Raw genomic sequence first — 144,179 nt, forward strand, 5'->3', positions numbered from 1 at the left:
ATAAATTCTCGATAAAAAAAGATGCATTTAAGAGACAGTTCTTTCGAACATTGAGCACATAAATCATCTAAGTTTGTCGACACTTGTCAATATGTCTGGCGAGTGCGATACAAATCAGGTGCAAGCTGTAGAAAACATAAAATTTTATGTATTAGCAATTGCCACCTCTCATGGTTCACTGCCCAGTTAAACCCTCTGCCGAACATCAGCTGACAAAAAATGATGTTCTTTGTTGCCTAGCTGGCGCGTGTGGCGCTCAAGCAATGCGACAAGAGTTTCGAATTTACAAAAGTAACATTTGGTACAATGAACACTGCAATAGGGTGTTACAATTCACAAGTTTGCACAGTAATCACTACTCACGCAAGAACTATCAACGCTCTCTATACTTTACTCTCTTGTTAAGATATGCAGACCACAGTAAATATAAACATAGAGAGCTTAGGAAAGAAATGATTTTTCATGCGAAACATCAAAACAGCGCAAAGCACTGGCCGTCTTGTTTTCATACATATATCGAATGAATTGGTTTGCTGTCTAAACTGCGACTCACGCACGTACTTTGCATTTACCGTCTTCCTTAATCGCATTGGACACAATCTACTGCTGATAAAATCACACGACCTGCACTTTTTTTTTCTTCTGACCGCCTTTCTTTAAGGCCCTTCTTCTCCTTCATCCCATTACTTGCAGAGTAGCATGTAGGCAATAATACGCTGTCTAAACACTCTGCATTTTCAACAAAGACAAAGAAGCCCTTTCGCCTGACGGGCGAAGCATTTACCGCAAAGCAAAGTTTAGCGTTACGCTTGAATTTCTGGGAAGGTGTTCCAACTATACGCGCGTGTGGTACGTACGTTGGCGCGACGGAGTACACTAGGTAATTTCTACTGGGCAGAAGAAACAGCGCTCTCGTATCTACCAGGCGCTTCACAACGCCGGCGTAATTGGGTACCGCCAATGGCGTTGCTGGCGTTGCACCTCGATGGTGCAAGAGATTGAAGTCAAACGGGAAGTTTGCACCCCAGGTAAATATTACACGGCGCTGTCTCGACGTCAACCACTCAGATCAAAGGCCACATAGTGCACCTTCGCAGGTCCACTAACGTGCTTATATGTAGTGCGCGTGCGCACAATGCTCATGCCAGAAGTGCTCACTTCCCTTCGCCGTTTGCGCAGCCAACCGCGCTCCGCATCTCTGGCGACCCTCAAACCATCCGCACGCGAGCCGCACATGCGCCGTGAACGGGACGGCACCACAACGTGGTGTGAATGCAGCTCGAGCGCAAGGCGCAAAAAATGGAAAGGTATACTTCCGCTCAGGCACATCTCAGCAAAGTTACTTACGTCATCACAGCGCGCCGCCTCGGCCCTCCCAAGTGTCTTTTTGGCTCAGCTTCTCGTTTCTCAATCCAAGTTCCTCTCACTTAGCTCTAATCTGCGGAACGCAGTATTTAGCTTACCCGCGCCTTTGCATTGTCATGCAGCAATTTCTTTTCCTCTTGCTTTCTCCGTTATTCCACCAAAAATCCTCAAAACGCTGAATCTGTGACGCCTCTTATATACCTCTTGAGCTGATGAAACACTAGATGATATAATATATAGGCTCTGGCTATACTGTAGTATGTACAGGAAAGTCAAGTAAATGATTTTGTATTCAGACGACTCGTGAGCACTGTGAGCCATTCTCGTACCCAATGGTGCGTTCGTGCGTGTGGTCGGCGACTTCAGCGCTCTCACTGTTGCTGATCAGTTAGGGTTCTCCCCTTTCGCGCACGTTGTGTATGTAAGGGGACAATTTTCTTAAGTGTGGTAGGAGAAACAGCACACGCATGATGCCTTTCTAGGAAGAGCCTGTACTGCATATTTTTACATGTAGTGGAGTCTGGCACATCAGGAAAAGGTTGGCGTATTAGTTATTTTTTTTAAATACGTCACATAATTCATTAGAAAGGTATTCTTGAAAAAAAAAACTCAGTGCCCTTCTACTTTGTGAAGAAGGATGACCAGCGAAGCTGTGTATGTGGCCCTCTTAATGACGAACTGCACCTCCCACGCGGGTCGGCCCGGCATTGCGCTAACTTGGGCATCGGCACACGTACGGGGAGTTTTGTGTGTACACACGGACACGATCCTGGGGGAACTAGCCCTTAAGAGGAAGCTTTAGCTCGGGTGCTCCTATCTAAATACATGTAAAAGCAGAATTCGTTTTTCTCGGCAACCACTGCGCCAAATTTGACGAGGTTTGTTGCATTTAAAAGAAAAACTTAAGATCTAGTGACTGTTGGTTTCGGATTTTTGATTTAGGTCGTCCATTTTTTATTACAAATTGGCAAAAATTTAAAATTTTCAAAAAACGAAGCTATCAAGTTTACAACTCTGTAACTCAGCAACGAAAATTGATAATACAATTCCGTGAACTGCATCTAATAGTACATTTAAAGTGGACAAAATTGATAGGTTACACATGAATGTCAAAAAATATTGTAAAATGGAAATATAGGTTTTGCAGAACCCTTGTAAACAACGTAACAAATTCACGTAAGATATAAAATGACGAATCAAATTTGTCCGCTTTCAATGATTTCATGGATCTCGTCTGCAGAGCCGCGATATCTGCTCTTGATGCAGAGTTATGAATTTGTAAACTTCATGCTTCTATTTTTTCAAACCTTCGAATTCTTGAAAATCTTTTTAACAAAATTCAGGACCTAAATAGAAATTCCGCGGCCAACAGTCACTAGAATTTGACATTCCCTCTCAAATGCAACAAACTTCATTAAAATCGGTCCAGGGGTTATCTCAGAAAAACGTTTTTGCGTTTTTACATGTATTTGAATAGGCGGCGTTGGAGTTGGGCCCGAGCTAAAGCTTCCTCTTAACACTTTCGCTGTAGAAATTATGGTATGGCTTTTAAAGAACAAAATTAGCCCATTAGTACGTTTATGTGGTGAAAGAGTAAAAGAGGAACTTCCTTACACGTCGCTTGACTACTGGTCACCCTCAACAGTTCATTAATATATTAAGCCAACTTTTTTACAACACTCCTTCTAACCCGGCCATGCGCACATCTAAGATAAAGTTGAAGGATCCGCAGCGCGTATTCCGAACTCTGAGAGACGTGACTGCGGAAGCACTTATTTAAATAAGCGATGATACAACCGGGCAGCGAAGGGTTAAGCGGTGCATAATTAAGGTTATAGAAGCTTTAATACAAAATCATAGCGGAAGGATAAAGCTGCATTTTTGTGCTATGGGGCTCGCATGGGTTTGTTACCTATTGCATAAACTATGGCTCGTTCTGCGCTGTCGGCAGCATTATTATTCGTCCACGCTGAGATTTGCATTTAATAGTAGTAATAACGGCTTAGCAGAACTTTCACAGTGGCTAACACACTTAGGGCTTAGAGCTTGTCTCATTCAGTGTTTGTAGAAAATTAAGAATACATTACCTGCAGTTGCGCGTACGCCTCCAGGCTTCGGATAAAGCTTCCTGTTGGCGCGGAATGCAGTATTCTATTAGGTTTTGTATTCGTGAGTCAGAAATAAACATTTACAAGTCCATATTATGTCTTTCGCAACTCGTTCTGTACACCTATTGTTTTCTTACTTATTTTTACCTTCTCCCTTTTCTTACATTTCTCTCCCGCTGAACTTTGCTGTGCTGCCTTCAGCACCAGTGTATCAAAAATTAAAGCTCTTTTGTAAGCTTATTGGAACGATTCATTATAAAATAGACGTCATTTGTTCTTTTCGAATAAAACTATTTTTCTCGCTAGCTGCCCGTGCGTCCTCTTTTTTTTTATTTGTTACAATTTTATCTCGACAGATTTCGGCATGATGGGTGATGCTGGCTACTCATTTTGGCTTATCCAAACAGTATATATGAATGCTATGCCAATTCAAAGAAAACAAAATATTTTGTAAGTGTAGTATAGCTCAGTGAAACAAACACGTCGGAAATGAATACTCAATACCGTGAAGTATTGGGCCAGTTCGTTCTGTATCAGGTCAAATGTCCCAGGGTAAGCTGTGATACTGAGAGAACACTAAAGAAGAGACAAATAAAAGTGTTGTAACTTTATCTCGAGGCGTCTTATATAAGGCCTTCTAAGGCCTTCTTTCATTATGGCATGTTCAGTTGCTGTCCACTTTTCTTCCCCTTTGCATCGGAACACATCTGTAAGAGCTAGATTACTGCTATTATATATTACATCCTTTCGCAAGTGCTCTTTTTGTGAGCCAGATGCCTTCAGTGATAATATGGTCATGATCCCGATTTTGTAAGCATCTGCTCTTACGAACAATTGTACTACCGTAAAAGATTTCCTCGTGAAGGTTGGCCCAGACAGGTAGAAAATCATACCAACTGAAATCAGAGGACTCTTTCATTTTATTTTTTTATCCGGTTCTCTAACAGTTAAGCCCCAAGCTAATCCCAAGCTGCTAAGCCAACACAGTCTGCGGCACGGAGGAGGAGGAGGAGGAAAAAACTTTATTCTTGTCCTGTACAAGGTGTTGCCACCCGCCTGGCTAGTCCCATGTTGGGACCGGGAGGTCAAGCCTCCTAGCCCTATCACGGGCGCAGAACTCGTGAAGTCCACATGAGCTGGTAAAACGAAGCAGTGTACACAGCTCGTAATCTTCGCCTATAAATTGTTGGCGCTTCAACAACGTTCTGCAAGCAAAAATGCTAAGCAACGCTCACTTCTCCCCCGACATGTCAGCATGTTTTCTTGTGTCGCTAGATTACGCGCGCTGTGCACGCATGAGTGCTAGAACAACGGGAAGCGCGTTTTAAATTTGAATTCACCGTTTCTTGCGCTTCTCTTTTCCGCTGTTCCCTTTGTCTTCTTTCTCTCCTCACATATAGTTTTGTAAATGTTTCCACATAGTGTGTTGTAAGGGAAAAAAGCAGGGCCGGCATCGACAAACCGCACTTACTCGTGTAATTGTTCTAATAGCAGAGCCACATCCAGTCAATCCTGGTTCTGAACATATTGTTACAAGCGCGGGGATAGGGGTTTATTTAGGCGTGCGAGAGAAGGAACGGCAGGCTACGAACAACAGGAATGACCGCTGCACAGTCTTCGTTCTCCTCTTCCCTTCTCTTCTTGATGCCCGCGTCCCTTTTACGCGCTTGGACGTAACATACCTCTCCTCGCAGACAAAGCCCACTGGGCCAGTCAACTAGTTTGTCGTGGCGTGCATGATTTCAACCGTGCGACATGCACCCCTTGTGTTCTGGTAGAACGTCTACCAGTGTTCGTGAGGCGCGCGAGAGTGTAGTTGACTTCGCTGACTTTGTCGATGACAATATACGGTCCATCGTAGTTTGCCAGCAGCTTTTGGCACAAACCGTGCTTCTTTGTGGGAGTTCAAAGCCAAACAAGATCACCAGGGTGATATATAACAGGCCGATGTCGTGCGTCATAGCGGAATTTGGAGTTTTCTTGTGATGCCAAAGTCCGCAGACGCGCAAGTCTCCGAGCCTCTTCAGCGAGGAATAGCGTATCGGCGACCGTAGGATTGTCGTGGTGGTAAAAAGGGAGGACAGTGTCGAGCGTATACCAGGGCGGCCGAGCATATAGAAGGAAGAAGGGGCTGTAGCCGGTTGCCTCGTGCTTGGCGGTGTTGTAGGCGTAAGTAATAAACGGTAGAACTTCATCCCAATTCTTGTGATCGGACGTTACATCGAAAGCATATTGGTGATTGTTCCATTAGGGCGCTCAGTGACACCGTTCTTTTGCGGATGATACGGCCTGAGGTGCGAGTTACATAAACGCACAAGCTCTTCCACGATGTCCGCCGTGAATTGATGGCCCCGATCGCTTATGATAACACCAGGCGGTCCATGTCGCAGGACTATATATATATATATATATATATATATATATATATATATATATATATATATATATATATATATATATATATATATATATATATATATATATATATATATCGTGAAGTAAGAAGAGCGACACTTCGGTGGCAGTGGCTGATGGCATAGCCGCCGTCTCGCAACAGGGTGTGAAATAGTCGGCGCAGACAATTATCCAGCGGTTCCCCTTAGATGACCTTGGAAAAGGGCCTAACAGATTAATTCCAACTTGCTGAAAGGGTGAGCTGGGAGGCTGCACAGGTTGAAGGAGACCAGATGGGGCAGTGGTTGGACGTTTCCGACGTTGGGACTGTATGCAACTGGCGACTTACAACTGAACCGAATGTCGCATCCGGGGCCAGTAAAAGCGTTCTTGAATGCAATAAAGGGTGCGCACAGTGCCTAAGTGACCGGAGGTAGGGTCATCGTGCATAGCCTGAAGGATTGCTGGCCGGAGACGCTCCGGCACCACTAGAAAGAAGCGTGCACCCGTGCTTGAGTAGTTCCTTTTGTACAGGAGCCCGTCACGTACACAGCAGCTGCTTGTTGCACTTGAATGGGCAGAAGTGAAGAGTGGCTCCAATTTGGTGTCTGTCTGTTGTTCTGCTTTGAACGTATCAATATCTGGAAAAGCGGATGCCACAGAAGGGACGAGATGATCAAAATGGTCTGCGTCGTAATCCGTCATGGTAAGCTGCATACGGGAAAGGCAATCTGCGTCAGCGTGTTTTCGGCCACTCTTGTAGGCAATAGTGAAGTTATATTCCTGCAACCTCAAAGCTCAGCGCACAAGGCGACCACAAGGGTCGCGAAGGTTCACGAGCCGGCACAGGGAATGGTGGTCTGCGACGACTAGGAATGGGCGTCCGTACAAGTACGATCGAAATGGCTAAACCGCAAAGATTACAGCGACGCATTCTTGCTCTGTCACCGTGTAATTGCGTTCAGGTTTGCTTAATGAGCGACTTGCATAAGCAATCAAGTGCTGATGGTTGTCATGGCGTTGACCAAGACGGCACCCAGACCAACGCCACTAGCATATGTGTGGATTTCTGTCGGCGCAGCAGTATTGAAGTGGCGAAGGATAGGTCGGGAGGTCAGCAGGAGCTTCAACTGACGAAATGCAGAATCGCACTCGGGTGTCCATTCAAACCGTGTGTCTTTATGAGGCAGATTTGTCAGAGGGTAAGCGACGTCAGCAAAACCAGGAATAAATCGGCGAAAGTAAGAGCAAAGACCCAGAAAACTACGAAGTTGCTTCACTGACTGTGGTGTACTGAATGCCTCAACAGCTGCCGTCTTGAGGGGATCAGGCCGGATACCGTCTTTGTCAACAAGATGACCCAGCACAAGGGTTTGACGGTCACCAAAGTTACATTTCTTGGAGTTCAGAACCAGGCCAGCGTTTTTGACACAGTCGAGGACAATATCCAGGCGCGTATTGTGCTCATTGAATGCGCGCCCGAATATAACAACGTCGTCAAGATAGCAGATACAGATGTCCCACTTTAACCCACGCAGAATGGTGTCCATGAACCTTTCAAAGGTGGCTGTAGTGTTGCACAACCCAAGTGGCATCACATTGAATTCGAATAATCCATCCGGGGTTATGAAGGCTGTTTTCTCCTTGTCTGCCGGGTGTATCGGGATTTGCCAATATCCTGAGCGCAGGTCCACTGAAGAAAAATAAGAGGCCGAATCATCACCAATCCGGGGCAGCGGGTAGACATCCTTCTTAGTCACGGCGTTTAATCTTCGATAATCGACGCAAAATCTCCAGTTACCGTCTTTCTTTTATGACTGGAGCTGCCGAAGGACTGGAGGACTCTTGTATTATCCCATTTTTCGTCATGTCACTCACTTGTTCCCCGATTATCTTGCGCTCGTTAGGCGACACGCGATAAGGCTTTTGCCTGATCGGGCGCGCAGATCTCGTATCGATAGTATAGCGTGTTCGTGACTCGGGAATCGAGAACGCTTTGTCCGGCTGCGCAAAGTCAAACACTTACAGATGCTTAGAAAGCGTATCCACCAAGGTATGGCGCTCCCTTGTGCTGAGCGACTTGTTTATCATAGACAGAAGCTTTTTGTCTGAGACGTGGCGAAGGTCAGCAGGTTCACCCGGCGGGTCTGTTAGTACGGCTACGGACGAAGACGTGTATACTGTAAAGTAGGCGAGTTTCGAGCCGTCTGGAAGCAGGACGGGTTCTGCCGAGCAGTTGGCCGTCCACAAGCCAGCACACCCGTTGCCGATGGATACCACACAATGAGGGACAAAAACGTTCTTCTTCACACAATTTAGATGCATTGGCGCTACAAAGGCATCGAAACTGTCTGGAACTTCACCGCGACATACAACCGGCACGCACACAGAGGTGGAAGCAGGCACAACAGTATCTGCAGATACACAAAGTTCACCTTGACTGCAAGTCTCCTCTAAGAGCCCGGACGAAACATGGCCATCGACGCAAACTTGCCCCGTGCGACAATCGACGACGGCACCACACTGTCGCAAAAAGTCGATGCCCAAAATCACTTTGTGCGTCTATCGGGGAATAACTACAAACTCCGCCGTGAAAACTCCACCAGCCAAGGATACTTCAGCAGTGCACACACAAACAGGGCGCAACGACTCGCCGCTCACTCCACAAAACGTTGCAGCCTGGTCCCACCGAAATACAACTTTGTGCCCCAACCGATTTTTAAAACCGAGACTCATTACGGATACAGTTGCTCCGGTATCCACTAAAGCCATTGTAGAAACACCATCAACAAGTACATGCACTTTGTTCTTAATCATAGCAACTGCAGAGGGCATTTCTGTCGATAGCACGTGTCGAGCGACCTCACCCCCATCGGCCGCGCTAGCTAGTTTTCCGGTTGTGAAGGCGAGGCGGAACGGCGCACTGGCGATGGAGATTGACGTAAACGCGGTGCACGAGAAGATGGCGGTGGCGTCAAACTCCTGCCAGACGCCTGCGAGCGGCTCCGAAAGCTTCTCTGCCAGTAATCATTGCCGGGAAGGACGCCAGCTGACCAAGAGGTGGTGCACGGCTGTAGAGTTGTCCTCATTGGAGGTGTGATCCTTGTTGAAGACCCGGATCGACCATTCCACGTTGTTGGGCGATGATTGCAAAACCTCGCTATGTGGCCCGCGACACCGCATTGGAAACACACCGGCAGATGCCGCAAATTTCGATGTTCTTCCATGTAGTCACGCATGTTGCTGTCGACTGCATAACTAACAGGTGGGTCACATTCATCATGGCTAGACATCGGCCGCCGGGAGGCGTGCGTGCGGCGAGGGCGGTGGTCGTAATCATGATCTTGGTAGCCCATGGTCCCTCTCGTTTGTAGGTAGACCTTTACTCGACGGTCGCTGAGTGAACCGTGGGTTGCCATGCGGTTGAAACGGCCGTGTTTCTCATCCCGTGTGGTAAGTACGCACCAGTGATGCCGGGTGTGCAATGGTACATCTCTTCCCGATGGAGCAACTCTTCGTGAGCAATCTGCCGTATTGTCGATGGAAGGTCAGCACACGAGCTCGGGTCTACACTTGCCACCATTAGCCAGGCGACCAAACTTCCGTATTACCCGTCGCATCTTCAGCGTCTCACAGGTCCTGCAGTGGCGAATGACGTCAGACACGGAATCCAAGTTGTCCTAGCCGATCAAAAAATTGTAGACGTCTTCGGCTATTCCTTTCAACAAATGTCCAACTTTGTCATCTTCCGACATATGAAAGTTGACTATTTCACGCAGTTTCAGCACTTCTTCAATATAAGTCGTACAGGTCTCGCCGGGAATCTGAGCTCTTTGCGAAAGCGTCTGTTCAGCGTGTTTCTTTTTTGCGCTAGAGTCTCCAAAACATGCTCTGAGCTGCTCGACGAAAAGCTCCCATGAAGTGAGCGTGTCTTCGTGATTCTCATACCAGACGAGCGCAGTGGCGGTAAGGGAAAACACAACATTCGACAACTGTGCGATCGGGTTCAATCCGTTAGACCAGCTCACCCTTCGGTAGTTCGTGAGCCACTCGTCGACATCTTCTCCGGCTTTTCCTCGGAAAGTGAGTGGCACCCGGTAGTATTACCACGGAACGCCAGGTGCTTGAAGCCGCGTCAGATCCTTCGGGAATCTCGCAGGCGTATTCAGGCATGTCAGGTAAGTATGGTGGAAGCGCAACAAGTCGACGGCTTCGGCGAAGTTGTAGCAGCGCAGGCTCCGTGGTTACGAGGTGTACCCCGCGCCGTCCAGCAATTTGTTACAAGCACGGCGAAAAGGGGTCTATTTAGGCGTGCGAGAGCAGAAACGGCAGGCTACGAACAACAGGATTGGCCGCTGCTCAGTCTTCGTTCTCCTCTTCCTTTCTCTTCTTGATTCCCGCGTCCCTTTTACGCGCTTGGACGTAACAATATTATTAGTGAAAGGTTTGGGAATTCCGCCACGCAAGAAGCATTAACGCACACGGAACGACCTTATCAAAGCGTGCTCAAAACACCACCGCAGCATTACAGAGAAGCTCTCAAAGCCCCAATGCGAACAACAACATCACATAAACATAACGGCATTATGCAAAGTAACGCCTGAATGAATAATGCTTTTAGAGATATCAGTACTCCCCTTAGCTTAGGGTGTAGTGCAACGCCTTTCTTTTCATGCAACGAACACCACTTGCGCGCCTTCCCCCTACCAACATTCTCTCTACCCGCCGTGGTTGCTCAGTGGCTATGGTGTTGGGCTGCTGAGCACGAGGTCGCGGGATCGAATCCCGGCCACGGTGGCCGCATTTCGATGGGGGCGAAATGCGAAAACACCCGTGTGCTTAGATTTAGGTGCACGTTAAAGAACCCCAGGTGGCCAAAATTTCCGGAGTCCTCCACTACGGCGTGGCTCATAATCAGAAAGTGGTTTTGGCACGTAAAACCCCAAATATTATTATTATACCAACATTCTCAGCCCCGGGGAGGCGCAGCCCTAAGTTTCGAACTTCATTGTTTGTGCGCATCCGTCCTGGAACTTTTAAGCGCTTTACTTTTTTTTTGTCATGCGCATGTGTACAACTTGAGTCCGTTTTGCACGTTCATTAACACGCCCGCACCTAGCTTGCCTCATACACGAAGTGCGCACAACGGCACAAATGCAGCTCTCAGTTGGAGAGTGAATTTCGCGTTGAACAAAATAACCATTATTTTTTCTCCTGCAGCGCTCGCCTCAAGTCACGAAATATTTGTGCAAAGAAAGCGCACGAGCGATGGGAAAGAATTGTATTCATGGCCTTTCCTGTACCGAGAAATAGGTTTGATCTTTGTTTTTGGTTTTCCTCTTGAAGGGTACTGTGGACATAGGCATTGGTTTGCGATTTTCTGAGATATTCTTCAGGAAGAGAACCAAAAACAAAGAGCAAACGCATACATATAGCAAACACCGAATCTCACCTAGCGAGCACTCATACATCTGCACGTATTGTGATGTCCCAGACACCCTCTGCCATGTGGAATGTGGATGTGTACCAAAACATGGCACCGTAGACGCCCAAACGCTAACCAAAGAGTCATGGGAGCACAAACTATCAGATTCGGCCTCGAGGAAACAGCGCAGCCTGATCAAGCGGGCACGGGAGATTGGCCTGGCCCACGGCTACGTGGAATCAGAAGGCCGTCCCCCTAGGGCGCTCTCTGCGCTTGCCCAGAATAAAAGTTTATTCTCTCTCTCTCGCTCACTCTCTCTCTTCTTGAAGTACCAAAGCGTACTGCTTGTCTGTGTGGAGTTCAAGATGTTAAAAAACGAACATTGAAAATTAGTTTAGTGCCCCCCTCCCCCCCTCCCCCCCCACACACACACTTCTGAAAGCACGTATTGGCACTTTCGGCTGCCCGCTGGAAAGTCCATTAAAACTACAGCTGAAGCTAAATTTTCTTTCTTAGTAGAGTGACCACATAAGTAATCCTTTCCTTTACTACGCATAACGCCGCTTGGATAACAACGATTATCGTTTGTGCCTTCTCAGGACGCCCTGTAGCGGAGGACGCGCGGGATTCGCCATACATGCGCGCGTTGCGAATAACACCTGGCGCTGGGCAGTTCCCGCGCTAACAAGCTGTCAATTTGCGCTACTTGCAGCATACCCAGTTTTTTGGGACCGCTATATCCATATTCTAAATCACAATCAGCTCGTTAGATTCAACCTACACTTGAGGGGGAGGTCCACATAAAGTATTATAATCAGTCACGCCCAGCGACGAATGTGCCTTACGACATGAAATCGTTCGATTATGAAATGTTGGTGCCATTTATTATCTGTCCGTTGCAGCACTGCAGTCTCAGCATCCTTATAGGAGGTTTGATTAGATTTCTGATCAAACCTCTTACAGGTGTAACTGTCGACTATCATTGTCTAATCACGACTTATCGTAGATGTGCTCGTGAAAATGACCTTGGTAAAACTCGCAGAGACATTTCAATACCAATAGAACATGGACTTGAATTTTTGCTAAAGACATGTGTCACTTCTGACTGACGATTTCATTTTTAGGCTGTTTATAAATAAGAGCTACACTATAACTTGTAGCCCTGCAGGAGCAAACATAGCAGATATTTCTTATTTTGAAAAAAATTTGGGCCACTTTTTGGTGATGTGTGCCAAAAATGTGCGCTGTGTAGGTTCCTTGTGTACTCTGAAAACAGTAACTGGCTGGTCCCCTTAACCCATTTTTTTATCTGGTAAGCACGGCATTTAGTTGTTTTCCTCCAGTATCCTCGGTAAAATATGCGGGACATGGTGTTTATATTTATTCGATGTACGAAACAATGTTCCGAGTGATGGGCGATATATGTTTATTCTCGGCAGGTTCATTACGGCCTTTGAAGAAAGTTACTCATTAAAACCTTCCAGGATGTCATACTGCCGCTATTTTAAATGTTTCCTAGGCTCTTTAAATAACAAACAAAATACTGACGTAAAATTCCGTGAAAATAGCAAAATTTTAGGCCCAATTCGTTGCGAAACTTTCAATTTCCTGCTTTAAATGCAAGTGCCGCATATAATTACTAAACACTCGTTTTATCATGTATTTTCGCGGAATAACGACCGCCACGAATTACGATCGACTGTCTATAAATGCGTGACGTTTACATAATTAAACCCCAAAGTGCTGGAGCATGTCAAGGGTGGAAAATGACTCCGCATTTTATAGTGACCCATCATAATTGCATCATCATCATCATCATCATCATCATCATCCTAGTTACGCCCACTGCAGGGCAAAGGCCTCTCCCATACTTCTCATATTCATGCTACGTTTCTTCAATAAACATATTCAATCCCCCGCTCGGATTACATGCACGGGTTAATTATTGGGCACAAGCATTACAACAAGGATAGAAATAACCTTTCTCGATTACTACCGAAACGGCCCACTTCAAATGTTCCGTGAAAAACGGCAGTGCCTTCATGAAGCGGTTGTGTGAAGCGATACATTTACCTCAGAAGCGAAATGGGTTTACTTTAAAAAAGCAGAATGTTTAATTTATTCAAAGCTTAACGTTCATTGTCTGTTCTTTGCAGCCACTGCAGAGTAATGAGAAAATAAGTCGTGTTCACAAACGTGTACGCCGCGACAGAAAGGGATGTTATGATTTTCGTAGTTTGTTTCTCCGGTGTACTCGGTGAGCTAAACAAGGCATGTTATTTATATCTGGGGAAAATTAGGAACATGGTATGGATAAGGTGCACGCACTGTTGCAAATGGGTGGATTAAATGCGCATTTTGAAATAGAATACGCATTCAAGTGGTCCATAACCTTATTAGTCGTTACTATAGCAACTATGGTAAAATTTTCCGAACATAAGGGGAATAATACATAAAGTTTATGGGCCATAGTAAATACGTATTGATCAAATGCAGCGTTTAAAAAAAATTAAGCGACTGTGGTTTTTTTTTTCATTTCAATAAATAATAAATATATAAAGTAAGTGAGTGCTCGACAGTATCACGCTACTGCTATTAGCTAGGTCTCCCGATGTCCCAAGAGAACTCTGCGTTTTAGATATTTTATACTTTGAAGGAATAGGCAGCATTTTAAGTGTATGTGTTGCGTAGTTTAACCTTTCTTGCTTATCTATAAGCGTTACAGATCATTATTGAGCGTCATCTTCTTTCTTCTTACTTTTTGATGCGTAATGTATTACTTTCGCCTGGTGTGCTCAATGAAATAAAGGAAGCAGCTTCGGTATGTTTGATGACTGTGAGGACACGTTAAACGGCGATGTAGAGGTGAAGTTAAAAATACATGGGCAACTGCGGCTTTCGCATTAAATTACGTCTGCAAAAAGTCCAGAGTGTTTGAGCGTGTCTAACGAGCGGGAAAGGATTGAGTCAGCAGCAGAACTACGAGAGCTGCCAAGACCAAATTTAGCGAAAATTTGTGGTACACTATGGAAACTGTCTATGCGAAGTTAAATGCGGTTGGATCAAAAACAACCTTTGTAACAAATTTCTTATTCAAGTGTTAGAGCGTGTGATATGGTTGCTATGAGCTATGCTTCCCAGTGTCCTGACATAGCTGTAGCTTAAAACAGGTTCATATTTTGTGTAAAAGAGAAGGGGGCATGATAATGCAATGTGCGAGAAAAATTTTGCGCTCCTGGTGCGGCTAGAAGCGCTGGAAGTCATTATTACGCCGCCGTTTTTCTTTCCCTAGTTTCAGGAATCTTAACGCGTTGCGTCTTAATTTCAGTGATGTCCTCGGCGAAGTAAACAAGACATTTTGCTTATATTTGGCAAAAATAAAGGCCGAGTTATGGGCAATATGTAGGTAAACTTCAAAGATATAGGGCTAATAATGTCATTTATATTAAATTACGCATATAAGCTATCCGGAGCTTAATGAATGTGTTTTGCGAACAAAGAATTTATCCCGTTGCCCTGGAAGAACTGTGAACTCAACAGATGCCAAATTTAGCGGAAATTGAAGGGGGGGGGGGAAGATGCGTTATAAAGCAATAAATCATTCCATACCCCTTTCAGCACTTGTACTGGTGGTTTTCAACAGCTTCACTGGACAGCCACTGTCGCAGAGCCGAGATGGCGAGTCAATATGTGTGCAACGTATGTGTGCAAGAGAAGCTAATCGTTGTTTCGCCAGATGTATACCACTGAATGTACGCTGGTGAAAGTAAGTGGTGGTCGTTATTGTTATTTCTTTATTAGTGAGTCTCCTGTGAGTTTCTTCAATTATCTTTATAACCGTGTTAGCGGACATACCTATAACGCAGCCAATTAATGCAGCACAAGCCAATTTCGAACAAGATATCTCGTCACAAATTTTGCTTTTGCGCTTACCTGAGTGTCCAACGTTCACTAATCGTTGTGCGTAGCTTTTTTTTATTATTTTCTTCCTTCCTTCTTTCTTTCTTTTTTTTGTTTTGGTCACGTCGGGAGTCAGTTGCATTTGTGCTGGCTATTGCCTTCGCGTGATTAGTTTCAGCAGACACTGAGTCTCCTTTGTTGCGCAGACATCTTATATCTATACGTTACTGTGCCCCCCTAGTGCACGCAGGTGAAATTAAGCTCACATTCGATTGTTTGTTGTGGGTGCACATGGTCGAGGAACGAAGTCTCTTTAGCGAAGGAAACAAATACTTGATCGAAAGTGCGCATTGTTTTTTGTTCTGTGTTCAGGCCAAATGCAGTGTATCTCTGTGATAAGCTAAGAAACGTAAGCAAAGTTGCATAAGAGCTTTCTTTTACTGCAATAGGTTATACGGAGCTCATCAGGTGGGGGTGAGATAGGTTCTGGGAGGTTTAATAACATAGGGATTCTTCGTTACAACGAACAGGAGTAAAGGCAATGCGTGCAAATGAGAAGGATAAAAAGAAAGGCGCATCTGCTTGTAGACACGTTCTCTAGGAGAGAACAACGAAAGAAGAAAATAAAGAAGAATTTTACGACGAAATGAACTTGAGTAGTGGACTGTTTCCGACAAGGAATATACGAAGCGCGAGAAGCAATTCGAATACATGTAGAGATGCCACAAGAAAGTCCGGCGCGCTCAAATGACTAAGGTAAACAATGAAGTAAAACTTGCTGCACAAGTTATGCGGGTGCACAGCGTTGCATTCTCTCCTATGATGAGGTGCATGCTGCATTGTGCTCGCCGCAAAGTCACAGTTTGCGAGGGTACGCATGACAACGCAAGGCAAAGTCTCCGAAACAGGGGAAGGAAGTCAAACTCAGTTGTATACACAAGAAAAAAGTTCTCCAAAACAGGGTGCACGACTTCGGCGCCAAGCAGAACAAACAGCGACATGCAAGGAGAACAAGAATTGAAATTTGGTACGCATCGCTCAGAAGTATCTGCCCGTCTTGCGTGAAAAGGTTTAGTCATTGCAGAATAGTCTATACCTTGCTGTCAGTTTGCCTTTCAGCGTAGCCGCTTACGAACATTGAGAACACCAAGCAGGAAAGGGTAAAGAACGCTTCTATACAGGCCCAGTCATCAAGGCCGGTGTTTAGGAGGATGCTTAAAAGTATTCTATGATATTAAAGCGCTAACTGATGCAACTCAAAGGGGTGGCATAATTTTTGCATAACAAAGGCTCTGTGCATCATATAGCTTCCCGGTTCGAGCAGGAACGTTGTTCAAGCTCATCGTACGCACCGAAGAGTTTTTTTTTCATTCACTGTATCATCTCTTTCATTATTTCTTCCTTCATTTAAACGAGGCTCATTGATTACTGTCGTTTTTACTTTGCCCATCACAACTCTTGGGGAGATCAAATAAAAAAAGAGATCACTTTCGTTGGCGCTCCTCATTATACGAGAATGTGTGGAAGTAATGGAAACTAGACACTGGGAACGGAGCACCGGCTTTGGAAAGGTACACAGTTACCTGGAATATTCGTGAAATTGCTAAGAAACTATGAAGACCGGTATAGCAAGCTTGTACAAAGTCGTGTTGACACAGCGCGAAGGTTGTGGAAAAGCGAAGGTGGGTGTACTTGGAGAGCCTCCAGCACGAAATGATGTTTCATTGCTATAGGTTTAGCAAGAAATTTCTTACCCCTATGTCCTATACCCGTATGCCCTATACCCCTATGCATCCAGTACCCCAAGGCCCTTATCCTGCGTCTTCACTGCACTACAAGTATTTTCGTGCGGAAAGTGCCAGAGTTCTTTTTAATGTGCGTATCTACTTCCTTGCTAGTAGAACTGTGTATTCACGATGTTGTTCAAACCGTCTGTTTTCCATAGGTCTGCACGACAAATTTTGTACGTGCGTGACGTCACATATTCCTACTTGTTAGATGGACAAGGTGGCTTCTGCACGTACATGTTTCACAAATTTCTGAATATTTTATGACTTTTCCTTGTCCTTTCATACAGGACGATTTCTCTTCTTTTTATTTTATTTTCTATACCAAGCATTGGGAGTCCGACTGACGGTTATAAAAAGCTTCGCAAGTAAAAAAAAAAAAATATCCGCCTTCATTTTACTCTGTGAAAGTAGATGTACGGCAAAGCTGGTGCAGATGTTAGACGGCGTTGCACAAGCACCATCACCACAAGCCACGTACGTCACGCGCGCACGCACGTGTGTGGAAGTGCAGCATATATTGAAATTCTTCTAGGCCGTCCGCCAAGCGCAAGTGCGCTACTGAACTAAATGAATGTTTAAAAGTAAACTTCTTCAGAAAAGGCGTAAATTACGACTTACGCACAAGCTGCAAACGTTATAACCACAGGTTGTTTTTCAAATATAAGAGAAAACATAAATCTGTTACACGAAAACTGACAGACAAAGCCCTTTTCCAGCTGCCGTTTGAGGCCTGTCTGAGTGGCCGCGGCCACTAGGTGGCGGTGCCGTTAACACAGCATACATCCTCATTCTTGTAGGCTCTCCGCCTAGCGCAAGTGCGTTATTGGAGCAATAAAATTTCTCAGAGTAAACTGCGTCAGAAAGTTCGTAGAGTATGACTTACGCACAACGTATACGGACACGATATCATCGTATTGTAATTCGAATATACGAGAAAAAGTAATTTTGTTGCGTGGAAGCTCAAACGCTAACCCCTTTTGCAGCTGCAGTGTTTTGGGTGAGCACACCACGAAAAAGCCCGACGTACTCAAGGCTAACAGCTTCGTTGTAATAGAAAGCGAGGGAACTGAGTGCGTGGCGTACGTCTATGGGTCCGTAGCTAATTGCGCTTGTAGCGCAGATCATTAGTTTTTCTTTTAGGCTTGTATACTGCATCCCCTTTAGTCTTTTCTATTGTATCCACGCACATAGAGTAAATTGTTGAATGTGCAGCTATGGCTAAGGGAACGACGCCTTCTTTTTCTACGTGATACTTTGACTACTCCATTTACATGATTACTCCAATTAAGGACTGGCAAATGTGGTCCGCGGGCGTCCCTTTCCACGAAAGTATTACGCGCGAATTCGAAGTGGCTCTTTATCCAAGAGTTGCAGCAATGAAAGATGGAGGATGAGAAACGATCCGTTCGGCAGGAATAGCACCTTCATAAATTACTTCATCGGAAAGGTTTCTTGCTTCCTTCTCAAAGGCGTGCTGTGCCGAGAAACATTGTGCGACACAATCAGCGACAAAACATTATAAGAGAGAAAATGGGTATGCAGATGTTTGTTTGTTGCGTATTTACTAATTGCGCATACCTTTGCTATAGAACGCCAGTCAGGTGATTTATAGCACGTTCATCAGCCGTACTGGTTGTCCATTTCTCGTTTCGAAAGAAGTAGAGGCGAACGCTTAGTTATCTTTATTACGGAAGAAATACACGTTTGAGTAAAGGAAAGAAAAGGAAAAGTTCCCGCCCTTCGGGAGAAAGAAGACATTGAATAAACTCAGACGCACTTAAATAAGGAAATGACCCTTCTTGCTATGTGAAGACCGAGGTGTAAATATACTATTTCTCTTTATTATGTTATCAACACTCGGAATTATATTAACAACATACCGACCTGATGTAATCAAGTGCGTGCATAAGCAAGCGCCAGCGAGAGTTCACGCTTAACAATCCCGAAAATCGAAAGCACACCTTTTCGCTCAATCATCGTAGTTAATACGAACCAGAGGCCAAAAAATGTGCTCCCTCAGTGTCGCGTAGTTGCTGTAAAGCCTTCACCACGTAGCCAGGGCTCGTATTTACGAAAAAAAAAATTCAGCCAATTCTTGATGCTGGACATGTCATTAGGAAAGGTGGTCAGCCAATGGCCAAGACCATTTACGAGCGAAAAGTTTTGTAGATTGTCTCCGAGGTCCGGTTGCCGCGAAATGGCGCCCTTTTCGTTTAGGCGGCGCCTTGATTGAATGAGAGGCGGCCTTTCAAACGGCGGAGAAACGGGGGTGGTTTCCGGTCGCTCACAATAGTTCTGCCTGTAACTCTTGTATTATTTTATTTATTTATTTATTCGTTCTTCAACTCGGGCAGTCCGCATTGCCTCCCGATGGTTTTTTTAGGCTGTCCTCTTTTGCGTTGCCTCTCTCTTTCGCATTACATTCACGACTGAGGAATAGTTCTTCTTTCGTGCGCGTTCACCGAGGCAGCACTGCATACATTCTCCAAAGTTGGCCACACATTTGTCGAGATAAGGAAACGCCCCTTGATATATTATACAAGCTGTCTCTATATTTTCTTGCTCCGTCCGGCTTCATTCTTACTAAAGGAGAGATTCTACTTATAGTACAACAAGAAAGCGAAAAGATGGGCGCCGAAGTTCGCTATTCTTTATTTCTGTTCAACTCAGTTTGCGAACTTTTCCGGAAGCGTAGGAAGTCACGGTTTGGCCCTGTAGGAAGCGTGGGGCTCTAACAAAACGATTTTCGATGTTGTTTTGCTCTTACAAACACATTTTGTAAAGCAACGAAGGAAGTACAGCCGACTCCCGTAAACCTAGACTAGCTTAAACCTAACTGTGCGGTGAAGGAAACGAAAACGCCCTTTTAGGTTTCTCTCTTTACGCGTAACGACAACGTGTTTTTTTTTTATGATAGCGCTCGACTGTATGCCTCGATTTCACAGAAATTGGAGTCGGGATTACCCCGCCGCTTACCAACATTTTGATTGCATACCCCAGTCATTAGCGGTCCGAAATCATGTGAAAGGTACTTCTAAATTACCAAGAAAATCAGAAGCCGCATGGAGAAAACCTTTAGTGCGAAGGAACTGCTTGTTATTAGCCACATGCCTTCGCCATCCACAATTTTGCAGTGGCGCCTTTTCTAATGGTATTCCATTTCGTTCTGTTGCGCTTCGTCAGTGGTGAGAGACACGCGCCGCCCGCATTGTAAATGGTACCAGGCAGCCTTGAACGGTGGATGATAAGAGTGGCATAGAATCGAGCGAAAGGCATCGCTACATAGTCTCGGCGCAGAACGTCACGCAGTACCTTCAGACGCATATTTTATTTTAGCGCAGGTTGAACCTGCTGTAGGGCGAACTTTAACTGATTCCAAAATCAGTTATAGCATGTCTGCAGCGTAAAGCCTTGCGTGACTTCAGCACAGTGTTCATATACCTATAAGATCACAGAGAAATATCAAAACAAGAAGTGTCAGGGCATTCAACCAAACTATAGTGGAGACCTGAACGTGCTCGTATCGCTAGAAACACTAAAGCAGGCAAACGTGTTTCTAAAGCACGTAAGTTTACCCTCAATCACTTTATTCAAATTACGAAAGCGCCCTCAAGATCGATCGTGGGACAACCAACAGGCGTTGAAGTTGAATGCCACGCTTTCAATTCATGTTATAATGCACGTTCTTTCCTTTGTATAGAGAGGATCCATACTTTTTTTTTCCTCGGTGTGTGTCGATGATGGTCCTGGAGAGGACTCTGATATTGTTTAAGTTTAGAAACGGCATACATGGGTAGTTGTCGTTATTGTATACGTCGAGAACATTTCCCTTGTTGCGAGTTCGGCCACTAATGAGAGAAGGTAAAACACTTTCCGGTAAGTCGTTCTTTTCTTTTTTCTAACAGACCTCACGACCGATCTTTTAATGTAAAAATATTCCTGGATGGCCGAATAAAACATCAGCGCAACGAACTCCTCTGAAGGTTCCGACTGCGTTCTTAAGAAATGTCAAAATATGGCTATTCAATGAGCAAGTTTTCCTTAGTGTTGAAAACAAGGTCTTTTTACTGACTATAAACGGGTTTGGCGTCTCTGGGATCTCGGTATCTTGTAACCACTTCCAGAAATAAAATGCGCTTTCGGGCCTTCAGAGTGTCGTAGTGGGTTGCAAAAGGTACGAAAATCTAGATTTCAACGAGATACGAAGCGATAATTAACCGCAGAGAAAGTCAAATCAATCATACGGGTGTAATTAGCGCCAATAAGTTGGAAATTACTCGCATTGTAATATACACCTGTATAGGATGTACCACTGTAGTTATAGACATGTTTAGGCCAAGACGCTGTACGACACTTTTGGGAATTCGAGCGAGTTCGCTTGGACTCAGCAGAGCCCGCGCGAGGCAATGATCGGTAAAGCGGCTTCGCCGGTGCGCAGATTAGTCGCAGAGTAGAGAAACTTAGCGGTCCGTACGTAATTAGCGCCAACGTAATTGAAAATTTTTTTCACATTAGAACATTCCCTGCACTGTCTCCGTGTCAGCCCACCTGGCCTCATGGTCAAAGAAAGAAAGGAAGAAAGGATCAAGGAAATGTCGTTGCTAAATAAGACAAGGTCGGGGTAATTGCACTTGTAATACGATACGAATAAGATACGAAATGGGTGAATAATGAACATCAAAAGCGACAGACAGCTGACAAAATGTAGAGATATAATCAACACTTAATAATCGAATAAATTGAAACACAATGTACGCTGACCTAGACTTCTTTAGCGTCGGCACTTGTTTAACCCTTTCTTTCTTGTAGATTGTAAATCATCGATTTTTCTTTCTTTTGTCTCCACTTGTGCGTTTTCGTGTGAGTGTCCATTTTTAATATTGCATTGGATGTTTCGTGTGGCATCTTAAACTTCTGCACGACCCATTAGCCTTAACTATTATGTCCCGTGCACATTGGATACTACCACCTCTTTTTAAACTCTAGTCCACGATTTGCTACTGGGTGCCGCGTTAAAAAAATAAGCTTTCTGCTCAAAATTTGTCGCGCTAATAGTCCGAAACGTTCTAGTAGCTACGCCGATAAGGACGTACATCCTCTGCCTCAATGCCTGCGATGTAATACTGAAACACAACGTCTGATACGTGATCTATTGACATTAGATCACGAGCCTTTAGGCCGCCAAATGGTCCAACCCCCTCCCCCTCCCCAACATCCCACCCCCTATATGGATACATGGCAAACAGGTGCATTACAAGGACGGTTGCTAGTGGCCCTCCAAAAATTTATCAAAGGGAGAAATGTTGTTGGAAGTTATCTATTGAAGATTGTTTCATCCGTTGTCAGATTTCTGCTCTATTGGGCCTCATTTGTTTGTTCATTTCTGTGCTGGAACTGATATGCTTTTTCTGTGATCTAACTTCCTGTTATATCTATGTCAATTGACATTGCGTTATAATCTGTTCTGTGCTACCTCCCTTGTGAGCTGTCTTTAGGGTTCTTATGTTAGCTATTGCAGGCTGTCCTTTATTGTGGCCTTTCTTTTATTTAGTGCTGCCTTAATTCTTCCTTCATTTTTAGTATGCATCCATTCTGCAGGGTGAACCAGCTAAATTTAGACAGAGAAAATTAAAAATATGCCGATGAACTCTAAGACGACGCGACCAAATGCATATTGCCGACTATTGTACGGAGTAAGTCACACTATTTGTTGTATTCTGCTTAACTGCATATTTAGTCAAGATTAATTAATCAACTTCGGAAGCAACGAAGAAGGGCACGAAATTGCAATTCGAAGGTTGTAGAGCGCTTTGTCAAACGTACTATTAAACACATTCCAATTTTTCTATCTATTAAGCATTAGTGTTTTTCCGTTTTTCCCTTATGCCATTATGACCCCTTATGCCACAAAGAATTCTCTTTCCCCCGGACAATTACGTGCGTTTGGTCAACGGAAATCTAGTGACTGGAGATCTCCGAGCTCCGCTAGCTGCAAACTCACACGCCGTGAGGAAACGCGCCTCTGGTTTTTTATCTGTGCCCACCTTCCGCACCGTTGCCATTGCGCTGACCCGGATGACTGCGGATGACTCTTGTGTCTTTTGCTGCCTCCTCAGGCAACCAAGGGTCGGCTCGTTGATCCCCGAAATAATGGTTTCTTTCCTAGTTTTCGATAGGGCGCTGTCCCCCACGGGCTCAAAGCATCAGTGAGGCTCTGCCTCCCTTTCTCCGCATTTTTTTTTTTACTTTCATTAAGCCTTTTTTAGCGTAAAAAGGTTCTTTCTTTTTTTATTTTTTCTTCCGATGAATGTCCCTTTGCGCTCACTTCAAGTAGCGTTTATGCGTGTTCTGACTTGAGAAGCGTCGCCGTTGCGATCTCAACCGCCTGCACGTAACTCAATTTCCCTATACATAAATGTCAAGCAAAGTTGCTTTATTTTAGAGTTGTTTCCTTATAAATCGTACAATGACCGTGGTTAGCAGGGTCATTGCAATCCCATCCGCATTATTTCTCTTCTTCTTTTTCTCACAAATTCAGTTGTTCCAGTTTGTGTGGCCTTGCTTGTTCTTTGATATTTCTTGCAAGAACTTGTTCTGGTAGCCAGCAGGCGAGCTGTTCAATTCATTCTCCTCTAATGCTTCATCGTGCTGCTTCTTTATTGATCATGTTCGCTATCTATTCGTTTGTCCTTCATCTTCAGGGTCACACAAGGGGTGCAGTCATATAGCGGTACAGCGGGTGTGCTGAAGCCACACGTTTTCTTCAATTTGGAATAGGGTGAGCAATTTTGAATGTTTTACATAACGCGCTGCTATCTTGTAGTTTTGAATACTTGAATACTTGCCGGTTTGAATCCCCTGCCGGACGGTTCTGTCCCTTACAAAGAGCGGTTGAACTCGTCTCCAATTGTCGCGGTGGCCGAATATTCGAGGAAGCACAATGCACCAAAATAAATAAAAAAATAAAATATTGTTTTAAGCTTGCACTGGACGTTTAATAAAAGAAAGTGGTCCAAAGTTTGTCAAGAGTTCTTCCCTGCAATGTTTCTGACAGGCATGCAATAGCCCGCCTGTGGCTTTGGAAATTAGACGTTTGTTGAACCGCGCCTGTTTCACCATTCTTCAGATGACAATGAATATGCGTCCAGTCTCCTTGAAAAAAAAAAGAAAACAAATTGTGCCCAGGTTACACGGAAGCGAGAAAGGTTTTAGATAATGAAACTTTATTATTTTACCAGAAATAATTCCAGAACGCTCGCCTACAAATTGTACCCCCTATGAATTGAAACGTGAACAGAAAGAAATTACGATGGACCCCTCTTTCATAGGAATCAGTAGAACACGAAAACGAAACGCGTCTTCACAGAAGCTATTGCATGTTTGCTTCGTCAACTCATGGTCTACTGCACCGTAAGGTGCATGATTTGCGGCTAGTCACCCATGTTGCAGGTTTGCTTGAAGCGCGTCGTCCTGTTGGCGAGCGACGTCCCGCTGCCGCCTCGCTTCGGCTAACGTACGAACACTTCGGTCCGGCTCCGTAGTGTCTTCGGCAGCCAGTTGCGGCGCGCTCGGCTTCAAGAATGCGAGTGGCAGAGCTAGCAGCATACGCCGTGAACGTGCCAATGCGTTCTGCGTCACGCTGGCGTGTATCTCGCCGGGCCATAGCGAGATTCGCCCGTCGACGTCGTTCTGTGCCGCTTAGCGTAGCAGTTTTCTTAGTCGGTGCCATCACAAGCGAAGCAGTACGTGGCGTGTAAGCCCCGCTGAAGCATGTAGAATCTGCACTCTGTAGTAGACCATGTGCGAAAACTGCGTCGCCACCTTAGCAGAAGGCCTACACAGCGTGGGAGCGTCCGCTGCGCTGAGTCTACTGAAGCGCTCTCGGTCGACGCTCGTTAGTGTCATGGTGCAGTATACTTCGCTTCACCGCTCTTAGATGTCGGCGCCGTCCCTGTCATGTGACGTCGACACGTTCGCGCTAACGTTACATCTGTTAAAGGGGGTTGATGGTGCACCCTGGCATAAAGCATTCTCGTGTTAAAAGAAATCTTGATCAGATCTCATGTGTCGCATAATTAAGCATGGGAGTCTGGCGCGACATCTCTCCGTAGCCTGTCGCTAAGCATCGCGTTCTACTTTCTTGAAGCCTCAGTCAAGCCACCGTTACAATAACAGGCAAATCTGGGAAAGCAACAACGCGTTCTACTCCTTTTACACGTGTTCCGAGTTTGACATAATGCGGATACTACCCGTATGGTGTTTCTTATATTCTTTAATTCGCATGCGTGGCACGGGATTGATGCGGTTTACAATGCTGCTCATGTTTTTTTTTCTGTTTCCAAGTTGTCAGTTTATCCTTTTCTTTATTGCTTGCTAATTCACCTCAACGTCATAAATCAAAATCGCGCTAAAAAACGCACAGCGGTCAGGAAACATCACCGACGCTCACGGAACAACACGAGCGCTTGCGCTGTTCATTGTCGTGCCCGTGTCTCTTTTGCGCTACGTTCATTTATTGCGCATCGTGGACCAACTTGCCCAGCAACACGTCTTTTCGTTTCAACAGTTATGCACGCTAAAATTATACAAACTTTCAAGCACCCGACGTACTCAGGTCGCGTCTTCAGATGAAATATAAATTAAACTTTCTTCACGTTATGGAGTGGTCAGTTTTGGTGGGTCCTAAGTTGCAGCCTCTTCGAGCCATCCTTGAGCAATCTACCGTACTTTCGACGACAAGATCGCCGAGCAAGAATGCGGAAATGAACGGCAGTTTCAATGTACGGAGAGTTCACATCTACTTAGTACGACTGCTATATCCTAAAAGCTCATTTCATGTCTCTGAAGTAAAGGAAAAAAATATTAAATTACGAAGTCACAGAAGTCACGATTCACACACGAACTAACACCGTTTGTTGCATAGCTGAGTGGTAGAACTTTATTTATTTATTTATTTATTTATTTATTTATTTATTTATTTATTTATTTATTTATTTATTTATTTATTTATTTAGTTCATTCATATTATATGATTTTTCGGAGAGAGGAGTATGGACAAACTCATACGTACGACGTTGAATACTTCAGCACCTCCGTGGGTACATTTTAGAGTTCGACGAGTATCTTTTCGGCAGGTGTTTGCGCGCTGTCGAAATTTTGTACGGTTTATGGGGATGCCGTGCGGTTATCACCATGCGGTTATTATTGAGGCGTCCGCGCTAACTTACTTTCATAAAAGCAACAGCGGAAAGAAGAAGAAAATTGCGGCAGAACCTGTGCTCCTTGTTGGAATATACGTGCAGCGAAGCTTTGTTTAGATGCGTTAAGAGTGCTGCAGCCTGTGCTAGTTTCTGTGTCATCGCAATGCCAGTGCAAGGTCTACCGAAGGCTCTCGCCCAAACCACACCATCCACGTTACACGCTGTCCAAACGCAGCTCCGTCGCATCTGCTCGGGTGCGCGCGCATGCGCTCTCGTGCATCCGTGTTACGCAATATGACACAAGCGGCGGTCACCTTAAGGAGCCAGTTTGAGTTGGAACGATAGAAGTATACATACGATTGTGGCCCAGTCGCTAGAGCATCGCACTGCCACCGCTGCCGGGATCGAACCCTCAAGCTCAGCAGCACTACGCCATAACCTTTTATTATTATTTTTTTAGCTGTGAAATATAGTAATGCTAGAGAAATTTACTTCGTACTGCGTGTGTATCACGAGCCTCTGCGAAACTCCTTGTCACGTCTTGCCACTGATATTTGCCTTTTAATGTGCTAGCATTAGGAGTGTCAAAGTGAGAAAGGGAAGTGCACATGTGTGAAGTGTGGGAAGCCGGTCACGTGATATATATATAGTGTAAATGACGGCAGTCTGCTCCGGACCACCGTCAGCTGCACTTGGCTATTTGAAGAGGTAGGACGTGTATTGAGGTGAGCGCCTAAACAACACTTTGCGATGTCTTGAACGTACGTTAAATCATGGATCCGGTGCCGCAAAGAGGTGCGACGTAAGTCTAATGCAGTTTTCTCGCATTTACCGCTAAATCGCCACTGAATTTTGATGCGTTAGCATTGAGAATGTGAAATCGGTAAAAAGTGTGTGTGCGTGTGAAGTGAGCGAAGCTGGTTATGGGGTAGCGGTATATATATATATATATATATATATATATATATATATATATATATATATATATATATATATATATATATATATATATATATATATATATATATATACGGACCACCGTCAGTTGCACTTCGCTCCTCGAAGAAGCAGGACGTGAGTCGAATGAGCTCCTGAATGAGCTCCTTTGCCTTCTTTACACTTTCTTTTTCTTTCTTTCGGTTTGAACTCAACTGTTTCCTTCCTTCATTTCTTTCTTCCATCTTGCGCTCCTTCTTTTCATTTATTCTTTTAGCTGCATTGCTTTATTTTTCTTTCAATTTTTTTTAGAAATCATATATTTACGGTCATTTTTGTGTGCCCTTCGTACATACTGCGCCTGCAAGGACGCCACGCCAAGAGGTTTGACTCTCCTTTCTTTCTTTCCTTTGCTCAAGAACCACGTTTTCCATCGCACACTACGTTGCTCGTCGAATAGTGCTCGTGATTCGTTGTTCGACTTCGGTAGCCTCTAACTAGCTATTGGGGCACTCAGCCCAACGCTGTTTAAACTCTGTCTTACAGACTAACTGCTTTTTAGTTTCTTCATTCGGGAGGAAATCAGCAAAGCTGGAAACAATGGTCAGGCCAACTAGTCGACACCTGCCAACTTCTCTCTCACCGTGACTGGAATACAGTGCCAAGGAGGACTTGACGGCTAAAAGATAATAAGTGAGACCTCTCTTTGTCTAGGATAATTTTATTTCACCCATAGCTTCCGCGCTAGACACAGTGCAATTTGCACAGTCACGGATACACAAAACGCATATTATTTAACACAAATTCAACAAAGAAAGATTTTACTTGCGCAGGTAAAACGGAAGAGCCGGGCTTCTTTTTTTTTCTTTCGCAGCTGTGCAGCTCACCCCGATGTTATAATAGTAGTTACTGTAAGATGCTAACCGGCCATCATATATTTTTGTACATTTACGCTGACTGGACAAACCAGCACTGCTCATATGCGCGAACGTTTATTCTACACAGTGTAATTAAAATAAGGAAGGAAGGAAAAAGTGGAGAAGGAAGGCAGGGAGGTTAGCCAGTGTAGCGTAACAGGTTTGCTACCCTACACATGGGAGCGGGATGGGGGGATGAAAGATGGGAGGAGGAGAGAGAGAGAGAGAGAGCACATAACACAGCAAACACATCGTCAGTTACAGTCCGTCACTCTTGCGCGGTACGCGACATCACTGTTACAGCCGCTTGTCCAACAAGCCCGTATCCTTCATAAACCGAAGTAGTCCCTGCGTCGCCTTCAGCTGCGATGTCTTCTGTCGGCGATATGTGAAAATGGTTCCAACTGACAATGGTCTATTGTCCAGGTGCGCTAGAACGGACGCCATGGACTGTCTCTGAACATTATATTCAGGACAGTCGCACAGAATGTGTTCCAGCGTCTCCTCGCAAAGACAGGCATTGCGGAGAGCGTTGTCGGCCATTCCAATGCGAAACGAGTAGGATTTCGTGAAGGCCACCCCTAGCCATAAGCGATAAAGCAGGGTGGCCTCACTTCGGCGGAGTCCAGTTGGCATACACAGACGCATCAATGAGGGCAGGTCGTGTTGATGATTGCTGCGGTTGGTCTGGCTGCTTGGTGTGCACCATAGAGAGAGCGTGATCTCCCGTGCAAGCACTTGAAGGCTTCTGGCTGCGTCGGACCGTGAAAGTGGTATGGCCTCTTCCTGTGTGTTTTCAAGAGCTGTCCGAGCTGCTTTATCGGCGTCTTCATTTCCTATGACGCCGCAGTGACTTGGCAGCCACTGAAACGTCACGTGATGTCCTTTCTCATGTGATATATGAAGGAGGCATCTAATATCGAGCACGAGCTGTTCGAATGGCCCGCGACGCAGAGCTGATAGCATAGATTGTAGGGCTGCCTTTGAGTCACTGAAAATTGACCATTGTCGAGGTGGTTCCCGATTGACGAAACAAAGTGCAGCGCGAAGAGCAGCTAGTTCCGCAGATGTAGATGTCGTTGGGTGGTCAGTCCTAAAGCTGATGGTAATACCTCTTGCTGGGACGACCACAGCACCGGACGAACACTGGATGTTTGTGGAACCATCTGTATAAATATGTTCACTGTCCGCGTACCTCTCGTGCAGATGAAGCAGGGACAGTTGCTTCAGCACAGGCGACGACAAATCAGACTTTTTCCCTATTCCTGGTACACTGAGATGGACTGTGGGGCTGACAAGGCACCAAGGGGGTATCGAGGTTTTAGATGCAGCGGTGAAGCCCGAGGGAAGTTTGTCGTTGTACTTGACGATAGTTTTAGAGAATGATGCTTCGTGCCTGTCTGAAGGTAGTTTTGCAAGGTGGTGATAGGGGGCACGTGCAAAATGTCTGATATGCGTTCTCAGCGCTTCCACCGTGATATGAGTTTGCATTGGATGGTCCCGAGCAATCGCAATAGTTGCCTCAGTTGACGTGCATCTGGGCAAACCAAGACAAACTCTGAGTGCTTGAGCTTGTGCTGCCTGCAGAACACGAATATTTGTCTTGCAGGTGTTGTTCAGTACAGGTAGACTGTATCTTAAAAAACCGAGGAAGAGAGCTCTGTAGAGTCTCAGCATCGCGTCTACTGACATCCCCCACGTCTTTCCTGTCAAGTATTTAAACAACTGGGAGGTTGCTGTCAGGCGCCGTTTCATGTAGACCACGTGCGCGCTCCAACTGAGGTCTCGGTCGATAATTACGCCAAGAAATCTGTGGGTTCTGACGTAGGAAATGGTCCACCCCTTGATTGAGATGACATAAGGCGTCATTGGTTTGCGAGTAAATGCCACTAGGGCGCATTTTTCTGGCGATATGTTCAGACCTCGTTCACACAAGTAGCTCGCTGTCAAAGTAGCCGCTCTTTGAAGCCGTGCACGTATCTGAGGACGTGTGACTGCCGAAGTCCAGACACAGATGTCATCTGCGTATATTGAAATTTTGGTGGTAGTTGGCAAGTGTTCAGCAAGCCCAATAAGAGCGAGGTTGAATAGCGTCGGGCTGAGAGCACCGCCTTGAAGAACGCCCCTGCTGGTATAGCGTCGCGTAGTTGGGCCATCGTCAGTTAGCACATAGAATGATCTTGCAGAAAGGTAACTTGCAATCCACAAAAATACTCGACCACCTAGGCCAACCGTCACAAGAGCGTCGAGAATCGCCTCATGTAATACGTTATCGTATGCCCCTTTCACATCCAAGAATAAAGCTGCAGATAAACGTTTACGGGACCTTTCGTGCTGGACATATGAAACGAGATCAACTACATTGTCGATGGAAGAGCGGTCACGTCGGAAACCAGCCATGGAATTCGGATAAATCTTGTAGTATTCAAGGTACCATTCCAGGCGGCCAAGGATCATTCATTCCATTATCTTTCCTACACAGCTGGCCAACGCAATTGGGCGGTAAGAGGTGAGCTCTAGCGGGGATTTGCCCTGCTTCAAGATTGGCACCAGGTGCATTGGGCCCAGTACTTTCCCACAAAGTTCCATCGCGATGCAATAAGTTATCTACTCTGAGCTTAACTTTGGCGCTTCTGTCTTCCGAGAAGGTTCCGATCAGGAAGCAGGACGACCCAACTGTCACGGACCCATCGACAGCCCAAGCATCAGCAGCGCTCGCGTGGCGGCTGATTCAAGGAACGGAAGCAGGGAAGCCAGCCGACCTACAGTGCAAGATGTGGCGCGAATCAACAACATAGAGAAAGAAGCGATCAAGAAAAAAAGCCGGAAGCTCAACAGCTGAGGAGATCTAAGTGGGAAAATCGGCAGCCACTTCGATGTGGAGGTTCCCTCTAATGGGGGGAGAGGTCCTAGTGTCTTCGGGGGTAGTCTCGTTCTTTACAGGAGAAACATTACAGGTAAGCGAACAAACGAATTTATTTGCCGATGTTAACGGTGGTTAACTTGGCATTACTATGCTCGTCCGCATCTGGTTGCACACTGATGTAGTCTCATCTCCGGTGCCCAGTATAGAGATTATTCATGTATGTGTATACAGCGCGCCACGGGATGTCTGTAGCTGCCCATAGGAATTCCACGTTACACGACAAGTTCTTTCACGGCGCCTTAAGAGCGCTGTCTGATAACAAAAAACAATAGTTATTTGTGGACCATGATCTTGCTTACGCACATGCATGCTCCTCTCTATTGGGACTTGTAAATAGTGTAGCACGTCGTATTCCTTTATTTTTATGCATTTTAAGCACTCCGCTACTAAATAAAAACATCAACTACATGTGGAAATGGGCTTACGATATTTGTACGTCCCTTTGGGTATCAAAAACCTTTTATCAAGAAAGAAAGTTTACCGCACGAGACACGAAGGCACTACTGCAAAGAAAAGGTGCTTCCTGACCTTGTCGTCGGTATAAACATTTTTAATAAACCACTCTTAGGATAGGTTAAGAGTGGCTCTACTTAATGAGAGCTTAGAGAGAGCACAGAAAAATGTTTTTCTTTAAAAGCTCCATGCCTCGCACAGAAGTATTTATTTTTGCTATTGGCGGTATGAAGTAATCTCTAGAGGAGACTTGCCAGGTGTGAGAAACAGTGCTAGACGACTGGTCTTCCATTCTTGAGGAACGTCTCCATCCTGCCAGGAGTCATTGAGGATGTGCAGCTATTCACTTCACGCCGGTTCACTGAGGTGGCACAACATGCGGTAAGATATAACATCTGGGCCAGGTGATGACGACTGATTACATAAGGCAAGTGCCGCTTCGAGCTCTTGAATGGTGAACAGCAGATCCATGCTTAAATACTGTATCCGGAACGTTGGTAAATGTAAATGAACTTGTGCCGGTTGACTGGCCTGTAATCATAGCACAGAAATCTTCCGCTAAATCGAGGTTTTGTCGGCGTTGGAAGAGCGCTAGGGCCTTGAATGGGGAGGCGATGTTCCGGAACAGAACGTAGGCCTCTCACTGTTCTCCATATCTGAGGACAATGGTTTACGGGGCCCAAGGGATTCGCACTATTTTTTCCGTCGCTTGGATTCCGGTTTATCTCTGCGACGTTCTATTTTTTTTAGTGCGCTGGGCTGTCCTTAGATCGTGGATGGACTTCATGTGTCTGTATCTTCGTTCGACGCGTCGGCGAATCGCGCGATGTCGTTCCAATTCCAGGTCTAATTGCGAGTGCTTAGGTGAGAACATGAGCGTGCGCGTAGCTTTCTGCGCCACTTGTTTAATAGATTGTTTTAGTCCAGAGGCGAGACCTTTCTGGAAAGAGTCCTCCAGCATTTTTTTAACCCAGTCCAATCTATCCTTCGCAATGTGGTAGGCGAATGAGCTTTAGGATCAGTGATTTTTCCTGCGAAAATCGCTACCTTGAAGTTCAAGACATCACACCAGACGACATCGACAGCCGCAAAGCTTGCTGCTCTTCATAGTGCTCTTCGCATAATGAGGACACTCCATAAGAATGGAGTGTCTTATGTGACTCTAAGGCAGCCCTACATTGCTTGCTTGCTGCCTTACGCCATGGACCCTACGAACAACTACTAGTTCCAGAAATCTGAGAGCTCCTTCACCGCATCATCGAGCAAGGACATGACGTCATGCTTCAGTAGCTCCCTAGCCACTATGGCGTAATGGGCAACGAACATGCCGATGAAGCTGCTCGATCTGCTCATGAAGACGGCGTGCAGGAACCAATCCTACTGTCAAGAACAGATGCAACAGTGAAACTTCGAGTGCTTGCAAATGACGCCATAGAATTGTTCTGGAACACACTTAGTTTCTAGCACACACATCTTCATCGACTGAACACCTGTCTTCAACTTCGTTGTCCACTTGGACTATCCCGACCCGAGAAAACTTTTTCATTACTGACTGTGTCTTAGTGTCGCTTTTACAATATCATTTGCTTTCTGCATCAATATGGAAGACAGTGCTGCTTGTGACCACTGCGGCAGCGACGGAGCTATCGAGCACGTTCTTTGTCATCGTCCCCGATACAGCGCAGGCAGTCACTCGCGACCGCGCAGGCGCGTCTTGACCACCGGCTGCTTTCGGAGCAGACAGTCCTGGTACGCCGAACTGTACAGTCGCCACACCACAAGACAGTCAAGGCACTCTTAAAATTCTTGCGTTCGAGTGGCCTATGAGAGAGATTCTAGTTCTCACGGACGTTCCCAACCTCCTCTATTAATTTGTCTTGCATTTGCTTTTTCTGCGCTATTCTTGCCGTCTTTCACCCTCCCTTACACTTCCCCCAGTGCAGGGTAGCAAACCAGAATCTTCTGCGGTTAACCTCCCTGCCTTCACCGCACGATTATCTCTCTTTTATTTCTGCCCACATATGGATGCTAGTCACGAGAAATCAGAGCTCATAAAACATAAGCATCATCTTTTTGCACCCATTTAAAACTAATGCTCGTGGTTAAACTCCTTACCCAGAATTAACTAAGCAAATGTATTTGAGGGGACTTACAGTATTTACTTCCATAACGGCACTGCTGAGCAGCTAAGTGGAATGCTATTTCACTACGCTATTATCCTATTTAACCCCCAAAATCGAAACACCATTATAGATCAAGAAAAATTAGAACTTCTTCACATAGACTTCTAACCCTGGAGAGCAAACTTGTACATGAAAAAATTACTTGAGAAAAAATTTGTTCTAGTGTAATTAATTAGTATTTGGTTTTCTCAACTATACACAAGGGAGAACTCGCTCCAGTTTATCAGAACCACTACAACGTGGCAGGGTCCGAAACGACCATCGCACATCTTTATTTATGCAATTTATTTATTCCAAATGGTAAATAGGGACATCTAGGGTTTCAAGTGAGCCATAAAGTTCCAGAAGTATACAAACAGCAAAGTGGGGAGATGAACGAAAGAAGGCTATATACTTAAAATGAAATAAAACGGAGTGAAGAATTGAAACGTGTAAAACGCGTATGTGCCACGGATAGCTGGAGATATAATTGGCTCTAAACACAAACTATGATTGTCAGTGCTATGTGAACCCCAAATATCATGACAAATTTGTTTCCTGTTTGACTATACTACTAACATCAGCCTCCTAGTGAAATATTGATTAGGCCAGCAGTATGCCAGCACGTATAAAGGACCATATAGCTGTCAGGCACAATACCTTTAGTGGCAAACAAAAATAAATATGGGAGACTCCTTAATCGGATTTGCCCACGACTATGCGCTGAATCATGCAAGAATGACCGAACAAATTATACTTGCCGACAGAGAATTCGCTTAACATATATATAGCAGAGGGTAAATATTTGCCCTGCTCAGTACAACCTATTCAGCATTTTGGCGAAATCAGTGGACGTTTGTGCCTTATGTCGCATTGTTGTTTAGAATTCATTATGTCCAGAAGGAGATGGGGAGAAGCAGTTGCTTTGTTTTTTCTGTATCCAAGTGGTAGACCGCTTACTCTGAATTCCTGTCCTATACTTAGTGAATGCTACAGAAAATGAGCAAAAAGCAACGCAAGGGAAAGAGCCACGTTTAGGCTAATGTGATTTCTCAAATGACCGACTTGCGGCAAGAGCCGTCAAATACCGGAGTTGCTTCTGGATGTTCATAAATAATGAACGCTTTAAAGGAATAGTTCGGAAAATTATTTTCGACGTACTGCAGAGACGCTAAGCGAGAAGACCTTAACAAATACAACAAGGTTGGTTGAATATTTCCGGCATTGTGACTGGCTGTCTGTTGGAACAATTGATTGATCGATCGATCGATTATTTCATTGATTCATTGACTCATTCATCGATTGATTGATTGATTGATTGATTGGTTGATTGATTGATTGATTGATTGATTGATTGATTGATTGATTGATTGATTGATTGATTGATCGATTGATTGATTGATCTACCCGTTTATTTTAGTATAATCAAGAACCGCTGCTACAAAGAAAAAAATACATCTCTAAAAGAGCAACTTCGAGTGGCATAACACATCCCATCCGATTGGTAAAAGAAAGAACAGTTATGTACATTCGAAGGCGGGCCTCTACAACGAAGACCACTACAATGAATTTACCTGTACAACGAAGGAATCTAGGCATCCCCGAAGGCTGACTGGTTGTTGTACAACGAACTCGACGTAGCGTTGACGCCACTGCACTGCTCCGACGTCACGAAGGTGCACTCTGCGCTAGCGCTAACGACGGCGCTAGACATTTACTTGACGAGCGTGCTTTCACAAGTAGTCCTGCTGCACTGCTCGTTGTAACGTATCAGTGAGCGCGACGGCTGACGGTTACGTTGCAGTCTCTAATAAAATGTAGCTGACGGCTGACGGTGAATTCAAAGCCACCTAAGGCGAAAAGGACGCGCATGTGAAGGAAGGCAACATTTATGGCGATCCTGTAAACGAAACAAGAATTTTAACCGCATGGGAGGCCATAGCGGCATTCGACAGTCTGCAGTTTTGCATTGCGTAGCTCCCGCGTTTCGCCGCGAAGCATGTTCCGAACTTCGACGCAATAAGGTTGCCGCAGTCGTACATTCTGTCAGACAAAGTGTCGCAAAAATTTAGTGGCTTATTCCACTGAGTAACCCCCACCCCCCTTGCAATCATGTGAAATAAAGTTTTTCTTTTTCTGATCGGGCTTAGGGTGCTATATTGTGAACTGTGCGTTCCGCGACATCTGCAACAAAGGATTTTGCAATACGAAGAATTTTGGAAGTCCCGAGCACTTCGTTATAAACACATTTGACTGAACCTGTACTTCATGTACAAAACATTGCATATGCTAAAAAAATCACCGCGAAAAAAAAGCTTCTCTTGCGTCAGTTGCGCACACTGCACCCGTTACTATTGTTGTCGAAACGCTGTCTGCGACAAAACATTAATTACGGACACGATTCGCGCAATTCCCTGGAAGCAAAGTTGACGGAGTGTTACCTTCGGTCTGGGTATTCGAAACGAGTTGAAATATTGTGCGAGGTGCCTGTTCAGCACGAGATTCTGCTTCCTACGGAATCAGGGCAACGAAAATTTAGCGCCCAGTGAGAGCGTAATGATAGCAAACCTGCCAACCTGTGAACATTCGAATTTGTAAATATCGCGCAGACATAATCCCGGAAAAGTGGGGAGAGAGAGTGCATATTCCGACTTTGTTTTCTTTTCATTTTTATTCTTTCTTTCTTTTTTCACTGGACGCGCTACTTTTGTGGATTACATGCGCATTTTATTACAATCATCTACCTTTACATGCAGCAAGCGAGCCGCAGTAAACTTTGGAGAAGCATTAAAGTGACATGCAGATCATTCTTTTTTTAGATAACGGTGCATTTCACAGCTACTTTGATGATGCCAATTGTAAAAACTTTTTCTCAACAAACCTGCAGGGAACAAGTATTCTTCTGATGTCCTTTGATGGGCACAATATTTGAGGAAATATCTCTGGAGACGGACGAGCGAAAATTTTCAGTAACAGAACTTTTCATAAAGTTCAAAACAAATTTCGCAAAAGCAGAAACAAGCCCGAATTTGCAAACTTTACGAAAAATTCGGGAGAGTTGGCAGTTATGTGAAAGTAACCCCGCCATCGATTATACGCAGGAGTTGTCAAACGCAGCGTGTAATCAAAACAGAGTGGTAATAAGAGCAAGTCATTCATTCTTAGGTAAATGTTTGATATGTACTAAGTTTGGAATTTTACAGCGAAGCTGTTACCATCTACGTGGTCAGCATTTTTGGTGTCCGTCCGTGACCAGAAATTATCTTCAGTAATGGCTCATACATCCTTAATTAAGCAAAAGTGCAATGGCTCATCTCCCACGTATTGCAGAGACTACAAACCCTCAGCAAAGTGAAGCAAACAGTACATACATTCATTAGGATCACATATACAACGTACAGAACAACGCATGTTTCAATAAAGAACAAGCTCAAAACAAGCATCTATCATCAGCAGCAATGGCTTATAGCCCCATAAACAAGCAAAAATTCAATGGCCCATGCCCCCGCAAGCAAGCAGAAGATGCTATGGCTCATACCCCCGTAAGGCAGAGACTGCAAGCGCTCAGCAAAGTGAATCGAACAGTGCGTACATTCATTAAACGCCCATACAACAACAGAACAGCGCACGTTTCAATAGAGAACAAGCTCAACACATTCATCCGAACCATCGATGAAGCATTGCATACCCCCATCAGCAGTTGTAGTAGTGGTTTTGCAACAGCTTCTCTGGACATCCACTTAGGCAGTGCCCAGATGGTGAGTCAACTTTTGTAAAGACAAATAAGCAGGTATACAATTAAGCAGCTGGCTCTGGTGGTGGATGAAGTGTTCTTGTTCGCCTTTTTCGAATTAAGCTGTTCTCTCTCATACATTTTCTTTTAACGGACTGTCAGGATTAGGATTATCATGTAGAACCTTGGGCGGGTAACTATATGTGCGCATAGATTAATTTCACACTTGGGCGTAGGCACGCGAAAACCGAAAATGACCCAAAGACTAAAGATAGCGTCCGCCACAAAAGCCCACTCAATATTCTTCGTGCTGCCTCAGCTCATGTACTTTTCTGTCTTTTAGGGCTCTGACCTTGCTGCGGAATGATAGCTTCTTTTGTCCTGTTCTTGCGTCATTTATATTTTTCCATTTTCTGACTCTTTCGTAATGCTTTACGAAAGGAAGAAGGGATCGCCAAAGCCTTTCCACTAGTGGTTATAGTTAGTGTAGCAATGTGTGCCATATATTTTATATAATTGTCAATTAAAAAAAGAACGACAGAGTAGCATACATTGCTGTAAAGTGAAAATGTATCTTGAATTTTTTTCCTGTTATGTTTAATGAATTATTATTTTCTTTAATTGGCGACGATATGCAGCCTCAAAAAGCGATAGCCTCCGCGCGCGCTGGGAGTCTGCATTGCTTAGCTCGAACCTGCAGCACCAACTCTGGGTTGTTCAGCGAGCCGAGGAAGCCGCCAAGGGCCAACAACCTTTGGCCGAAACCTAAGCAGGGTCCAGGCCTACCCCACCAAATCGCAGGCCACTCAATAAAGTTATCTGAATGAATGAACGAAAGTGCTGTGTACAAGTTCATTCCCGGTACCTGCGTTGCTCTTCTCATGCAGTCAGCATCGCTAAACAAACGCGAAGGGAAGATAAATAAAATGACAGCCCATGCGTTTTATTTATTTGGTACCAATCATAGCGTACTTGTCAATAAAATAAAATATACGGCCCCAACGCGCCATTTCGAATCGAATGTGAAGTGAAGATTTACTGGAGCGGTTTCTAAAAGCTATGCAGAGACACACATCGTGCGTGCAATTTCACTTTGTTTCCAAGGAACTGTTTACGTTCCTCTCCCATTGCAGAACTTCTCTGTCATTTGGCTTCGCGTAAACGCGCAGGCAGCTTTTCGTGTTCTGGACAATGGTTTGCAGCACAGAGAATAAGTGCGCGCCCGGCAGGCACGCGTACCAGCCGCGCGACCTACGCTATCGCGGACTACACTGCCTCTCGGATCGACGCACTTTGCTATAATGGTGCCTTGACCAGTTGCCTTTAGGGTGAGACCCCTTTACTTGGCGAGAAGCGAACCCAGCAGGCTCGCCATACGGGAAAGAAACGTCTGCTTTATTAAAGTAATCATGCGCTTGAAGGCCTATAGGTTGCTGCATTAGGAATATTTAGGTACCGCTTGTTGTTTCATTCCGTAATTCCGTGGGCAACAGAACCGGTCACCGGCATAACTATCGGAGTAGCGCAGATGGCTATATATAGCTATTCATTATATAAGTGCTGGCATGTGTTGAGCTACTCGGCAAGTCAGCAGCAGCAGCCATGGTCAGTCATATCTGGGACGATTCACTAAGAAAACTTGACGTCAAAATATAAAAACAGACATAAAGGCGAGGCCCGTAGACAAAACAAACGTCTTAAAGCGAAGCAAATAACAAAAAAAACGAATATTTCCGATAACATATTCAGAAGGTCATGCCTATATAAACCGCGACCTTGAAATGTGCATGAATAATGAAACTTTCCGCAAGTTTTCGCATAACAGCCATGGTACTTTCTGGCTTGGTTGCTGACGATTCCCATTTCGCATGTAATCTTGCGCTTTTGGGCTTATTAGCAAGCAAAGCAATGCAAAGCTCTTAGTTCGCAAACCCGTCGCCACCACCAACTCCTGGCTTGGCAAAGAAAAACTGTACGCACCGGCTACCTCACTAGAGGCAAAATTAATCACTTAAAAGCTCAAGCACAGAGTCCTTGAAACGCGGGAACTCTACAGCCTTTAGGATAAGGGCCGTACTTTTCCTGAGAAGCATTAGAAACGACAGCCACTCCTTTATAACAGCCTGAATTTTAATGTTCCTGACCTGGAAGCGAGGAAATACGCGGTGCTCTCGAATATTAAGTGAAACAAAAAATATATATATCGAGATAGAATACAGATTTTGGAATCTATGTGAATTGAAGCTTTCCTAAAGCAGTTAATGCGATGCTATAAACTTTCCCGTTTTATTCCTGCGTCTTTGGCGTAAAGGAAATTGTCGCGAGCGCATGAGCTCTCGCGCAGCCATGCTACATGCAACGTGCCAACTCTTTCTTACATTGGCTCGTATTTTTTTAATCTCTTCTTATTTATTTTAAATGTACCCCTCGCTTCTTGGCAAATTCCCCGTTGTGGGTATGTGCCGTAGTATGGAAATCATCATCGCAATCAACACGCGTTGATCATCAGAAAGAGCCAGTTTGTTGGCACGACAGAAGTATGCGTGCGATTGTGGCCTAATGGCTAAAGCATCGGGTTGCTCTTGCTCGGGGGCCGAGGTTCGATCCTAGCCAGCATCGTGCACATAATTAATTTTTATACGTATGAGATATTCGGCCAGACAGCAGCAGCAGCAGCAGTAGCAGCACCCAGTGAGCAGCCATGGTCAAGAAAATCCGGAAGGGACACACGTGGGAAAAAAAAACACGAAAAAATGAAGCAGACTATAGAGTGAATTTGTAATAACTTGCGAGCACATATAAACCGGGCAAAACAGGAGCTATTTGCAAGTTCTGTGAAAAGAAATCATCGCAAGAACGAGGAACAACCGACTGGAGACGAAAGAAAGACATGTTTTAGCATATATTAAGATTGCAGAAAAGAGTACTGAGTCACCCTGAAGCGACAACAAGTCGCGTCTCGTAGAAGTGCCTTCAACCAAAAGGCTTCGGTGGCTCTGAGGCCCACAGGTCTGTGTTTATAGGCGCTGATCGTCTTATAGCGAAACATTACGAGCGCAAAACAAATCAAAAATTCTCAATGATTCTTCCGCATCTTCCTTCATTTACTCTTTAGTAGTCACTCCCCCGGCTACTACCAACGCCCTCAACTTTGTGACAAACTGCAGTCTTGTACTGTCTGTGTATCACATAACGAAGATGATGAAACTTTGTTAAAGGGCCTTCAAGACATCTATGGCGAGAGTAACGCTGAGACTGCGGCGCTGAAAGTCCCACGGCTTCATCGCACACCAGCTGTGCAGCGGGGCTTCATCTAAGCCATCACCGATACTTTATCCAAAAGGCTCTCCCAGACAACACTACCATGATGATGGTCATGATGATGATTAGACCAATGGTCATAATAATTATGATTGTTCAATACATAGAACTTACGAACAGTTGCGCATCTGCCAAGAATCGGATGGTTTGGACGGAATGACAATTGCAGGAACGAAGGAAGAACTGTAAAAGCTGAAAATGGGGACAAATGACTGTTATTTAATTGAGAAGTAAAATCAGAGCCTGTATTCACACCAAGCTCTTGCATTATAATTGTTCGTAACAGTAAATAAGCGTGCGGTAATTAGTAAAATATTTTAGCGAAGGCGGCCGACCGATGGCGGACACCACTTATGAACTAAAAGCTTTGCGAATTTAGCCTTAGAGGAATAGCTTTAATTTAAAAGAAATATCTAAAGAAAGGCTTATTTAGCGATTTAGACCGAAACGAACTTATTTTGTGAATGTTTTCTTTCTCTCTCTCTCTCTCTCCCTCTTCGTGATTCGTTCAACATCATCTTCGCACTCTGAAAGTATTGCCTGCTGTAGCTTCCGAAATACATGCGCAGGTATCGCTACATCTTTAGAGCCAGCGTCGCGCACAAAGCCCCGCGCAAATTGCCGAGCACAAAAGTCTTGTTTCCAAGTGCCTCCTACCGCGTGAGTCATGAGTTGGATCCTCAGTGACGATGGTGGACCGAAGTTTAGTTATTCTTCCTCTTGTGACGAACGTGTTGTTGAGCCTCAGAAATTGGTGAAGTAAGGAGGCTGCCTGACGACGAAGAACGAGCCCTGCTTCGAGCTCTTAACTGATATCGCCGTAAAACAACAACCATCCATTCTAAGAAAAGCGTTAGGTGTAGTACGCACACGTGATATAGCTAGCCCGATAGTCGACCCTGGCGTGGGCGATGATGGCGTGTATACTCGCGGTCCTCAAAGGACAACTTCTCGCGAACAACGGCGAAGCTGCTGAAACATTTGAACGCGCACGCACGCTATGGCCTTCCATTTCTTTTGCGAAGATGACATTTATGATGCTTCTGTCCCCTGACACTAAACACATTTTTGATATGGCTGTGAAAAGCTACAGCTAACGCTCAATTCGGTGTTCTTTGTGGGTGTCTATGTCTCTTTGTCGTGCTATTTTGCAGCACACTTAATGGTTGACGAATTTAACATGAGAAATATTCTTTTTTTTTTTTTATTGGGGACGGTCTACTGACATGTTCTGGTTTAGTTTAGACGACCGACCATATGACAGTGAACAATACTACGTTGGTTGCATTCTCGTTAAACACGCGCCGTATGTTTTTTCTTCTGTTTTTTTTTTTAAGTTTGGCCTGACTCAGTTGAAACACGCTGTATATACTGCTTTCAGAAAACAAAAACAAGATTGTCGCAAGTTAGCGCTCGTCTTGGTCCCTTCCTGTCCTAGCCTGCTTGCGTGTTATGATGTGTAACACCTTCGACGGTGTCTCGGCCTTCCTCTCTTCGAGTAAATAGCACGAGAAGCGGCTTCTGTACAATAGCTATACCACACCGCCGCATTCATTCGCGCTTACTTCGCTTTACGTTGTGCATGCCGTGCGATGTGTACACATACCGTCTGAGAGCTTGTGGAGCCTTGCACAGTGTTCGAACCTCGAAGCCGACGTGGTTTGGTGCTTTTCGGAATAAGCGTTTTCGCGCATGTAATGTGCGACTATTGTAGTTCGCGTTCGTAACTGCGTAGAAAAAAGGAATAAAGGAGTTTGCATGTCCTTTTTTATGTCAAGGTCACGAGGGTGCTGAGGGAGTATGTGCAAGCTCTAGGCAATGAACACTGACCCACAATCTAACTAAGCTCACGGAAAGTTTGTAATATACAAATCTAATATATCCACGGTGGCTAGTGATATGAGTCTTGAAGCCAAACATCTTACTTGGGAAGGCAGTTTGGATTTTCAATCGTTATGGCTATCGGAGGGACTGAATGATTGGTTCCTTAATGTTTGCGAGTTGCATTGTTGTAACAACATTCAACACACACAATATAAAACAAACATGGCTTATTCTTGCTAAATCTTATCGTGGTCTTGCTCCATCGCTTCAAACGCAAGAGTAAATATTGCTCGTACTGTTCGATGGCCGCTAAGCGGTCTGCTAAGGATTCTATCGACGTAAATCAGGTAATATTGTAGAAACCCACGCCAGCAGCAAAGATAATAAATTCCGATTTCGCGGCATTATTGAACGCCTAAGTGCTTATCGACCAGAATATTAAAATTTACCAGAGACCCTTGCGTTTATTTTTCTTCGAACTACACGTCATGGCAAATCGTCCCGCTTTAGAGCAGCAATAAATGTGCCGTGAATTGGCTTTTGTAAGCATATAGTCGCCTTTATATTTATCTTGGCGTAGCATTTATATACTCTGTAATCCCATGTTTAATGCAATACAGTACAAAGCGAAATAAATATGAACTATAAATCCCGAGTCACTACTCCCCCCCCCCTTTTCTTTTTCAGGTATCCTTGCTTAAGTTTCGAAAAGTAATAATGTGTACCAGAAAAGAAAAAAAAAGTACAATATAGATGGGGGGCCCAGTTCAGATCGGGAGTACAAAAAAGGATAAGAGGTTTAATTTATATATGTAACATTTACAAACATTCTCAACTGAATTATGGAATACCTCGCTTCGGTTCTTCACTGAGCCATCTAATAATATCTGCGCATACTTAATTTGTAGGCGTGCCAAAAAATACACCTTCTTTGTATTCATTACTTCATTACAAGGCTTTTGCTGAATTATGAAATAAACGTCAAAGTGAGAATGAGAACATAAACCAATTTTTTTGAAATCATGCACAGGGAGAGAGGCCTTTAATCAAAAGTAGAGTTCTTGCATATTACATTGCACAAGTACATTGAATATTTCTACTTGTATAAGGAGTGACCTTTCCATTTTTTTTTCATTTTCTTTTTTCAGTGGACTCGCCGCAAGGCAGATGCACAAAAGTTAGCAAAAGACGTCAATTAAATGCATGCAGCCCTGTTTGAGGCAGGTGGTGCTACAGCGATGAATTCAAGCATTTGTCCGTCATCCAACGGGTAAAGTCCTCTTGGACATTCGGCTTTAGCTTGACTGCCCTAAATATGCAGTGCTGTATTTTTTTTAGCTGCACCAATTTTTTTTTATTTGCCTGTGGCAGATAATCCAATTATAACCCTTACTCTAAATTACTCGATAAGTCCGCCATTACTTCTACTAGAAATCGAAATATTAAATTGAATAATTAACGTAATTACGCTAATTACATTTTAATGAATAACTTTACGCCGCATAGTTCAATCTACGAATTATAGCCGCTGAGGTTTGAAGGTTACAAGGCGTATCCACTTGGAAGGAATTATATGGGCAGCATCACTTCTGAGATATTAATTTCCAAAGTGTTCGTCGAACAGCATTGGTGTTCCAGTTACTTTTGTGCTTCAATCCATAAAACAGCAGTCTTTCAAAAAGATAACTGGAGCGCCATTGCATTTCGTCGGACACAGAAATTAATTATCTCGCAACTGGTGCCGCCCATAGAATTCCTTCCAAGTGGATACGCCCTGCGAACTCAGCGACTATAACTCGTTGATTGAAATATGATTGGTACAGTAATTAATTAAAATGTTAAGCATGCTAAATATGATAATTAATCAATTTAACCTTTTGATTTCTTGTAGAAGTAATGGCCGCATAATCGAGTAATTTAGATCAAGGGTTGGAATTGTGCATCTGCCATAGGCAATCTTTCCAAAATTTGTTGCAACTGAAAAAAAGAAACCCTGTATATATATGTATATATATATATATATATATATATATATATATCCAAGAGAGATGACAATTATTGTGTGGCAAAAGGGCGTAAATTCACTTAAGAGTCTATTGTACCTAATGCCTTTAGCACCGAAACATGGTCACAAGAAATGACAACTGATCACCGCAGACACTTGTGCCGGGAAGTTCGGAGGTGCCAGGGCCACCCCAGCCCGAGGCCTCCAGGGATCAACATCCCCCACCTGCAAAAAGATAAGGAGTGACGCATATGGCTTTCAGTTATTGAAATATTAACTAAGTTATACAGCTTTTTTATCGGCATGAATATATCTTACGTGTCGCATTTCGTTTTCATTTCGTAATGGTGTTTCACGTCTTCCTTGAGCCGGAAGCGTAAGCAAAATCTTGATACATTCCACAAGATAGTAATGCTTAAAATTACATAAATCTACTCTCGGTGAATGCAAATACAATTCACATGCAATAGCGATAAGCTTTAGAATTTATTCATGCAAGTGGCATGCTTGTAAACAACAGGGGTCTAAACAACAGGAGCTGTGCGAGATGGCGTGTACTTCAGAGGACAAGGAAGCATAACAGGACAGCCTTGTTCCTACATCGGAGGTTCCTGTGATGACCGGCTTGCCATTATGATGGCATTGTCCATGAAAGCCAATGCTTTGAAGTCGAAAGAAAGAGTCTGGCACGCGGAAACTAACATGTGTCTGTAATTTTACGGAAACACCCCACAGATTCAGAACACGACACAAAAGGCCTCGGGAGAAAAGAAAGAAATAAAAAATGAAAGAATGAATAACAAGAAAAAAAAGAAAGAGATAAAGCAGCACGGGAAATGCAGTAATTCCCCTGACAAAGCGAGAGCAGGCGAGAGTATCTCGGCTGTACATGTAGCCGTTCAAAGACGATCAATCAGATGAAGCATTGTCGCGACTCATTGGCTGGGCGATACAGAAGACGAGGACCAACAGTGCCCACTGCCGGCGAACGGAGCAAATCGAGTGTTATTTTCAGCGCAAAATGCCACGCGCGCTCGACAATTGGAGAATCGCAGGAAACGGGCGCAAGATAATTTACGAGGCTCACTGGACATCATCACGAGAGAGAGAGAGAAAAAAAAGGCAAAGTATGGGTGTGCACAGCCCAGACCTGGTACCTTAGAGTTCGCGATATAGAGCGGTGTCTTTCAACGGGGGTTTATTTCAATGCAACATCCAATTTTGCGCTTCACGGACACTGTGACAGGAAGCCATTTATCATGAAAACTCCTATACGCTACTTCAAATTTATCTTTTACCTGTCTTTTCTAAAGTGAAGCCGCCAGTGACGGCCTGGCCCGTGGGTGATTACAACGGCAGTTATTGCGAAGCCCCATGTCCCAGGAGATTTATTTATTCGCACTGCTTTTATTGCAACGGATACGACGCGGCAAAACATTGAAACGATATAAATGCTAAAAAGAAATCTGAACCTGTTTCAGAACTATTACGTATAAGTGGCTTCCTGCATTGTTCATTTTTATTGCGTGTGTCTTAACTTCGGCAATCAGCGATTTGATTACTTTATTTTCCCTATAAGTTTCGAACCACAATATATTTTATAGAATAAAACATGTAACATACAGTAAAATAACAACGTAGACATTGACACCCCAAGTATGGCTTAGCGTATAATATTTCAGATGCCGATATAGTTCGTTTGAAGAAAAGAAATGCAGTTGCGAAAATAGAGAGAGAGGTGACAGTTGGAGTGTCTTTCTCTTGCGAGGCTAAAATTTCGGCCCCAGGAAAAATGACCGAGAGAGAAACGTTGAGGAAAGGAGAAGATAGGACACTAAGCCGATTGACGCAGGGTCATTGGAAGCTTAATTGTGGTTCGTCGATATGGGCGAAAAGACCTAGCGGAACTAAGAAGTTCAATTTTGTGTAAATCCAAAGAAGCCAACAGAATGAAGCCAAAGCAAACATACTGAATAATTAATTATTCATTTTTGAAATCTGTAGTAACGTGTGAGTGAGGTTTAAATATAGGTTTAATGTTCTTCATAAACAAGAAAGCAAATAAAAGTGGAAGGAAAGGCAACTTGCTGCCTGAGGAAGCCGAACCAACGATATACGCATAGCACGTGCGATGTTCTACCAATTAGGCTAAGCCTGCCAGCCATCGCTGTGTCCACTGTCTTGTATTTGTGCGTACATTCACAACACTTATCCCTGGGAGTGTTAGCCCTAAGAACTCAGGTAATAAAGGAATCTGGAGTGGCCGGTTGAAATAAATTTGTGCAGCTGCATTCGTCGCATTAAGTTTATAAATATCCTTTATTAAGTCTTAGGAGCCCTCACGAGTAATTCTTAAAAAGAAAACATTTGCATACTGTAAATTTTGAAAGTGGTTATACCTTCTTCTGCTGTGCGGGGTCTTATTGAGTGGCCACCTCTCAGTGTGGAACGTTTCCATCTTTAGTTTATGCGATTCACCGCGGCTTTATAGGAGCGAGAACGGCAAAATCGGGCAACGATGTAGAGAACTAGACAAACGAAACGCAAGAGCTAAGCACATGTATCGCGTGGTTGGTTCTCTTGGCAGCATTTTGGAAAAGTATATGAGCGATGGCCGAGCGAAACACGTTCTATAGTTATAGTTCGCTTCTCAGATAAAGATGGCGTATCGTACAAACATACGATAGAGATACGAACACATTTTACGTTCTAAGAGCAATGATGGTCATGCTGGGAAAAAGTAGGCGGCCCAGCGAGCAGGCCTTTTAAAGTTCTGCTACCATTTGGGAAACGGGTACTTTCTAGCTTCCAACATTTTATCTTCTTTTTCCCTATTTTGCTCATTTAACATAGGAGACATATTGCTTTGCGTCCCTCGCCGAAATATTTCTAACCGTCTTCGCAGTTGTACGAAATGCACTGCAACGTTTCGCCCGCTGTTGTACGCCAGATCCATCCGCCAGCCAGATGAAATTTCCCGACCTATTATTTATTGTGGCTTTCGCAACGCCACAATAAATACGCGACTCTTCGTGCAAAGGACGCCAACAGTGTGTCTTGGTGAGATTCCTTGAAGGCAAAAAAAGCAGTTGCACAACGAAAACGCAAAATCCGTCGTTATAAGAAAATTGCGAAATCCCGTTCATCAATGACAGAATGAAAATTTTGTTTGCGTGGTAAGGGGTAAGGTTCTACAGTTGGTAATCTTTACTCTACCAGAATTTCTTTTTCTTTTTGAAACCAGAAAGACCTGATGTGTCTTTTTTATTTTATATTTTATTCCTTTTTTTATACATGGGTGGCTGTCGAGAGATTGACATAGAGAGTACCTTGGCTACTCAATGTGCTTTCTACAGCAAAAAAGAAAAAAAGGAATAAATAATGATAAATATAATAATAAAATATGACAATGAAGCTACTAAAGTTAACAATGCTGCCCCAACTAAGCATTTGCACATAACGCCTCTGTCCATGCTGCTAACCATATTACTTGTGCACTTTGTAGTTTTCACCCGTTGGTGCAAGAAACCTCCGTGTACCAGTATGGATGGTAAGTTTAGATGCAGAGCTCAGCTGCGTGCCCGGTGTGCTTGAATATGCTCTAAAAAGTGTGCTTGATTACTCTGAAGCAGTTGTTAACTTGAAGGGCAGAGCAAGAGAGAATGGTGGCTAATTTATAAATTTTCAACAAATAAATATAGTTGTAAATTTATCCAGAAACCATTCTCACCATAAGACTAACTTGACCAGCGTTCGTCGGCGCTGCTGTACCACACGGCACATGCACCTTTCCTCCCACTCTCATAATTAGATGTGGTGCGTTCGGATATCGTCAAGGTGGGCCTATGCCGGCTAAAAAGCTCCTGCAACTGAGCCTTTTTTACTGAAGATGTGTCTGTGGCTAGGATCCCGGGATTTTTTCGCGTTCGTCACGTCGACATAAAACCCAGTGAGCGGATCCCGGCGGCAGTCCAGGGCCAGGAGCAATGGCTGATACCCCCGTAAGGAAAGAGGTGTGGAGCGCACATACAGCACAGCTGTCGTTTCACTACGAAATGCACAAATGAAAAAAAAAAAAACGTCAGGTCACATGATGGATGATGAGGCGTGCACAGTTGCGCGTGCATGCTGCCGCCAGTCCCTCGCCGGTTGTCGTTGTTAGAGACTTTAACGTAGACATCTCAAAACCGGCAACAAAGCAGTAGCCGCGTTTACATGAATGCGACAGTGGCGCATCGCATTTCCAAGCGCATTTGGGAAAGGCGATGCGACGCCGTTTACATGTAGCGCATTAACTCTCGCGAGAATGTAGCGCCACATGGTGTCGTATAAGGGAACTGCAGCCGACTTCCGGTGTAACTGGTTTCTGGTAGTGGGCGGAGCGCACGTTGGGTGGCTGAGTGTAGACTGTACCGACTACCGAGAGCCTGGCGCTTGTGTAAAATGCTTGGGAATGCAGCGTTCCGTCTCCACCATATGCTACTTTTGTCGGCATGGAGTAACTTTCACGTCATCTTGCACGCTGATGCATGCAGCATCGGCAGCAACGTCGTCGGATACGGTCGGCCTACATGAAAGCACTTCTGCGCGCAAGAAGGTTCGCGACGTGCTCTACCGTCAACGATCTAACAGCTCACCAATATTTAATTCAAATATGATGGCAAGCAAAGCAGTGGTTTCCTCTGCGGAGAAATAGGTTCGCGTAGAGCACGCTGCGGCGAGCGAAGTTGCCATGGGGGACGTCATTTTGCTCCTGCTTCGGGCGTTGCTGTCTCGCAGCTTCACCAGCGCGGCAGTCCCGCAGCTAATTCCTTCCCATAATTCCTCATGCGACGATCCCGCATTTACATGCTCCGCGAGAGCAGACTCGCACCCCTAAATCTACCCTCGCCTGGCCCATTAATGCGATGCGCCTTTCTAGCGCATTACCGCCGTTTACATGAATGCGATGCGCTAGAAATGCGATGCGATGCGACACTGTCGCATTCATGTAAACGCGGCTAGTGGCTCACTCATTTCGTAGAAGAGTTTGGCCTAGGTTATTTCGACGATCCGTTTCAACCAATTACGGTACACTGGCCATGCATCGATTTAACGTTGGCGAAAGACATTTCTCAAATAAGAACGGAAAACATCTATGAAAATGATAGCGACCACAAAGCACCTATTGCGGCAATTTCAAAGTAATAATGAAATAAAAGTTTCGTAAAGTGTATTGAAACGTGTGTTTGTGTCATATGTCCCTTTCAAGAGCAATGTGAATGATGGGCGCACATCATGGGATCAGTGTTTGACAAGTTGGCCGACATAAGGCGCAACGTATCTACAGCTTCGCTGACCAACCACCTTCCCAGGAGAGGATTGACGGTGATATTTTTTTTTTGTACTAAGATCAATCATAGCAATAAGCCAATTTCACGTATGAGGGTCTGCAGTTAGCGTCAAAGTAAGTTTCGCCCATTACGCCCATAAGGCAAGGCTTTGACGCGGTAGCTGGCTAACTATTATGCGCAATAAGTCTTAGTCTGTTTCGCGCGGTGTATGTTGGAGTAAATCGTAGCAGGTGCGAGCGATCTACCTCCTTCGAGAAGTTAAAAACCTGTGAGTCGTATTAGTTCATGGAAGTTGCGTCTCCCGGTGCATGATAAAGCCGAAAGGCTCGGACTTTATCCTCTTAGCTATCCGGATTCTTCAGCTCTTCTAAAACAACTCTTTAGCTTCTTACTGCAAGATTTATCCGGCTTTGCTTACACCCCTGTCACACGAGCACTTTAAAGGCATTTGAAGAAAAAGACATCTCACACAAAGGAGTTGCATCCGCAGACACACGCCAAAGTTTAATCTCTTTTTCAGAAGCGGTCTTTTCCGAAACCGGAGATCACCGATCTCTTTTACGGCTGGAAAGGCGTAGCCTCCAACGCAGTGGGCACCAGTAATTATCATGCAATAAAGAAACGAAGCAAAAGTGCATTTTTATTTCAAGTGTACACATCACAAAAAAGGGTTTTGTCTTTCGTTGAACCTTAAGTAGGCGCAGTTTTGCACTTTTTGCACGGCACTCTCGTAAGCAGTTCGAAAATATCACGTGACGCTAACAGACGATGCAAATTCGCGCCATTTTCTGCGACCATGGCTACGGCGAGCGGTACCGACGAACAGCCTCCGGCACGCCAAAGAAAACCGCGGGTACAGTGGTCGGAGAGAGACACCTGGGCGTTAATCAAGTTATGGGAAGACAACCTGCCCTCGCTGCGTGCGCAGAAGCACAACGGAGGCGTTTACGATGGCATTGCACAAGCATTGACGAGCATGGGTGTACCTCGCACAAAGGCGCAAGTGCACAGCAAGATAGAGAACCTGGGACAGACCTACAGGTAAGACAAAGCACAGCAGTAAGCTGTGAGCGCTAAATTTACCTTGAAGCGGCTTCAGGCTGTGGTCGCAAGCTGCAAGCTCTCGTTTGTGGTGTCGCGACCTCAGCATCGAACGTTGTTTCCGTAGTAGGCAGCGACGGAACCCTAATCTAGCGGACGGAGCCGTAGTAACGAAGGTTTTAAGGCAGAGACCCTTCATTTCAGCTAGCGTCGAATTTTGCAGGGCTGAACTGCGCCCTGCACACACGAAAGTCGACGACGCGCTAAAGGCTGTTTCTGCAATTCCTTTACAGTGCGAGTCGGTCTGAGTAAACGCAAATTCGCCTTCACATGCGGCGAAGAATGACAACCCGCGCAGGTCGTCAATAGCATGATTTCGTTCGTCACAAGATAACGGGAACCTTAACTTATGGACAGGCGCATTTCACATTATATTGTACGCCTTCTCACGGCAACATATAATACGAAGCAGGAAGTCGTCTGCATGTTTTCATTTCTGCAGATGTGACTACGGTTTGCATTTTTCTCGGACCATGCGCAAGCGTTGTTCTCAGACAAGAAAACATGAGAAACTTTAAATTTTTTCGAGTAAAAAGGGTTACCTTCGCTTCTCAGGCTTTCTGTACCATCAAGTCGCGTTTGTATCTATCGGCAAACGTTTTGCTCTGTGTATATCTTTACATTTTGAGTATATAAAATTTTAGTTCTTTCGTTTTCTTATCCAGGAGCTGCCTGAAACACATGACAACAGGGTCATCACCGCCGAGCTGGCCATTCTTCTCCGAAGTCCATAGGTTTCTAGGATCCCTGCCTGTTCACGATACATCTTTAATGGAAGAGGCTGGGTGCAGCGAGAGCACAACAAGCAGCACTGCCTCCGTCGAAGAAGTAAGAAATGCATAGTGGAGACTATATATGCTTTATTACAGTCAACTAAATTTCAAGACATAATGTAGCATCAGCTGTGCTGCCAAGCCCATAATCTGCACAACCCTGCAGTGTAGCGGACTGCTCTTGTTAATACTGTGGTTCATTTCTGCTTGTGCTCACGCGCTGTTCATTTTGCAAGCTTGGCAGTGCGCTGTTTGGAGAATAAAAAAAATGCAGACTCTAAAATAAAAAAACGTGAATACATACACGCAAGGAGAGGCAGCTCTCTTGCAAGTAAAAACCCTGAAGTAATTGTTTACCGCTTCACACATCAACTAATGTGGTCAATGTATTTCGGATCCCTTCTTCAAACGCAGCTGATCTTCGACATGCTTGATTCCGGCTCTGCTTCTTGTGAAGACGTCGCCGAAGATTGTTCACCTTCCGAGTCGCCAGTACAACAGGTTGAATCCAGGAACCTCGCAAGTGGCAGTTCCGAATGTGCCCGCAGGAAGAGAAGGCAACCGGCTGGCGACTTTCAAGAAAGGATGCTTGAGGAGCAGCGACGGCAGAGAGAGCAGTTTGCTGATGCGCACAAAATGGAAATGGATCTCCGTAAAGAGGGGCTCAAGTTGCAAGAGAAACTTGTAGATGCAATGTTGAAGTTTTTTAGTAAAAACTGACATGGTGTTCCACAATTGTTGCTGATTCTTGGGACTCTTGCGTTCAGTTCCTTCGCTTGTAATATTCCACAAGTGCTGTCCTGATGGCGGATGCATTTCCAATTTCAGCTTCTGTTCTGCGTGATGGCTGTGGAAATGTAGCATTGGACTGCTGCACCTCACTTAACCACTGTGGGTGGACACTGTCGTTGAAGTGCTCGCAAATGTTATTGAGCACGCAGCATGCTCGTATAGCCAAACGGGCATTGCCAACAGAACACTCCATTCTTTTCGCAATGAAACGGAACCGGGCCTTTAGCCTTCCGAATGCGTTTTCAACTATCCTCCTTGCTCCAGATAAATGACAGTTGAAATTCCTTTCAGCTTCACTGATGACAGTTCGGTGTCCAAATGGCTTCATGAGGTTTGGGGTTAGTGGAAATGCTTGATCGCATAATATTATCGGTGGGACTGCTGTGGTACCCACTGCGGCAACAGGTGCTTTGAAAAGGGGACTGTTGACAATCTTCGACAGCCGTGAAACACCAAACACATGTGCGTCGTGGCAGCGTCCTGGGGCACCGACATTGCAGTATCTGAATCGATACTTGTGGTCGACCAATGCTAGTAGGATAATACTGTGCCTGCAAGAAAAAACAAAGTGCAAAGTGAATAAAGGTTAGTGCAGCATGGCACTGCTGAGTTCACTGCCTTTAGTTACTGTGATGCGATTTTACAGTTTGCTTTTATTAATAGCTGTGAGTGCAGCTCGGATTACATTATTTCACATAATGCCACAACCGGTCGCTGTTAGCGTACTCTACATCGTATAGGAGTTGCAGTCCTGCGGAGAACTCTTTTCGTCGTCGCATTAAAATTGTCGCTGCTAAACACTGCAAGACTGCGAACCAAATTACGCGTTTTCTTAAGAGCTGCTGGTAAAATTGAATAACATTTTACTTAGCAATAAAATATGGGTCAGTCAGTTACTTTTTTTTACTACTATAAAAATGGGCCCAAACAGAACACTTACATGAAATAAGTTAAATCGTGGCCACTTACCAACCCTTGTAGTTGTAGTAGTCGGTGGCGTACTTCTTTGGAGGCGAAATAGGGAAATGGCAGCCATCAAGGGCACCGACAGCTTGAGGGAAATCGCACACGGCTTCGAACTCTTGGATGTGCCTAGGCATTTCCTCTTCAGTAATCATTCTGATCCAGTCACTTTCGAGCACAGAGACAACAGCTGCGCAAAACTCTCTGTAAATGACGTTGACGGATGAGCGCCCAACGCCGAAGAGGTTTGCCACAGTTCTATCTTCGGCAGAAGAGCACAATTTGTAGAGGCCAATGGCGACACGCTTTTCCGCAGTGATCGGGTCACGCATGTTGGTAACTTGTTTTTCGAGCACATGGCGCAGACTTTCCACGAGAAACCGGAACGTTGAGGGGTTCACTCGAAACGACTGCTTGAAGTTGTGGCCACCGAGGTGAGGCACAGTCTCCTCGAACCACTTTTCGTGGCGGATGAAAGCCCACGTCGATCGGTTGCAGACTCTCGTGGGAAGCGCCAAGGCATAAAATGTACACCCGTTGAGTAGCAACTGCCGCTTAATACGGTCTTTGACTGCCTTTGCGGCGTCTGCTTCGCTCTCTGCAGCAAGAATCCTTGCCAAAATGCATGCTATTTCGACTTTTTCCTTCGTGTCCGTGCAGTCCCCCATATTCTCGACCTCCATGTTGACTCCGATGTAAACAGTGGCCCAAGGTTGCTAGACGAACATGTAAAATTTGCTACTTCTGCGAAGACTCTTGAAGCTACCTTATTAAATCTTCTTTAATTTAACCTTTTCGAATAAACTGTATCTAAATTCACTAAAACAAGCATATTATAGTACGTTTCTAATTTCTATATTGAAATACGTTGGTTTATTCTAACTGGTTTTGTTTCAGAATCTAGCGCCATGCTTTCCATAGCGTGTTCGGAAGGAAACGATAAAAGGAGATCGCCCGCGCCGTGTGTCTGCAGCGCAACTCCTTTTAATTAGAGGTCTTTCAACTCGGTAAAGGACCGCTTAGGTAAAAGAGTTTTTGCGTGCTTGTGTGACAGAGGTATTAAATTTATATGCGGGCTACTCTATTAACAGGTTTCACGTTATTCTTGAAGAAAACAAGACGACGTCAGTGCCGTGCATGAAAACTTGCATGAAACGTGCATCTAGTAAACGTGAGAAACCGAGCGCTTAGAAGAAGACTAACAAATACGAAGCAGACGTGCTGAGTTATCGCCGCCACATGTAGAGGAAGAAAACTTGATTTAGAACCACCTTCGCAACTGGGAAGGCCACGTGCTCAAAGATGAAGAAGGTGCTGACACCAGCTCCTTCTAGGACACAGATGTTGAGTGGGAATTAGTCAGCCTTGGCAGCTGCTGGCGCAATCACGGTCTCCGGGTCGAGTGTTAACCCCGGCTGTGTAGCAACGGCAGAGTTGCCGAGAGGTAGAAGCCTGGAATGCTAATCTGATGGTCGTAAGTTAGAGTCCTCGCGATTCAGTGAGAATATTTCTTTATTCGTAATTTGATCGCAGCAGATATTGAAATTCCAGCGATGGCACCGGCAGACATCAAAGCGAGCAGGCCATGCAGTGTACCTGTTTCAGCTATCTTTCTAATATTTCTGTAAAAAGTACTCAGTGCGCGTGCAAGAAAAAAAAATACCATGACGATGGTAAGCGTAGCTAAATGTATACACCTGAAAAAAACTGCAAATAAATCAGTATTGAAAGATACCCAAAATGTTTTAATATTGATGCCGGGAATTCCGACAGAGCCCATTTCACGATAAATGTCGACGCTAATGCGATTAATATTCAAGCAAGGCAGTGACACACCATATTGTCGAAGACATATTTACATGCCTCAATGGGGATTCTGAGATTTCCATTGCTGCAATTTCGCTGCCAGTCACACATATGAGGGGTATGTTCTGCTAGCTCGGCAGCTGATAAGGCCTTCTTGGGTGACAAGTCCTAACTGCAAGGAATGCTCTGTAACCGACTTTACATAGTATGATCGTAAATGAATTCATAGCGAGGACCATGCACAGCAGTGCTATGTTGTATTGGGTGACCTTGAGTACATACGGACCATCACAATCAAAACTTTACTAAAAGCGGCCTCCCATGGAATGCTTCACATTCCCAACAGCGATGTAGAAACTAGCAATAGGAAACTACACTATTTCTCACAGCTACGCGCTAGCCAGCAAGGACAAGCTAACCTAGTAAAATTGTTTTGTCTTACACTGCTGGTTTTGAAATAACCCGCCGTGGTTGCTCAGTGGCTATGGTGTTGGGCTGCTGAGGTCGAGGGATCGAATCCCGGCCACGGAAGCCGCATTTCGATGGGGGCGAAATGGGAAAACGCCCGTGTACTTAGATTTAGGCGCAGGTCGAAATTTCCGCAGTCCTCCACTACGGCGTGCCTCATAATCAAAAAGTGTTTTTTGCACGTAAAACCCCATAATTTATTTATTTTTTGGTTTCGAAATCCGCGAGGGCTGAGCGAAGAACATTGTAAACGCGCCCATTTTACGACGTCACTCATGGTGGTTGTCGAGGTGGGAACACTAGCCAGCCACAGCGTGAAACTTATATTTAACTCACTTGCTTGGCGGCCAGGGCTATAGCATAACGTAACAATTCTATTCCAACGCCATTCCTTTTCCAGATTCGACAGCATACCGAGAGGTGCTGCGCCAGCGTTATAATCAAGATTAAGCGGCCGTGAATTGTGGAAGACGAGTAAAGAATAGAATCAGGTGAACGGAAACTTTAGCATATGCCTGCCAAGCTTAGCGTTTCTCTATGGCTTGTAGATAGGCTTACAATTATTGTAAGTATCTCAGGCCTGCGCGCCACACACAGCACAGTTACAGTGTAAGCTGGAACAGCTAGCCGCACTAGTCATCTAGCCGCACACTGCTCGCGTTGTGACTGTAAACGCTTGTTTGACAAATCACAAGTGATATCTAGAAACCCAGATCAAATGACTGGGGAGACCATTGAGGTATTCCGAATGGTTAGAGACGATAACTCTGTAAGTTGCCCATCTGTTTCGCTGTTAAAAAGAAGAAATCATGTTCCTATCGCGGTAGCAGCCTATGGTGGATGATTTTGCCGGAAATAAATCTATGTTACGATAGTGGCCTTTTCTCACACTGTTGTACTATGGTATATATAGGGTAACCTTGTGCAATAAAAATCCAGTTGTTAGTAACGTTGTGTCTTCGTTCCCAATTCTGTTATCTTACGTGCTTCTTTTTTGCGCGTTGCCTCAAGTTACGTTTCTATATTTTATGCCGTTCCGAGTAGGCATAGTACGTTGACGTGCGCTTTCGGTCCCACAATGGTTGTATATCGCCAACACAAGTTCGCTTTTTCCTTGGGACGCACAGAGATCAAGACGATTCTCTCAGTAGGGGCACATCAGCCTTTGTGGAAGGAAACAAAGGCGTGTCCGATCGTTACGCGGGGCCCAGTGTTTTCGTGCTTGCGCGCCCGTTGCTAAAAACCGAGTCTCGGAAGCGTGCAAAGTCGTTAGAGCTGCAGCGTCTTCGCATGTACGCACATTTGTATGCTTATGTGCTAAATTGCCGGCGCTCAAGTATTCGCTCGCGTAGGGCCAACGAGACATTCTAAAGAAAAAGTGCTTATACGGCCCCTATGGCGCACCCGAAAACGTAGTAGCACACGGGTCGAATAAAAATGCAAAAAATAATGAAAGCCCGATTATCCTCGTAGCACTAACGCGACAACGTTTATGACATAGCTACGCACACGTTTTCGGCCAGTAGAGGACCGCTGCTTGCCACGTGCCGAAGGGGTAAGAATATGGCGACTGCAATTTCTAAGGAAGAGAAAACATTACGAAACCGCTATGGGTGATGGTCATTCTAGAACAATCGTAACGAATACATCCTCAGAACGATAATTCTTTGCCACCCTATATGCAGGAGACGGACGGTCTGTGGGAAGCGAGATGAGGGAGCTGGGTGTTAATGCACAGACAAAGGGACTGCCTGGCTTACAGGCCACAAGGAAACCGTAGACATCACAGGCTAACATACAAGCACGGCGCGTGACGGTGACTGAAGGAATCGCAAAGTGATCAAATACTTTTTAACCTTGCCCTAAATATTGTTGAAAGCCACACAAAGAAAAACATGATACTCCACGCAACAATGCATAAACTGCCCCAACTATGATGAAGCCAAGGATAGCTGCAATGAAGACGTCGATGATAACATGATGATGGCATTAATGGCAAAAACGCGATAACGACACAACGTTGGTCACAAGGGTCACAAAGGTATGAATACATCGACAACGCTGACGGTGGCATGACGAAGGTACGACAGCTCACACGTCACGGATCTGCGATCGAATTCTGCGTAAAAAAAAATGAGGCTTTCTTTCCTGGCCACTCGATTTTTTTCAAACAAAGCATGATGGCGATAAACAAGAATGCAACTACCTATGACAGACGCCGCGAAGGCTGAAACCCGCCGTGGTGGCTTCGCGGCTACGGTGTTGCACTGCCAAGCACCAGGTCGCGCGCGGATCCAATCCCGGCCGCGACGGGCACATTTCGATGGCAGCTAAGTGCAACAACGCCGTGTCCCGCGCGTTGGGGGCAAGGTAAAGCTCACCTGGCGGTCAAAACTAGTGCGGAGTCTCCCACTACGGCATGCCATCATAATCACATCGTGGTTTTGGCACGTAATACCCCTGAATTCGATTCAATTCGAAGGCTGAAGAGAGCAGTATTGTATTCAACTGAGCGATTTGGGTTTTATGTTACGTATTTATTTACAACATACTGCGGTCAAAAGACTAAGCAGGGCGACGCAACAAAAGCAGTTGTCAAAAGAAATTCAAAAAACACACAAAACACAGTGAAACGGTAGAGGACAGTATAATATATAATTATAATCAAAAGTCAGCAGGACAGGGCAACAGTACAAAGCAATACCAAACAGACACAATACGAAAAAAAGCATCAAAGTTTGTACCGTGTGGTCACAAACAGAAAGGTACACAGCTCTCAAAGTCATGATTATCCCCATCACAATATGCTTCCAACGGTAACGTGCTTAATTCTTTTATAGCCCGAGGAGGAGAAAAAATTTTATTTTCATCAGATCTTCGAATTACGTGAATTACTTCGTCAGCTTTGTGGCAGAGAGCCGAGATGTCTTGGATGTATCAAACGTAGAGCTCGTTGTGGCTCTCAGCAAAGGTCTCCCTTACGTCAATTGTAAGACGTAATCGTAATGGCTAGGTTGTGGCGGATCTCGTCCCCGTGGACATAGGCCAACAACTTATCATACGTGTGCCCATCCTGAGAGAAAGAGGAAAAACTTCATTTTCATCAGATCTTCGAATGACGTGAATTACTGGGTTATTTCGTCTGCCAGGGGGCGTGAACGCCATAAGCCCTTGACTTTAGGCGATCTCTAAAGCCCAGTTGACGGTCCGCAGCTCGACTGTGGGATCCGAGCTGGACACCGCTACCTCCCAGTTTGGAGTGTTGTTAAGTTGGAGTTCCACCCTAGGGAGTTCCACCCTAGTTCCACCCTAGCCCGGATATATTAGTGAGTACTCGTAAGGGTTGGTAAATGAGCCAGTCTGCAACTGTCTCCAGGTGACCTGTTGCAGTTTATCCAGTGATTTATGTGGACGGGGGTATTTTTGTCTACATTCGCGGTAGTGCATAGTAATTTCGTGGAACATCATCATGCGATCCCTCACTGAACCTAGGCCGACGCCTCCCACCGCCCGGCTGATGAAACCTCGGGCATAACTGTGGGCAGCCTCATTTCCTGGGTGCGAGGAATGTGCGGGGAGCCAGATGATTTGAATCTGGCGATCAGGTGGTGGATATTTGGTTAGAATTTGCAGGGCGAGTTTGTGGATTTCGCCACTGGCAAAGTTTCTAACTGCATTTTCAGAATCGCTAAAAATTCTTTTCGCTGTGGTGCCATTGATAGCCACAGCTATAGCTGCCTCTTCTGCTTCCTCTGTATTCATGCAACTAACTTTTGCGGCAGAGTGGGCCTGTCCTTCATTGTTGTCTATGCCTGTCGTCCGAGGAAAAAAAAGAATACATTAAAAAATTTGTGCGCACAAAGTAAGGTTCAAGAGAACGAGCATGTTTATGTCTAGTTTGCCTAGAAACAAGGAGTCTTACGTAAGTTTTAGGTTTAACGTTAAATTTACCAAAATATATTGAGTGGAGAAATTTCAGCCCAGCAATTGCCCTTCGGTGTTGTAAAACAGGGATCTTATTACAAGCCATCAGCGTTGGTGGCGAGTCATGTATCTGGTAAGCATATCAAATATAAAACTGACCGCTTTTCGTTGCACCATCTCAAGTTTCCTGATATCTTTCTTGAGATATGGATCCCAAACGACACTAGCGTAATCTAATTTTAGTCTTAGAAATGCACTATAGGCCAGTAGTTTTGTTTCTGATGGAGCTAGCTTTAGGTTGTGCCGCTAGAAACCAAGCTTTTTGGAAGCGGATGAGCATGTTTTAGTAATATGACTTGACCATGTTAAGTGGTTTGCAATCGTAATACCTAAATATTTGCATTCGTCAACCTCCATCAAAGGGCAGTTATTGAGAGAATACCTGTAATTAAAAGGGAACTTGTGTGTAATTTCATGTGTGTGTAGTTTCATAGAACAATCCTTACAACACTTAGAAACGGCGCAGAGGTTAGATTGCAGGCATTGTTGATCACTAGGAGAGATAACAGTTTTTAAAAATATATGCAGTCATCTGCAAAAAGCTTTACACTTATTTTTGACCTATCTATGGAGGAAACAACGTCATTTACGTACACTAAAGAAAGGAACAGGTTCCAAAGCGCAACCTTGAGGGACTCCTGATGTTACAGGCAGAACGCCACAGGCGCAGTCGCTCACTTGTACATATCGTCTACGATAAGAAAGGTAAAGAGGAATCCAGGTAATCAGGTTAACTGGTAGGACTATGCCTTGTAATTTCGAAATGAGTTTTCTGTGCGTGACGAGGTCGACCACCTTACTAAAATCCAAGAACATAGTATCAATTTGATTTCTGGTATCAAGCAATGTGGCGAACTCGTGAATTGTTGTGACCAGCTGTGTTGTTGTTGATAATTGTTTCCTAAAGACGTGCTGGAAAGGCGACAGATAACTATTTTGTTCAAGAAAGGAGGCGATGTATATGTGTGGCTGCGTTCTAATAGCTCACATGTCGTGCAAGTTAAAGAAATAGGCCTGTAGTTTCCGACGTTCAGACTTAAATCAGACTTATCCCGTCAAGCATTATCTACCCGTAGAACAATTGCACTGTTATGTCTGATACACAAATACATTCATGGCACAACACAGAAGAAATTGCCCCTTGTAACCTCGCTACGTACTTCTAGGCGTCTTCATAATCATCTCAGCTACACGCGAATGCTTCATCATCATCATCATCAGCCTGGTTACGCCCACTGCAGGGCAAAGGCCTCTCCCATATTTCTCCAACAACCCCGGTCATATACTAATTGTGGCCATGCCGTCCCTGCAAACTTCTTAATCTCATCCGCCCACCTAACTTTCTGCCGTCCCCTGCTACGCTTCCCTTCCCTTGGAATCCAGTCCGTAACCCTTAATGAACATCGGTTGTCTTCCCTCCTCATTACATGTCCTGCCCATGCCCGTTTCTTTTTCTTGATTTCAACTAAGATGTCATTAACTCGCGTTTGCTCCCTCACCCAATCTGCTCTTTTCTTATCCCTTAACGTTGCACCTATCATTCTTCTTTCCGTAGCTCGTTGCGCTGTCCTCAATTTGCGAATGCTTAGCATAACCGAAACTTTATTTGCTGAGTGTTGCCACAAGCTATTGCACTCTGGGATAATCTTCCTGATAGCCTTGTCTCCATCACTAACTGTGAAATATTCCCCGAGAATTTGTACACTCATTTCTTGTAAAGTTGTGTGTTAAGTATTGTATAAAATTTTTATAGTCATTAAAAACGTTCATTTGTTCCAGTTTACGCTTTAAGTAATTTTGTTGTGATTCCTCCCCCATCACTCAATCTTCTTATTGGAACCTGTCGTGTATATATAAATAAATAAACTATGTATATAGAGAATGACAGCAACCTTTTTTTTTGAGAAGACTCACAAATTTCTTGGCATAATCACTGATAGAGATCTCTCATGGAGCCCGCACGTGACCTACTTGAAAAAGCGTCTGACAGCAATCTCCCAACTTTTCAAGTTTCTGGGAGGAAAGACTTGGGGAATGTCAGTGCATGCAATGTTGGAATTGTACAGGGCTCTTTTTCTGGGCTTCTTGAGATACAGTTTGCCCGTACTGACCAACACCTGCCAGACAAATCTTCGTGCTCTACAGGCTATTCAAGCTCGGGCTCTCAGGGTTTGTCTTGGTTTGCCAAAATGCACATCGATAGCAGCGACTATTGCGCTTGCTCGGGACCAACCTATACAAAGACACATTGCGGTAGAAGTGTTGAGAGTGCACATTAGGCACGTTGCCCGTGCCTGTTCCCACCATCTGGCAACACTACCGTGAGAAAGGCCGCAGGCAGCATTTTGTACTACGCTTTCGGAGTATTACACCTGCCTCCCGTCAGGCTTCACCCCCGCAACTAAGCCATCGATTCCTCCATGGTGTTTGGCTCGACCCGCAGTGCACCTCACCGTACCAGGAATCAGGAAAAAATCTGAGCTGTCATCACCTGCTCTTAAACAACTAACTCTGCTCCTTTTACACGAGAGGTACGCCGAACACGTACATATTTATACTGATGGATCGGCAACTCTCCAGTGTTCCTCTGGAGCCGTGGTCTTCCCAGCGAAAGCCACCACCATCAGTTTCAAGACATGTCACCCAACGACACCGATGGCCGCGGAACTTGCAGCCCTTCGCGCTGCACTTCGTCTCGTCAGCCAAGAGCAACCTCGAAGATGGTCAATATTCAGTGACTCGAAGGTTGCACTGCAATCTTTGCTATCGGCCCTGCGGCGCGGACCAAACGAACAACTGGTATTTGAGATTAGAGAACTCATTCATACCTTAACTGAGAAAGGACACCACGTGACATTTCAGTGGCTTCCAAGTCACTGCGGAGTCATAGGGAACGAACACGCTGACAACGCTGCTCGGTCGGCTCTTCAAGGGGACAAAGAGGAGCCGATACCGTTATCAAGGACAGATGCCGCTCGAAAACTTCGAATTATCAGCCGTGACATCACGTTCTCCTTGTGGAACGCTGGAAGTTTTCACGACTACCGACTTCAGAATCTTGACTACCCTCTACGCCTTTGTATTCCAGCTGGACTCTGCCGTCGCGAAGCTACCCTGCTTTGTCGACTATGGCTAGGGGTCGCCTTCACCAAGTCTTTCGCTTACCGAATTGGATGGGCCGACGACGCCACGTGTGAGGACTGTGGTAACGAGGAGACTTTTCAACACCTTCTTTGTGACTGTCCTCGATATAATTTGCAGAGACAATCACTCGCAACCGCGATAGCGCGCTTTGACCAAAGACCTCTCACAGAGGAACTTATTTTAAAATACCGCCATCACAAGCCATCGCAGCAGAGGGCGACGAGGGCACTGTTGCGGTTTTTGAGGGCGACAGAATTGGACAGGCGGCTGTAGCCTGAACAGACGTTGATAGTGCGGCAAGTGTCACTGTGCTGTGCGATGACAGTATTCGGTGCCAGTGACCGATTGTGATTGTGTGTCTACGCTCCTTCCTTTCCTTATCTCTACTTTGTTACCACTTTACCTCCCCCTCCCCTCTCTCCCCAGTGTAGGGCAGCCAACCGGATCTTTTTCTCTGGTTAACCTCCTTGCCTTTCCCCTTTCCTCTCTCTCTCTCTCTCTCTTTCCTTCGTTTATATTTTTTTTCATGGTGTTTATTATAGTAGCATTCAGCCCAACATTCACCAGTTCTGCATAGTCAGAGAATGGAGGGCACTATGAAAGTTACACACAGAAAAGGCAACGTTCATACTGCGAGTAGAAACGTTGGTTTCAGTTTAGAAGGGTGGTAAGGATAAGCACCTCACCAAAATAGGGTACCAGTCCGGTTGTATATCGAGTCCATCATAAACATGTTTTAGGTGTAGGGTCATATGGATATTGATGTTTGTACCATCCATCTGTTTAGAACCTTTTTTCCTATGCCTTCTTAAGCAATCCAACATGCACTGTCATATACACTCCAGCATTGTTAAATATTTCAAATGACATTCTTGCCTATAAAGTCACCTGCAGTTTAGCTCTGTATTAAGCAACCGGATTACTAAATTTTGTGCATTCACGACCGAAGCATACTCGTATTTTAGACTGGTAAAAAAGAAGGCAGTAGTGCATGCTATTGTGCTCAATGTGAGTTGCAACGAGGGAGCCCGTGGTCCAAGAGGTTCCGAGACTAAAGTTTATGAGACTGCAAGGCAGTATTGACACATGAAAAATTGCTGCACTAATGCTGCTACAAGTATTGATAGCACCAACATTTACCATAATGTAGTTAAGTGTATACACCTTCAGTTTTTTTAGTGAAACAAAATGAGAGGTCTATTCCTTGCTGCAATTATCATTGAGGGCTATAGTGCACACTATAGATGGCTAAAGAATGGTATTAATGCGTACATTCTAAAAACAATCGAGGGCTGAAGTAGAAGTGATTGGAGTGATTCTTGCTGAAACAACTTTTTGTCCTATAGCTAACACCGATCCGGAGGGTTCTCGTACACTAACTAACAATTCATTTGCTCTGCTAGTGCCTAGCCAAACCTTAGCATTGCCAAATCGCCTTCTTTTCTTTAACCAGATATCAATATTTGGGTGAAAATCTAAGCATTTGAGCACATCCCAAAATATTATGAAGAAGATTCCAATAACAATGCATGAAGCTGAAAATAACGTTACTATGTGAGATGACGACAGACAAGTCGCTTATTGAGATAAGGAGAATCCAACAAGAACTACTTATCAGATAGCATAAAGAAAAAAAAGAGAAGCGATAACCCCGCGGTCACACGCCATGAGCATCGTCCTGGAAAACAGGCCAACTCCGCCTGAGGCAGCAGGAGGTCGAAAAGTGCAAGTATTCCATCTGTCGGCCTTTTGTTTTCCCTCGGGTTATCGATCGGCGCGTATTTTCTCTGACTCCTCTATAACGTTTTGTTTACTCTCACCCCTATACTGTGTACCACTTGGGTCTTCTTCGAATTGCGTCATTCTAGATTCATGCGGCGCCCCAGGTAGGGAAGACTTCCCGCATCAGCGACAGTACCTCATTCATTCTTTTTCTTGTACATTCATCTTCATCAGAAAGAGAGCTCACACAAACGCACGCGCACAAACACGCCGACACTTTCTGAGATATATATATATAGGTAGCATCGATATATGAAGCCGAACTGAAAGGCATAGAAAACTCGCCAATGCACACAGCCAGCTGGCTCGCCCGAAGCCAGATCTGCTACTACTAACACCGGTGCATCGCACCCCTACGCTAACGTCGTTTGGCTGTTTCTCTTGTGCTCCGAATGTGTGCGCCAGCTTTGCCTGCGGCCGCAAGCCCAGATTGATTGAGGCAATCGAATAGGAAGAGTCAGCGACAGCCGGCGTCACTCTATTCTTGTTTCTGCTTGGAAGGCCGACCGAGCATTGTTCTTAGAAAGGTTAGTTTCCTCCCAGTGACGTTCACTGCATCATCATCTCTCCGATCTACCGCTTTCACTTCATTTCCACCTAATGCCAAGCTTCGTTTATCGTTTCTGTCTTGTTTTCTGACCTGTGCAAACACTGCCGGTACTCTACACCATACCTTACTTAAACAGTTCGGTGCTTTTCAAGCGGCAGACGGCTCGCACACATCAGGCGTCACATCTCGCACAGCTGCCTGCTCGTAAATTATGTTCGCCGCAGGCTGAGCTCTCACCAACCGGTTCAATCGCTGTCGTAGTGATCTCACCCAGTGGCCCAAACCAATCACGATAAACTGTCGCTTGATAAGATATATAGAAACTTTATTAGACAGAAAAAGATTTTAAGGAGGGGTGGTCAGATTCCTTTAATCCAGGGCCCCACTGCCCTCCGCCGCCTGCCTGACCTGACTAATTAAACACTATTGTCTTGCCAGGTCGGACCGGGCGAGCTCTAGCTCCCATTTCTCTATTCGTTCACTGTGCCTATGACGGTGCTTAGTGCACACCCGGGTAGCGTGCATTATGGTGGGTAATGCCACCGCACCCAGGACAGTTGACCCTATAGCGACTGGGATACCTGGCGTTTAGCATTTTTAGACGGGGAATATACTCCGGTCTGCATTTTGCGTCAATCGGCAGCCTCTTCCCCGCTAAGTTGTGGGCGAGGCGGCGAGTATTTTCTGCGAAATCCGCGCCGATGAGCAAGTATATTTTTGGCATTTAAATTGATGGGATTTTCTGAGGGATAGCGCGAGTGGTTGGAGTTAAAAGAAGACATACCGTCGCTCGGTTGGTACATTCCTACAATCTACGAAAAGTTTACACCCTTTGGAGTGCCCCTTCTGCTACACAAGGATAATCGTCATCTGCCTTGATGCGTTTCCTTTCTTTAACGCTGCGAACCCGGTACTTTCCAGTAACGTACGGCATGCGCGTTATCAGCACGATAGCATTCCCGACAGGAAAGTAACGGGCGCAGCGTTTTCAAGAAAGGAAACGCATCAAGGCAGATGACGATTATCGTTATGTGGCAGAAGGGGCACTCCAAAGGGTGTAAACTTTTCTTAGAGTGTAAAACTGTTGCACCTTTTCGGATGTATATTTGCCTCACAACAATAATCGTCGTCATCTGTCTTGCCAGTACTAGCTTTCTTTAATGCTGCGAGCCCGGAACTTACAAGTCACGAACAGCATTCGCGTTATCAGCATGACAGAGCATTCTCGACAGGAAAGTTGAGAACGCAGCGTTTTCAAGAAAGGAAACGCAAGCAAGACAGATGATTAATATTGCTGTGAGGCAAACGTACACCACAAAGGGTGCAACTGTATTAAGAGTCTAGAACCTTGCGCTAATGCGTTAACCTGTTCGTTCCCATGTACCCCTCGTGCCTCGGACACCAGGGTAGGCGATCACGGTGGCTGAAGAATTTGGGGATGACCGCGAGGCTAGCCGCAGTCACGTGCCCCTTGAGACACATGCGACATGTCTCCCGGGAGCCCATGACCACGACCGAGACCCTTTGTGAACGCTCTGCGTGAGCGAGGGCAATCTCCACTGCTAACATTTCGGTCGAGGTGGGGGATCCCGCCGTGGCCGACGCGGTTATTTTCTGCGGGAAGGTCGCGTTCGCGACTGCCAGGGTGTACCTCCTTTTTAGCGCTGCACGGTCACCTCTGCTGCATATGCAGGTGCGTCGGTGTAGTACGTATTATATCTAGGGTTAGAGTACATCGATTGAATATGTTGTGCGCGTGTTTTGTGCCTTTTCTTGTTGTACTCGGGATGTATGTTATTGGGAATCGGAGCTACTGTAATTTTGAATTTCACCGAATGAGGGAGATATGCCCTGTTAGGTGAGGTAAATGGGTATGCTGGGATATTGATTCGACCCAATATTGCCCTACCAGTTTTTGTAAAGCTTAGGCGTTCCATCTGTCGCGTCAGAGTGACATGCCGCAGTTCATCGTAAGTATTGTGTACTCCCAATGGTAGTATACTACCAGCGCATATATGCGCTCCGTGGAAGTACATTTAGGCAGGCCCAGAGCCGCCTTGAAAGCCGTTCGGAATATGTGTTAACCTGGCTTTGCTCCCCTTTTTCAGGATTTGGTAAGGTAAGCCATACGTGATTCGATTAACATCTAAGGCCTGTATGAGTCTTACGGTATCGTCTTTTCGCATTCCCACTTTTCGATACGCCACTCGACGTATAATTTGGGTTGTGTTGTGGGTCGCGGATTTGAGGGTTTTTACCGTCTGTGCTACTCTCACGCCGCTATGAATCCACTAACCCAGGATGCTTGATAAAAGCTTTCTAAATTTAGTCCAACACTATCTTAATGCATGTTCAAGCTTCTAGTTTGAATTTAAGTGTGAAAGCGAAAAGTCTGCGTTTGTGAAAAGAGGGAAGCCGGTCACAAGGCACTAGAAGTAGAGAAGGGATTAGAGAGATGAGAAGAGCGTGAATGTATGCACACACACACACACACACACACACACACACACACACATATATATATATATATATATATATATATATATATATATATATATATATATATATATAGACTTCTAAACAACACTGCGCATGGGGAGGAGAACGTGGTTTCAGTCATGAACCCGGGACCTCAAAGAGGTGCACCGCAATTCTGATACATGTCTTTTGCATTTACCGGTCAATCGGCAGTATAGCTTCTTTTAGTAAACACTACAGTAAACACTCCGGACAGGCCGCCATTGGAATCTGAACCTGGCAACGTTTAACGTTAGAACGCTATCTAGTGAGGCGAGTCTAGCAGTATTATTGGAGGAATTAGAGGGTAGTAAATGGGATATAATAGGGCTCAGTGAGGTTAGGAGGACAAAAGAAGCATATACAGTGCTAAAAAGCGGGCATGTACTGTGTTACCGGGGCTTAGCGGAGAGGCGAGAACTAGGAGTCGGATTCCTGATTAATAAGGAAATAGCTGGTAACATACAGGAATTCTATAGCATTAACGAGAGGGTGGCAGGTCTTGTTGTGAAACTTAATAAGAGGTACAAATTGAAGGTGGTACAAGTCTATGCCCCTACATGCAGTCATGATGACCAGGAAGTCGAAAGCTTTTATGAAGACGTGGAATCGGCGATGGGTAAAGTCAAAACAAAATACACTATACTGATGGGCGACTTCAATGCCAGGGTAGGCAAGAAGCAGGCTGGAGACAAGTCAGTGGGGGAATATGGCATAGGCTCTAGGAATAGCAGAGGAGAATTATTAGTAGAGTTTGCAGAACAGAATAATATGCGGATAATGAACACCTTTTTCCGCAAGCGGGTTAGTCGAAAGTGGACGTGGAGGAGCCCGAATGGTGAGACTAGAAATGAAATCGACTTCATACTCTGCGCGAACCCTGGCATCATACAAGACGTAGACGTACTCGGCAAGGTACGCTGCAGTGACCATAGGATGGTAAGAACTCGAATAAGCCTAGACTTGAGGAGGAAACGGAAGAAACTGGTACACAAGAAGCCAATCAATGAATTAGCGGTAAGAGGGAAACTAGAGGAATTCCGGATCAAGCTACAGAACAGGTATTCGGCTTTAACTCAGGAAGAGGACCTTAGTGTTGAAGCAATGAACGACTATCTCATGGGAACCATTAAGGAGTGCTCAATAGAAGTCGGTGGTAACTCCGTTAGACAGGAAACCAGTAAGCTATCGCAGGAGACGAAAGATCTGATCAAGAAACGCCAATGTATGAAAGCCTCTAACCCTACAGCTAGAATAGAACTGGCAGAACTTTCTAAGTTAATCAACAAGCGTAAGACAGCGGACATCAGGAACTATAATATGGATAGAATTGAACAGGCTCTCAGGAACGGAGGAAGCCTAAAAACAGTGAAGAAGAAACTAGGAATAGGCAAAAATCAGATGTGTGCGTTAAGAGACAAAGCCGGCACTATCGTTACTAATATGGATGAGATAGTTCAAGTGGCTGAGGAGTTCTATAGAGATTTATACAGTACCAGTGGCACCCACGACGATAGTGGAAGAGAGAATAGCCTAGAGGAATTCGAAATCCCACAGGTAACGCCAGAAGAAGTAAAGAAAGCCTTAGGAGCTATGCAAAGGGGGAAGGCAGCCGGGGAGGATCAGGTAACAGCAGATTTGTTGAAGGATGGTGGTCAGATTGTTCTAGAGAAACTGGCCACCCTGTATACGCAATGCCTCATAACCTCGAGCGTACCGGAATCTTGGAAGAACGCTAACATAATCCTAATCCATAAGAAAGGGGACGCCAAAGACTTGAAAAATTATAGACCGATCAGCTTACTGTCCGTTGCCTACAAAGTATTTACTAAGGTAATCGCAAATAGAATCAGGAACACCTTAGACTTCTGTCAACCAAAGGACCAGGCAGGATTCCGTAAAGGCTACTCAACAATAGACCATATTCACACTATCAATCAAGTGATAGAGAAATGTGCAGAATATAACCAACCCCTATATATAGCTTTCATTGATTACGAGAAAGCATTTGATTCAGTCGAAACCTCAGCAGTCATGGAGGCATTACGGAATCAGGGTGTAGATGAGCCATATGTAAAGATACTGGAAGATATCTATAGCGGCTCCACAGCCACCGTAGTCCTCCACAAAGAAAGCAACAAAATCCCTATAAAGAAAGGCGTCAGACAGGGAGATACGATATCTCCAATGCTATTCACAGCATGTTTACAGGAGGTATTCAGAGGCCTGGAGTGGGAAGAATTGGGGATAAAAGTTGATGGAGAATACCTTAGCAACTTGCGATTCGCTGATGATATTGCCTTGCTTAGTAACTCAGGAGACCAATTGCAATGCATGCTCACTGACCTGGAGAGGCAAAGCAGAAGGGTGGGTCTGAAAATTAATCTGCAGAAAACTAAAGTAATGTTTAACCGGCTCGGAAGAGAACAGCAGTTTACGATAGGTAGCGAAGCACTGGAAGGAGGAAGGGACTACATCTACTTAGGGCAGGTAGTGACCACGGATCCGGATCATGAGACTGAAATAACCAGAAGAATAAGAATGGGCTGGGGTGCGTTTGGGAGGCATTCTCAAATCATGAACAGCAGGTTGCCACTATCCCTCAAAAGGAAAGTGTATAACAGCTGTGTGTTACCAGTACTCACATATGGGGCAGAAACCTGGAGACTTACGAAAAGGGTTCTGCTGAAATTGAGGACGACGCAACGAGCTATGGAAAGAAGAATGATGGGTGTGACGTTAAGGGATAAGAAAAGAGCAGATTGGGTGAGGCAACAAACGCGGGTAAACGACATCTTAGTTGAAATCAAGAAAAAGAAATGGGCATGGGCCGGACATGTAATGAGGAGGGAAGATAACCGATGGTCACTAAGGGTTACGGACTGGATTCCAAGGGAAGGGATGCGTAGCAGGGGGCGGCAGAAAGTTAGGTGGGCGGATGACATTAAGACGTTTGCAGGGACAACATGGCCACAATTAGTACATGACCGGGGTAGTTGGAGAAGTATGGGAGAGGCCTTTGCCCTGCAGTGGGCGTAACTAGGCTGATGATGATGATGATGATGACAGATGGTGCTGCAGTAGTGCCGCTATCTCGGTGCCCGTGAGTGCTCCGAGTGAGTCAGCTGTTAGCCGCCATTTCAATTCAGGGCGAACAAACCGGCGAGAGAGACATTTCGATCAAAGCGCGGTCTCGGTAGGTTATGCGCGATGGCTAACTCTGATCACTCTGCACGTTGCAGTAGGAAGAGACTTCCTCGGCGCGGTTACAGGTACCTGGGCCCCGTAGTCATCTTACAAAAGAGCCCTTACGCTATAGTTGTTCGTAAAAACAAATTTCACCCAATCCTGATGCTTGACATATCATTAGCGAAAGCTGCCAGCCAATGGCAGCGAGCACTTACTAACGAAAAGCTTTCGGAATTTGCCCCTGGTGGGCGAGTGACGTATTAGAGAGGGAAGATGTTTTCCATTCGTTCGGTTGACTTAGCAAGGGGTAATGAGCTATTCTGGCCGCTGTGGTTTTTGGTCGGTCACAATCAGTTCGCTGGTGCAAAATAAAGAGTACGCAAGAACATGAGTTATGTAACTATAGAGCAGGCGCGAGCCTATTGAATGACTGCTAAATGTGCTACAACAAAGCGAGACTCAGGCTAATTTATACGAATACTGATTTAGATATATCAAAACAATCGGATGCAGATGCTGGACTTGACGAAGGAAAATTAAATGGACAATAACGCGTAGCTGAAGCCGCGCAGCTTACTCTCATGAGGGCCCGTATTCGGGGAGGTTAGAAAGGGCAGTTCTAATTATATTTCAGTGCTGCGCGTTGGACGTAGAAATCAGTTAAAACGCCAGCCTATAGGCTGAGTGAGCGTCATGTCAGTTTGGAGTCGACTTACATGCGCAGTGTAGGCTGGTTAATGCTTGGCCGCTCGGCAAGGCGTTTGTATTTGCAGCAAAGTCGCCTCGGTGGATTGCCAGTAGGAATGTAGAGCTTGGCGCTCTAGTCGCATGCACTGATTCGTGCTTTTCTTGCACACTTCCGGTGAGATTTAGACGATTAGAAGCGAGCTTACTAAACCTGCTCGAGTCGGGCTATGTTTACCCGAGTTCTTACCACGTCTGTTCATATTCTCGCGTAGGTTCTTACTTGAAATTCTGTGAGTCTGTCAGTGCAATGCTCCAACTCTATAACCCACTGTTCCTCGGTCTCCTGCGCTATAGCTTACCTGTACTGGTTGGGACCGGTAAGACCAACCTCCGTGCCCTACAGTCTGTACAAGCTCAAGCCCTGCGAATTTGCCTTGGTCTTCCCAGATGTGCCTCCACGGCAGCAACAATAGCCATAGCGCATGACCACCCCATCTCGCCTCGCTTCGTGCCGCTCGACCTTGTTCAGCGTTTAGCAAGATTATTGCCGCCAACCATGGAACTTTACCGTCAAACTTCACGCGTGCAGCGCGACCATCTCTACCGCTGTGGTGCCTCCATCCACCCCAGGCTCTTCTTGTTATTCCCGGTATCAAAAAGAAAACGGAGATGTCATCTGTCGTTCTCAAAAAAACCGTGCTTTCATTCCTACATGACAAGCACAAAGGACGCATCCACGTTTCCACGAACGGTTCTGTCTCCTCTAAATGTTCAGCTGGAGCAGTGGTAATTCCCGCAGAGTCTGTCACCCTCAAGTTCAAGACGTCTCACATTACATCATCGACAGCTGCAGAACTCGTAGCTATCCGTGCTGCTCTGGAGTTTATTGGTCACAAACCATCACGTTCATGGCCCATCTTATGTGACTCGAAGGCAGCTCTCAAGTCTCTGATTCCCCTTTCAATCACGAACGAAATGTGCAACTAGTCTCAGACATCCGACTACTCCACCACCACGCAATCAACGAGGGGCACAACATCATCTACCAGTGGATACCGGGTCACTGCGGGATTTCGGGAGAGAGAGAGAGAGACAGAGGAAAGGGGAAAGAGACGGAGGTTAACCGGAGAAAAAGATCCGGTTTGCTAACCTATGCTGGGGAGAGAGGGGAGGGGGAGGTAAAGGGGTAACAAAATAGAGATAAAGAAAGAAAGGAGCACAGACACACAATCACAATCGGTCACTGTCACCGCATACAGTCACCGCACAGCACAGTAACACTTGCTGCACTATCAACATCTGTTCAGGCTACAACCGCTTGTCCAATTCTGTCGCCGGGATTTCGGGAAGTCACAATGCGGATGATGCCACCCGATTGGCCCACGATGGTGCCCATGTTATACCAATACCACTGTCACGAACAGATGCAGCCGCAAGTCATCGCTCCCTCGCCCGCGAGCTTACACAGAATCTGTGGAACACCAGTGGATTTACGAACGCACGCCTCCACAGATTGGATCCACGTCTGCAACTCCGTCTACCACCAGGGTTACCACAAGCGGAAGCACTACTTCTGTGCCGCCTGTGGCTCGGCGTGGCATTCACGAATTCCTATTCATTCCAGATTGGAATGGCCGACAGCCCTACCTGCGACACCTACGGCTGCAAGGAAACGATTGAGCACCTCCTTTGTGACTGTCCCTGTTACAAAGTGACAAGAAAAGTGCTCGTGACTGCGTTTGAAAAGCTGGACAATCGCCCCTTTACAGAGCAAAAAGCTCTAGGATACTGGTCCAGACGGGCTTCGGCACTCAAGTCCTTAAGGGCTTTGCTGAAGTTTTTAAGGACATGCGAATTGTGCGACCGCCTTTTAATTTTGTAGCGCGTAGTATCGCGTCACTGTGGGAATTTTCCGGTTTCCTTCTTTTTTCCTCGTCTTCTTTCTCCTCTTATTCCCTTTACCCCTTTCCCCAGCACAGGGTAGCCAGCCAGTACTTACACTGGCTAACCTCCCTGTCTTTCCTCCCCTTTGTCTTCCCCTGAACGCAATAAAATGCAGGAATAGCAAGGACAACGTCTAAAAACAAATGTAAAGAAAGGCGTGACGGCGACAGACGTGGTGCGCAGTCACTCGTACGTTCACTGGAGAGAAGGGCAAGCAGAACTACCGCTGCCTCGTCCAGCACAATTCCTCGTGGCTTGCGATTCGAGTTATCCGCGATCACCGATGGTCGTCATGAACCACGATGAGAATCAACTTCGATTAGGGTGATGCTACACGAAGCTATGTTATTGTTAAAGTTACCCGCCATGGTCTTTTAGCGGCTACGGTGTTGCGCTGCTAAGCACGAGGTCACAGGATCAAATCCCAACCGCGGCGGCCGTATTTTGATGGGAGCGAAACGCAAGAACGCCGGTGTCCCGTTCGTTGCAGGCCAATCAAATATTCCCAGGTGGCCAAATTCTTCTGAAGACCCCCACTACGGCGTGCCTCATAATCAGATCGTGGTATTGGCGCTTATAATCCCAGAATTTAATTTAATTGTAGAAGTAACACGACTAGCAAAATATGAGGTTCTGGCTGTTGAATGATGAGAATACATGTTGAGCATTTTAACTGAGAAAACATTGCAAACTGAGAAAGCGTTAAACTGTAATATTGTGCGAACCTAGCGCGATAGTCACGATAGCAAAGCCACTGGCAGCAGGCCTCAAATACGGCTACATCATTTCTCAGCTTTTACCACTAATGATGCTACTGATGCTACTACTATTTCTAGCACTATACTCAGGGAAGCAGCCCTCACCCTGTTGATGAGTCCGGAACACGCAAATAAGAGATCTTAAAAAAAACGATACCACCACATGCACATTCTTTCTACACGGCGCCGTCTCGCTTCGTGTTTATTGCATCCGGCAAGGCTGCGAACACGTTTACATGACGTCAACAAGATCCACAACGCTCTCTCGACAATTTCAGCGAGCGCATACGAGAAGCTATGGCACTCTCGGGAATGCGGCCGAGCTTGCGGGCCGTGCGCCGAACCAAGAGAGAATAGAAACACGAACGCTTAAAAGCCGCATCCCGACGCGTATACCAGCGCTCTATGCGGCAATACAAGGACGGGTATAAGCACGTCTGACACGACATATCATGAGCGTTTCCATAGTGACGAAGGAAGGGACGCTCGCGGCATCTTCTTTTGTTTTCTCTAGAGGGAAGCGCGAAACTGCAGTTTGTAGAGATACAACTGAAGCGCGCAATAAAGCAGAAACCAGCTTTTCACGTATGTGCGTATATGTAAAAAGCAATGCGACGCGTGTATACGATGTTTTCAGCGGGAGACACAAGAGAGGGGAGAGAGGGGAACGGGATGGCGGGAAGGAGTGCACTGGGGGCGGAGCGGAAGAAAGTTTCAGGGAAAGCTGTTTGGAAAACAAGCAAGCAAGCAAGTTTTGTAAGCTTTCTACTGAATATATGCGACTTTACGGACGAAAAAGAAAATTGAAAAGTGCGAAAGCGTATACGAGGAGCTAACTGCGACTTGAAATAGACATGACGGTGAGAAGAGAGTCATACAATCAAAACAAATACCACGTGTGAAATAAATCGTCACAGGGCCGTACATAAAAGTGTGATGAAAGCGCCCCTTCCCCCTGGAAGAAATATCGAGAGTCATTGAAAGTGGGGAGCTGTCGTCAGCCTGTGTACCGACAGTTTCATGCTCTCTCAGTGCTTATCCGCCCACCCGGAGAACTGCGAACCCCGCAGCCCAGTATCGCTGTCGTGTCATCGCCCTCCCTTCGGACGCGTTATTGCTCCTTCGTTTCCATTGCTTGCAAACACTTTAGGCTTTATACTCGAGCTCCCTGGGAGCATGGAGACGAGAGGAAGAAGACAGCTCAATTCGTCGTTGCCTCGCTTCGTCTCGCCTCGCTCTCTGGCGAGAACGAGACGCTGGTGCCGATAGTGCGAGCTCTCGAATAGCCTTCGGAAATGTGTCTCGCAAACATTGTATACGTAGAGGCGATATCGCTTGTCATGCTCGAGTGTCTTTTCTGCGAGATCGTCGGCCAGGGGAAATGAATCGTACGTCGCCGCCTTGCCTGCGAGCGTAGTGTCTTTTTCGCCCCTGTGCTCGAGTGTACTGATGCAAACAGCTCGCGCGTCTTGTAGAGGACGTTCAAAGGCTTTACCTACTACTATGTGCTGTTGTTGTCGATGTGATTTCGGTGCAAGGTATCGCGTCTTAGAATTCGATTCTGTAGTTCGCCTGTATGATCACTTTTATATCGATCTGGTTCTCGTACGATGTTGCAATACAACGCGAACTAAACCATTCAACAAAGACGAGCTCTCAGTAAATTTTTCTCTATGAATAATACTTTACTGGCAATACACAGAAAAGGAAAGAAAGTTAAAGAAAGGCAAGTGGTATTTCGTTTGGAAGATTTAATTTATTGTTACGAGGTAAATGAAACCTTATATTGCAATGGGCTTGGAGTATAAGATAATTCGGCATTTTAGTGAGGCATATGAACTGCAGGACATTTTCGACCTCCATTGATCCCAATGATGATCGAAGTCAATTTCGATCGAGAAATCAGATCCCGATCAGGCTATATCGCGATCAAATTTGCCTGTGTGACACCGATATAACAAAAAGCGTGCAATCTGAATGAGTGATCAGACAGCACCAAGGCTTCCAAACATGTATTCGGGTAAAATAAAATTCGGATCAAGAAATTCGGTTCAAGGCCTTCGGTATGCACAACCATTTGACTAATTCTTTTATGGAAATGAAAATAAGAAAGAGACGTAGTCACCTTATGATGGTGACGGCTACTGCTTTTCGCATAGCGGAAACAAGAATATAAAAAATATATGTAAGCAAATGAAAAGGAACTCCGTCATAGGGTCAGAAATCCACACCACACAGTCCTATATACTCATGACAATATAAATATAAAAGGCAAATTCAAGTTCTACTACAATGAGTTTGCAAACAAAGTCACAAACACACACAAGCGGCCGTGATGTAAACTGCGATAAGCACATATACTGACGAGGACTTACACAGAGGTAAAATAATGCACACACAGAATAAAAAAGAAGTATAACGCGTAATATAAGAGATGTAATAAATACAAATAATAGAAGCAAGTTATAGTAACATCATGTGACTGTTCAGTGTGATATCTAATACATGTTAACGATGCCTGTGTCTTCGTAAAAATGTTCAAGTGCGTTCAATGCTTTTCGCTGAGCGATATTCGATGGTCATGCGCCCAGCAATTTAGCGAGTCAGAAAGAAAGGCCGCTGAGGATCAATGGAGTGCAGCTCTTGTTTTAGCTGCCGCCTTTGCATCGCGTATATGGGGCGTTCGAGGAGTAAGCATCCACATCGTCATGGCCACAGGAGCCAGCCGGAGAAGAATGCCGTTTTATGCGATGTAGTAAATGTTTGGTGTACGCTGTCCCAAGGCGCAGTCGATGAATCAGTGTATCGGTACTTTTCGATACACTAACATATCGGGACTAGTACTCCTATATCGGTACTTTCCGCCACGTCCACATAGACCACATCCCTGGCACTACGGAATATTTTGTGGAGCGCTCTGGCCCTTGCAATTCTTCTGTCTTGGTGAAACTCCAGGTGTATGTTTCTGGGGATTGGGGGTAATAAGAGATGTTCCCTTATTCCCTTATTTTCCTTGAGTTGTCTCTCCGCAGCCCGAGCTGTGCTTCGTGGGTTATTCCGATGTCGTCTAAGGCGCGTCTCCCCGTCAAACTCTGTGTGAGCCTTTCATAGTGCGCCATTTTCTGGGCCTAATTCATCTAGTGTGTTGCGCACGCTCTGCGCCAGGAACTTCTCGTTTGACGCATTTGCCGGAAGTCCTAAGGCTTGCTTATTCGCCCTTCTAATAATGCATTCTATATTGGCTTTCTCCGAAGCGAATAGCTTGAGGAAAAGAACCACGTATGCAACACGACTGATTACGAATGTTTCTATTAATCGGATGAGTTGTGCTCTTTCATGCCATAGTTCCTTTTGGATATCCGCCTTATTAGCCTGATTGTTTGTTGAACACTATTGTCCAGTAGTGCAATGGCTTCTTTATTATAGCCATTTTCAGATATGCGGAGTCCCAGTATTCTCAAGCTCTCCACTGTCGGTATCCTGGTGTATTCTACTGTGATCACATTGCCCGGCCTTTCCTTAGTGCTTTTTCAAACCCTGCTTGTGAGTCTATAGAGCAGAAGTTCTGATTTTTGCGAGGAACATCTCAGTCCCTTGTCTCTGACGTAGTCTTCGACGGTGTTTACTGCTGTTTGTAGGCTCTCTTCCATATGCCCATCGCTTCCAGCCACCACCCAGAGGGTTATGTCGTCCGCGTATAGGATGTGTCCGAGTCCTTCTATCTTTTCGAGTCTCGCAGGACGACCGATCATTGCCACAATGAATGAAATAGAGATAGAACTGAACCTTGCGGGGCACCCTTATTAACTAGTCTCAGCGCCTCCGATTTGGTTTCTCCAACTTAAATGTTTGCCGTACGATCCGTGAAGAAGTCTTTGATGTACGCGTACGTTTTACGTCCCACATCCAGCTCTTGGAGATGTAGTATTGCCTTGTGCGTGACAGTGTCAAAGACCTTAGTTAAATTGAGAACTAGTATCGCCTTGGTGTCTATAGCGTTTCTTCACCAGCATCCATGATCTCATGTTTTAGTCTGAGCAAAATATCCTGCATCGGTAACTTGGGTCGAAATTCAACCATGGTATGTGGATAAAGTCCTCCATCATCTAGTATCTCGTGAGGCGTTTGAGAACCACATGTTCCATGAGTTTACCGACGCAGGATGTTAGCGATATGAGCCTTAAGTTCTTCAATTGTGGTCCGTTGTGGACATGCAAAAATAACATGTTACAAATGTGTTACGTATTTACAGTGTTAAGACTTCGATCACCTCGTATTTAGATCGTGGGCAGAGCTGTAGCAGCGCCTCTAGGACCGTCGCCGTTCGATATTGCGGCTGTATCGAAGCTCAAAGCTGCGTAACGTCAGGCTGCGAAGTTTGCAAATGGCAAAAACTTGTTGACACCTCTCAGAAAAAATTCATGAGCCTTTCCAATGTGTGAAGGCGGACGACCAGCGAAGCTGTTTAGCGCAACACAAGGAGGTGGCACAGAATTTTGAACAAAGGTACGAACATATTTATTGTCCTGATCTCTGGTCATCGTGACGATATACGAACGCACACACATTCACGTATCACCTCGGTTCTTAAATGTGTCCATCACGTAAGACAATGGCTGTCTCATGCTCCCTAAGGAATGGCTCAATGGTAAAACAAAAAGGTAGTGGCGTCTTCATGAGCGTTATTCTGCGCTCTTTTTTTACCAAATGTGAAGTCTCCAGTGATGGGCGTCAGTGGATATATGTGTGTGTACGTGTGCGTGCGTGCGTGCGTGCGTGCGTGCGTGCGTGCGTGTGTGTGTGTGTGTGTGTGTGTGTGTGTGTGTGTGTGTGTGTGTGTGTGTGTGTGTGTGTGTGTGTGTGTGTGTGTGTGTGTGTGTGTGTGTGTGTGTGTGTGTGTGTGTGTGTGTGTGTGTGTGTGTGTGTGTGTGTGTGTGTGTGTGTGTGTGTGTGTGTGTGTGTGTGTGTGTGTGTGTGTGCGCGTGCGTGTGTGTGTGTGTGTGTGGGGGGGGGGGGGGGGAGGGGGGTGTCACATGGGGAATTTTACTCATGGGAGAATTCTCCGCTTCGTTCATGAGCTGTTTTTTTTTATTTCACAGCATCCTTCTTGCTCAACCAGTCCACATAATTTTCGTATCTAGTGTGGTGCATGATTTTACTCGCTATTTTTTTGTACATGTCATCGTATTGACAACCCGCTTGATACCATCGACAGGAGTGGTACGTTGGTCCACATTATAGGTCACAGAATGAGCAAAACCGCGGGCACAAACACTACATCACTTCGACTTCGTGCTGAATGGAAACTCTTAGTCATGTAATATCAGGCTGAGGCTAACAGCACGGAAAATGAGAACGAATTGTGCAACAGCTATAAGTTTTGATAATTAGAAATGTGTAGGCGTTTCTTCTTTTTCACTTTTTCATATCGCGTGGAGAATTATAGCCTCAAAGCTTTTGAAGAAATAATAATCCGCAGCCGTATGAGCAAGAGAAAGTTCAAACTAAACTAAGAAAACAAAACGATAGATATGCTCAAAACACATCAATGACAAACTTGACTGTGGTCAAGGGTGGACACTACGCTTCTATTTGCTAACACCTAATGGAGTGTCATGACGAGTGTGAAAATTCAGGCTATTGCGCTCACACAGGTACAAAGGCTACAAGACATTAGGCAGAAGTTCGCCGCACAGCATTTATGTTACTGCCTGCCATAGCAGCGCACGCTCAATACAATTGTGCACTGAAACAGCTCAATGTACTTACTTTTATATGATAAATCACAGCACGTCACAAAGATATAAGCATGCACCATTCTCGGCTGTCAGCTGCGGCCTCTGGCCAATCAGCCTCAATAGCGTCTTCATATAATTATGTTCGTAAGACTGCTACACCCCTATCGTGGTAATTTCTTTTCAAGTCTTCATCTGCCACAGCCGCTTAGGTTTTGTGAATCCACTTACGCTTATTATTGGCGGAAGTACTGAAGTTCGCACCGGTGCTACCCTTACATATACGTATTTTTTCGACTACAGCGCTCATATTTGCAGCGGCGGGCATCGCAAGCTTGCTGATCTTAGGAAGAGTTTTAGCTCTGTGAATACGGTTTTTTTTTAAGATTCTTCATAGGCTAAAATTTGTTCGTAAGTTGGCTTAGTGAATTCTATCACTGTGTTGGCGCGGTATTTATCGCACCCCGTTGCACGCAGCCACGGTCGAGGAGGAGGCTCCGCAAGCTAATTAAGCGAGGGGAACCGGACCAATTCGAGACACCGGTGGTGCTCTCCTCACTCCTGCATCTCTTGTATGACGATGGCGTGATGTCAGCGCCATTCGGACCACCCGGGGATGCTGACGCAATCTTCTCTTGGTTACCTCATTTTGCTCCACTCTCTAGACCCCACCGAAACCCTTTAAACCTCTGTGTACCCCTCGCATTTCATCCATCCGTTATATAAGGAAACCTTAGGTGCTATAACGTAACGCTATTCCAAACTTTTCTCTTCCAATTCTGTAATCAGCCCTCCGCGATTCGTCAAAAACTTTTTTGAACCACCCCCACTTCTATTGTCTGTCACGCGACATCAGGAAAACCGCGATAGCTCCCCATCTAATATGACACTACACACTGATTATGCATGATTGGACCTAACAAAAGAAAAATAGTTATTTCTGATTGGACGCTTTTTCGCCATTAGCCCTCGGCTATAGGTCAAAAGTTTTCAGGCTGCATCCACTTCACTTGCCTGTCACGCAACGTCACAAAACACCGAAAACTCGCCGCGTCAAAGTGACGTGTACGCGTTAAAGACGCATTATTATGCCGAACAAAACTTAATTTTTTTCTGAATAGCCGCAAGCTGCCCCGTTTCGAAAGCAATAAAAGATGGCTGCCACCAATCACTGAGGCGCTGGCTACACGCACCTGCCGGAGAGCATGGGTTTATTTGCGTACAATCAAACTTTTTGCGTGGCCGTGTAAAGTTATCGGGCACTTTCGGCACGTTTATGACCTCGCTAGGCCAATTCTTCTTTGCTGAGGATCCGTTTTATCAGCATTCTTTACCTTTCGTTGCATGCTGCCACAATTTTCGACCAGCCAACTCAAGAAGTAAGGGAAAGGGGACCAATCGCGGAGGCCGGCACCACTGATTTTCAGTGCACTATTTCAGTTATCGATTTTCAGTGCACTAGCTTGGTTCCATCGAATCCCTCTCCATCATCATCATCATCATCATCAGCCTGGTTACGCCCACTGCAGGGCAAAGGCCTCTCCCATACTTCTCCAACAACCCCGGTCATGTACTAATTGTGGCCATGCCGTCCCTGCAAACTTCTTAATCTCATCCGCCCACCTAACTTTCTGCCGCCCCCTGCTACGCTTCCCTTCCCTTGGGATCCAGTCCGTAACCCTTAATGACCATCGGTTATCTTCCCTCCTCATTACATGTCCTGCCCATGCCCTCTCCACTTTTGGCTTTTTTAGCTTTTTTTTTAGCTCTGTCAAAAAATCTCTGTCACGACAATAGTACACCTCAAATTTCTCGTTGGAAATTCATCAGGCACATCGGTGAGGTCAATGCTGCAGCTTTATAGTGCCGTGTTCCTCAGTTTCGCAAGATACAGCCTCCCTGTGCTAGGCAATAACTGCAAAACAAACCTGCGTGTACTCCAGGGACTACAAGCTCAAGCACTAAGGACGTGTCTCGGCCTTCCGAAGTGTGCGTCTAGGCCGGCAATGATTGTTATAGCTCTAGATTACCCAATATCAACGTACTTAGCCACCGACCCTCTGATGGCGCATATTCAACACGTGGCCCGACTACCTTCTCACCATCTTGCTTTACCTGCAGAAAGGCCACACACAACTTTCAGTCGTATAATTGTAGCCCGAAGAATCAGCCAGAAAAGCTACAAGCCAGAGGCCGCCCAGAGGCAGGATGACCCTCCTCGAGAGAACATTAGCGTCAGAAAATGAAGTGAGGATTGGTTTGCTCAGGGAAGGGCATGAGATGCGAATGCGCCTCATTGAAGAAGAATACACAGACAACTTGCAAAAAAAAAAGGAACGAAGAACGTAAGCTCAAAATGGAAATATTGAATGCTCAAAAACAAGTTGAGCTAGCGAAATTGAATGCGATAAATAAAGGAATGCAGAGTCATTGAAAGTTGGTTAAAGCCTTTATTGTAAAATAGGCCATAGAATATGAGATGATATAGTGCAGTTTTCTCTTCATGTGCATTTGTGAAAATGCTAAAACCGCTATAGAAGCTATGGTGAAGCAATTACTGCACAAAAATATGGCACCTGGAATAAGAATTAGCAGCATGCACTTGGCTGCGTGACACCCTGAGGATGCATGTCTAATCAAGAACCGAGTTTTTAGCACATATGGTTTCTTACATGTGTGTGTCTGTAGTGCCATACAGACGCCACACGACACATAGAAAAAGAACACCAAACCCATTACCCAACTAGTCAGTTGGGGTGTGTGAATATTCGAAACATTTTTGAATATTTCAAACCGTCTACTGCCCCCAATTAAACGAAATTGGAGCAAAAGCACAGTAAGTTTTCACCTGTCGGCCATAGTATAGACATAAAACATGAGAACTCGCGTAGTAGAACGGGCTACATCGCTTAGGTAGCTTTACATTGCAAGCTATGCAAGGAACATTCGCAGACTCTAAAGAGTTCTGCGCATGTAAAGAAAATACTTGTCTGCTCGTAATGCTCCGTTTGTGCTTTTAATAAACAAAACTTCATAATGTGCTATGTAATGACAGGACCTTCCTGACTGTACTAGGATGTGAACATTAATTGCTTTAGATAAATGCTGGTAATGCCTGTTCATTATTCCAAAACCATTCGATTCGATTCTGGACTGTTTAGATTCGCTTCGGTCTCAAAATTCACTGTTCGCACACCCCTGTTATTCAGAAACACTGAAGTGGATTTTAAACAGCAATCTTTAGGAGAAACTTCTCTGGATAAGAAGTTGCCGTGCACGCATGCCAGGTAGGTATATTGTCCCCCAGAATATTAACAGGCGGCAGCTGCTCTTGGCAAGTATTTCTTCCTGTATGTCTGCATCGGCTGGTGGGAACATGGAGACCGAGTGGCCCGGTCTCTCTTCGTAGGAGGGCCACTTTGTGCAGGGAGGCGTAAGCTGTTATTATGCGAGCTGCATTACGAGGCTTGTGCTGCAGCTTCATGTTTAAGCAGGGGAAGCGCCTTTTCCAGACTCCAAAGGCTCTTTCTATAGAGTTGCGGGTCTTGATGTGCGCCTTGTTGTACCTGATAAAATGACAATACAATGCAATTAGTCAGTTTTCGAATACACGCTGTACATTATTTTCAGCCAAAGCTTTTCTTCTGTGTAGTTAGCACAGATCTACATTGAATGGCTACAAATACATTCCCTTTCCTGCAAAAGATGTATTACATTGCTAGATTCACATTCGTTCTGCCCAGCCATATTTCATTACCGACCACTATATTGAACGGAGCTGTAACAATCTGGCGCTATATAGGCGATGCCATCTGTGTGCTCTTGGTGTAGCAGCAGAAAACAGAGGAACATGTTGCTTATGCGTTACAGCTACTCACCATATCACACTTCAGCTGTATCGCATAGTTTTACAAAAACATAGTATGTTATTATGGAGAGAGGTGCTACCTATCATGTACACCCCTGAAAAGATTAGGCATTGCTTGCCTGCCTTCTGGCGAGTTGGCTGGACCTGGTTCAGCAAGGGGGGTCATCAGGAAAGGAGAGCAGGCATAGCCCATGTCCCCAAGCAGCAGACCAGGCACACGGTGCTGTTCGTACATAACACGTATGACGAGAGTTGTCGAATATACGACTGTCATGAACAGACCCCGGTCAGCTCGCTACAACGTTAAAGAACTGCAGCATTGGTCCGGCAACCACCTGCAAAACAAACTAGAGTATGAGTGCATGAACAGTATGTTGCCGTTGCAATAACTGTAACTACATTTTACCTCCCAGCAAGACGGAAGATAAAAATCTGAAAACAACTGAAGGCTATCTCACAGAAATTTTCAACTAAAAATTTCATATGGCCCATAATTATACGCCCTGTCTTTGCCGTGGCACATGTAAATACAGAATTTGTTGCACAGCTCGTAGTAGTCACGATGGACAATAGTGTGACAGCCCATTTCTTACGTTGTCAAATAAAAATGTGTGCACGCGTACACACATTGCTTCGTGATCAGCAAGTGAAGTTCGTTTTTGCCGCACATTTGCGCTACGTAAGTAAATGGCCTGAAGGGCAACAGTTGAGACCACTCATTCGACTAAAAAGCGGTACTCGTACCGTCTCTCCGTGAAATAAAGCGTGTGAATGAATATGACGCGCGTCACATTGGGCGCTATAACGCAAAACTATTCCAATTCTGCAGTCAGACCTCCGCGATTGGTCAAAAACCTTTTTGAACCACCCCCGCTTCAACTTTGTGCCACGTGACGTCACGAATACCGCGATAGCTCCCCATCTAATTTCACGTGTACACACTGATTATGCGTGATTTGATCGAACAAAAGAAAAGTAATTATTTCTGATTGGACTCCTTTACGCCATTAGCCCTCGCTTATTGATCAAAAGCTTTCTGGCTGCACCCACTTCACCTGCCACTCAAGCGACGTCACAAAACCGCGAAAACTCACCGCGTCATAGTGACGTGTACGCGTTAAAGATGCACTAATAGGCCGAACAAAACTGAATTTTCCTCTGAATAGCCGCAGGCTGCCCTGTTCCGAAAGGAATAAAATATGGCTGCCGCTTATCGCTGAGGCACTGGCTACTCGCACCTGCCGAAGAGCATGGGTTTATTTATGTGTAATAAAACTTTCTGCGTGGCCGTGTAACGTTTTCAATCGCTTTCGGCATGTTTACGATCTCGTTCTGCCAACTCTTCTTTGCTGAGGATCCGCTTTAGCGTCATTCTTAAGCTTCGGTTGCATGCCGCCGCAATTTTCGACCAGCCACCGCAAGCTAAGTAAGGGAAAGCGGACCAATCGCAGACGCCGGCACCACACTCTTCATCCGGTTATCGATTTTCAGTGCACTGGCTCGGCCCAATCGAATCGCTCTCCACTTGAGCGTGCTCCTCGACTATTGTCAGCCAATTAGATAAGACAAGCCGGTCAGTGTATAAGCAATGTTATTCGTTTTTCGAGCAAACAATAGTGACCTCCTATGATCGAGGAGACCGCTTGACTGATCTGTTCAGACAACCCTGCGAGTGACCGCCCTATGCTTGCGTCGACAGTTACGCAAATTTGACGTCAGGAGATTAGAATAAGAACATATTGGAATAGTTTTACATTATAGTGCTCATAGTTACGTAAAACAGCATACGAGAATTGTAATGTGACGATTAGGACATTTACCGCTGCTTTTACGTTTCTGCAAAACTAATCGCTTACGATCCCTACAGATTGTGAGAAAGGGCTTACCTGAACGTTAACAGAAAACACTCGTTTGCGGTTGCGTTAAGCTTCTGCGTCACCGCCTCCGGGACTCTTGATGCGTACATGTGTGCCGTCGATGCAGCCCGTCACCCCGGGGAAGTGGGCGATCTCGTAGAAATCTCGCAGCACACCTGAGAACTGTGAGGCATCCGGGAAGCGGACAACTGCTCGGACAAGGGGCCTTGCAAGAAGCCTTGCGTTACTCTTTTCACCGTGCGACAGACCATGGGCTGGGACCCATTAACCAAGTCAATGTTCACAATTTGAAAGGTTCCGGCGCCGTAAAATCTCAGTGCCACAAGCAGCTGCTGCATGGGTGTCAGCAGCAGTCCTCGGTTGTCGCCGCTCGCTTCAAGTCGCAGAAAGGCGAGCAGGTCACGAAATGTTTGCTTCGTGAAGCGATAGCGCGTGATGAACTCATCGACGTCGTATACCTCCATCGGGTTCGATCTGTCACGCATCCATGGCCATGGCACAGTGTGCATGTAAAATGCATCACCGAAGACGACATCACAGGCTCTACACGCAAATTCGTGCGCGTTAATTCTTCTGGCGACGTCGCTCCTATAAGCCGCCATGGCTTCGCAACCTGTCAAGCCCACCTTAAGGTAACGCTGGCCCTGTCTGGAAATTTTCGCGTACTTGATCAAGTGTAGTCCGCCGCGAGAAGGCGCTTCAAGTCAAGGGAGGTTTATGATGCGCGCTGGCGCCGACTTGAGGCGGCCGCAAGCCAAGTTCGAGTCAAGGCGCATCTTTGAATATAGGGGTAAGTTTCTCGGACATAGCCCCACCCGTCTCAGGCTTACAAAGTGACGCGGGCACTGCTACGTTTCGTGAAATCGACTGGCCTCAGTGACCGATTATAGGCTTGAAGTTATGGACAACCTCACACATACACAGTAATAATACCTTCTTCCCTCCCTCTGCTTTCTTTTCTTCCCTTAAGCCTCTTTTCCTGTGTGGGGTAGCAAACCGGATATGCGTCTGGCTGACTTCCCTACCTTTCCTTTCCTTCCTTCTTTTCCTCCTCCTCCTCCATGCATATATATATATATATATATATATATATATATATATATATATATATATATATATATATATATATATATATATGCGTGTGAGTGTTTTGCATCAAACGTTGCTCTCGGCATAAATGTGATTTCACTTCCTTTTATACGCATTTACAATTTCTTTAGTGCTTCCGTGTGGTGGCAGAAGGGAAGAAGGCCGCTTCCGCGTCACGTCTCCTGAAAAGTGTGCCTACGCTTGTCTCCTTTATTCAGAGTGGCCACTTCCATTAATATTTTTCTCTTAGGACGTGGCTAGAATAAATGGACGCATATATGACCCATACGTCCAACATGCATGTGTTAGATCGAGCCAGCATTCTTGCCTCCGCACGCTCAGGCCGTATATAAACAAAGTTCCATTTATTTCACTTTAGGTTGTGTACAGTGGCGACCATCGAGGACAAACATTGTCCGGCCAGGTCCGGGCGCTATATGAACCATCGCTACCTTGTGGATGGAAAATATATATATATATATATATATATATATATATATATATATATATATATATATATATATATATATATATATATATATATATATATATATATATATATATATATATATATATATATATATATATATATAAAAGAACAGGAGAGTAAGGAAACATTAGTTGCTGCTACTGGACTGCAGTTGCGAGACGCGGCAGTGGAGGTTATTCAATTTGCGAATCGCTTTTTCTGGGCTAAGCGTGCAACAAGAAGGCGCAATATAAATAATCCGTTTTTCTGCTGGCCCTCTCCGCCACTACAATTTTTGACTGCTCCTATAAAACGTGTATTCTTACGCCTCAACGTGCGCACCGGTGGATCATGCATGGGTCAGTTTCGGTGTGCGAAACAGAATGCGGGCGGACTTTACTATGCAGGCAACAGAATAGTTCATAGGTAACTATTTGTTGAAGAGTAACCATGTTGAAATCAGGGGGTCCCGATCTGTTTTGCCATCTTTGCTCTGCCGAGTTGTGAAGTACATCTATCATGCGGTGAGATACGCTTTAGCTTCAAACCGTCGTAGTAAGTGCTTTTTTGTCTCTGTGTCGGCTTCCGTATTAATAAGCGAGAGCGAACGTAACACTACAAAAACTGAAGTAAATCAGTTTTTTGCAGATATAAAAGTATTCGATACTAACGTAACTTTCGTGTTCAACCCTGGATTAATGCACTCTTGCGTGCAGGTACGGGATGGAAAGTAGAAAAGAATGCAAATCCTATTAGAATACATAACACGCATTTCATTCGTCTTGTTAGTGCTTTTCCTGCGTGTTTACTTTTGCCGTTAAATGTTCATTTTTTATTCCAGCAGAGCCAACATTGGAGTCCAGATGGTTATCATTGCGTTAGCTAAACACGCTGTCTTGCCCAGGAACCAACGAGAAACGAGACGGAGAACACACCACACAAAGCTCTAACTAACAACTGTTTATATCTGACGATTCGTTTATGCCTAGGTTGCGAATATTCGAGCTTTTTAATACCATTTGAATACGACACAAAACTATTACCATTCAGGTTTCAAAGAGAACAATTCTAACGACAGAAAGCTGAGCTAGTTGGTAAGGACTCATAATGCAAAAAAGGGGGTAAGGCTTGCAGGCACGGACACAAGAAAAGAGTAGCGTTGCCCACTTCTCTTTCTTGCATTATGAGAACAATTCGGCGAGTGTTCAAAACTGACAAATTATTTCGCAGCAACTGAATGTTAAAGTCCGGTTGCTGCTCTCCGTCTGCAAAACGAAGTACCTCATAGTATCAGGAGTGAGAAAACGACAAAAGTTTCCAAAGCAATAAGAAACAAAATGGGTAATGCAAGCATTCTTCTCAATTTTCAAGAGGAAGCCTTCATGCCAACGTGTAATTTTTTGGTCGGAGTCTCTTATCTATAGATTTGGACGATTTCGTCATGCAACAGTTTTAACTTTCCCGCTGCAACTTATAATATTTTCCTTACAACGGTCCCTTCTATATGTTACTACGTCACAAAATTCCTTCAGAATATATTTTTTTTTACTTTTTCCGCAATTTCTCATCTTTATTCGGCAACTACTTCTTAGCGTTTTCGGAAAGCAAGTCATACAGCAACCATTCTTTCTTTGAAAGCTTGCTCGCTACCAGGCTCTAAAGTTATCGAGAAGCAACGCGTACAGCTTTCTTTTTTTTTTTTTGAAAATGAGTGATATTGTATTTGGAACTGATCTTTTGCTCTTATAGCTAGCTTAATTTTTGCCCTAGTCAGTACCTAATTACACTAAAATAAATATTCCTGCTGTAAATATATGCGCGTGAATTCAATGTTGATATTCGGTTCAGTATTCGATGCTTACTATTCATATTCTATTTGTATTCAAACAATCTGATTTTCAACCACTTCCAATCTTTATACACACGTGTTAACTAAATGATCAGCAGAAAGAAAAATAAAATTGATAGTCACATAAGTTTCCTTACGCGATGTGAATACGAAAGCATTCTGACATGTCGCGTTCATGACGTCACACGTGACGTGACGCGCTACATGAACATCTCGGAATCAATTTCACTGTGAGTTATCAGGTCACTATGATTCGTGACGTCATTGTCCCGTGTCCTTCTCAACTCTACCTTAATCCACCTTAATTCACAATGTTATAATTTGTAACAACTTTAATCCACCTTAATCAACTTTAATTCGCCTTAATTCCTCTTGCTCTAATTTGTACCAGGCTTAGTCCAGCTTAATTCACCTTCAGTAACTTTAGTCCCCTTTGTCACTTTACTCTAACTTGTTCTGACTTTAATTCACTGTAATTCACCTTAATTCGCCCTACGTGCCTTCCCGAAAACTTGGCCAACAGCTGGTTTGCGCAAAAGACCCTTTGAAGCACACGGACTACCCGGAAGTGATCTACAAGGTACCATGCAAGGAGTGTGACATGTCGTACGTTGGCGAGAGCGGAAGTTTTTAACGCCGCTTGAAGCAACACATGAATTACACCACCAAAGGCCGCAAAATCGTGAACGCCCTGGCAGAACACCGCGAACTAACCGGACACAGCACAGACTGGGACTCGGCAACCATCATCGCAACAGAGAAGCGCTTATCTGCCCGTTTGCTTTTACAGTCGTACAACATTCAATTAACTGAACACGCAGTAAACAAGACGCGGGGTAATATTCCCGAAATATACACCCGCGCGCTGCGCCACCTCACCCATAAATAGTCGCGCGCCCATGCTCACATCTTCATTGTGATCAAGGGAGCCGTACGAGGCCAGCAACGTCACGTTTTTTTTTTTTTACTTTATTTTTAATCCTTGGCGAGCACATGCTTTTTGTCATCAATTCATTTTACATAATTTTACATACTCATAATTACTAATAATTAACGTTGTTAGACTATATATTACCTTCTGTATTACTACTGACATCATACGAGACGCTGTTGACGTCACGCAATGTAATGATGATTTTTGGTACCACTCGTTTCCCACAACGCCCGCTTCTCCGCTTCATGAGATATATAATGCTTTCACACAAAAAGTACAAGTTTCATTACACATGCACGTTCCTCCTACATTCTCCAAGCGCAGTCACTAGTATGATAAGTAGTTAGTTTCGTGCCTTTCCCTGCATCAGACAAGTTTCCTTAGGGAAGGCGCACTTACGCATTCTTCGCCTGTACGTGCATCTGCCATTGTGCACGCCTCGCTTTTAATTCCTTCCATTCTATCGTGCTCGTATGATAATATGCCTTTCTTTTTAAGACTGGTGGTGTACCGTGGCACATATGATTAAGTTACGTGGATGGCTCATCTGCTCGAAGTTATTCCTAAACTCTCTTACAAATGGGGTAATAAACAGACGCACAGTATTCAGGTAATGGGTTCACATAAGAGGTACAAGAAAAAAGCCATCGCTTAAACTTCAGTGCATGCAAGGCGAGGGTGTGGTAATTATAACACTGGTTGTAATCGAGAGGGACAGGCAAAGAACGAAAAGAAGTAACGAGGGAAAAGTGGGCGCACTTAACGAAGCGCTTACGCAGCTTTCGCACAAGGAAGCGGAATAAATAACTTCCTTGCCAGAGACCAATCCTTCACTTTTTTCCCTGCAGTTTCCTTCCCAATATAACCTTTGGGAGTTGGGAATGTTGATTCCTGGAAACACATCTCAGCGGGCAAAATTAAGGTGGCCAACTAATCAGAAAAATTTTCTCACGAAAAAAAAGAAAACTTTGTGAATTTGGTCCAATTGTATTCTTGTTACCAGCTGTTTTGTGCTCACGTGCTGCTGGGAAGCCGCATTAAGCGAAAACGCCAGGTTCATTTCTAGTAGCAACCATTGTTTTATAATTAGCTGTGTTATTTTGTCATTCGATAAGTTTCTTTTCAAGTTGTTTTTTTGTTATCTCATTCATTTCCTCGTAATGATTTTTTTTTTATTTTCGCTTCTTCAAAAACCTTGTTAACCGTGTATTCTCTCCAAACGCCTCTCTCTATTTCTTCCCTGTGATCTCCCTGGATTTGTTCCTAGCATTCAAAGATTAAGGTCTCCGGGGAACAGCGAAAGAGGATTAAAACATTTGCTTCGGTTTTCATTTCATGTTTCTCTGTTTTTCAACTTGTGCCGAAAACTCACTCCACATAATTTCCTTCCAGCCTTTTTTCCTTTCCGCCAAGCTATGTTTCCTTTTCAGTTCTTTTATTTTTGCCTGACGTGGGAAGCCTAACAGACTTACCTTCCAGAGCAAATCACGCCTTCCCCGCCTATGGAATGTGTGCCAATCCTTCATTTGTCATCGCATTCACCTAGACAGAAAGAGAAAGAGAAACGAGTATTTAATGAGAGGAGAAGCGGGAAGGTTAGCCGGAGGAGCATGTGTCTGGCCTGCTATTCCCCTCTGGGGTTAACGGCAATGGGAAAATAGGAAAGTAGAGGAGAATGATCACTGATCATAGAAATATACTAAGTTATCAGCATCAGTTCATTCAGTTCGAATGAACCAGTGTCCCTATGGATGATGAGGAGGATGAAAAGCAGTAAGGAAAGGTAGGGAGGGAAACCGCATGTCCGGTTTACTACCCTATAACACTGATCGAGAAAGGACGTACTATGCAACACATACTAGAACATACAACACAATAACGCATATTTTATAGTAATAAATGACAAACTATATATATATATATATATATATATATATATATGATACCGATCAAGTTATCCAGCGCTGTTTATTCCAAGAAAAGCAACTCCCTAGCTCATGCGCGAAGAAGTCGAAGAACAGGGAAGATGATGATGGCTATGTACAAATGGAAACGGCGAAGCACGTTAATAGTGCTTACACTAACTTTCCCCCGTCACGGAAGCGGCCAGCCTGGCCGCAGATTAGAGGTTATCTAAACGGGCACTGAAGGGCTTCATCCGCGAGACATGAACAATTTCGGCATTCCGGCGGTGCCGGTCAGTGAAGGAGTGTACTGGGCGGAGGAGATAGTTCACTGCAGATGTTTGCTGCACAACGGTGTATGGGCCAATGTGGCGTTGAAGGAACTTCTCACAGAGGCCTGGAAGGCGGACTGGAGTCCAAAGCAGGATTTGGTCTCCAGGGTGAAAACGTACTTCACGGCGTTTGTTGTCGCAGTGACGTTTGCGCTCGGCTTGGGTAGCTTCCTTGCTTTCCCGGGCGATTTGACGGCAATGTGCGATTCGGGCAGCAAAATCTTCTAGAAGCGACGCGTTAGGCGAAGAAGGTGCTAAAAATAATTCTCTGTCGAATATGGTGGAAGGAGATCGTCCATATACAAGGAAGAAAGGGCTGTAGCCGGTAGTCCGTTGAATAGCAGTATTATATGCGAATGTCACAAAAGGAAGATTTTTATCCCAGTCAGTGGGGTCAGGATGGATGTACATGGAAATCATGTCAGACAGCGTACGGTGGAAGGCCGTTGGTTTGCGGATGATAGGTAGAGTAGATTTGTGGACGGTATTAGCGGCCCGAAGAACTTCCTCGGGGACTTGGGAAATGAACGCCTTGCCACGGTCACTGAAAAGAACGCGAGGAGCCCCGTGGCGCAAGAGGATGGAGCGCAAGAAAAAGTCGGCGACTTCAGAAGCGGTACCGGATCGCAGAGGGGCAGTCTCGGCATACCTTGTTAAATGGTCAACCGAGGTCACAATCCAACGGTGACCGGAGGGTGTCAACGGCAAGAAACCATACAAATCAATACCAACAAATTCAAAAGGTGCGTCTGGGAAAGGGAGAGGTTGTAATAAACCGGCAGGAGGCGATGTCGAGCGTTCGCGGTGCTGACATGACGCACAAGAGGCAATGTATTTGGCCACCGTTTTGGATAGGCCAGGCCAGAAGCAGCGGGTCTTGATGCGGTCGTAAGTCTTGTGGAAGCCTAAGTGGCCAGCCGATACGTCGTCGTGAAGTGCCTCTAATACCCGCAGGCGAAGGCAGCGAGGTAGAACTGGGACCTGTTCGGTGGTAAACGTAGCGATGTAGCACGCCATCTTGAAGGCGGAATTGTCGAAGTTGGCGTCGCAAGCGGCTGTTGGGTGGTTCGGTGAACCCACTAAGGCGATCCATGAGAGCTTGACAGTAGGAGTCGGCCCGCTGAAGCGACACGAAATCAGACCGTGATGAAAGTGTAACTTGGTCCAGGGGTGTTATCGAGAGCTGGTGTGAGGCAGGCGTAGCATCGGAACGACGTGGTGCGGAAGACGACGGCGCGTTACCGGGAAGAGCGAGAGTGGGCAGCGAGACAATGCGTCTGCATCATGATGGCTTTTTACAGACTTGTACGTTATTGTAAAGACATATTCCTGCAAGCGGTGTATCCAGCGTCCTAAGTGTCCTGACATGTTTTTCATTAATGACAGCCAACGCACAGCATGATGGTCGGTGGCGATGGTGAAGTGGCGGCCGCAGAGGTATGGGCGAAATTTCTGAATCGACCAAATGATAGCAAGGCACTCTTGCTCTGTAATGGTGTAGTTCCGCTCAGCTGGAGAAAGTGTTCGGCTGGCATATGATATGACTTGCTCTTTAGAGGCTGCATTACGTTGCAGAAGTACTGCGCCAATACCTTGTGCGCTTGCGTCAGTATGGTGTATGGTGAGGGCTCGATTATCGTAGTGGTGAAGCACTGGTCCGGAAGTAAGATGTCGCTTAAGAGCATGAAAAGCCGACTCGCAGTCGCTAGTCTATGTGAAAGAGGCACCGGTAACCAGTAGCTTGTGTAGGGGAGCTGCTATTGCAGCGAAGTTGCGTATAAATCCACGAAAATATGACGCCAACCCAAGAAAACTGCGTAGATCTTTCTGTTGCTGGGGGCGAGGAAACTGAAGAATAGCACTAATCTTTTCGGGGTCTGGCTGGATGCCATCTTTTGAGACGACGTGGCCCAATACTTTTATGCTCTTGCTTGCAAATTTGCATTTTTTGTATTGATCTGGAGACCAGCATTTGCAAGGCACTTGAGAACTTCGCCTAATCGATGAAGATGCTGGCTGAAGTCAGACGAAAAGATGACAATATCGTCCAGATAACAAAGGCAGGTCTGCCATTTAAGACCACGAAGTACGTTGTCTATCATGCGCTCAAATGTGGCAGGAGCGTTACAAAGGCCAAAAGGCATCACGTTAAATTCATAAAGTCCGTCTGGTGTAGCGAATGCGGTCTTTTCTTTGTCAGTCTCGTTCATCGGAATTTGCCAATATCCTGATCGAAGATCAATGCTGGAGAAATACTCCGCCCCTTGTAGTGTGTCCAAAGCGCCGTCAATTCGAGGTATTGAATATACGTCCTTGCGTGTGATCTTATTGAGCGCTCGATAATCGACGCAAAAGCGAACGGAGCCATCTTCTTTCTTTACCAGAACCACGGGAGAAGCCCATGGACTATAGATGATGATCGTATTATCTTCCGCGCAAGCATGTCAGCAACCTGTTGTTCAATTATCTTGCGTTCGGACGCGATACACGATAGGGGCGTCGTCGTATTATAGCGGAACCATCTGTTTCGATGCGGTGTGTAGCCGCAGAAGTTTGGCTCAACACAGGGGAACAGCTATCGAAACAGGCTTTGTGCTTTGCCAAGACCACCAGTAAGGCTTCGGTCTGCGCGGCTGTTAGGTCAGAACCAAGAATGGCTGGAGGAGGGAAAGAAGAATCCAAACCTGAGGTTGGTGCTGGCGATGAGGAAGGGCAAAGCGTAACTATAGAGATAGGTTGAGTGTCAGCGAGGGTTGCCACAATCATCCCTTTGGGCAGCATCACTGGGTTTGGGGTCGTGTTGCACGGAGACAGAAGGGCACAGCCACGTGAAAACCGGACGAAACAGGTGGCAATGAGAATTCCGCGAGAAGTACAGCGGGAAGAAGGGGCGACTAGCGCGTCTCCGTCGGCGATCTGACTGAATGTTACGGCTACAACGTATTCGTGACCAGGACACAGGAAGCAGTCTGCAGCGATGGTCAAGTTCACGCATGAAAGGGAAGAGTCCGTAACAGGTGCAAGCGCTGTATCCGTGATGTGGACAACTTCCTCTCTACATGAAATGACGGCTGAAGCAGTATGTAGGAAGTCCCAAACCAGTATAAGTTCACGGATACATGTTGGAAGGATGAGAAACTCAATATGGTGGCGTATGCCGTCGATGAGAACACGAGCAGTACACTGTCCGTCGGGGTGAATGAATGCTTATTGGCACCACGCAAAATAGGTCCAAGATAAGGCGTTTTGACTTTCCGGAGCCGGAAACACAGATCACTACGAAGAACAGAAATGGCGGCACTGGTATCGGTGAGAGCTGACGCGGGAACACCTTCGACAGTTACAGAAAGCATGTTAGCCGGGCGAACAGGAGGAATTTTTGAAAACCGATAAGAAGCAGTTTCCCCTCCAAAAACTGCAACAGTTAGTTTTCCGAGTGCTGGTCGACAAGATGGGAAGTGGGGCGAAGCGGCGATGTAGAGCGCCGGTAAGGCGATGGAGAACGACGTCTGGCCGAACGGGAACTATGAGGCAGATTGGGAGCAGCTGGAGCAGACGGAGAACGGTGTTGAGGGAACGAGTACGATGCGGGATAGTAGGCGTCTGGTAGGCGTGTGCGGTCTCTCTCGTGCTCTGCATAGCCTCGTATTTCATCCTGCTGGCGACGGCGGCAGAAGCGAGATATATGGGCGCGTATACCACAGTAAAAACAAACAGGACGAGGTGAACGCCACTGAGGGTAGAATGCCGCAGCAAGTGCTGTGGTTCCCATCGAAGCCAAATGGTCATAGGCACGGACGTCAGTAGGCGCGGAGGTCACGGTAGGTGTGGCTAGCGAAGCAACATCCGCGTAGGTAGGTGTGGGGCGCGCTACCGGAGCAAGATACGTCGTGGGTGTAGTCATTGCTGTCAACTCTTGCTTTACGACCTCGCACAAGTCGAAGGTGGGGGTAGGGGCGCAGGCAGCAGGTGGACGCCTTAGGTCTTGTAGTTGAAGCTCTTCGCGGATGATGGTGCGGATAAGAGCACGTAGATCTGGAGAATGGGGAAACTGAGGATCGCTGCTGTCATGTGGAAGACGAATAGACTGCAGCTCGTCTAGGCGTTGACACGTGGAAGTGATGTCTTGGAGAGAAGCCGGATTTTGCACGATTAAGGCGCTGAACGTGACAGACCCAATGCCTTTTAAGATGTGACGAATGCGTTCGGCTTCCGTCATGCTGGGATTCGCACGGCGGCACAGAGCCAAGACATCCTCTATGTATGAGGTGTAAGACTCTTGTGGAAGTTGGAGGCGCGTTCCCAGATTCTGTTTGGCGACTTCTGCACGGCAAGACGAGGAAGCGAAGATGTGCTGCAGCTTGGACGTAAACGTGGACCAATCCGCGATGTCGGATTCGTGGTTGAAATACCACGTCTTGGCAACACCGGTCAAGTAGAATGCGACGTGCCTCAATTTCTGGGTGTCATTCCACTTGTTGCAAGAACTCACACGGTCGTTGTCGTCGATCCAATCGTCGACGTCATCACCACGGAGTCCCGCAAAAACAGGGGGATCGCGCTGAGGGCTCGTCACAGTCCAAGAGGGCGCCGCAGGCGGGGCCGTCGGTGTGGTAGGTTTAGAGGCGCCGGAAGGGCCGGGGTTGGAAGTGTCCATCGTTGTAGGAGTAGCTGGGCGCAGGCCGTGACCGGAACGGAGCTCCAGGGAGGACGGGAACGCGAGAGGACGTCGGGGTCTTGACGTACCTCCACCACTTTATAATACCGAGACCGATCAAGTTGATCAGTGCTGTTTGTTCCAAGAAAGGCAACGCCCCGGCTCATCAGGGAAGATGATGATGGCTATGTACAAATGAAAATGACGAAGTACATTAGCAGTGCTTACATATATATATATATATATATATATATATATATATATATATAGTATGCACATATGCTATACACAAAACACTATGTGAGTGCACTTAAATCAAAGCCTGCATGCATCCTATTTACTAATTACGTAGTTCATAACAATCGGTGGCAGATATTCATTCATTCACAGCCTTCTGCCCAGACCGACTTCACTTAGATAGTCTAGTACTGCTTTTACTCTTCGTTGACCATTCTCGGCCTCTTCCCTGGCTCCTGGAACAGCTTCCTCTGAAAGGGGCCGGGAGCCTAGACGGGACACACTGTCGCTACAGTGTGTCCTCCGCGCACCGTACGCATTCACATATAGTAGCATGCTTGGCGTGCCGCCAGGTAAACCACTCCAGTTTTCGTTAAAGAGCACCCCTCGCTGTCTCCCTTTCTCATTCCCCTCCTTAGTGCTCAAAGCAACGCCACTTTTAAGCTATGAAGTTGATCAAAGGCAATACTGCGAGCCCACTCAGCCTCGCGGTTAATTAGGACGTCAAGCGGTTAATGAGCTGGATACCTACATGTGAATAACAAAAATGAAGGGATGTGCGAATACTCGAAATTTTGAGTGTGAATCTAATATTTCTTGCTACTCTCATTTGTATTCGATCCGAAAATTCGCTATTCGAAATTATCGAATATTCGTCCTCGCTCGAATGTAAAGGTTAACAAGACTTCGGATTCTCATGTATACTGTACCAAATTATTCTGCTGCAGAAGAACCACGGATGTCGTGCGGATGTCATTTGCATCGCACCAGTTTCTGAGCGAACAAACGGGTTCGATAGGTTCGGCTAAACAGCTTCCATTTGCTAACTTTAAGTCAGCCTATATAAAACCTTTTCACTCCACTTAGACAAAGAAATGGATTATTTTGCCCGTCTCAGCAACATTGCATCGCTTTAAAACGACGCACGGTACTTTGTAGTATCACACTTCTCCTCTTTAACGAATACAACACTATGTATTTAGACCATTTGTTTCATTCATTCCCTTTTTTGTCACTGTCACGCCGCACAATATAACGAAAAGCAGTTGTGTCTAAATTACGGGCTCCTCGAATGTCCAGTTGCTAAGAGCATCCCATGCATGTATCATGCGCAAATAAACCTCTCAAGTTTTTATTAAATGGTAAAATTAAGCGCTAAATGGTAATTTCGCGATTCCAAGATCCCTAGAATGAAAGCTGTATGGCGGATGGCTCATCTGCTTAAATCATCGGGTAGTAAGGGTGCGTCGATGACCCAGGCCATCTGTAAAAAACGCCGACGCAAAGTGAGACCATGTGAAACATGCCCGGTTACGCAGCAAGGAGGTATAGCGGTTGCAGGCCACCATCATGGGGCAGCATCCAGTCCTCGCAGCTGGTTACTTGAAAAGGGTTCAAGGGTGTGAGGTATGGACCAATTTAGACACTTATTTACTTTCAAGATCGTGAACTATATTAAAGTGTACGGTGCTACTGTTTGAGGGCCCCATCACCTTAGGAACTTCCTCCCAGAGGAGGTGCCTGATGGAGCAGTTTCCTCGATGCATACTTTAGAGTCGCGTTGAGGCACTGCCCTCAACGAAATATTCGACATCGTATGCTGTATTATGTGTGGCCTATTAGTGGTGTTTAGTGTCGCATGTCCTGTGCGTATCATTTTATTCATTATCGCAATCATCTGCCAGGCAAATCTTTCCAATTTTTACTACAGAAAATCTATTTCTCTCTCTATTGACGCATACTGGGCGACCCGGCTGTATCGGTGGTAACTGTGCCACCGCGTCCTCGAGAACGTGTCTTCGTTGTTCACGTGTTAACCAGCCTGCAAGGAGGTCGCGGAAGAATCCTAACGTCATGGCACAATGAGAAAAAAGAACATCCCCATAGGATACATTATGTTGCGCAACGCCTTGAAAGAACTATGCTGCGGCGGCCCCGAGAGTAAATTTAGTTTGTCATTTATTAACAATATCAAATATTTTAAATATTTTCACCTTTTATTCCGCTGTGGCACTAGAAGACGGTTTCATTATTTAGGAGAGACATGTAACCTTGCGAACCACGTCTGACAAGAGCTCCCCGTCTTTTCAGACGTTGTTCGCAAGGTTACATGCCTCTCCTAAATAATGTAACCGTCTTCTCGTGCCACAGCGGAATAAAAGGTGAAAATATTTAAAATATTCTATATTGTTAATAAATATTGAGGCGAGATAATTCTCACATTTTTCCACGCGTTTAAATCGATCGATAGCTTTTTGCTACAGACTACTTGCTAGAGGAAAGCTGTGTCATGTAGATAACACCTTTTATTTCGTTGCTTTTTTTAATAAAAGAACGCACTTTCAGTCGTCTGTGATAAGGAATACATACTGTTCTTCCTGTGCGCCTGTTGCAATTATTTCACTCACCAGTGATGAGAACTTTTCATGAAACTCAGATGCTGAGGGGAAGAAAACTTAGCCACAAATTTCAGACATTTCCATTACTTTGGCATATTGCAAAGCATACAGCTGCAATCATAGTCCCACCCATTATTCTGCATAAAAAATGAGCCCCGGTCTGAACACCCCGCGTAAGACGATTCACTGTTGTGCTCACATCTTGGCTCGACATCCTGCGTGTGATCTCTGTGTACCGCGTCTTCATACCGCTTCACAGGGATATCACTTGAGGAGCACGGCCTCTTGTGTTTACTAAATTAATTTCTACTGTCGTCGTCGTTTTGTCCGCTTCAGATTTCAATTTGTAACGAGAACTTCACATAAATGCAACTAAAATGAGATTTGTTTCTTCGCTGCCAGGGTGTTTAGTCGAGGGACGAAGTCTTATAGCAGGAACATAAATAGAAAGAATCTTTCTTGTTTTGTTCAGAAGCACAGTTCGCTGAAAACGTGGTAAATGGAAAGTGAAACTGAACTAAGCTTCTCATCTAACGTATCCAGTGTGAAGAGCGTATATTCTGGAAATCCATACTAAGAAACGGAATCCTATTTGGAAAGCACGGAAGCGAGAGACAATCCATGCACGAAACTGGATAGAAATTGTGCAGTGGATTTAAGAGAGAGTACTCACCAAGAAAGAAACAAAAAAGAAACACAGCAGACTGCTGCGACCTTCCAGAAGTACAGCTAAATTTCTTGCTAAGCTCTTTTTTTTCTTGTCGATCAATTGTATCAAAAATTTTGTGTGTTGTAATGAATTCACACACTTTGGAACGTTTCCCCCATATGACTTATGATATGCACGCCATTTTGTGCAAATTTCGATTCGGTACGCTATCTAATTCTCTCGGGGCACCGTAAAAACAAGCGTATAATACTTGTATAACGCTGTCAGTAACCAAAGTGTGCATATTAGACAGTCCACATTAAAGCTATTACGTCGCCAACAGGGCGATATGCTGGCTTCAGAGACTTATACATGCGACCCAGGCGTCAGGTGTTAAAATTCTAATACAAGCCAATGAGGCTCAGTACAGAAACTGAAAACAAGTCTGCTGACTTGGTGCAAAATAAAAGAAATACATTGGCAAACAAATATTTCTATATGTTTGCGAAAATTCTGAATGAGACACTCGCTAAACTTTTTAAAATTATCTAAACGTGCATGTAGGTGCTGTTGTCGGACGCTAGTAACCATGAACAACTAGAAATTCTTTATGCAATTATTCTTTTTCTTGCCAGTGTGCCTGAACTTTCGGTCTACTTCACAAGTGCTCAAAGCCAAGTATAGAAAAAGGTTAGACCCTGATTGGGTGTAGGCAACTGCCTGCGACCCATGCACCATAGGGACCCTGAAGCGTATGCATGATACCGACCCGCTAGGTCATGCCACTTGAACTTGGGGCACATAATTTGCACATCAAAGACCACTGGAACGCGTCTATTTTGGTCGGCAGCGTCTTTAAAGAAGAGAGTTGCTTCATTTCAAATCTTTACATGCATGAAAGAGGTCACTGCCGATATGTATATTTTTTTCCTTTTTCTCTTTCTTGCTTTCGTTTGTTTCTTATTTTATTGTTTGGCTGTCACGTACAGCAGAAACTTTTAATGACTCGTGCCTTGTTGACCATCCTAGATAACACAAAACCATCTCTCGTGCAGATCAAAGAAACGCATGTCTTGTTCCCGCAGCTTAGAAGGCGAGAGTTCTGTGCGAAGAAAGGAAATGTGGAGAGTGCGAACGCAGTAGTGTCTTGCGAAGGGAGAAGGTTGAGAAAGAAATAGAAATAAAGCAGGGAAGTTACCTAGACTTCTAAGCTGGCAACCTTCAATGGTGGTAACGTGATGAAGGTAACTAAGAGAGAGCTTGAACTAAGTTGACAGAGTTCAAAGAATGCACGCGCGCCGGGACAAGGAACAGCGAATACGTGATCCTGCCTTTCAAGAGTGTTGCCCTCAGGTATTGAAGATGAGCTCGTATGGCCTGATGCACCAAGTGGGGGCGAGGTCACGCTGCTTTCGCGAATGTTCCATTGTCCGGCGAAGTGAAAGCACTTCAAAGAGCCTGACGTTATTCTCACAAGTGAAAAGAAGAACTAAGGATATGCTCGATACTCACTTCGCAACTTCACTGGGTGGACAGGACGTTCAAGTGAGATAGAAGTATGGAGCGTCTTGGGGAGGTTCTAGAGACGCCTGCAAAATTCTGGAAGCAGAAACGGAACGGTGAATACGAGTGTAACAAACTATGATAAAATGAGCTCTGAAGAACTTTGATAAATATGGAAGGCTACAAAGCAGGCATTTATGCAATGTAATACTCATATACAATGCTCCGGCACCTATTATCTTGTTCTTGCTTCAGTACCTCGATTTTCCAAGTTAAATATTCCACATATTCTTGTATACGTATCTGTGTTTGTCTGGTTAACCTCCCTGCCTTTCCTTCTTCCCTTCTGTCTCTCTCTCTTCTCTTTATCTCTTCACACACACACACACACACACACACACACACACACACACACACACACACACATATATATATATATATATATATATATATATATATATATATATATATATATATATATATATATATATATATATATATATATATATATATATATATAGTTTGCAGTCGTGTTCTTTTTTCTATGATTTCGATTATAGACGTATAGAGGGTAAAAAACTACGTTAAACGAAAAGCCACTGAATGCGACAGAAAGATTGCCACGTTATTCAATTAATGGAGTTCTTGTTAATTAGGTTTCCTACTTTTCTCTGCGCTTCTGCGTAGTGTCAAATCACCTACATTAACGTGTACAAGGCGAGAAGGTGCAGGAGGGAGATTCCTTTTCCTCGCTATTCCGACTTGCCATTTTCTCTTTCTTTAATCTTTGTGTTATTCCATTCTTTCTTTCTCGCTCTTTTTCCCCCGTAGAAACGACTTGAAGATCCCGCAGTACTAATAAATGAGATCTATACACACGTATTCTAAGAAATTATTTGATGCTCTAAAACGAGCTCTTTCTCTCCGACTAATTTGCAGAATGTTACAGCATAGGAGAAGCTAGCCTAACGGACATGTGAGGAAACACCATAGTGATTATATAAGAGACGCTCTGGCGGAGCCATCGCCGGCCTTGACCTCCAGGCTAAACCCGCCTGTTGCTACAACTCACCCCCACCACCACCAAAGGAAACGCGTACAGTTCTATTTCGTCGGCGACAAGCACGTGTTGGGAATTAAGATATTGCTGACAGACCTTGCTTCAAAACGGTTCAGTTTGAAGGGTCCGGGTGAAATAACTGACTAAACAGAAAACAAAGCACGAATTTCCTGCATTTTCCACCTTCCCTGCAATGTAACTCACTAGACTATACGTAAAAAATTTTTCGTCCTATCGCACATGACACATTTCATACATGAAATTTCGATGCATGTTAATCTGCAAAATCGTCATCTGTTGATGTGTTGACGTTGAATTCGTTACGTAGAAAAAACGGCGTTTGTTGGCGTTAAGATCTTAGCGCACCATCACCTTCTCTGCGTTTATTAACGAAAGCGCCGGCCAAGAATTGCAGTTTTGAAGCGATGCCCAATGTATTTGCTGTTCTAGAAGTCATATGATATGTATAATTGATGCAAATTATCTTTAGTGCTTCTGATACTTCGTAAATAAACTAAAAATACCACTCACGCCCATCTAGAATGCTGGAACACGTCAGGGGATAAATCTTTCTACTATTCCTCAGTCACTACCTTCAACGTTATTAATACCAAGAACGTTATTATTCAACATCAAAGCTGGAAGCTTTGATGTTGAATAATAACGTTCTTGGTTCACTTCCCACGTTCCCATTGTGATGGAATACTCGGCCGCTACAATAAACTGATCTTTCTGCGCCCACACCGGATCAATTTCCTCTCGCTCTCATCAAAGCATCTTTTTCTGACGACCCCCAGAAAATCAACGGGTACTTCCCTGTTATGTCATAGATACGCCGTGCTCACACTTTATTAGGTTTGCATACATCTAAAGAAGTAGAATTTAGAGGGATTGATATTTCATTTACGGGAAAAGGTAGAGAGGGGAACATGAGCTGGTGCGCTCTACTCTGCTACTCAGCACTGGGGAACAGAGAAGGGGAGGGGGGGGGGGGGGGTGAACGTACAAAGGTGAATGATGATGATAACGAGGAAAGGAGTGAATCCTTATGTACATTAGACAGCGGCACTGTACTAAAGCCGCTCTTCTTGTCTTATGGCATATAGGAGAAAGAAAAAGAGCTAGATCGCAACTGCCACCTGGAGGTACACAACGACTGTTTGCTGTAGAAAAAGAAAGGGTGCTTAAAAAAGGTAGTGACTGAGGAATAGCAGATAGATTTATCGCCTGACGTGCTCAACCCACTTCGCAAGCACCTCTTGTTGCTCGGAATGCATGCTCAAGCTCATGAGTCCAGTGATAACTGAGCGAAACACTGATATCGGAAGATGTTGAAGGTTGGACTGCCTGCTCCAAGCAGCTGTTCTATGTGCCGGACATTAAAACAAGCAGCAAGAACAATGGAGGCAAAACTTTTTTTTTTCTTTCTTCTGTTTCACTTCCTATTCCCGCTGCGGACAGATTTCAGGCGAGACCCGGCGAGATCTCTGTTAAGGCATGGCCGAAGCTGCGCATTAGTAAATCCCTCTTAAAGCACGGCTTGCGTCGAAAGCTAGGACAAAATATTTGTGGTTATTAACTTTGCAGATGCTTGGCACCTTGCTTTTTCTTGCTTGCTTCACACGATCAACCATTTCACCGAACGTTTGATAATGCTTGCGCGATTAAACCGCGCCTTCTCTCAGATTGATCGCTTTTCGCAATTCACTGACCATTTAAACGTTGTTCGCCACTTCATACGCTACAGTGCGAAAAAAAAAAAACAGCCCCGCCTTTGTTTTCACCCACTGCACAAGGTGACCGGCCGTGGCTCGGTCTTCGCTAATTAGCGCTTCCGCGTCTGTTTAGCCCCGAGGGCTTGTGAATAGGGACGGCGAAAAACACTGTCGAGTGAAGCTGTCAGTGCGGGTCAGCGATAAGCAAACAAATTGTCCGCCGCACTGAATAACCGCAACTCTTATGTCCTCTGGGAGCATTGTTAGGTTCTTTGTTTTTACTTTTCTCGCGGTCCGTTTCTTGCTTCCTGCCTGTAGCACTACTTACGCTCACATAGACAAAGACGTTTTTATTTTCTTCTCTTCTGTCTTCTCTCTCTCGTTATCTGCCCAGTGGCTTCTCCCTTTAATGGTCAAGTTGCAGGCCCGTTGCACTGCCACAGACAGGAAGAGAGCTACTTCGTGATACGGCCACGAAGCGAGGTGCATAATAAAGGGAATTCTCGGCTTATAGATAAACTAATTCCTATGTCTTTCTGTTGTTCTCTGTTTCTTCTTGAACATGGCTTTTTTCCTTCACTGACAGGATGTACCACTGCGTAAAGGCTTCACAGTAATAAGTGCACCCCTAAGAGAAATCGCATTCTCTGTTATTGGTATTTAGGAGCCGCGGAGTCTTTTGATGCTCGACGAAACGCTTAACTGGTATTCAAGCGCTCATAGCAACATAAATTTAACACGAATGTCTCTAGACCCATTTTCATTATTATAAATATTCCGCTTCAAGGAGTCATAACGGTCAATCTCTGTCGCCAACGAAATAGAAGAAGCATTGGCGTCATAGTACCTTACAAACTAATGAGATGTTATCGTTAAATGTGGATGGCCTCGTTCAAAATTCCCCGCGTAGTTATTACCTTTTCCCGGTGACCATCTTTCACCAGCTAACAAATGTCAAAAGTTATCGCACAGCGCAAGAAGCGGCTTTCTTTATCGGAAGTTTCTCGAATGACGCAAGTGCAGTTGACAGAGAGCTAATAAAGGATCTTGATATGTACGAAGTTCCCTTCATGAAAGTTTCGGAAAGGGACCAAGCTTTCTCCAGGGAAGAATTGGAGGCTGCTCTAGCCCCTTGCAGGTGCTCCTCTTCACCCGGACCCTACAACATAACGTACGCTGCTTTCCGCCACCTTGACCATGAAGCATGAGAGATTCCGCTGCGTCATCTCAACATCTAATGCAGTGACGGAGTTGTTCCTTCTGAGTGGAAGCGTAGCCGTCTTGTCCCAGTCTCAAAGCATCGAAAGCTTCCCCTTGAACTGATATCATATCGACCTATTGCTCTCGGCAACTGTGTTGGCAAGTTGATGGAAAGGATTATCTTCACATGCCTCGAGTGGTTTCTTGAACATGACAATGTTTATCCAGACGTGATGACAGGTTATCGACGTGGCTGTTTGTCGGTCGACAACGTCATTGATCTTGTGACTTTGATTCAACAACAGAAATCATCCAAACGCCTCACTGTAGCAGCCTTCTTAGATGTGAGGGGCGCTTACGATAATGTTTCTCAAGAAGCCATTTTTGACGCGCTCGTGGCTGCTGCAATCGGAGGCCGCGCATTTCGGTGGATTCGGAGCTACCTGACCGAAAGGAGCTTCTTTGTAGCCATCGAGGATGGTCAAACTTCCGACCACTACACCATCCTTGGATTTCCACAATGTGTCGCTTTGAGCCCGGTTTCGTTTAACCTGGCTTTTATTGGGCTGGCGGAATTCCTGCCACAGTCGATCATTCTCTCAATTCACGTAGATGACATTTGCGTCCGGGCGTCAGTAGTAACTTTTCCACAGGTTCTTGCAAGCTTACAAAAGGCTGCAATGATGGCGTCTACTTACCTTCAGAGACAAGGCCTCGGAATTTCAACAGAAACGTGGGCATTACTCGCCTTCACATAAAAATCAATGACTGGATACCCGGTGTCTATTAATGGCCAGCCTATCTTGTACAAGAGAACCCATCGATCTTTAAACATGATTGTCGACCGCGACCTCTCCTGCTGCCCCCATGTATCCTGCCTAAGGAAGAGACTGCTCTCAATCAGTCCCCTTTTCAAAACTATTGCTGGAAAAGCATGGGGACTGTCGGCGTGTTCTATGCTTCAACAGTGCAAAGCGCCTTAATTGTTTTCTTGCATTACAGCACTCCCGTGCTGTCAAGAAACCGGAGGACGAGTCTCAGAGCGTTAGAGAGAATGCAAGCTCAAGCGCTTAGAACATCTCTGGGTCTACCTCGATGCTCTCCAACAGCCGCAACAATTTCCATCGCCAAGGAACATCCCATCAGTGCATATATTGTCATAGACACCCTTAGAAATCATCTTCGTCACCTTTCGCTACTCCAGTCTGAACGCCTTGCTTCTCTCTCGGAAAGTAGGTCAGATGCAACTTTTTCGGGCATTGTAGCCTCCTACCAATCCTCTCTTCCGTCCGATTTCACGCCTGCAGCAAGATCACCTTGTCTTTTGTGGTGTCTCCGGCAACCACATGTGCGGCTTTCAATTCCAGGAGTTGGAAAGAAGTCTGACTTGCCGATTCCTGCCTTGAATCAAGCCGCTCTACATCTATCTACTGCATGATTCACAGTCCAATCTAGTTCACATTTATACAGATGGCTCTTCGACTCTAACCAGCTGTACCGGTGTGGTAGTCATTCCGTCCATGCCTATCTGCAACAAGATCAAGATCAGCCATGTCACAACATCGACAGGATCCGAACTTTCCAGCCTCCATAGTGCAGTGCTATATGTGCAGCAACAATCACCAAATCACTGGTCTATATTCTGTGATTCAAAAGCAGCCCTGCAGTCACTCTTATCAGTTCTGCGCCGCAGCCCACATGAAAATTTGGTAGCAGAGGCACCATTACGCTACCATCAAGCGATGGACGGAATCCACGACATCGTATTTCAGTGGCCAACCGGGCACTTTAACATTACTGACAATGAAAGTACCGACAAACTGCCGGTGAGGCACATGATGTATATGAAAGCACCTTGATACCATTGTCGAATAAGGATGCAGCACGGCACCTCGGCGGCCTTGTCCGTATTATTACTGTAAGGAAATGGAACACACCGGAGTTCACCAAATGGTGGGTACACGCCATGGACCCGCATATGACATTGAAACTCTTACCTGGTTATAACCGACGAGAAGAAACGCTCCTGTGCCGCTTGCAAGTAGGACTTTCTTTGCCAAACGCCTTCTCATTCCTAATTGGAATGGCATATCGTCCCTATTACAACAGATGTGGTGTCGAAGAAACGACCAAACATATCCTGCGTGCCCTACATACGAAGATGAGAGGAGTGCGCTTGGTACAGCTCTGGAGCACTTAGATGGCTGTCCTTTCACAGAGGAGAAGATCTTAGGTCCGTGGCCTCGTGCGTCTGCTATGTGCACGGCCACAAAGGCGCTGGTGCGTTTCTTGAAACGAACAAGCCTGTATGACCACCTGTGACTGACTCAGTGATGAACTTTTGTGTGTGCAATAGTGCAAACTGCCAACTTCTTTCTTCCTTCTCCTCTTTCAATCCTCTTTCCCCTTCCCCAGTGCAGGGTAGCCTACAGGGGTTAGCCTGGCTAACCTCCCTGCCTTTCCTTTATGGTCTCTCTCTCTCTCTCTCTCTCTCTCTCTCTCTCTCTCTCTCTCTCTCTCTCCAACGTTATCGTTGGTTCTATCCATTGTCTGTTGTCACCGAACCTTGTGTAATCTGACTGTATGCACGATGCGCATTCTGCAGCACTTTCTCGAAGGCACGCGGGCACAAGTAATTACGCTGGAACCTTTGACAAGTCATGTATAAAAGCCGACATGCTTGACTCGCTGATGAGATTCTCGACGACCAACCACATTTCTCACCGTGATCCTTGTGCTTGGGCGTAACTGAGCTCAAGTTCGCCCAATAAAAAGTTAAATTCGTAAAGGCGCGGATATATTCTCGCGTAACGCGAACGTGCGTCACGCGCAGCGCCGTTTCGCTACGCCGGCGCAAAGCGGGCGCTGTAGAGTTTAGCGTCACTGCGCAGCCACGTTCAGCACGCTTTGGCGCGGCCAGCACGGAAATAAGACATTTGATATCTCGCCCCGTAGCCGCTACACTGGAGTCCATAGCGCGATACCATAGGTAAAAAACTGGCGCTACCTTGGTTGGCCGGCAGCATGCTGGCCTATAGTTCGGGTGCAATGAAGAAATTGCGCTGAGTTTGTGCCTTCACCAAACGAAACAAAAAAAAATCGCTCAGAAACTCATTTTGGAGTTGTCTAAGTATGCGTAAGCATTGTGCAACTTGATCATCTCTACGCGCCTGGTGTCATCAATATTATGAAACCTGATCCGGCCAGTATAAGCGACACCGCGGCGTCGACATGAACTTCGGCGGACGAAGGCGCAAGATGAATTGATGTCGCAAACAAAATACTGCTGGTGGCGGCACCAGATGCACTGATGTACATGTACGTTCCGATCATTATAAGCCGTTTTTCTCTTTAGCGCGTTATCCATCCGCGTCAAACCATTATCAACCGTACTTTGGCGGTGGTTGAGTATGGCGCGGCAGCGCAGGTCTTATCTTGAAAGCCATCTGCGATGGAATTATAGCTTCGTGAGCACTGTGTTCCCGCCGCTTACTTCACGTTGAAGTGAGAGGCAGCACGAAGGTCAATTCGCTCGCCGATGTGGGCCCTGTCCCGAAAGCGATCGTCTTACATGACGGACGGTTGGGTTTCTTCGTTGGGTAGGCACAGAAATGCTTACGTATTTTTTCTCTTTCCTAGAAGCGCTTGCTCACCGCGTCCATGTGGCCATGCGCTGTGGCAGCAGCTCATCCCCGAGCTATTGCAGGCCATATTCAACGTGCTTAACTATACGGGGGCTACATTTTTGGCGATCCTGGAGTCGCCGGCGTGACGTATCCGACTTTGCCGACCGCTGCCTGGCACGCTGTTAACGCCCGACTGTATCCGCGCCTTATCTCCCAGTTCTGACGATGCGTCATTCTTGATCGCCATCTAAACGTGACAATAATCATGATGGGCAACGAAGGTATTGTCACACATCTTACGAACACTTACGAACAACTTTGGCATTGACTTGGCTTAGCTTGTGTCGACCTGTGTACGTGTCGTTAGGCACGCGGTCCTCCCGCTTTGTTTCCTTCATTTCACACCTCTCCCTCGTCCGTCTGCCTGTGTCGGGCAACAGATCGGATCTTCTCTTCTCGTTGACCTCCCTGCCCTAATTTCTCTCTTTTTTCGTTTCTCTCTATAACGTCAAATTTTGTTCACTCTTCATTTTGATTTAATGAAGTAGCAGGAAATATAACTTATTTTGGTTAGAATGGTCCGAACGGGGGATGCAAGGATGAACAAACTAATTGGACCTTTACTGGGAATGCGTAGTACGGCTTTATAGGCCATCGTGAACAGATGGATAGTGCGGAAGGTATTAGTTCATTGCTTGCATTAAGGAGTGAGAGTCGAAGTTAGGGACGGAAGCTAGTGCACAGCTTGACTGAGTTAGTTTGCTTGCTTAGTTAGTGAACTTGCTTGCTTGCTTGCTTGCTTGCTTGCTTGCTTGCTTGCTTGCCTTATTTAGTAAATGTAGTTAACAGGCGCAATATATCTTTCTTTCTTTCTTTCTTTCTTTCTTTCTTTCTTTCTTTCTTTTTTAAAGGCTGTTCAATGTATGCCGTTGTTTAGAGGATAAGTCTAACATCCGCACGATGCTGGGTAGTGAAAAGCTTCGACAGTCCCTCATTCTCTCGACCCCTGGAATATGAACCAAAAATCGCGCGACCCAAGTGATATACCCGCATCTGAAATGAAACGCTCTTGCGACGTCATGACGCGTGCGGTCTTCAGTGTGGCGTTGTGATAAATGAACATATTAGCCAGCTTCTGACTCGGGAACCAATGTGATCTGTTGAAAGGTCTCCTTTCATTGCACATCAAGGCAGCGCATACGTACAACAATGTGCGCCGGTATTCTACTTAAGCTATTCGCTATAGTACAAGTGGGGGGTTTATGTTTATATGTTCGTTACCCTGATAAAGAAAACAAAAGAAATACGCGATAGCATTCATATACAACAATCTCATATACCATATATCATTATATATATATATATATATATATATATATATATATATATATATATATATATATATATATATATATATATTTAGAGAGAGAGAGAGAGAGAGGGCGTATGGTATTGCTATAACGACCAATATAATTTCATACATGAGTTTATTGAATGTGGAGTTATAAGACAGGTGATAGGGTTATTTATTTAATAGCAGAAATGGACGCCGTAGATATATTCGCCTACATGCTGCCCTACAAAGTAAGGGGAGAGAGTAGCCCTAGAAAATCTGGTTTCTTGCTTCCTAATAATCTGGCCAGCTCCTAACACTACCGAACAGCGGAGGTGTACGTTTCAGTTTCTTATATAAATGATCCCCGACATAGATCTAACGATTCTTGACCACGGGAAGAGCGAGCGTAAATGATAATCCCGTCGTAAAGCAAATTTTATGGAGGTCATAGAAGAGTTCTCACTGTGTTCATAACAGAAACAAACGAAAGTACCGATCCAGATTCTCGCGTTATATGCCTCACCTGGTTAGTGGAAGTTGTCAGTGGAAGTGTTTCCGTTGGGGTCGGGAACCCATTTTCGGATGGTTTACGATAGCTGGTTAGGGAGCCCCGGTTTCTTATATATTCATGGTGGAGAAATAACGGTAACCAGTTTTTGTACTCCAGGGTAAAAAAATTATTCCTCTGTAGCCTCGCTTTAAGCTTCCAATAGACCGTCCCGTTCGTGCTAGGAGGAAATCGCAGTTAAATTTTGCGTTCATAAAGTTAGAAGGGATTTACTCGTAGACATAAGCATCTGGCGTTGCTTTTCCTAACTGGCCTAATATTTATGTGAGTGCGAGGATACCATCGAGCACCTATTGTGTATCTGTCCTCGCTACGATGTACAATGCCTGCGGGCGACTTTACACGGACTGGACTCAAGACCGTTCACTGAGTCAAAGATGCTCAAACCGTAGCCACACCTGTCACTGGCACGAAAAGCGATTCGTGCACTAGGGCAATACTTGAAGTGCACCTGCTTAAGAGACCGTTTATAGCGTCCCTGTGTATAGTGTCCCTACCACACGCACTCAGTGCTTACTCTCTCCCTTCTTTCCTCTTTCTATTCCCCTTTCCCCCACCCCCAGTGTAGGGTAGCAAACCGGGTGCTCTTCTGGTTGCCCTCCCTGCCTTTCCTGTCTTTGCTTTCGCTTCTCTCTCTTCTTTATTCATCCTAGCTCACTGTCGAGCAAGGCACGTTAGCATCCATTTTGGTTTACTGTGCATTCATTAGTATTCTTATCTTCTGACGAAGATTATCTTGAGATTTGCCCTACTATATTTATTTCGCACATACGCTTGCGCTACACCCATTAGCCGTCTTTACGCATTTTTGCTTACACGAACAACATTGTTCATCGCATATACGTTTTCTTTTTCAATTTTTTATGTTGGGCTATGACTGACTCTATGTCCTTTCAGCTAAGCCAATGCTTAAAGGCCGACGGACGTCGTAGTCCGTAAAACTCGCTGCAGCTATCTACCGGCTTACCGGTGGACGACTTGCTCAAACGAGAAGCTTGTCGCTGTTGTATTCCTTTTGGAAAGCTGCTTTACAGCGTCAGAGCTGCCCGCCGTGTCTCATCCGCAAAGCACATGTGCGCTATGATAAATGGCCTTCAGCATGTCATCATAATGCCGATGATGATGCTCATTCGCGAACAGATGTAATGCAGTAGTCCGCGCCGAAACTGTCCAGCCGTATCCCGTCCGTGTCTTCATGTGGATTGCAAAATGAATGTGCAGTTATAAGAAAAGAAGGCACCACAGCTGGACATCGTACTCGGAGCCTTTCCTTCTGACTGAAGCTCTAGCCTATTGCGTCACGATAATAATGGCGAAGCGTAAGTGCACAAGCGCTACTATAGCGCCAGTGTGTCAGCGGCGCCTGTTGTGTTCGCGCCACAATGCATTATACTCCCTTTCATACTGGGCAGGCAACGGTGCGGAAGCTACGCAAGTAGTGCGGTAATATAATTCACACTCCGCGTGTGCGCTGTAGTTTCCTAGGATCTGCGACGCTTACTTCTGCTGAATAACTATACTTCATATTGAAAGCTTTCACGTGATCCCACGGAGCCAGCTTATATGCACCGTGCCGGTGCACCAGAATTGCGGCTGCGATGACGTCAGTGCAAGCAATCTATTGACGCGCGCACTTTTTTACTTTTTTCCAGTGGCCGCATTTCAACGGCAAACAAATGTTAGAAGCTATCGCTCAGCGTAAGGCTTGCCTTTCTGCATCGAAAGTTTCTCGAATGCTATCGCAGGTTCTATTCGTTGTCTGTTGTCACTGAACCTTATGCAATCAGACAGCATATGCGACACGAACTTTGCAGTAGTTTCTAGAAGGCACACGAGCACCAGCGGTTATGCTGGAACCTTCGTCGAGTCATGTACAAAAGCCGACGCGCTTGACCCTCAGTTTTCGACGAACGACGAGTGATATCGCCGCATGCAGTCATTGTTCCGAGTGTTACTTGTATTTGCTGGGCAGAGGTTCACCCATTGAAAAGTTAGTTCCGTGACTTGCGTTGCGCTATCGTGGTTGTTCACCGTCACTACAACATGATATTATCATAAAACCAAACTGTGGTCGTTAGAATACGTCAAATCAAGCATTATTCATTCGCGTTTGTGCTTCCAGGATACAACTTACTATGTTTTGGTCACTAGTGCGAGGGGTGTGCTGTTACCGCTCGTCTCAGGAACGTGTCACTCCACTCGTTCGGTGGCAAACACGTTCAGAACTGCGACTCCTTTCGTGTAAAAATTACTTCATATTTTGCAACATAAGAATACACGCTCAGCCCCGCGGTAGCTTATTGGCTATATCGTTGCGCTGTTGAGCTGTAGGCCACGGGTTCAACCCCTGCCAAGCATTTACTTAAGAATTCCCAGTCCAGCCGGCAGCGTTTTCTTTTTTCCTGAAATTTTGTAGAGTCAGAGAAATCTCGGGACTTCTTTGCTGGGGTAATCTTGCTTCTAAATGTGTCATTGCCTAGGCACTCTAGAGTGGACGACAGTCCTTGCTCCATTTAACCACTGCTTAAACTTCTGCGCAAATGGGATCATAGCGACCGACACGTGTTTCTTTTTTTTTTTCTTTTTGTCGTCAGTGGTTGGCAGGTTTCACTGACGCGCACGTACCATAAGCTTTGCCGCTTAGCAGTGCGTCTTCGGCACTCTGCCAGTGCCCGTGGTTGTCGCCGACGGAAGGAGTACGTGTCACATGGGCGTACTCACCACCCAGACAAGAACAAGAACTGCAGTATAGCGTGCAAATAGTCTACAGTAAGACGAACTCTCAGCAACGTGTCATTAATCATTGGTCGGCCGCTAAAACGGCATCTATCTAAGCCATTTTTTTTCTTATTTATTTGAAATGTACCGGCCGCTTCTATGTGCACCTGAATTTACGCACACGGGCGTTATTAGCATTTCGCCCTCATTGAAATGTGACCGCCGCGCCAGGGATCGAACCCGTGACCTCGAGCTCAGCAGCGCAGCGCCCTAGCCTGCCACGGCGGATTCTTGGACAGTTCAATTTCGGTGTTGTACGTGAAATTCGTCGGTATTCGTTACGCTGCAGAAATAATCAGCACCTTTCTTTTTTTGCATGTGCACGGAACACCGGTTACTAAATACCTGGATAGTGGATTTCTAGCCTTGTGTAATAATTTGCTGTATTACTCTTTCTGTTAAAAATTTAGTACAGTTATTGCGAACGCGTTTCACGTTACTATCCTCGATTCATATTAAGGCGTGGTAATCTGTGGTAAAGGCGATTTCGAGGAAGTTATCTCATCTCCCATATCTCCCATATTTTAAAGAAACTTGAAATGCATCTTATGAGCCATACTTGTTACTTAATATGCCCATGAAATATCCTATCCCATGATGCCCAATTGAAGTAGTAACTTAGCGTGATAAAAACCACAGAGACAAGAAAGGTGGGTAAAGACAAGCGCACAGACCATGATGCACAGTTATTTGTGTAGTAATAAAAGTTCTGATAACTAAAAGTAATAACAATAACCGATCCGCTTTATTCCCATTATTCGTCTCGCTCACTTATGTTATTTTAAGTTTATCTTTGTGAACACCGCCAAGATATCTTGATAATGGTCGAGACTTCGAAGCTTATGCGGACCCTTCAACGGTTGGTGATGGACCCTGCCACTGGGTGGCTGAGGCCAGCGGCACTTTGGCTACTGGAGCAATTTTATGGGATGCGGCCGTAAGCCCTTCCCTTTGCAATAAACAAAAGTACTCGTATATCTGCGTCTCCCTTCACAGCCAGCCATTTATTTACCTCATGTGCCGTTTAGCTTCCCCGAACGCCTGGCTGGAGCTTCCTTTCTTCAACTGTACGTATCTCAGGCAACCAAGGGTTGGCTCGCCGAACACTAAAGTGATGGTTTCTTTTCTTCTTTCAGATGGTGCTTCGCTTCCGGCTATCGCTAGACGACCTACTTTACCTTCGCCATTTCTTACAACTTTGTCAGCTCGCTCTTCTTTACCGCTGAAGGTGCAGTTTTTATTGCCAATTCGTTTCCATTCCCCTTGCTTTTGAGGATGACCTTGGCATATCCTTACTTCAGATACATTGTTTGCCATTCGTGCTTTCTTATATAAATTCCTGTATAGAGGAGCAGGAGGAACAGGAAAGCTAATCAAAACGCAGCATGGTGTCATATGAATCGGAAAGTTCAGCAAACGTTACACGCGCGGCATCGACTCCGCAACTATGCCATCTTACGCGTTTGCGACGACGACAGGAAAGAGCGAAAGTGTGGAAAACAAAATAAAGCACAGGCTAGATGAAAGAAACCTACACCACGTGCGAATTCCAAATTCCTAGCTCCTTCGAAGAATCACAACTAAGTAAGTAGGAGAGTGTGGCTGTCGAACCAAGTTTTGCAGAGCTCCAGCCAGTGACGTCGAGTCGTATATTTCAGATGCGTGGGCTTGTCAGTACGCACCGACGATGTTCTCCGAGAATTTTCGCCCCAGGGGGCAGACAACCTGGCTCTCGACCCAGACTTCGAGCTGTCACCGCAGCCTAGACGCAATCCCCACATGTCAAATCTTTCTCGGGTGTTCATTGTGCGCTTCCATTTGAACTTGGTTCTTGTGTGCTGCTGCCTTTTCACTTGTCTTGTACGTATATTTCTTGCACTACATTCCAATCATTCCAGGAAGCACGTACCTTTTCCACGCGCGCCTGCCCCCGCTGTAGTGTGGAAAGAAACCAACTGGGAATGTCTTCCAAAGTACATTAAAAAGGCTAACTAGTTCATCGAATAAAGTAGAGAACAACCCGGAAACGTGTCATCGGGACGTAAAAATGCAAAGAAAGTGATAAAGTACAGAATAGATGAAAATGGTAATATAGGCACGAATAAAACATTATCCTGTGTTAGCTCGTTACGAACGGCGTCGATGGGTTAACTGCACAAAGGGAACCAAGATAAGGACACACGCAGACACGTCCTGCGATGCTTGTTATGTTTGTTATAAGCTTGTTTCACGTGCTCATTTCTTCCTCGCTGCCCAAGTGGCGAGTCGCACTCATAGTGAATGCCGGTTCTAATGGAAAGGCGGGAGACAGGTACAACAACAGAATGGAAAAGGCGAGAAGCGTAATGAGATGGACGTCGGGATTGCTACCCCACAGGCATATTAAGGAGATGGCAACATGAATAATAAAGGGAATGGACAAGAAAGCAGACAGTTCTCGTGCAGGGTAAAAGGGTATACGTATATGCGTACAAGCAGATACTGTAGAAGGTAACTGACGGTTATGCAGCTTTCCTCGAGGATTATGGGTTAGGTTGGGCTTCTAGGAATGCTATTAAAAGGTTGTGTGCCCACCCACTTAACGCACTTCAAAGAGGCTGTCGTTGGACATCGTTGCTGAACCAGTGGTAGCCGAAGTGCTTGATAGTTTATTGACATATGATTTAACTGCTTCCTCTGAAGAAAAAATATAAATTCGGTAAGGCTACCTCCGGCAATAGGCGACAGAGTGACATTGTGTTGCAGTGGGATAGACATGGCGGCAATTTTAACTTTAGTGACACATCGAGAACACTCCGTAGTGCTCAGCACTATGAGTATACTCAGCAGAGTACTCCATAGTCTTTCTATAGAAGTCAACTTGATGCTGCATGAATATTTTTCGCTGCTTGCCAGATCGTTGAAGAATTTTTAAGAAATCAGTTAACGGGTAAAGCTGCTTGATTTGTTCATATTTGCGCACGCTCTATACTTATCGAATTATCACTAGCGGGTGCAGCAAGTGAGTGTAGCTTACTTGAATAAAACAAGTGAAAGCACCAACTAAGTCATCTTAAAACTTTTTGTGCGCAAACAAACAGGGACAAAAAATAGAAGAAACACAAGGACGAGCGCTTTCTAACAACTGGTTTTATTTTTGAAGGACCACCTGCTTAAATACCCACAGATCTGCGCGATATAGTCAACAAAGCACGCCTATAGCGCATATAATACACACAGGTCTGCGCTGTCAAGTCAAGAGAGCACGTCTATAGTGCATATAACACTTGATAAAAAGACATGGATCAAAGCCACCCGGTCAACACGTCTTTTTATCAAGTGTTGTATGCACTATAGACGTGCTCTCTTGGCTTGACAGCGCAGATCAGTGTGTATTGTATGCGCTATAGGCGTGCTTTGTTAACTAGATCGCGCACATCTGTGGGCATTTAAGCAGGTGGTTCTTCAAAAATAAAAGCAGTTGTTAGAAAGCACTCGTCCTTGTGTTTCTTCTAGTCTTTGTCCCTGTTTGTTCGCGCACAAAAAGTTTTCAGATGAATCTGTTCCAACTAGGCCGACTCGCAGTTATGCTTCACCAACTAAGTTTGTTGGTTAACAATTTTATGAACATGCAGCTCTTAACAGCGTCATTTTCGTGTTTTCTTTTTCTTGTTTATTTACTCCTTGCTGTCTTCATGGACACAATAAGTCAGATTTGAGAATGACTTACACCCTCCAATCACAAATCTCTTCAGGTCGGTCATTCTCCGCCGATTTCAAACAAGAAAGACGATAACAGCAGGGGTCAAGCTGGCGTGAATTCAAGTAAAGAATAAATTTAACTGTGTAAAGCTGGATTACAATTGCGTTGCAACAGCTGCTCACGTACCGACACGTGTCGTTGTGTGGTGTCCTTATCGGCGCACTCCTCGTCTCATACGGCCGCTTGTTTACTCATAATTGCCGACGTGCCCGCCCTATACGCAGCCTTTTGTCTTGTCCTTTATCCCTTCCCATGATCCCCTCAGCAATCTACAAGTCCGAATGAGAAAAAAAAACTTTGGCTTTCACTTCTGCGCTCGCACACACAGTGTTCACGCACGATTATGTATTTGTTGCCTCGCCGGTATTAGCTCCAACACGCCTGTTCAGGCTAGCAAACTGGATAACTTTAGCTAGCCTCGTACCCTACCTTCCGTTCCTCCTTTGGTCCATCACTCTATCTCTCTTCCTCTGTCATTTCAACACGTCTACAAACACGTTCTGCGTTCTACTCACTTTAACGTACTCTGTTTTCAAAAGACGACATGTTCACTGACCTGTTTTCTTGTGTTTTCTGGTTTCTACTGGAAAAAACGGCGAGGAAATGGCTGTGAACATATATCTGGACCCTCCCGACTCCCAGCTCCTATATACGGTACGACCATTGCTACGGAACTTCCTGCCCGGTATATATCTGCTAAAAAGACTGTGCCTCCTGACTGAACGGAGGATCAAAGGTGTGCGCAGGTACTCCAACCGTCTATCGCCATTGGAACGCGTCTCTTTTGATTCTTCAGCAGTCGGCTATCTTATTTCTTGTTTTTTTTACTTGTGTATCCCACTATGCTCTCTGTCTTTGATTTGATACTTTGATTTTTATGCACTGCTCTTTATGTGCTCCCACCCTATGTACATGTACTACGACGCCGCAGACCTCACGAACAGCGGGGGCCACGTGCCTGACCTTTTCTTTCGTTCGCTTTTCCGCCATGCTATCCACATAATTTTGTACGTCATCGTTTTGTTGTGCGTCTGCGTACTTCGATTCTCGAGTGCCTGTTTACTTCGACAGCCTTTGGGCCACTACTGGGCCACTCGCGCAAATGGTGTTTAATGCCGTTTTCGTCTTTCTTTTATGCACGTGGAAATCGATTGATAATAATGTTAAGGGTACTTGACTGTAACTTCTGGAAAACTTCTTCTTGGGCGAGTTGGTCGCGCTCGTCTTTCCTTTCCTTTCGACTCTCACTATCTTCTTTTCGTTTTTTTTTAGTTTGTTGCGCTAAAAAGCATCATGTTAAATGATGTGAAGAACAAGGGTGATACGGGTTATAGGTGACAGCTGCCAACTTTTCACATCACCTCTCTCGAGTTCTTTTGAAGTTACTAAGGCGGCATTAACAATGACAACGATTGACAGAAACCGGCGTCAGTATTGCATCCTGAATGTTACCGGCGGCCGCAATTCGATGAGCGCGCAATGCAAGAAGCTTCGTGTACTGTACATTGGGGACATGTTAAGGAAGCCCACCTGGTAAACATTTATCCGGCGTCCCCTACTACGACGTGAAACATATCGTGGTCTTGGCACGTAACACCCCATAATTTAATTTTGATACTGACAGCTGTGTATTAGTTTCATGATGTCTTCTATTTTTTTTCGGCAGGACTAGATATTAAAAAAAAGTTATGGGATTTTGCGCGCCAAAGCCACGATCTGATTATGAGGCACGCCGTAGTGAGGGACTTCGGCAATTTGGACCACCTGGATTTTTTTTTTTTTTGAACGCGCACCTAAATCTAAGTACACGGGCGCTTTCGCATTTCGCCCCCATCGAAATGCAACCGCCGTGGCCGGGATTCGATCCCGCGACCTCGTGCTCAGCAGGACTAGATTTTTGGAGCTATATTCTAATGCAAAGAAAGCTGGTTGATTAAAAAATGTGCTTGAAGAACGATTTCTTTATTTTATGCATTTTTATTCTCGCTTCTTCATTCTTCACTTTTTCGAAGGGCACCATGTGTTTGTTTTCTATGCAGATAGCTCTCTATAACGCCGTGACGTTTCTCAGAAGTGAGCGCGCTTAGGTGAAATCGCAGTTTAGATAAGGGTCTGTGCCTCTGCGTAATCTAATATGGTTAAGATTATATTAAATTGAATTATGGGGATTCACATTCCGAAACTTCATAGTTGGCTAAGAAGGAAGCCGTATTACAGAGCTCTGGATTTATTGTGACCACCGGGGACAGTTTAACGTGCACATAAGCCGAAGTACGCAAGCGTTTCTGCATTCCTCCATCAGATTGCGACCGCACCGGTCTGTAACCGAACCCACGACCTCGTGCTCGGTAGCGCGGCGTATTAGCCGCAGTACCACCACGGCAAGTCCAGATAAGATGCAAACGTTACGGTCACAAGGCAGCATCTGCGTGCTTAAATTATTTGATGAGAAGTCGTAATGTTCTTGCATTTCTTCTTTTCAATTTTGTAGACTTGACTCTCTCGTGCACGTGAGAGAGTCAATGCTGATAGCTGCGAATTGCGACAGCCATCGAATCAGGAGCCATTTTCACAAAGGAGTCCGCATGCATTACAACTATACTGACAGCGCTGATTTCTCCAACCGTTCCTGTTTGAGACGACATTGCATAAAGCCTTACCAAATTTAATTTTGACATCACTGTAGTATACAAGGTCTATGCAGCTTTCTTTTTTTCTTCTTTTGTTCTCTGTAGTCTGCAGAGTGTCAATAGAGCTGTGTCTTCGCACTTCATTTTTTAACACTTGCCTGCAAACAACGCATTGAAAAAGTTTTGGAAGGTCTAGGGTTATGGCCAGAAATTTTGCGCATAGTTTACAGAGGCAATAGTTTGCCATATTTTTCTTTTAATTCCTCGGCAATACATGAAATTCACCCTTCTGAGAACGCCAGCGACATGAATGCCATTTCAGCACGTTCATTTGACAATCAAATAACCTGGTAAAGTCGACAACAAAAACTGCCAACATCTACAATCAATATTATGAAAAAATTCGCAGTTCTGCCTGAAAGGCCAAGCATCGATTGCGATAGAAAATTAGCAGGCATCTATACGAAGTGAGGATAGTAGTATTATCGGTCGTATAAACTTGTGAACATTTACTAAATAAATTAACAAGCATGGTGTCACGCTCGCACAAGTAAACATGAACACATCACACTCGATGACAGAGGACACTCGCCATCAAAACGCTGGCGTGAGGAAGCATGGCAGCAGCAGCGAGCGAAGTGACCTTCGTGCTGCCTATCATTTTAAGCAAACTGATTGGCGAGAAAAGAGCGCACACGAAGCTATGAGCCATCGACACACCTAGACTCTGTCCCCATCGGAGATCACTATCAAAATAGGGCCCGCACGGCCGAGACATACACATTTGCCGCCGCAGGAACACCTTCATCTCGGCATTTGCCAACACTTTCTTTCTTGAGCTCAAGCTCCTTCAAAACGGCGGCAGCACGCTTCCTTTCCCGTTCATTCCTCAATGCGTAGATCCTTTCTGTTCTCCTCCTCCTTCCGTCGTTCGTTCATCCCATGGACCATTTGAAACGGCTTTTTGATCAGTAGTACAGTCAATTTCCGATTGTTCTAACTGCCTAGGAGCCGCGGAAACGTCCGAAAAATCGGCCAGTTGGAAAAAATGAACGCATGTCTTTTACTGCCCATAAGGGCTGAAACCGCTACAGGTACATTCGAAAAAGCTCTGAAGACCTGTCGGTGCACGTATTAGGCATATCGATGCTCATATTGTGACAGGAGATGGCGGCTACACGCGTGTATTATTAAGGAGTACATACTGTGTCCCTTGGCAATGGCCCCTTACCACGCTTTCTATGCTTCACCGCAATACTTTTGTGCATGCTTCACCAAATAACATTTCTGTACAAAGGCAAAGCAGTCTTTCGGGATTTCGCATTATGCGACGCACCGTGCTTTCCGAACTTCGAAGCCAATCGCGAGGATCACAAAGGCGGAATCGGTGCAAGTGCTGACAGCGGCGAATTATTTCAATGAAAAACATGGCACCCAACGGCAAGAAACTTAATAGCGAACGTCGAAGCAGCTAGCCGCATTGCAGCATTGCAAGCAGCACTGCCGCATTGGTGGCTACGGCTGTCCGCGGATCTGCGTGGAAGAGTTCCAGTTCGAGGTGGCGAGGTAATCAAAACGGTAGTGGTGGTGGCTTTGATTAATGCCGTTTCGGACCTGTGGTCACGGCATATAGTCTGGAAAATCGGACGGCTAAGGGTTCTTGCGTCCGATATTTCAGGCGTTCTGATACATTGGCTCTATGGGGTACGTGGTGGAGCCGCGACGCCATCCTAATTATCGGGCATCCGGAAAGTCGGTCGTTGACTGTACACTGGAAACTCATCCAGCGGACGACAGGGCATCAAAGGCGATTTGTTATGATTCCTGTTTGTTACTCGAGCCAGCATTACCGCGACTTTCGTTCCCTTTCAATAAAATTACAGCTAATTTTCCCTGAAAGAAGCACAAATTCCCCGAGTTTTCCCTGAGTTTTCCCTGAGTTTTCCCTGAGTTTTTCCAGAGTACTCAAAATCCGTGAGAATTTTCAATTTTTCCGGTTTTCCCGGCTGGTAGACACCCTGATAAAGCCATTATGCCTCGTACGCATGCAACGACAAGTGTCATAAAACACCCCTTATGAATTTCTCGCGGGACAGCAAGCGTGTTTTGATTTGGCCACCTCGACAGGCTGAACCACTGCAATTAGTAGAGATCATGCATGTTCAAAGGGTCTTCTGCATTTATGAAATTATAGATTGCTTCGAAATTTAGGACAATGAAGGAAGATAAAGCACAATAAGCAAAGCCACGCGAACATGTCCAGCCGCAAGCGGGCAGGTCAGACAAATTCATGTATTACACTCTCATTCCTTAGGTGGCTGAACGATCGCAACGACAGGCTTCGCTCTAGTAATCATTGTAGGAAACCCAATGCAGTGTAATTACGAACCAAGGCGTGGTAAACCCTCTTGCGAACCTCGTGCCTTCTCACAGAGCGTCCGTCGTCGTGCAGTTCTAGAGCCGAGCGAGCTGTGATAGGCAACTACGAACTTTTCCACGTGACCTTTAGTCTGCTGTCACATACGAGACAGCTCAGGTCGTTGTGCCCCGGGGCTGTTGCCTGGTCAGTCTGACTGTCGGTAATTCGTCCTGCCCGGCTAGCTGCGCCGGCCATTGCGGATCTTACTGCTCATCTTGTTAGGAGGAAGAAAGAAGCAAACGAGGCCAATGTCAACAACCTATCGCTAGTGCAGCGAGGTCTCGTTATTGAATACGAAAAAGTCAATATAAAGCGATGACAAGAGGTGAAAAACAATGGCAGACACCCCTTAATGCGCAAAAGAACCATTTCTGCTCCATAGGAGCGTGCTTCATCCAACGCCGGAGGCGGACGATGTCCAGAGGCGCGGAAGTCGATGCTCGACCAATAAAGCACGAAACAGTACGCTTAGGTCATGGAGCAAACCAAGTTAGTCAGGGCAAAATAAAGAAAGAGAACCAGAGGGATTCCTGGCGGCAACGATTCAGTAAAGACGAAACTTGAAGCTGGGGCCATTCAGTAGTAGAATTTGTGCCTCTACTCCTCTTGGAGTCAGTCTCTTGTAGCATAGCAGTGTGTTCCAAATACAAATGCACAATATTGTTTCAGCAAACAAAACAAAGAACTAGAAACGACGCTACTCAGAGACCTACCGTACACTTTCCATGGCAAGGCTCGTGTAGCGACAATTAGGAATAGATTGGGCGTCCGTGTGAACCTAGATACTGAGCGTGTGCTTTTCGTCAACATTTCGAAACCTAAAGAAACGCAGCTCGGAGTAAAGCTATTTCTCTCCAGATTTCTATCGTCATTCAAAGAGAGAGCCATCATTGATAGCCTTGTCGACAAGGCTGAAGATTCCTAGTTGAGGCTGCTTGAAAGTTCTACTTTAGTACGCCTTCCTTCCAAATCATTCGAAGTTTGCTACCAATAGCTAACCTTTCTTTGTTGACGTTAAGTCGCTATAAAAGCGTCCTATTGCTAAGGTTAAGCCTGACGATACCTGTCACACCGCATACAGAAAAAAAAAACACCCATGCACCCCGTACATATATGGTAAACCAGCGAAGCCTAAATGTGTGACCCGATGTTTATTGCTGAATTAATTCCAATGGTTTATTAAACTCTTTTTCAATTATTGGTAACGTCTTTGTGTTTCTTAATGACGTTACGTACACGTTTGGCTTGAGTCTATCGCAGTATTTATTTGAAATGCCGCGCATTGGCCTTCGCATAATCACCATCATGGACAGGTGGAATGAGCGACTCATTGTGTTAATCCAGCGGGTTCATCAAAGTCTTTCTGAATCATGTTACCCATTGGTGTTTCGTAATGCCTTATTCATAGTGTTTACGACTCGGCTGTGCACTCTACTTATCAAGTGACACAACGGGGCGGCACATTTCATATAATTGAAGACAGGAACACATTTTTGAACCTATTGCAAAGTGTTTCGCCTAGGCACATAGAGCTTCGCGGTAAAAGTGGTGTACTTATAACCCAAATTCGACCGCGACTTTATATATGCCGTTTAATATTATTCCGGGTCATCGATATGCATAGGAAGAGAAACACGCGCCACACGCAATATTGAAGGTTTCCTAAAGACACGTGCACCGGAGACTTGGTGATAGTCCTGTGATGAAATTCAGTTTATTTCAATAATATACCAAACATTGACTCACGTACGCATACATTGAATTGCTTGCAGATAGAAGCAAAGTGTCATGGACTTTTGCTGAAAATGTGCTCCCTAGAATTATCCCGACACACTTGTTGGTCCCAGGACAAAATCGACTAATCACAAGAAAAACAATTTTCAAGGAATTATTGACACCCACAATGCAGAATTCTTTTTTACCAAGTAAGTTCTGCAGAGAAGCTTCTTAGTAATATCTTGAGTTCCTTCCAACTGCATTAAGAAAAATCCACATGACTTCGAATGAGTTAGGAAAGTTTTCTGCTGAGCATAGACCCTTTTATTCGCGCGGTATCAGCAGTCTTTTCAGGACTACAGAAAACTTCCGGTTATGCATCTTTTGACAGTCAAGTTAGCCAAGGACACAGAAGTATTTTCTGGCATAGTATACCATAGCGCATGTTCTTGATGTTTCCAAATATTAGTAAGGTGCCTAATCTGTGCAACTTCCTTGTTGTCAAGCATTCCAACTTTACAGCAGATTTGGTGCCAGCTGAAAAATTCTATATATTTACAGACTATTGTAACTTGCGATGTCACTGAAGGCTTAACCAAAAGCCTTTCGGAAGCTCTCTTTGTAAACTTACAAAGCGTTCTCATTTACAATAAAATGTTCTCAACATTCATCGCATAATACGAAAATGGTCATCATGCTAAAGCAAAATTTTTCTAATACTCGATTGAAAGCCTTATCGTTTTACTAGTCCTGATGCTGCCCATGTTTTCTAACTGCTATTTTAACAGCAGCTGATACGTCTTCTTTTATTCATTTATTTTTACGACAGACGATGGAGACACGTGTAATTGGTAAGTTCTTCTCTGCGAGAGGTGAGTAATTAAATTCCTAATGCCGCATGCCCCTACTCTTGCGCCGTCGATGGTGGGCTGACACAAAAAAACTACATCAACGCAACGTGGTGACGTAATCAGTGTATTCACTGCGCGCTCAGACTGAAAAATCTAATCAAAACGAAACGTATGCACATGCGGAGCAATGGAAAAGGGAGGAGAAAAAGAAAACTACTCATTCGCGTTCAATTTACTGTTAACTTTTCTGCCGCGAAATATTGGTCTATGTTCCAAAGTTGATTTTTAGTTCATGGCAATATGAGATATACGCTTCACTTGAAGCTGCATGTCTGTATTCTCAACGTATTTTCTCGTGTAAATGCGGCCTAGCGGCACCTGGGCACCCGTGAGAGCTTGTTTCATTTCATTTCATTTCATTTATTTTCACCTTAAAGGCCCGGAGGCATTACATAAGGGAGGGCTTTAATCCTTGTAACAATGTTAGAAGAAATGTACAGAACAGTAAAGAAACAACAATAAACAAATACAAGCCAGGAACAATTGCGAAAATAAAGGAACATCGTGTTAGAGTAAGGGTAAGTGGGATCGGTAATTAAGCAGTGTGGTTATTTAACATTTCTCGGAACGTTTTACGGTCAGTGCATGACACCATATCTTCTGGGAGATGGTTCCAATAGGTTATAGCGTCGGGAAAGAATGAAGTGCTCATGGCAGATGATCGGGAGTTAATGTTTGCTATGGGACGACTGTGGCTTAAGCGAGAGTATGTACGTAAGGGTGGATTTAACAGGGAATGCCTGGAGTGTGGATGGTAATAAAAGGTGTGAAGCAAGCAGAGACGAGAGATGATCCCACGGGATGCAAGTGATGGTAGTTCAAGTGTACGTTTTAGTGCGGTTATGCTGGTATCACGAGAGTAATTGGAAGTTATAAACCGAGCAGCGCGATTTTGTATTGCTTCTATGTCATAGGTTAGATATGATTGGGAAGGATGCCAGATAGATGACCCATATTCTAACTGCGGACGTACGAATGTTAGATATGCTAGCTTTTCTTTATTTCTGGTGATGCGGCTTTCAGGTTGCGTTTTAAATATCCAAGGGTGCGTGAAGCATTATAACAGATAGTGTCAATATGAGTTGCCCATGATAGTGTCGATGTCATGTGAACGCCGAGATATTTGTAAGACGGGGCATGATTGATAGGAGTTGAATTTATTGTGTAGGTGTGACTGGTTAAACTGTGGTTGCGGGTGAATGACAGAGCTTTGCATTTAGTAAGGCTAAGCGGCATGTACCATTTCTCGCACCATACTACGATGGAATCGAGATCCTGTTGTAGTGCGGTGATTTCATTCAAGCCTTTGATTGAGTAATACAGGACACAGTCGTCCGCGAAAAGACGTAATTTATTCTTAATGTTAGCAAGTAAGTCATTGATGTAGATGAGGAAAAGTAGAGGCGATAAACCAGCGCGATGTTACGCTGCTAAGAGATGAATTATGGTTATTTGCAGAGGTAAACTGTGTGCGCCCTTTTAAGAAGTGTTCAAGCCAGGTAAGCAAGCTATTTGGGATTCCGACAGATGCGAGTTTTTGAAGTAGGTGATTGTGGGAAGCGCGGTCGAATTTTTTTTGAGTAATCCAAGGATATGGCATCGATCTGCAAATGAAGGTCCATGAAATGTAGACTGTCATGGGTGAACTCGGAGAGTTGGGTCTCGCATGAAAATAGTTTTATGAAGCCGTGCTGGTGAGGGTAAAGGAAGTTGATAGATTCCAGGTGAGACATTAGGTTGGATGAGATTATATGTTCTAGAAGTTTAGAAGGAATGCTGGTGAGAGAAATTGGGCGATAATTTATAGCACGGGAGCGGTCGCCAGTCTTGAAGATTGGTACGACATGGGCCTTTTTCCAGTCGTCGGGCAAGCTTTCAGTCTTTAAGGATTGCGTAAATATTAGATGCAGTACCTGGCTAGAAATGTTACTGGTGTTAACTACTATTTTGGCGTTAATTCCATCACACCCGGCTGAGGTGGTTAGTTTGAGCGAAATAATGAGGCTACATATGCCATCAGTGTTGATCTTGATGTCTGGCATTAATTTTACTGGGAGTGGTGGTTAGAAAGGAAAATTACATACTTTTTTTGCCTGCTTTGATATGGTGCTTATTTGGGGCTTTACTTGCGAAATGTTTAAGTAAAACTACCTGAGTCTACTTTCAAATCTTCTTTCTTGTTCACGCGTCTTAATACCTTCGGGTATAACTATCTTTCTTTCACGCGTTCATTTTTACATACAATTTTCTCAAATTGATTTTTGTGCACGAAATGGAGTTTGTTATGGAACAATCCGTTATATGTGTTTTCTTTTTTTATATTTCCTTTAAGAGATGCTAGAGCACTCGAATAGCTACAGCAGTGAAAGCCGATGTTCTATTCGTGTTTGTTTATTACGTACCACTTACTACTGAGCAAGGGGAGTGGCACTTTGCTCCACCTAACACTGACTGTGAGTAGGAGAAGCGATTGATATCACTTGTGAACTAATCTGAAATTTTGTGTTAGCGGGGATAATGGCGTCGTCCTTTTGTATCTTCCCATTCTGTAGCCTACACGCAGTTGGCTAAAAACTATCAGGAGGCATCGTATACTCCATCATTCCTACGTTCATTGCTTAACGAGGCTCCTGATAAAGTGCATAAATATCTTGCAAACGCTTTACCAAGTCTTCTATGACGCTGCAGTGCACCTTTGAAGCAGCAGTCAGGAAAAGCTATGGAAAAAAAAATGGCCAGGCTTAGCTTGGTTAAGCCAAGAATGCGTTGCATATTGCGCGAGTTGGGGCCCAGCTTTTCCTCCGACTGTCGTCACGTCACGTCACGTGGTTGCGCTAAAGGTCAATGGTAGCTGCCCGGCCGCGCCCAAGGGCTGAACTGAGTGATTGCAATATGCAACGCATAAAAATAGAAGCAACTTAATAACAAACATAGCAAACTTAAAAGAGAATAGACCCACATATGAGACGCGCAGCAATGAACAATGGCTCATACCCTCAATGGTGGCTGCCCGGCCGCGCCCAAGGGCTGAACTGAGTGATTGCAATATGCAACGCATAAAAAAGACTCGGCCTCTCTTCTTTAAGTCCCGCCCATTCTCGGCTCAATATAGCAACCATGGTGCTAGGTCGCGAAGGTAAAAGAATAAAACAAGAGAAAACGCTATTGTGTCAGTAACCTCCGATAAGCATATCAACACTCGACGTCAAGTAAGTGGCAAAATAACCTAAATGAATGATAGACGTCCTGAATAGACAACCTAACGCGACCATTTTAAGATTGTTGTGAATGAAACTAAGAAATTGTCCCACATCGCCTTGATGTGTCAGCAGTCTACGGTGGACTTATGCGTATTAGCAGCACCGTGATCGAAAGTAATTATATAAATCAAGTAGCCTAGCAAGAGCCAGTCTTGAGAAGCAAATAATCAAGGAAGGGGAAATGAGCTGAGGTGCATTTGGCATATACCCTCATGGGTAGGACTCCTGTTTAAAAATAGGTAATCAATGCATTCTCTCAGAATCCAGCTACAGAAATCATGAAGATAGTGAGAAGACTTCAAACCACAGCGAATGTAAGGGGTTTCTTAATAAAACACCTGTTCATAATAAAGCTCTAACGATATAGAAAAAGCATACAAAAGAATATAACAAGGTTTAGGGAACAAACGAGAGTCGATGATGTTCTAGCTGAAGTGACAAGGAACAAGTTGAGTTGAGCAGAACGATTCTATATCGCTTAAGGAATGGATATCAGTGGGAAAAAAAATGCATGTCGTGGTGGTGCTGAACGAAATGAAAGATCGGCGCGATCACCGCCGGGAGCAGATAATATGAAAACACGGAAGCATATACTTACCCTGTGTTCGACTTACTATAAATAATCATAAGGTGGTGACGGTAATACTTGGTACACCGGTATCCTGTGACAGTTATTTACCTGATAAAGTCGCACTCAGCCTGAGGAACTAATGCAGGCGCTGATAAGGGCTCTAAGCCAGCGTAAACAGCACGCAGAGGGCAAACTTTAACTTCGGGAGGCCGGTCCCGCAGGTCACCCTTGAGACACTTCATTATAAGCTCCGGTCAGTCTCACGGGATTCGCTCAGTCGTAGCGCGCCGTTGGCTCTGTGACCGACACGGAAATGAGTGCGGCACGTGCTTTGACTGCTCACGGACTTTTTTTTTTTTTTTGCCGACTAGTTATTGGGCCAATAGTGGACGTCAGAGGTTGTAGTCACGGTTATGAGACGAACGGCCTTCATGCCACGGTGGTCCGAAAAAAAGAAAGAAGTACAATTTCGAGGAGGGCAGCGGATGTATTCAGCACCGTATCACCAAGCAGGAGACGAAATGTAGCAGAATAATCCCTTATTAGCGACGCTGTTACGCAGATTGGGACCTCTGGATCGTGTGCCAGGGCTCATCGGGCATTACACGCTCGGCTAGTCCCATGTCAACCGTGCCCAAAGCTTCTCAGACAGCCAGTGTCGCCCTATTCGCGTGAGACAATAGAAACAAGGAGGCCACTACTGCTGCTGAAACGAGGCTCAGTCAGAATGCGAGAACCCATCCTTGCTGTCCCTATCCACGAGAAAAAAGGGGTCCGGTCCCCACGCTTGCGGCCGCTTGAGCTGAAATGGGTTATTTGAGCTCCATGTAATGGCCAACAGATCCCTGCGAGGCCGTCTCCATGAACGACGGGCTCAGTGGTTACGCCCTCTTTCTCGCCCCGAGCTTGCTTGCAGGTAGCATTGCTCGATCTAACAAGACACGAGAGGGAAATTTCAAAGCATTGCACCGAGAAAACTAATTATAATGTGATTTAAACAAAATCGAGGAGTTGCACCATTATTCAGTTTCGGGAGTGCACGTGCAGTTTCGGGAGTGCAGTTTCGGGAGCGCAATTTTCTATTGACGCAATTTCCGTAGCTGAGGAAAATTCTTTCAGCTGTACTGAAACAGCAGCAAATAATGCTTCTGCGCTTCTTCAGTGAACATCTCGTTGAGAGATGGTGTAACGTGCAAAAACATGTCATGCCGCAGAAAGCTCAAAATTTTGAACGTCAGCTTACTACTAATTTTCTTTTTTTTTTTTGAGGACTCAAACTGTTTTGTTTTTTTACAGCTGACGTTTATTCACTGAAACCACTATTGCGAAGCTGATTTAGTCAGCCGTGCAAATGAACGCTCTATAGGCTCATATTGGGACCGATATGTTTAATTTCAGAGGTGAAAATAAAATATGAGCGTGCAAGATTTCCTTGTCGAGTTTGTTGGCGATGATTCGGCAACCAATAATGCAGGCATAAAGTTTATCGCAGGCAGCCGCACAACCTTCAACAGAGATGGCGTCTTTGCGCCTTCCGTCATACTATGTCCCGGGAAGCCTCGATAAAATCTGAAATTTTGGTAATTGTATATCTCTACCTTTCGTGTTTTATTACATCTGTCATCACGGGAAACTGATAGACACCGCCTCCTTCTCTGTGTGATTGAAGATACAAACTACATTGCTCGTATAATAGGAAAGGCTGCTACGCAGCCGAAGTAGCTTAGTGGCTACGGCGTTGTGTTCTGCTGAGCTCGAGGAGGCAGGGCGGATCGTGGCCGCGGCGGCCGCATTTCGATGAAGGCGAAATGCAAGAAACGCTCATGTACTTAGGTGTATGTGCACATTATATATGAAGAACGCCGGGTGGTCGAATTTAATCCGAAGTTCGCCACTTCGACGTGCCTCATAATCAGATCAATGTTTTGGCACTTTAAATTACAGAATAAATAAAAAAGAGGCAGCTGTCCAAACGTAAGCTTGTTCTTTGTAGTTGTGTTGCATGTTGTGTAATTACGTGTAGTTGCGTTGGTCAACTCGTCTGCAACGCTGTGAACTTATGTGTATGTTACCTGTCTATTTGCGTTGTTGTGCGTGTTTATACACGTTTGTGCGTGCCCTAGTACTACTTTTTGTAGTTTCCTATGTAGGCTCGCTACAAAAGGTAGTACTAGAGCACGCAGAAACGTGTCGAACTTTCTAAGCGACCGTGATATTTCACTAACTCATTAACAGTGGTGGAACGAGCAATGTCGCGGAAGCCAACGTTTCAATGTTCGCTTTAGCCATATGCTTCAGCGAATGTCCCAGAGGGCGCAAAATAGCAGGGACACTCGTCCTGTCGTCTTCTCTGTCTGTGTCCCTGCTACTTTGCGCCAGTCTTTTGAATAATGATGACACACCAACTAGCCCAGCTTCGTGCCTTGGTCCCAGAGGGAGTTCTTGAATTCATTCGTTAAACCAATTGCACGAATGTAACCATGTAACTAGCAACCATTAATTTTTTTTTTTGCTTTTTGCGGCCTTACACCATGGCTAGACCAGAGCTGATTATATCCCTCTTCCTCATTTAATACGCTATTAGATTTTCTTTCACAAAACGTGTTTTGCTATTCTGCTGTCTTACCTAGTATAGGTTTATTGTTTCATTTAGTTAGTACTTCGTGAATAGCGTTTCTCTTTCCCTCAGCTCTTGAAAAAAAAAAGTGTGTATTCATACTTTTACTCTCAGTCAAGCCCGCCTTGATAAAAATCAGTTTGTTCTTCTTCGCTCTTTCTCACGCGCTTTTCTTTGTACAATTTCGAATATGCGACCTTGTTTCCTGATTTTGCGGGAATATGGGCCTGTCGTATTCGCCGCACCGGCTTGAATAGTTGCATTCATTCTCGCGTATGTCAGCCCTGCTTCTAAATCAAAAGCTGTTCTCGTATATGTTGCCTCTCTATAACAACTGAACACAAAACTCTCACCACCATTTTTACCCTCCTCATCCGCCTCCTCTACTTAAGATGGAGAACAGTAGGCTAAGCGTAAATAAAAACACCGCTAAGGAAAGCAATTGCTGCCCTGACAAAGTCCCCTTGTCGAAACGTTGGCTTCGGCGACTTTCCTCGTTCTATCATTGTTAATCACTTCAAGTCTCCATCCTTCTGTGAATCTCTCTCTTGTTTTGGAGTTCACTGTCTCAGTGCTATTAAGCAATTTTGTCACTTTATTTTGTTTGTCATACGATGATGAAAAGCCGGTTCCAACAGAAAGTTCCAGCCCCACGTGTAAACCATATAATTAAAGAAATAAACATGTGACGTGAGTGAAAAGTTTTCATAAGGCGGTATGATGATGATGATGATGATGATGATGATGATGATGGTGGTGGTGGTGGTGGTGGTGGTGATGATGATGATGATGATCACTTATAGCAAACCCTTTAAAACGCGGCGGGGACAAACAGGCACCTAGCCTGCTTGAGTTAATCACGTATGCTACACATCCTTTTCATTCCAGCCATTTTTGCACACATTCGCTTAATTTCCTTAACCTCTTTTTGCCTTCCTCAAAACTTCTATACCTACCTTGTACCGCTGCCTATGCTTGTAACAGATCCAGTCGTATCAATCTCTCCTCTGCTTTTGGTCCACCAACACTCTAAACGTCTCTTGCGTATCTCCACTGTTTCGGCAGTACTGGGGGAGTGGAGGGGGGGGCAATTTAGTTCTGTCCTATTTGCAAGTAATTCTATCTCGACGTGTGATTCGCGACCACCAGACCCCTTGAACGCAGAGCAGCAAATCGGGGCTAGGTGATGCCGTTCAGCTCTGTGAAGACTGATAAGAGCTGATGCGATATTTTATTCCCGTGTTTTCATTCCGCGCTGTGTACTGCAGTGCGTATTGAATCTGCAACTACATCGCCAATGTCCTGATTGCGCTCCGCACCAAATTGACGACTGCGAGTGCTTATAACCCACAGAAATGTGCGATATGCACATGAAAATTAGCGGGACATGATACCCCATTCTATGCCTGACGCAGTCGATGCTTCTTGTTGCCTTCTAGAGCAAATGTTTGATGCTTCTTGTTTCATTTGTTTGAAAGATGAAACTGCGCTATCATATATAATCAATTCAAGCGGCCACCATCACGAAATCCATGATTTGCGAGATCAGTGATATGATGCTCTTTCTAGCACGGAATCACGTATAATTTTAAGCTGGCAATATTGTTGATACTTTTATTAGGCGCCAGCTGGTATTGATAGCTAAGTCTTTAGATAGCGCTATGTGCGAAAATGGAAACTGCGTTGTGTGATGTTTACATTGTGGGAAACCCGTATACGTTTCCTTTGTAGCTTTGTGCTACAATTAGGGTGGAGGATAATTTGTTTTCCTTTCAGAGACTTATTGGTTAAACCATCGATAAATTAATGAAGGCCATTGATAATTATTATTTATTTAGCTGTTGATTGATCGATTGATTGGTTGGTTCGTTACGTTTGCATGAAGCACGAAGCTATAATACAGTTTATTGATTTATTGACTGACTAATTTATTTATTTATTTATTTATTACGTTCCACTGCTGCAGCTGATACAACCAGAGCCTTTGATATGCTAATTCACCACCGTATGCAGCTTGGTACTGCGCAAACAAAACACTTTCAGCAAAAAAAAATTTACAGAGCTGATATCCCGGAATTCACTTGTGGCCACATGGGCAAGGATATACAACATATCCTGTTAGAACGTCCGTGACAGGGCACACGAACACAAGAGAGAGAGAGAGAACAGGATGCATAGAAAGGCAGGGAGGTTAACCAGAGGTAATTCCGGTTGGCTACCTTGCACCGGGGGAAGGGTTAAAGGGATAAAAGGAGAACGAGAGTGGAAGGGGGAAATAGAAAGAGAGATGAGCACGAACAAACAGCATACACTACAGAGCGATAGGGCACGGCTTTTTTAATGTCTATCATTTAGCCCCGTATAGTGCAGGAACCTTAATAACGCGAGCAAGGACTTCAGCGCGGATGTTCTGTGGGAGTACTGACCTAAAGCTTCGAGTTCTGATAGTGGACGATTCTCCAATTGGTCCAGTACACTGCACATCACTTGTCTCTGGTCACTATATCGTGGGCAGACAGATAATATGTGCGAGCGTCTCATCGCTGTTGCATGTGTCGCACGTGGGGTTGTTGGCCATCCTAATAAAGAAAGCATATGAGTTCGTAGATGCAACACCTAGCCACAGACGGTACAGCATGGTCCGTTCATGTCGTGGTAACCCAGGCGGTAGGCGCAACCGTATGTCCGGAGACAACCACGTTCAGCAGGTGATTTAGGGAAATAAGGTTGCATGCAATTCAGCCTCAGAAAAATGTTAGGTCCATGGCCAAAATATATATTGCAAAGACGAGCGTTACTGGCGCACCAAAGATTTCTAGAAACGAGCAATATTCTCGGAAATTATTGAGTAGAGTATTGATCTGTGGTAACCTCACTCTATGTGATTAATATGACCCGACTTTGGGGCGTTCAATGCCTGGGTTCATGCGCCATCGTGCGAATTGAATCCGTGTTTTCTTATGTGCCCTGATTTTAGTGTAGTTATGTGACCGGACTCTGTGTTGATGTTAGTGTACTTGGATGACAGGCTGCGTATTGTGGCTGCTGTGAGACACTTGAGCGCCTTATATTCTAGTGTCCCGCTTTCAGTACGCAGCGCATGTCGCTAGGGATAGACTATCCTCTCCTTGGCCGGCGGTGTACGACACTCGACGAATGTTTGTACTCCAGTGGTTGTGCGTCTAAGCGGGATCAGGCTCATCGCGCTCGACTTTTCTAGAGTTAACTAACTTAGGTTCATGTTTGTAGCGTCGAAACTATTCTATTCAACATTCTGTAGTAGTGTGACTTTCAGTGACCGGCCCTACTGTGTGTGATCTGTACTGTGTGTTTTACTTTATTCTTTAGATTTGTTCTGTAGCTCTTCCTTTCCTCTTTCCTCCCCTCCTTCCTGTTGATGTCACCTCCCTTCTGAAGGGTAGGCAGGCGTTGTGCCCCTTCCGGTGGCAGTTGCTAACCTGCTCCTCGCTTTCCCTTTCCTGTTGATTGTATATACGTGTTCAAAACAGATAATAATAATAATAGTGACAGGATTTTGGGTTACTGTGGTTTGGAGTTGACCTTTAGTTTTATCGCTTTTAAGTGGCTTCTTTTTCATATCTTTTGGTGAAAATGAGTAGCCGGCGCCAATTAAAGACGGCAACATCCCCTAAGCACCACATAATAATAATATATAAAAGCTATGTCACGAGTTCTTGAGCTATAGGTTGCAGCTGACAATTTATTCGGCGTATTTCTGAATATTTGTCAGAGGTAACTGTCACGTAAGGCTTCGGCAGTTTTTTGGGTGAATGTAGCTCCAGCGTATTTGCAGATAATTTTGGCGTGTTTCGTGTTAACGTACGTTTGAGGTGGGAGCTACTATTTCGCGGATAGTACGTTGATGGAAGGAAACGGTATGCCTTTTTATATATAAGCACGGCAAGAGGGACGTATTCATTTCTGGCGAGGGAGCCCCGAGTATACCTTGTTAATCTGCTGGCCAAGTACTGCGTGCCTCTAAAAAGTGATCCAGCTCAAGTGATCCAGTTACACCATTATGTTATTTGCAACAGGCGATTTTTCTACATTTAGTGAAACCTAAGTAAAGCTCTCAATACACTGTGAAAACGTGGCGCGGTCTTTTCAACATCAATTTCAATATTACGGTTACTTTAGAATAATTAATGAGACCCTTGTCGTCGACGATCGCTCTTCTGCACAGTGAGTCTAACAAATGATGCTCCACCACAAATAAAATGAAATGACACCATCATTTATTTCACTTAAGAGCTGTCAAACGCTACCTGTAATTAAAATAAATTATAAGTAATGGCCTTGTGTCTAGTGCTGGCTAAAATGTAAAAGAAAAGAAAATTTATGAAGCGCCGTAAGTTAGCAGGGTTAAATAAACCAAAGTTGTCACATAATATCGCTATACTAAGTAGCGTTTGCTTGTGCGCACGCGTGTGCGTGCATGCGTGAGTTCAACCAATTTGTGTAAAAGCGCTGAACAAAATGTATAAATAGCCTTTTCGGTCGTAAGTATACCTGTGCTTCGCGTAACATTCTCTTTTCCGTGTGCCCACGCCTCTTAGGGTGGAACACTAAAACATATTCCTGTATTTCTCTGCAAAGTGATGAAAACTTGCAGAATGTGTCTAAAGCTATATACAACCCTAATTCCCTAATGCTGAGCTAGCGTGATTTAGTACAACTTTTTGTACGCTTGCAGTATACATGGGAGATTGTCACGCATGTTAAACAGGCTTTCAAGGTGTGAGCACTGTATGTCACGTAAAGCTTCAAAATTATGGTTTAAAATGTTTTACACGCGCATTTTACGCGTGAGGTTTAGTCATCCCGGTGCATTATCAAGCCTGCGGAGCGTGAGCACAGTCGCCGTGTCAGAGCAAGCGTTACTTGATTTCTGCGCTGGGCTTCTAGAAGCCTAATTGTTTGCTTCTTAGCCCAGAAGAGCCGTGGCGGAAAGCCTACTTTCATGCAAACACACCATTGCTCTGCAGTTATCAAAGTTCTAAAATGTGTCTTAGTACTTAAAACTGTGACAGTAAATAGATGGTTAACCATCGATGGTTAACTCACTCCATGGTTAACCGTCGACGTTGCTCGTGAGTTCAACGTCGAGCCACTCCCCATATTTACCGCGGGCGAAGGTGATTCGCAGTAGCGAATGTTCGGAGCAGGAGCGCCATCGGCAGTACGTTCACATCGAGAGGTAGGGAGAGCAGTAGGTGCAAGGTTATGGAAATAATATCCGGTGCACGTCGGAGGCGAAGTTGGCCATAGGTTGCGGCAGCGACGCGCGATGCAGCCAATTGTCGCCCGAGTTGCGCCATTCAGACGCGTTGTGGGATGTGGCGGGAAAGGATTGCCGGGGGCGAGGAAGGCTGCGAGGAAAAGTGTTTCACGCAAAGTACGTGTGTCTACGAGCTGACGGCACTGAGACCCATGTTTTCACATTCCTATCGGTGGTCAGTAGGCGTGGCGGACAAGGATGGCGAAGAGACAGCCTCGGTCTCGCGCCGAACGATCCGAGTCACGTTGTTACAGCTGTTTGGCGGAAGAGGATGGTCCTCACAAGTTAGCGGCGGTTTTGGGTAGGAGCATAATGTGGTGTGTGATACGGCGGCTCTTGTCGAAAGCGGCGACATTCTTTGATGGTTGCGTCAATACTATAGCCACTGACAAAAACAAGCACGGTTGAAGCGTTGTCTGCGATACCTTTCAATACGTTCACCACCTTGTCTGTTTCAGACATCGTCAGCTTTGCTTCAGAGAGCCAAGACGTCTTAAATGTATCAAACGTGGGGCTCGGTGCGGCCCTGAGCAAGGGACTCCCTTACGACAATCGTAATGGTTAGGTTGTGGCGGATCTTGTCCCTGTAAACATAGACTAACAATTTTTCGTACGTGTGCCCATCCCGATAGGAGGATGAAAAGCATTATTTTTATCATATCTTCGAAAAACATGAATTACTGGGTTATTTCGTCTGCCAGGCAGCGTGAGGTGGCCGTAAGCCCTTGACTTTCGGCGATCTCCAACACCGAGTTGATGATCCGCAGCTGGACTGTGGGATCCGAGCTGGACACCGCTATCCAGTCTGAAGTGTTGTTAAGTTGGAGTTCCACCCTAGGAAGTTCCACCCTAGTTCCACCCTAGCCCGGATATATTAGTGAGTACTTGTAAGGGTTGGAAAATGAGCCAGTCTGCAACTGTCTCCAGGTAACCTGTTGCAGTTTATTCAGGGATTTATGTGGAGGGGGGTATTTGTTGTCTACATTCATGGTAGTGCATAGTAATTTCCTGGAACAGGATCATGCGATCTCTCGCTGAACCCCAAGTCGAGGCCTCATACCGCCCGGCTTACGAAATCTTAGGCATAATTGTGGGCAACCTCATTTTCAGCCTGCGAGGTATGCGCAGGGACCCAGATGATTTGAATCTGGCGATCAGGTGGTGGATATTTGGTTAGAATTTGCAGGGCGGTTTTGTGGATTTTGAAACTGGCAAAGTTTCTGGCTGCAGTTTTAGGATCGCTAAAAATTATTTTCGAGGTACTGAAAAGAGTGCAATGCCGTGCCGACCAGCGGTGGTGAAGCAGGCGTCAATCACTTCCTGTACGTGGGCCGATCCCGTAGATAGTTCAATGCCGGGCCGACCCGCGGCAAAGGTGAAGCAGGCGTTAAACACTCCCCATACGTGGGCTAATCCCTAAAATAGTGCAATACCAGCCCGACCTGCGGCGGAGCTGAAGCAGGCGTTAAGCACACCCCGTACGTGGGCCGATGCCGAAGATAGTGCAATGCCGGGCCGAGCCGGGGCGGAGGTGCAGTTCGCCATTAAGGGGCCCACATTCACAGCTTCGTTGGTTCTTTCTTCATCCTTCTTCACAGAGTGGAAGGGCCACTGACTTTCTATTTATTTATTTAATCATAGTGCAGCCCGGAACGGCTATCGCAGGCGTGAGAAGTAAAAGCGACAGAGATTGTAAAGATGCAAACAACATACACTGCAAAATTAATAATTAACAAGATATAAAAGGAATTCAGCAAGATATAAAGATTGTGCATGGCCAGGCAAAGCGTTCCACTGTTTAATAGTGCGGACAAAAAACTGCGTTTAAATAAATGACTCAGTATGACGGTGAAAAGGAGATATATTTTCAGCTCATGCTAAAACCATAGTGATTGTAAGTATAGTGAAGCGTGAGGTACAGTTTCTTAGTAGAGGAAATCATGGAAAGTTAATCGTACCACGAAAAAAACTAAGAATTCGACTAGGACACAGGCTAGTTGGTTGCTGGCTTGATGAAACCTGGTTATAACGGTGACTGTCCGGTGACTGTCCTGTGCGCATTCTTTCTGTGTCCTATCCTCAAAACGCGCCGTTACAACCATGTTCCAATAAGAATTTGACGTGGCGACGGGAAGAGAGTGTGGCAAGCTGATAATCGTAAATATGGGAACTAGGTGAAAAATATTAGTCGTATAGTGACGATACTTGAAGCGTATGCGGCTTTCTTCTGTATGGACAGGTTCAGTTTTGTCAATATCAGATTTTAGAGCACAGCTCGTAATGACCATTCCTGCGGCGAGCGTCGGCAGCGGCGGCGTAACCGAGCGAACGAGCACAACAACGAAAGATGAAAGAGCGAACGCGGAGCGGCAGATGAGAGACGCGAGCCGCGAACGGAATGAGAGCTGCCTCTTCGATGACGTGCGCGCAGGAAACCGGTTTCATGCGGACCCGCCTGACCGCTCGATGCGTACTCTTATCTTGTCTCAGCCAGACCACTCGTTTTTTACTATCGTCTGCTCGCGTCAGCTCTCGCTCGCACTTGCTGGTCTGCTTGGTTTGGCCTCGTTCTCAATTGTTTAGGTATGGTTTGCGATTGTTTTGTAATCTGACTGTATGAGCGACGCGAGTTGTGTAGTACTTTCCGGAAGCCAAGCGGCACAAGCGATTACACTGGAACCTTCGACGAGTCATGTATTATAGCCAACGCGCTTGACCATCAGATCAGATTTTCGGTGATTGCCTACTCTGCTACATGTCTCTAAAATTGTTTGCCTCAATATATTGCAAATGAAAACACGTATAGAGCTGCATTGAAATTTTGCACTATGGAGTATCGTAATCGTCGATGATTTTTCTTTTGTGTGTGTGTGTATGAATTCCATACAACAGAGCCATACTCGAGTGCCGGACGAACGAGTATTTTATAAGTGAAGAGGAGGAAGTGGTAAAAAGAACGAAACGTAGGGTGCGTTGTTATCTAGACGGATCTGTGTATGGTCCACGCACAATCTATCATTATCAACGGCTCATTCCCCCTTAAGCAAGCAAAAAATGCAATGGCTCATAGCCCCGTAAGGCAGAGGCTACAAGAACTCAGCAAAGTGAAGTGAAAAGTGCTTACATTCTTTCTCATCACTCATACAACATACAGAACAGCATGTCGAAAACTGTCATCATCAATGGCTCATACCCCCCTAAGCAATAGCTGATACCCCCGTAAGCAATGGCTCATGCCTCCATAAGCAAGCAAATGAGAGATATCATAAGGATAAGGCAGGGTGATTAACCAGGCTGAGCCCGGTAGGCTACACTGCATTGGGGAAGAGGGAAATTGGATTGTAATAGCAGAAGGAAAAAATAAATGCAGTGACCCATAGCACTCTAAGGTTCATGGCTACTCACTTTGCGTGGGTTAGTTGCAATGACACTACCCCTGTGGTCGTTGTCGGTGATTTCAGTGTGGATGTGTCGAGACCAAAAAGGGAGTGGTTTACGCGTTTCTTGTTGCAGACATATCACTTGCGATGCCCCATCGATCCGGCCCAGCCAACCACCAGGCGGCGTACGTGCGTCGATTCGACTTTATCGAAGAATGTGTTTGATGTTGTGAGTATGCTGATCAGTTTATATCATAGCGCCCACAAAGCCGTTGTGACCATCGTTACTAAGTGACAATGAGTGATGCAATAAAGTATTTATCGCTAGTTTTCTTATCACGATGTTTACAGTTCCGGTGGTCATCCACCTTGGCAGGACGGAATAGTGTTGAATTTTTAAGCACATTTTGTCTACATCTGTCCTATGTGGTGAGGCCAACACAAATTCTTCGAGCAAATGAAGACCAAGGTATTGTACTGTGACATATTAACGAGTGGAGAGGAATTAAATGAGTACATGAAAGCAGACGCAAGAGGGTTATTTGCAGGCGACATGAAAACAGTATTACTGGAATTAATTTGCATCAGCCAAGGCTCGCACAATGAGCAGAATGCACACATAAATCTTTAAGTATGTAATGGTTATTGGGAGATTTAATAGTACTGTGCACAGGGCAATCATTGGCATGCATGTGTATTTAAACAGTAATGTTTCTCGGTAAAGCATTTGTAAAATTCAAGAAGAGCGTCGAGCCAAAGATGGGACCCTGAGGTACGCCTGATGTTACACTGGAGATAGTCGTATGATCAGAGTTGAATACGCAGTGAGAGTGGCTCGAGAGGAAAGCTTCAACCCAGTTAACTAATGCAAGTTTATTGCGAATGACAGAGAACTTTTTAAACAGCTTTGGGTGTGTAACAGTGTCGAATGCTTTCGACAATTTATAAATATTGCGTCGATATCAACACGTATTGAAATTCTAGGGTAATACGTGTCAGAACTTTAATACGATTTGGAGGCACGCCATAGTGGAGCACTCAGTAGTAATTTTGACCCCCTGGTGTTCGTTAACTTGCACCCAATGCACTGAACACGGGCGTTTTTTTGCGTTTCGGTCCCATCGAAATGCGGCCGCCGTGGTTGGGATTTGATATCGAGCCTTCGGGCTTAGCAGCGCAACACCAAAACCTCTGCGCCACCACGACGGGTTCATCGCCTGTATTTAGAGCCGGAATAATATTAAGAGTGAATTTAGTAAGTTGTGTAATGGTACTGAATCCACGTCGAAAGCGATGCTGAGCATCTAAAGAACATTGTTTGTTTTCAGAAACAAGGCGATAGATATGTATATTGTTTGTTCTAGTGGCATGAATGATATGTAAAAGAGATGAGTCTATAGTTCAATAAGGACTTTAGCGAACCTCCATCCAATTACTATCTCATTTCTCTCTCTCTTCTCGTATCCAGTGACATCAATATCGAATTGAAAATAAATTGGTCTATATTTGTAACCACCTTTTCTCAGCTAGAGAGTGGACTGCCAGTCTTTCCAATTGGTGTGAACAAAACACCGAACTAAAGGTTAAGAAAGAGAGAGAGATACGACGAATAAAGAAAAAAAAACGGCAGGGTTGATAACCAAGACAGCACCTGGATAACCAAACAACACTTGGTAAAAGGGAAATTGGGAATGAAAGACAAGAAAGAAAGAAAAAGGCCGTCAGTGTTAACACACTCGCTAGCATCTATGAATCTAAGTAAACGATTTAGACATCTCGGAAGGCCTTAACTTTCGCATTAAAATAAATCAAAACAGTTCCTGTACCCCATCGTTACCTACTGAATCGACGAAAAAAACTTAACTCTATCACAACACAAGGACAGGAAAGCAATAAGGGGCACTGAAGTTTACAATTTTATTGTTCTCACTTTTATTTCTTTGTATACTGCACTTTCAGGGCCAGATTTTCTCGAACAAAGAGTACACAACAGCGCTAAGTGATTAGGAGATGCATTGCAAACTTCGTGGAAGAAAAACAAAGATCCGTAAAGAAACTGATTATTCTGCAGCTTACTCCTGAGTTGTCGCTGCTTTAGCCGCTGCCATTTCGCTGTCGTTCAATCCACTTTTGTCCCGCCTCTTTCCCCCAAATATTCTTTCCAGGTCCGCTGGATTCACTTTGGTACCGCAATTCGCCGGGCGTTCGATAGCCGTCCCTAATCATCAGGCCAAGTTTTGTGTTTACGCAGAATGCCATTATCGGCAGTTTGCGCATTACCTCGTGAGTTAGTTTTCCTTCATCTCTTCCCTGTGCATCTCTCTTCACGACAGCAAGCAAGGCCCACAAAGGCATCCAAAGCCATTAGCCTGAGTACCTGTCTTTCCTGTCGCCCGCGCCCTCGCTTCAGTTGTTCCTCTTTTCCGAGAGTGCTTCTTGCTCGCTTTCTACTCGTCTTTCCTGGAGCCGTAGCTGCAGCATAAAAGCCTCTGTACACGGCCCGCCAGTCCGAAGCATTCATTTGCGTTTGCTCAGCTCAATGTCGTGCATCTGTCCCACTCTCCAATCCATCCACTTTTTTGAGACGGCTAGTGCTTGCTTTGCGAAGAGATATTCAGCAGGTGGAAAGCAGGTACGCAGCAAGCCGGAGCGTGTGCGTGGGCATCTCATATGAAAGTATTTCCGGTAATCGGTCCTAAAGGCGCAAAAAAAAAAAAAATTCCAGCTTCTTTTATTGTTGCTGAGTTTCTTTTTCTTTTTTTTTTCACAGTATAAGCGATGTAAATGAACTCGGTGAGCAACTAAGCTTATGAACTTTTCGTGCACAAATTCATGACCAAAATAAATGCTAAGTTTCACAATACTGGCTCTCCCGGAAAGTTAAGGAGTTCGAGCTTTTAAGTAAGCTGTTGCCTCGCCGTGCTTTCCAGGCAAGAAGTTTAAGGCAGCAAAAATGCATTCTTGAGCATGGAATTTTAGTATGGCTTCGCTGCATAATAAGTAAGGATGAGGAGTTCAGTTAGTGCAGGCATATCGACATTGCGATCCTAGAATGCGATGTTAAAGCATTAATGTATATAATGAAAGTCAACAGTCACGGGACAACACATTTCACTCTTCCTAGTTATGTATGGGGCCGCCAAATATTTTTTGACAATTTGGCACAGTGACTAGCACGTGCGAAATTTATCCGGTAGGCAGCACTCGTAGGAAAAGGCACCCGTACTCAGGCTGGTCTTCGTGCCCGCTGTGTGTCGAAATGGCTTACTCGTAAAGAATCTGACGTAATAGTTCTGCGGAAACTCGCAAAGTGGAGAGAAGTAATGAATTTTAAACGGAAAATCAGACATCCACCCGTTCGTAGCAATTGCTACAAAGGAAACCTATACGGGTTCTTCGAAAGGTAGGCCTCGCAGAACTATTACGTCAAACTCTTGCCTTTGCTTCGAGTTGTTGACAAATTCGACTTCGCACTGCCATCTGCTAGCCGCCTGGTTAGCTCAGATGGTAGAGCGGCTGCCCTGGAAAGGCGGTGGTCCCGGGTTCGTGTCCCAGACCACGGCGAATTTTTCTTCAACTGCGAGGCTTATCTTTCGAAG

The 144,179-nt window shown here is 45.1% G+C and overlaps 1 protein-coding gene and 1 long non-coding RNA gene across 2 annotated transcripts; one reads left to right on the forward strand and one right to left on the reverse strand.

Annotated features, from left to right (window-relative positions):
- Nucleotides 1-44,572: 44,572 nt before the first annotated feature.
- On the reverse strand, nt 44,573-112,309 carry LOC142570892 (uncharacterized). The gene is made up of 3 exons (XR_012825709.1): nt 112,225-112,309; nt 91,544-91,613; nt 44,573-44,684 (listed from the first exon to the last, which is right to left on the reverse strand). It is a non-coding gene; the product is annotated as an uncharacterized LOC142570892 (long non-coding RNA).
- LOC142572163 (uncharacterized) lies at nt 50,236-52,401 on the forward strand. The gene is made up of 3 exons (XM_075681085.1): nt 50,236-50,833; nt 51,559-51,721; nt 52,081-52,401. Exons 1-3 carry the CDS (start codon nt 50,589-50,591, stop codon nt 52,384-52,386), a joined length of 714 nt encoding a protein of 237 aa, XP_075537200.1. The 5' UTR covers nt 50,236-50,588; the 3' UTR covers nt 52,387-52,401.
- Nucleotides 112,310-144,179: the final 31,870 nt, after the last annotated feature.

Source organism: Dermacentor variabilis, chromosome 2 (genome assembly GCF_050947875.1).
Source record: "Dermacentor variabilis isolate Ectoservices chromosome 2, ASM5094787v1, whole genome shotgun sequence".
NCBI lineage: Eukaryota > Metazoa > Arthropoda > Arachnida > Ixodida > Ixodidae > Dermacentor > Dermacentor variabilis.

Coding starts and splice junctions, on each gene's coding strand:
- LOC142572163 (XM_075681085.1), top strand. CDS start 50,589: ATGGCTACGGCGAGCGGTACCGACGAACAGCCTCCGGCACGCCAAAGA. Junction 50,834..51,558: donor AACCTGGGACAGACCTACAG/GTAAGACAAAGC, acceptor TTTCTTATCCAG/GAGCTGCCTGAAACACATGA. Junction 51,722..52,080: donor GCACTGCCTCCGTCGAAGAA/GTAAGAAATGCA, acceptor CTTCAAACGCAG/CTGATCTTCGACATGCTTGA.